The following is a 144,179-nucleotide window of genomic DNA, read 5'->3' as shown; positions in this document are numbered from 1 at the left end:
ATGTGAGGGTGTCAACAAAACAAAGATAACATATTAAGTGAGGTCACTTGATAATGATTGGATGAATCAAATTTCGGGGGAGGGATGAGATGTAAAGAGGACCTCTATTGAAGATGCCATTAAATGCAAAGTAACAATGCCAGATGTTACATCCAAGAAAAATTAGAACATAATATTTGTTTGTGTTTGTAGCAAATTATGTTAGGGTGATAGCCATTAATTTTAGCATTGGTTGTTTCTATAATGAGGTATTTCATTGGGAGGAATGTGATTTCATTACAAAAGATGATGACTAATGTGGAGAGGCAGCTAGCAAAGCTTAGATTAAGACGTGTGATGGAACTCACTCTTTCCCATCATATAGATATTGTAATCCAATCACATGGTCCATACTCATTAGTGGTCAATCTAGAAAGCTATTTTCCAATTGGCATGTCTTAGAAAAGAGATCCAATTGATATGTAGTGATGCACCAAGGGATTTGTATTTTAAGTTAAATGATAGGAAAATTAGAAGTGAGGCTTTCAAAACCTACCCTGTTTGTATTAAACCACATATCCTAGAGGTTGTGGAATCACCTTGAGATTGTAACCTTTCCATCTATAATAAAATTTCAAGAGTTATTCTCACCAATAATTTCAAACGGATCCATTTAAAAGAAAGTAACTATAAGCATTTGTACATAATGTTACCAAATGACTATGAAAATGAAATCACTACAATGCGATAAGGATCCAACAATTAGACATGACAATCCCTAACCACGTTGTAATGATTTGGCAAAGTTTGCCAAATCACTACAATGCGATAAGGGTCCAACAATTAGACATAACGACCCCTATCACGTTGTAGTAATTTGGTAAAGTTTCCAAATCACTACAATAATAGCAGAAGCATTAGGGGAGAATTAGACTCCAAAGTTTCTAAATTACTACAACATTGGCAAAAGCATTAGGTGTATAATGTTGCGAAAAGACTAGGAAAACAAAAGCACTATAACGCGATAAGGATCCAACAATTGAACATGTCGACCCCTACGTGTTTTAGTTAACTCAATTTCGGGTCTTTTTTCTCTAGAGAGAGAAAGAGTTTGGACCAACAAGAGGAGAGCCCTAGGAAAACAAAATCACTATGATGGGATAAAGGGTCCAACGAATGGACATGACGACCCCTATCATGTTGTAGTGATTTAGCAAAGTTTCCAAATCACTACAATACAATAAGAGTCCAACAATTGGACATGACGACCCCTATTGACATTGTTGTGATTTGGCAAAGTTTTTCAAATCACTACAATGCGATAAGGATCCAACAATTGGACATAGCGACCCCTACCGCATTGTAGTGATTTGGGAAAGTTTCCAAATTACTACAACAATACCGAAAGCATTATGAGAGAATTAGACCCCAAAGTTTCCAAATCACTACAACACTTGAAGAAGCATTAGGTGCATAACGTTGCCAAAAGACTAGGAAAACAAAAACACTACAATGTGATAAGGGTCCAACAATTGGACATAACAACCCCTATCGCATTGTAGTGATTTGGAAAAGTTTCCAAATCACTACAATAATGACGGAAACATCATTTGGAGAGAATTGGGACATAATTTTGGGCCTTTTTTCTCAAGAGAAAGAGTTTGTACCAACAACAAGAAGAGAGCCCTAGGAAAATAAAATCACTACAATATGATAAGGGTCCAACAATTATACATGATGACCCCTATTGCATTGTAGTGGATTGGCAAAGTCCACCACATCACTCTAATGCGATAAGGGTCTAATAATTGGACATGATAGCTCCTATCATGTCGTAATGATTTGGCAAGTTTCTAAATTGCCTACAACACTACTGGAACCATTAGGGGATAATTAGACTCTAAAGTTTCCAAATCACTACAATATTGCCCAGAAGCATTAGGTGCATAATGTTACCAAAAGACTAGGAAAATAAAATCACTAAAATGCGATAAGGGTCCAACAATTGGACATGATGGCCCTATCGTGTTGTAGTGATTTGGCAAAGTTTCCAAATCACTATAACACTAGCGAAAACATTATCAGAGAATTGGCCATTCTAACATGCTTTTGCTTCAAACTAATGATTTCTTTTTGTCGTAAATATCTCCAGATATTCATGATTGACCATGAAAACTAGTCTAGTTTTTCATGCATGGAGAAAACTTATCCAGAGCATCATTGATTACAAAATAACTACTACCAATGACTTACTAACTTTTCCCAAAAAAGGAAGAAGCAAAGTAACTATGGTGTCTCCCTACCGACCATTGTGGCTAGTACAGATTTGATTCACTTTTATAGGATGAGTCCCTAGTGCTGCACAAGAAGGAGCACCAGACTCAAACTACATGTCCATAGATCTCGAGACCTCAGGTGACATAAAAAGGGAAAGAAGGTCTCTAGAACACAAAAGCGCACTCATCTAGGGCCATACCTCAAGAACGTGGCAAGGTGGATAATAAGAGAAGATGTACCGATTGCAAAAGGTAAGGTATCTTTCCAATACAATTCTCTAAAGTGTCTATTTTTCCTCAAAACCCCAAAGATCAAGATAAAGCTGGAATCCATAAGGCTGGTTCAGTATATATAATAGTTCCCCAAGGTCATCAATGCTCACCTTTATGTAGAATTCATTAAGTCCTATAATAAAAGGATAAAAATAGGTGAGGTAACATTGACAAATGGGTTAACCAAGAGGGTAATAATCAAAGATAATGATAACAAGCAAGCTATACAGCTACCCCCCAGCCACATGCACCCATAGGGTGGAGTGTAAAGATATCCTCTTTGATACAATGCTTAAAGAAAAACGTTTTTCATGTAAGGTTTCCAATTAGCTTACAAATTCCTACACCTAGGCCCTCGCAGATATTCCATTGTTATCTCCACTAAGACATACACAACTAAATGTGTCGAGTTATATGACTACATTGGAACATTGCCTTGGAAAGAAAGATAGGAATGCAAATTCTTACATGACAACCCTAGAAAAGAAAGATGCTGATAATGAAGCTTTGGTGTCTAATTATCATACTTACCCAGTTATATACTTGATCACAATTAGTACTTCCATAAGAAAAGACTTAAGGCTTATGAAGAACTAGAAAGAATAGAGGATAAACTTATTGTAGAAAAAGAGAACTACAAGCATAGAAAGAGGAATCTAAGAAGCTGAAGGAACACGTAATCCAGCAAGAGAATAGAGGCAAGAAAGAAGCTTATTGAAGAATAGGTCACATAGATGCACAAGGTAGAGGAACATAAAAAGCAATGCATAGAACATTTGGAGAAGAAATGAGGAGTTAAATATAACACATGCACATACTATCAGTTCCCTTCATATAAAGGTCCAAACAAGTGAGGAATAACTAGAATTGGCCATCAACAGTCACCAATAGATTGTGACTCATGTTACAAATTCCATCTAGGGAGATAGAGATGCACTCAAAGGAAGAGTTGCTTTAAAAGGCAATCCCAGAGCTCAAAGATATGTCAAGAAAATCCCAAGAAACTAACACAAGGTATGCCAGTCTCCTACAAGAAATGGAGACCCAAGAAAGTAACCATCATAGATCTGCTCTCATCACTAAGAAAGATGCCCAAATTATAAAATTAGAATAGCACTTGAGTCACTAGCAAAGGCCACAACTAGAGGAGACTAATGACAAATTGAGCAGGTAGTGGAGCATGTATTAGAATTGGTCGCATTACTGGTGACTCTAAGGGCCCCTCCATAAACTCTTAGCCTATTTTTTTCATCACTAACCCTCTCATTTTTACAATATGACATAGATGTTAGCGAGGAACTAACCAGGGGGAACATAGCAGTCACCCAACAAAATTTGGATAGGGATGTTGACCCAACAACCATCATGGCAGCTTTTCATAAAATGACATCCATCTTACTAACCATATTGTCATGTACACTTATGCGTTGCATCCCATAGCTCTCAACTTTAGACCATGATGTAGAGAGTCCTTATGGACTCCACCATTTTAGATGATCGAGAGGAGATGTTGAAATTGTTTATGCCTCCTAATCTTCCTTCTACCTCTGTAAATTTTGAAACCCTTTGTAACTCTTTTTCATGGTTCCAAAATCAATTAGGGTGGTTAGAAGCATATGATACACATAAATATTTATGTCTACATGAAAACATCCTTTATCATCCCTATACGAAATACTTAAGCTCTACCTAAAATATATAAATAACTAGAGCAAACATTATATCGATTAAACATATCGAGTATCATATCCTAATTACCCAAGAAGATCAATCTAATATAGATACATTCATTAATAGCACCAAGCCCCACCACTTCTAACATCTGAGGAGGAGGATAGGGAGAGAATACCACTATACTCATCCACTTAATATACCTCTAACTCCTTCCTTCTCATGAACCTACCCTGAAAACTAACAATGAACCCCCCACTAATGTAGCATCTTCTTCTCTCCAATTTGATTTCCCTATTGACACTCACCCCTGAGGAGTCATCAGCCCTGAAGTCTATTGTTGTGATGGGCTACATATAGAGGTAATACCACCACTAACCAAGATGTTTTGGAGTAATTATCTATAACAATATATGAAGAGTAATTAGAATAATTGGAATTTAAAGTTACAACCCAAGTTATTCTTCAAGGAGCTAATACATGTTACACCATTTAACCCCACCACTAAACTCTTTCCAGATGCATAAACTCCTATATATGCCATATCCAATTAGGGAACCAATTTCAGAATGAGAGGACCTCATGCCAATGGTAGGAGAAGCCAATATGTAAGAAAATGTGGCAGTAAAAAGTACAAATCCACAACTATGGGATTTTCTTGAGATTTGGATGGTCACGTACATGATAGTTTATAGCTATAGGAGGTGGAAGAAAGAACAGCCAATACATACACAAGGTGGTTACCTACTAAAGATAGAGACAAAGGATGCAAACCCCAAGATAGAAGAATTTGGCATCTAGTCGGAGGGGAGAAAAGAGTTTCTTGCCATTCAAAAATATGGGCAAAATTACATATGGGCTTTACCAATGCAATTTGGAAGATCCTCTATTCATGCTAATCAAAAAGAGGTTCACCCCATCAGAATTCATAGGTGAACAAAGAAAGGACTCTCATGTATGTTACCTTTCCATTATTTGATCCAGCTTGCTTCGTGACAACATCGAGAGTTAAAGGTAAGATCTTATTTTTATGGATAAGAGCCTAGGGTAAAATACTCAATCTAGCAATTATCGCACCATAATATTTCATGAAGCTGATTATGGTTCTTCAAGACTAGAAGAAGGAGGCTATTAAAAAAAATTTAACAGGGAAGTATTATGCTTTGACATGAATAGGGGTCTAGAAGAGCAACACGTGTTGTATTACTATCATCATCTTAGGTGCTTACCTCGATATATACACATTACATTGGACACCCCATCTTAGGTACTTACCTAGATATATGCACATTATACTTGAAGACATGGTGGACACACCCTTTTGGACGCCACATCTATATCTAAGGAGAACATTGCATAAGCAATCACGAAGAAATCATTATAGATTTAAGCTTCAAGAACGGAACTTATATTAGATAGGGGAGATATTAATCTCATTTTGGGCTTAACAACACTCAAACAAGAGTAGCACAATAAGTTTCATGAAAAGGCACTCTAAACATTGTATATATTATGAGAAAAGCTATCAAATGACTAAGCTTAGTAGTTTAGGGTTTAAGTTTGGGTGTCCAAGTGTGAATAAGGACCAGTTGTATATAAGTCATTTTCTTATAATACAATGACACACCCTTTGTTCTAAATGATCTCTTACCTTCTCCTTGCTCTTATTTTTATATGTGTATGAGAGAGAGAGAGAGAGAGAGTTGAGAGCAGATGCTTGTTGCTGCTTACACGTGCCTTTCTATACTTTGTGTGTGAGAGAGTGTAGAAATTGAGAGAGGTGAGTCCTTGCATAGGGAGGTGCAAAAAACTTCTTAGTGGCAACAAGAGGGAGACTTGTGAGTTAGATCTAGCAACCATTGGTTTGGATCTAGAGGTCAAAGATATCCTTGGTAGGAAAGAAGGATCTAGAGGTCAAAGATATCCTTGGTAGGAAAGAAGGATAAGATTCCCATGACAATTATTCCTTGTCTCACTTGTTGCTTGAATTGTATTCTTGGAAGAGTAGAAATAGGCCATAATATATGTACTCTTATCTTTACGTTATGGTTGAAGAGAGGAGAAGAGAAGAGAATAGAAGGAAATTCAGCCATCCATCTCTCTTTTGTGTGCTTGTCTACTCTGTGTGTGTGTTTACTCAAGCTCACACTCTCTCCCACATTCTTCTCATGGTATCAGAACACCAATTTGCATGAAAAGCTTAATAGATAGGCAAGCAAAGGAAGAAATACACGAGTAAGGGTAATTCCATCTCTTTCTCTTTGATTTGGAAGAAAATCTTTGTAGTAGGTAGCTACTAATTAAGGACAACAGGCAAGCACAACAACAAGGTGCATTGCCACATCTTCAGCCACCTTTTGTGATGAAGAAGATGGCTATTCTTTTTTGTGGAGAGGGTTTTTTGTACCTTAGTGATTTTAAAATTTGGATTCAAGGCCATTTTGGGCCCGTTTTGGCTCTATAAGTTTTTCGTAAGTAGGCACTCTAGGAAAATGCTGATTTTGACTATGTATGCCGCCTAGGTTGGTGCATAGTTGTGGCAAAGATTTGGTTACAAGACAATCTATACAAAGAATATGAGATTTGGTTATAGGACAATCTATACAGAGAATACGAGATTTGTAGGTTATTGGTGGATGTATATTTATGTGAATGGTTCGCATACAATAGAAGTATAACATGTTTACGAAAAACTTATAGAGCCAAAACGGGCCCAAAAATTGGATTCAAGGCCATTTTGGGCCCGTTTTGGCTCTAGAAGTTTTTTGTAGTAGGCACTCTAGGAAAATGTTGATTTTGACTATGTATGCCTAGTTTGGTACATAGTTGTGGCAGAGATTTGGTTACAAGACATTTTATACAAAGAATATGAGATTTGGTTTTATAGGACAATCCATACAGAGAATATGAGATTTGTAGGTTATTGATGGATGTATATTTATGTGAAAGGTTCGCATACAATAGAAGTAGAACATGTTTACAGTAACGTAGGGAAGTGATTATGTTGGAGATTACAAGTTTCTTGTAAGTGCACAAGTTTTTAGCAAGCATTGTTTGGCAAGTTGTTGTGTGCAAGCATTGTTTGGTAAGTTGTTGCAACAAGCAATCATGTTTAACAATCTATCCCAAATTGTGAGTGAGAAGCTATAGCGACAAAAACAACTTACATGCATGTGATGAGAAACTTCCTCATGGAAATATAATAGTATTTATGCAAGTGATTCAATGTTTTCAAAATGATTTTAGTTGATTTAAGCTGCTCTACGCTACCAATTTTACAATGCATGAACAAAAATTATGAAATGTATGAAAAAAAATCAAAACTTCCTAACAAGAATCACAACTTTCTAACTTGAATTCACAACTTTCTCACTCTAACCCACAACTTTCTCACTCCTTATGAAATGTATGAAGAAGAATCACAACTTTCTCACTCTAACCCATATAAAATGGAGCTTGTAGCTTATGTTTATGGAGTGGATTACACTTCCAAAGTACACTAATACAATGACCTAACCTAATGTAAAAAACAAGCTTCCATACAAAAACAAAACAACAAATCCAACACATTTGCCTTAGAGTCACAAATGTAAGATTCCTCCCCAGCCTCTCAAGATGTCCAGCATCTTCCCGTGTAATCAAATCCCTCTTCAGAAATATAAAAGATCTTGTTCCTAACTATTTTAGCCTAGAGAGAGAAAATATCCTAGAGAGAGAATATTCAGATTTTGAATATTTTTAGATAAAAAATTTCTCATCTTATTAAAATGAATTCCCCTGAAACAGAAATTCAAAAAGAACTTTCCAATGTGCAATTGGAATTAATTGGAATTGGGTATAAAGGACCTTAGCCTAAGGGTCTAGATTTTCAGAAATTTTTGGGATTATGGTCCAATTAAGGTTCCTGTGGGCCAATAGGATCAATCCATGTGTGGGGAGGAGATAAATCCAATTTGTAAAAGAAATTACCCAAAAATGAGTAAATGCTCACATAAGATGAAGAGTTGAATAAGGACAAGGCTAATAGTTAAAAAAGGGGAGATATTTAGAAGTAAATACTCACATAAGATGAAGAGTTGAATAAGGACAAGACTAATAGTTAAAAAAGTGAGATATTTAGAAGTAATGATGCATTTTTGACACCTCTGCATGGGGAATTCTCCCTCATGAATGAGGTGCCTACTTCACATGTGCAATTGAGTTTTAAATCTTCAAAAATTGAGATATTTCATCTCTCCTCTCTCCTAATTCAAGTCTAGTTCCAAAAAGTTAGCTCAAATGACCTAAAAATGGTCAAAAATTGACCAAACTGAATTGGAAAATTCTAGAATCAGTTTGTTTGGTTAGGAGCTCACTTTTTCCTATAAATAGAAGCCTTCCCTTTTGTTGAAACTCAATAGTGTTTTATGCACTGTTACTCTATTCCACCCAAGCCAAGAACTGTGAATTTATTAATAATTCACTAGTTTTTGACATTTTCCTCTTCCAACAAAGATTGGTGGCCACTCTTGTTCAAACAAGAGTTGAACCCTCAAACCATCAAGCCAAAGGAAGGCTATCAAAGTCATTAGTTAGTTGGTGATTCTCTTTTTTTTCACTTATTTTACGGGTTTTTATGGTTTTAAATGGTTTTTATGTTTTATGTCTTCTCTAAAAATGTTAGGCCTCATTACAAAAAGGCATTCCCCCTCTTCTCTAGCAAAACCAACCATTCTCTATCCTAGGTGAATGGTTAATAATTAATGCCAAGTTTTTATAATGTTTGTCTTAATTAAGAGAAAAAATATTTACTTTAGGATAATTTCAATACTTTTGGTACACTGTTAACTAGTTTTTAAGACTTAAAAATTTTAAAAATGGTTAGTCATACAAAGGAGGTTATGGCAAAATTTTTTAGAAATTAGTGAAATAAAATTCATCTTTTATTATTCTAAAAGAGTAATCCTTATGGTTTCAATATTCTAAAGTATCATTTTCATGCATAGAAGATGCATTTTGATTATGTGTATAAAAGATTAAAAAAAATTATCAAAAGGGTTACTTTTATCATTTTTGATTTTCATGCATAGAAGTATGCATAAAGGATAATTTTTTTATATCAAAAGTGTTACTTTTATCATATTTGATTTTAATGCATAGAAGTATGCATAAAAGATAAATTTTTATTATAAAAGTGTTACTTTTATCATATTTGATTTTAATGCATAGAAGTATGCATAAAAGATAAATTTTTATTATAAAAGTGTTACTTTTATCATATTTGATTTTAATGCATAGAAGGATGTGCCCAGTTCAGGGAAAATGTACTCAAATCACCCACCGAATCTGAAACTAAGTTAAGACTTGTGATTTTGATCTGAGGATCAAGTTAACAGAATTTGAGGAATTCTGTTTGGAATTAAAAACTGGATCTAGAAGTATTGAGATACGGATTTAAGATATACTCATGGTATTCAAGCAAAATCAAAACTGTAAACTTGCATAGAAACCCTGCCTTCTTAAAAGACTGTCTTACGCCAGAATGCTGGAGGGAGTATTTGGCATATATGTTTATCTAAGGGAAGTTCGGTTGTAACAACTGGCGGGGAGGGCCGACGAAGCGGTCCCTGAGTGAAGTGCCAGGACACCTAAGGAGGATCCTGGAGGGTTCTGACCAGGCGATGCACGGGCTCGCGGTGCCGAGGACATCCATGCGTATGTCGAGGAAGATATTATATGATGGACCTATGTTTTTTGTAATCTATCACTAGATCTCGTTCGCGCTGGTCTCAACGAAGAGTCCAGAGTGATACTGTTTTGTGAGAAACAAAGACTCAATGGAAATTTTGAAATATGACATGTGTACCCAGTAAATTGTTTATCAATGGATTGTTTTTATTAAAGTTTTAAGAGGAGTGTGTGCGTATCTGTTTTCTAAAGCTAAAGTTAAGAAAGGCATTTCAATTATGGGTGGGTGAGTACTTGTTTGGTTCCATCGATTCCAGTGGTAGGGTGGTGGCTAACCCATGGGCCGGATGGGGTTGGCTGGAATCAGTGGAGTTTTAATAATCAAATTGAAAAAAGGCTTAGGATTACGCTAAGATTCGAGTAGTTAGACAATTCCCTGATAAATTTTTCAAATAAGTGGATCAACGGTTGTGCCTGACCTTGATCAAGAAAAAAGCGTTGAATTTACTAAAATGATCAAATTATATCAGTTCTATCTAGTTTTATCATATGAAGGTTAGTTTAGATTTTGATCTCGTTAGAAAACTCGTTAAGGAAAATTCTTAAAGGTGGAATCGTCCCCGCTTTCCGCCACAGCGGTCCCTGAGTGAAGTGCCAGGACACCTAAGGAGGATCCTAGAGGGTTCTGACCAGGCGATGCACGGGCTCGCGGTGCCGAGGACATCCATGCGTATGTCAAGGAAGATATTATATGATGGACCTATGTATTTTGTAATCTATCACTGGATCTCGTTGTTGACTCGCTGGTCTCAACGGAGAGTCCAGAGTGATACTGTTTTGTGAGAAACAAAGACTCAATGGAAATTTTGAAGTATGACATGTGTACCCAGTAAATTGTTTATCAATGGATTGTTTTTATTAAAGTTTTAAGAGGAGTGTGTGCGTATCTGTTTTCTAAAGCTAAAGTTAAGAAAGGCATTTCAATTATGGGTGGGTGAGTACTTGTTTGGTTCCACCGATTCCAGCGGGACAGGGTGGTGGTGGCTAACCCATGGGCCGGATGGGGTTGGCTGGAATCAGTGGAGTTTTAATAATCAAATTGAAAAATCTTAGGATTACGCTAAGATTCGAGTAGTTAGACGATTCCCTGATAAATTTTCAAATAAGTGGATCAACGGTTGTGCCTGACCTTGATCAAGAAAAAAGCGTTGAATTTACTAAAATGATCAAATTATATCAGTTCTATCTGGTTTTATCAGATGAAGGTTAGTTTAGATTTTGATCTCGTTAGAAAACTCGTTAAGGAAAATTCTTAAAGGTGGAATCGTCCCCGCTTTCCGGGCATGGAAATTTTTCCCGGTCTCGGTTTTCAGAGTGACCACCACCAGCCTAGTCTCGTGCCCGGACATTCGAGGGCGAGGCCCCGAGTGAGAACCCTACCCCGTGCTTGAGGGGACTGCTTTCGCTGTCAGCTACCGGGAATCCGGTGCGCGGAGGGGGCAGAGGGATCTTACAGTTGGTATCAGAGCCAAGTTGAAAGCTAATAAGGATAAATAAATTCTTATCTGAAATTGATAATAAGAACTCAGAAAAAGTTATTTTTTCATAATGTATTTTCATTCTGTAGGCTTCTTAATAAAGAATTTTTAATCAAAGAAATTATTTTTATAGATGGAAGTTCCCTATTTATCTGGTACTCCCGACCTCACCCAGTCTCAAGATATGACTGCGTTCGCCTTTGAGCATCTCATCTCTTCCGCTTCTACTTGAACAACCCGAGCAAGACTCACACGCCATTTCGAGGAATTATATTTTCCTAACCCAGTGGAGAGACTACAGCATAAGTGGTTTACAGGGCAATATGTCCACGTCCCTTGCGAGCGACCGCCGTGCAATGCTGTGGGAGAACCTCTCATTGGCTATGATTCTGTTAAAGCTGAAAATGACACGTGGTGTCATTCTATATCATTCAACACCTCGGAATTTCAGACTTTCATGCCGAATTTATAGACTCCTTAGTCAATTTATCCCTAAGGAGAAAATAATAGCTCCCTTCAGAGTTAGAGAACTTATGTAACAGGGCATGACTATGACCCAGTACAGTCCTCTTATGCGTCTCCCGAGGAGATTTTAAATTTTGGAGCCAAGCTGCTCTATGTACATATTGCAACTTTTATATAAAAATGTTTTCTGGAGAAAAAATTCCCTGTTGTATAAGTGAATATTTATTGTCGATCTGATAAAGAAAAATCCGTTATCGGACATATGTCATAGATCTCCAATAAGATCATTGTCTTGTCTAAGAAATTGTTTTTCGAAACTCTTAAGTCTTAGGATCTCGTGGATAATATCAAAATAAAAATTTAATAATATATAAATTTTTGGCAGAATCATGAGACGAGGAAACCGTGGTTGTCAACCAGACCCTGTCTCTGAAGATGACGAGCTTGACCTTGATGTTTGCAAGGCTCTTCATAGGACTCAACCAGGACCCTTCAAAGGAGAAGGGGAAAACCTGGGCGAGGCTGTGGAGAAATGGGTGGAAGCCATGGAAGAGTATTTTGACGTCACAGGCTACAATGTGCAGAGCAAAACGGCTCTTGCCCGGCTGAAAATAGTGGAAACAGCCAGGGTAGCATGGAGGAACCACTGTGACACCAACCATCTGGACAGAAATACTCAATCCTGGAATGATCTAAAAACCTATCTAAGAAAGAGATTTTGCCCTCCTGGATTTTTGGAAACCAAAATGAACGAATTCTTAGAACTAAAGCAGGAGAGCAAAACCATCGAGGAATATCACCAGGCCTTTGCTCTTCTACTCAAATATTCACCACCTCTTGATGAAGAGCAACTCATGGCCAGGTTCATTCGAGGAATGAACGAACCCTTGGACACACTGGTCAAAAATGCCAAGCCAGTGTCCATGGCTGAAATGGCTGAAGCAGTAAGAATGGCAAAAGATTTTGCCAAAGCCTTTGTAGTAAAGGTCCCACCAAAACCTACACCCTCTAACTTTAAAAGATTCCAAGCCCAGGGAAGTACTTCAAACTTTCCACCCCCAAAGAGGCAGCAAGGCCCGAATCAGAATCAGGATGCAGGAAGATTCAGAAGTGAAGGAAGACCCCTCCCCCAGAGTACTTTCTCAAGAACCCCACCTCTTTCAAGAAATCAGAAGGATGAGCTCAGAACTGAAAACCGATGTTTTGGATGCCAGGGTTTTGGTGACCAGTTAAAAGACTGCCCGCCGACTCCTGCCATGTCAAGGGGACAGGGAGGTCAAGGACCCCGAGTTCAAAGACCAACCCCTTCATTCCAGTCTAATCAGGGTCCACCATCTCGCCCAAGCCAGGGAAACCCCAGAATAACTCCAGCTCAGCCATCTGCCTCTATCCAAAGTAATCTCAGAACTCCTTCCCAGAACTGGGGCAACCAAAGAGAAAGAGTTCTACCTCAGACTGCAGCAGCCAGAGCAGTCACAATTTCAGATGTAGTAGAAGAGGAAAAAGGGAAGATCTATGCTGCAATTGAAAATCAAGGGCCTAACCAGCTGTTCTCCGTCATCCATACTCCAGCAGAGTATCAGGGTAAGCCTTTTAAGCTTTTGATTGATTCAGGCAGTTCTCATTCATTCATTTCCCCTGGATGCTTGCGTAAGCTAGTCTTAGAACAGAAATCAAGGAAACCTTGGCCAGTTTGGGAAGACTCTTTTCACTCACCATGAGACAGATCTTATCCAGTTCAATATAGATGGTAATGTAACCGACTGTCAGTTCAAAGTCTTACCTCTAGGGGTTTTTGATGGGATCCTTGCAATGGATTGGCTCCACAAAAATCAAGCTGACATACACTGTCACAATGGAACCATTTCCTTCCATGACCTTCATGGGAACAAAGTCCATGGAACTGGAGTCTCCGGATCCCCAGACCTTCAATTAGTAAAAGCTTCCAGGTTACTGAAAGGACTTAGGAAGAAGCAGCAAATTTATGTTGTCAAAATGAACCCAGTAGACTCAAAGCTTAAAGCTAAAGAACCAAAATGGTTAAGTGAATTTGATGATCTATTCCCAACAGAGCTAACTGAAATGCCTCCAATTCAGGAAGTAGATCATGTGATTGAATTGACCCCCGGAGCTCAACCAGTAGCCCTACGCTCGTACAAAATGTCTGTTCTTGAAGCCATCGAACTCAAGGAATAGCTTAGGCAGCTGTTAGAACAAGGGTTTGTAAGATCCAGTGTTTCACCTTGGAGTGCGCCAGTTCTCTTTCAAAAAAAGAAAGATGGAACGCTTAGACTCTGTGTGGACTACGGAGGTCTAAATCAGCTGACAGTTAAGAATAAGTATCCTATCCCAAGAATTGATGAGCTTTTGAACAGGCTAAATGGAGCCCAGATCTTCACAAAAATAGATCTCAAATCCGGGTATTACCAGATCAGGATCAATGATCCAGATATACCAAAAACAGCCATCAATACTCGCTATGGGCATTATGAATTTACTGTCATGCCGTTCGGATTAACTAATGCCGCAGCTACATTCAATCGCCTAATGCAGGACATCCTCAGAGAATACTTGGATGACTTTGTTCTAGTTTTCTTTGATGACATTCTGATTTACTCAAGGAATGCAGCTGACCATGAGACTCATGTCCGAAAAGTTCTTGAGATTCTAAGGAAGCATCAACTCTTTGCCAAAAAGAGCAAATGCACTTTCTCTGCCGACCACGTTGAATACTTCTCAAATATTGTTCACACTTTAGTATTTGGACAACACCCTCTCATGTGTCATCTTGTGTTAAAAGGTTCCACGATGAACAATGTTCAATTAGTGAAAGACCTAGTCATCTTGTGTTAAATGATTAATAATGAACAATGTTCAATTCAAATGAAAGACCTAGTCTCTTTCATTTGAATTAAACAACAATGTCTAACTCAAGTGAAAGACCTAGTCATCTTGTGTTAAAGGCTTCCATAATGAACAATGTGTTCAATTCAAGTGAAAGACCTAGTTTCTTATAAATCAAATATTTTTTTATTTAGGTATTGGCCATACACTCTCTCTTATGTTAAGAGGATCTATATAACAATAATCAACCAAGATAATGGCCATGGTCTTTCTCTTGTGTGTCAAGAGAGGAAGACCAAATAACAATGATCAATCAAGGTAATGGCCCTAGTCTTCCTCTTGTGTTTCAAGGGAGAAGTCAAATCAAACATTTTTTGATTTAGTGTGTCACCCTTGTGAGGAGTTACAATGTTCAATTCAATTCAAGGTCTCAAGTCAAGAGAGGTTCAATATTCAACAATGCCTAGTTTCAGTAATAGACATAACCACCATCTCTCTTGTTTCAATTTATGGTCCAAATCAAATAATGTTCAATTTAGTCTGATGCAACCTCCCTCTTATGTTAAGAGATTCCATAATAATGAACAATGCTTAGTTCAAGTGATGGAACTATCTTCTTCTTCTTTTGTTGCCATCATCCCTCTTATTTCAAGGGAGAATACGAATTAAACATTATTCGATTTAGTCATTCATGATACATACTCTCTTGTGTTAGGTGAACCTAGACTTCGTCTTGTATTCTACCATCATCCCTTTTGTTTCAAGAGGGAGAGTATTGAACACACGCTTCCTCTTGTTTTATATTAAATAATGTTCAATCCATGCAATGGTGGAGCTATTCTCCCTCTTCAAGCTGAGCATTTTTTAATTTTACTCAAATGACCAATTCTCCTTCTTGTCAAAAGAGAAATTTGATGGAGCATTGTTTAATTTGGGTAGTCTTAAATAAATTACCATCCCACTTCATTTTAAACAATTATTTTTTATATATGCAATAGAGAGAAGGGGCTAAACTTACGTGCCATGAGGTTAAGACCTCATTAATTTAAATTCAAAACCAATAATACCTTCTATCAAGGAAGATAAAGGGGGCCACTAGAACGTGTCATTGCTATGTAGGATAAGCCAACAACTCCTCATCATAAAGATAAAGGGACACTACAACTCACCATCTATGTGGGATATGCCAACAACCCCTCATGGAACACTTCAAGTTGAAATCCTTTTTTTTCCATAAAGTAGGCTAAACGTCTATGCCGCCATGAGGTTAATACCTCACATTGAGGTTAGGAGGTAGTTTAGATTCAAAGCCAAAATTCCTTCTATCAAGGAAGGTAAATGGCCACTAGAACTCACTACCACTATGGGATAAACCAACAACCCCTTAGGAAACACTTCATGTCTCAAGAGAAAATAAATCAAACAATGTTCGATTTAGGTATTGAACATAGTTATGAGGCTCCATATTTGATTTGAGTACTATGAGAAAACTAAAACAATAGAATGTTTAGCATTTTATAGAGTGTATAAAGTTGAGCATTGTTTACCTTGCATCATGTTTATTTCTATTGGCACGTGTCTTTATACAATAACCTAGGTACATTGAGGATTGTTCTACCTAATGTAACACTCGTTTGTTAAACACTGGTGGATGGGAACACTAGGATCTTAGCTGATATAAGTGAGTCCATGTCAAGTGATGGGATGCCTTGTGTTTTTCTACATAGTGAGAAGTGACCAAAAAAATTATATCATTACTATAAAACTTTAATTTAGCCCTGGATTTTTCAATCTCATAATTAACAAAATCTAGCCATAAAAAATAAGGTGCATAAGGTGCAAGACGGAGGCACATTGGAAGAGTGCAAGATTGAGACTGATGTTGATATTATCAGGGTATATTTATTATGTTAAAAATTATATCTTTCAAAAAAAATGAGACTATTGTTCATATTATCAAGATATATTTATTGTGTTAAAAATTTATATCTTTCAAAAATCCAAAAGTCCTAGACTTATAAGGCTATGTTGATATTATCATGTTATGTTTATTGTGAAAAAATTCATCTCCTCCAAAACTCCAAGGAGCCTAGACATGTAAAGCCAAGGAGGGACAATGATCAAAGGGAAGCTTCAGCACATGTAACACCTAAAGGTGAAATAAACTCCTACTATATCTTAAAAGACTATAACACCTGCTACACCTAAATTTGGAAGCTCAATAGCTCCTAACACAACTAAAGGTGAAAGATTTAAAAGAACTTGTGATATATCTCCAAAGAGCATAACACCTGCTACACCTAAATTTGGAAGTTCAATAGCTCCTAACAAAACTAAAGGTGAAAGAAGTAAAAGAACTTGCAGCATATCTCCAAAGAGCATAACACTTGCTACACCTAAAGTTGAAATTTTTCTTTAAACTTTCACCTAAAGGAGGTGAAGGTTCATGAATCTCAAAAGAGTATAACACGTGGAACACCTAAATTTAGGTGAAGGTTCATGAATCTCAAAAGAGTATAACATCTGCATGCTACTTTCAGCCGTATGATGAATCGCATATTCCTTAAGTTTCAAAGTTTTGTTATAGTGTTCTTTGATGACATTCTTGTTTTCAAGGATCGACAAGAGCATGAACAACACTTGGAACAAGTGTTCAACCTTTTGAGAGAAAATGAATTGTATGTCAATCCTGAAAAGAGTTCTTTCTTTCAAAAAGAGATTGAATACTTAGGTCATATATTGTCGGCTGAAGGGATTCGTGTAGATCCTAAGAAAATTGAGTGTATAGCTTCTTGGCCTAAGCCTAGGAACATACATGACCTTAGATCTTTTCTTGGCCTATGTAGTTATTATAGGAAGTTCGTCAAGAATTTTGCTTATATTGCTCATCCTTTGACTGAACTCCTTAAGAAAGCTACAAATTTCAATTGGACTGAAAAGCAAGATAAATCTTTTGCAACACTCAAGAATGCTTTAACACAAGCACCAGTTCTAACACTACCTGATTTTCAAAGACCATTCTTTATAGTAGTGACTGATGCTAGTGGCAAAGGATTTGGAGCTGTTCTTATGCAAGACAACCATCGTATTGCTTATCAGAGTAGAAAGCTTAAGCCTGCAGAGAAAAATTATAGCACATATGATAAGAAATTAGTATCAATAGTGCATGCTTTGAAAATCTGGAAGCATTACCTAATGGGTTCTGAATTTCTTATCAAGACGGATCAACAAAGCATTAGGCATTTGCTTTCGCAATCCCTTATTTCAGATAGGCACATCAAATGGACATCTTTCATTCAAAGTTTCCAACCTATGATTCAATACCAACCTGGAAAAGAAAATGTTGTTGCCGATGCTTTGAGTTGAAGACCAAATATCAACAACATTTCCATTATTGAAAGTGAACCATTTGTACTTATGAAAGAAACTTATGAAGTTGATCCAGATTTTTCTGAAATATGGATCAAATTGCGTGAAAACAATTGGACACCTCAAGGAAGTTATTCTCATAATGATGGCTATCTTTTCTTTGAGAAAAGATTGTGTGTTACTCAACCTTATAGACAACTTGTCTTGGAAGAGATGCACCAACCACCATTTGTGGGACATAGAGGAGTTTCCGCAACACTTCAAGTAGTTTCTCGAGAATTCTTTTGGCCTCATTTGAAGAATGATGTAGCTAAATTTGTAGCTGAATGTAACATTTGCCAAGCAATTAAAAGCTACAAAGGCAAAGCTGTAGGATTGCTTATGCCTCTACCCATTCCTGATAGACCATGGGAACAAGTGTCTATGGACAGGTTTAGTAAGCAAGCCTATTTCATTCCATGTAAAAAGACACTAACTTCTCAGCAAGCCGCGAACATATTTGTCAAGCAAATCTTTGTTCATCATGGACTACCCAAAGTGATAGTTTCTGATAGAGATTCTAAATTTTGTAGTCACTTTTGGGTTGCTCTTTTCTCAAACTTAGGCACTAAGTTAGATTTTTCAACGGCTTTCCATCCTGAATCGAATGGACAGACCGAAGTCACAAATAGCACTATCCTAGATATGCTTAGAGCCTATGTTTCCCAGCAACCTAGTGCATGGGATAAGTACATACACCTACTCCAATTTGCTTATAATAATACTCCTTCGAGCACCATTTGAGATTATCTATGGTAGAGCTTTGCCTATTCCGGCTACTAGACTCTCCCATACGATTGAAGCTGCCGACCAATATGTTAGAGACTTTGATCACATTTTATCTGAAGTGCGTGATTGTATTGCAAGAGCTCAAGAGAAGTATACATCTCAAGCAAATAGGAAGCGTAAAGATTTTTCATTTCAAGAAGTTGATTATGTACTTTTGAGAATTGAAAAACGACGATTAAAGAGTGTGGAAAAATTCCCTACAGTTAAGCTAGCACCTAGATATTATGGGCCATTTAAAATCCTTCAAAAGTTTAATGATGTGGCCTATAGACTAGAGCTTCCATCTAATTGGAATATCCACAATTCTTTTCATATCCATCTCTTGAAACCCTTTCGAGGAACACTTCCTACTCACCCAACATATGAGGAACCACCACTTATTGAAGGAGAGGAAGAAGTCTTAGTTCCTGATGCTATCATTGATAAAGAGATAACAACAACAAGAATAGGTAATCAATATTTCAAATATCTTTTGACTTTTAAGAATCGTCCTCAAGAAGATGCTAAATGGATGCCTGAGAGATTTTTCCGAGTTTTCCCTGAAATTCTTCATTCTTTTCAAACCCAGCAAATCCGCAATTGAGGACAATTGCAAACTCAAGCAAGAGGGATGTCATGAGAATATATTTTAAGTCCTCTAGAAAAATATTATTTATCCCCTCTTGAGTAATTTGGGGACGCCTAGGTTACTCTTGCGTCATGCTGGCTAGGTTAATATCGTGGGTGACACCACTATAAATATTAATACGTGCGGTATATGACGTATGTTTGAGGCCATCTATGATTATTTCAGTTAGGTTCGTATGGCAGGGTGATTCCTGGGGTACTTACGCCTGGTAGTCATGAGTTGGTTATGATTTGTACCTGTTTAATATTTGTGGGATTAATTTAATTATTAATTGGGCTTATATTTTCAGGTGATGAAGACTATGAAAAATGAAGAGTTTACTTTGGAAGAAATGCCTTGGTTCATCACATTTAATTTTTGGCAAGCATAGTAGCTTGCAACCTTAGCAAATGATTTTTCCATTTTGAACTTTAGGAAAGATACATTTATAATGTGGAATTTATTAAAGCCTATGGCTTTACCCTAGTCCCAATATTTGACACTCTATTTTTGTAAAAGAAGAGTGCCGTGCTCTCTAAAAAGCACATTTTGTATATTTTGGGACTATGGCCTAATTTTGGTGGAAAGAAAGCTAATAAAGAAATACTCTTGTGTGGGGGAAGGCCACGCACAAGGGGGGGGAAGATTGCACCCATCATGGTCTATTGAGCTAAGTATTTTAATTTTGTTAAGTGTTTGAATTTCAATTAATCTGATTTAGTTGAAGCTTGCAAAGCATTGGTTTTTATGGTTGAATCAATTCTTGTGAATTCTCTACTTTTCCACAATCTATCCTAGAGTAAGATTCCGGTTGCAGAGTATAACACCTAAAACACCTAAATTTGGAAGTTCATATAACTCCCAATATAACTAAAAAGAGCACGAAAAAGGATTTGAGTACATGGCTTAGTTGCAAACAAGAGCATATAACACAAAACCCCACTAGAAAGGTTAGTTAGTATATGAAATGTGCCATAACTAATGGACCATGTTTGTATTTTTGACATGGTAACAGAGAATTATGATTATATAAATGTGTGGAGAATGCTAGAGCGCTTTCTGTAAAATGAAAAGAGGATTCTTAAACCTAATCATAGCTTTGAGGGATGGCCAAAGAGGCAGATGAAAGGCCAAGAGATAAAGTGTGCTTCTTTCAAAGCTTGAAAGCATTTATCATGTTTATTGGTCCAATGAAATTGTTTAGCCTTCTTTAGGAGATCTGTTAGCGGATGTGTAATGTACGAAAAGTTCTTGATAAATTTTCTATAATAGCTGCATAATCCTAAAAATGATCGTAAATCATGTATATCATGAGGTCTAGGCCAAGTGACAATGGGTTTTCTTCTTTGGATCTACTTGAATGCCCTTGGCTGTATGTGGCCCAAGTACTCAATTTTATCTTGAAAGAAACTACTCTTCTCAAGGTTGAGATAAAGTTGCTTTTCTTTCAAAAATGAGAATACTAGCTCTAAATGTTTCTTATGATCTACAATACTTTTACCAAAGAATATTTTCAACTCAATCCAAGGAGTGAAAGGGCCAAAAGTTGATTTTTTCCACTCTTCACCTTGAAGATAGGCTCATACTTGGTGGAGACACATTTCTTCTCATCGTTATGAGGTTACTACTTGGACAACTTTTAAAGGAGATATGAACGAGACTTATACATCGGAATTGCACAACAATAAGGTCATTGGTGCCTGGAATGATTTGTTAAAGAGTACTCACACCGTTTTCTCAAGCTTTCTTCGCATGTATAAGGGGTGAGTGAAAAGTACCAAATGATCAAGTACATCAAGGACTTAAAGCCTAGCATTGGTGATGATGTGAATGCGCAAAGACCTCTTTCTCTTAAGGGAGTTATGATTTTGGCCAAGATTTATGAGAAACATGCCCTTAATTGACACTACAATCATGTGAATGATATCACATCTACCTATGTCCATAGTTGAGAATGATGTGGACTATGGTCATGTATATGTTGAGAATGACACTGTATACATATGCTACTCATAATGGTAATGACATTCATGATAGTGGAGTGCATGTGGATGTACATGACACTTTCCATGAGGAGTTGATGATGGAGTTACTCATTTTGAATAGTACAGAGAGTACTCTTCTATTAATCATGCATGTATGGGCATTAAGATTTGCCTACTACCACTCATTCTCGCAAATTTCCTGGTGGTGTTATTCATGATGTTCTCGTGTTGAAACAACCAAGCATTATCCATGAGGATGGAGATGACTTCATTGAGGTGAGACCTTGGTGTAGTAGCAAGATTACTCATCATAGGGTTGATGATACAAGGGAACATCATGATTATGCTAATCATGTTTATCATGCTTATGAGGATCATACCCATGATTGGAAGTCATATATGTGATGATGATTTGGTACATGGTGATCATGCTTATGTATTTAATGTGGATCCTTCTTATGTTGATGTTGTATTAGATGTCCACAGGACTTTGACACAACACGTGTTAGACACCATGTTCACGATGATATGCAAGCGAGGTGAACCCAAAGTCAACCAAGCTTCTTGAGACATCAAATTGTAAGAGATTTGCCAACAACTGAGTGCAGCTAGTTTTATGGGACATAGTCAACCAAATGTATGTTGAGTCTCATGTAGAGACTATTTGAGTTTCATGTTAGATACTGTTTCTCATTATATGAGGATCATGATCATGATAAATATGTTCATGCTTCTATGGATACACATGTTATGAATCATGTTTATGTGGACCATGCCTTAATTGAGTTGCAAGATCAATCATGTAACAATGGTATGGGTATACCCATGGTTTGGCATGATTCGGATTGTTATGAGACATTCTATTCAATTGCGTTAGATGCTGAGACATGCCATCATCATACATCAATTTTTGATCCAAGCATTGATTTAGATTACGAGCCATTTTTTTGTGATGCTCATGGATGTCTATGCATTGATACAGATACCATTTGTGGGACATTCACTTTTGGTTGTGACCATTTGGCTAGTATTGTGCTTATGGATACCACACTTCATCATGACATTAATCTTTGATCTAGATGGATATTCATGTTATGATCTTGGTGGCACGTCTCGGGGATTTTCGTTCGCTCGACGTCTTTAGTAGGGCAACGACATTGTGCTTGTTCCAGGCGGTCGTATATTTGAGGCATTTGACTTACCCTTTTGATCCAAGTGACACTAGATCTATGGTTATAGTCAGGTGACTCTTGACTTTCCATTTGATCCAAAAGGTCTTTTCTTGATTTGGCTTTTGTATTAACCTCTTGTATATGTTTTGTATGCATGACCGCACCTGGATTTTGAGGACAAAATCATTGTAAGAGGGGATAGTTTGTATTGACGTAATTTTAGGATACACATGGAGGATGGAGCTTCGGGTCATTTACACGTGGGCACATGGACGTTGAGACTATAAAAGGTGCATGTCAGGCGCATTTGATACCTTCGTTAACTTTTGACATATTATACATTTCACCTTTCTTGGAGCTATTAGCTTCTTGCTCAAGCCTTCATGGCTTCCTCCATAATCCTATGCAACTCTAGGTATTGAGGTGTGCACTTTTGACGACTCTAGTCAATGAGTCATACCGTACCAAGTACCTTTCTTGCAATGATACCATATACCTTTCTTGCATTCACAAGATATTCATATACTCCTTACTTGACATGTCAAAAGATGCCTTTTGTAAACCCTTCTTTCAATTTTTTCTTAAATGATATTGAAGAACCTCCGACGTATGTGAAACAAGCTTTCTTTAATGTAAAATTTACTAATTCTGAACCGACATGATGTCTTATTTATGCATATTTTATAATGAACCCCAAGGCAAGCTTTTATCCGAGGACATGTAGGCATTTTATGTGTAGCAACATAAACACGCTCAACCAAAAAGAGAGTCGTTAACTTTGTTATTAGTTAAGAAGAGTGGAATGTTTGATGGACCATATAGTTGTATGAAATTAATGACACCTCAAAATACTTCCTACCCATTGAAGCTCGTTTTGCTCCCTCCAAGTCACTTTCCATTAATTCAACTGCTAATCTTTGGGAAACCTTGACATACACTCCTTGAACTATATTTGTATTTGAGTTGGTGACAAATAAACTTGTCCTCAAGTGAGACTTGGAACATGCCCTCTGTATAAGCACCTCTATTTTCTTCTTCATTGCAACTACCACATCCTAAACATCGTCAGTTGGTTATTTTTAGTGCACTTAGACTCCATACAGGACATGGTTTTCTAAGACCACACTTGTCTCTCGCAGGTGGATGGGTGCTAATTAGTACAAACGATCGCTATCAACTATAGTAGCTAGATTGTATCTTGCACAGCTTACGTATCCAAGGTTAGTTGCACAGCTTACGTATCCAAGGTTAGTTGCACCATTCAATAGAACTCAAAAGATGCTAGCTAGCAATTATGGCCCATCGTACGCACATGCACATGCATATGATTTGAGTGCTATTGGTAGCATTCAACAAATTTTTACTATGTAATCAATGTTTGCTCATTGATGTTTTCAGAAGGGCTTTGTCTCTATAGATTGAGAAGGCCTACCAAAAGTATTTTTTCGTGTGTGTGTGTTTTTTTTTTTTTGGGGGGGGGGGGGGGGGGGGGGGGGGGGTGTTGGTGTGGCTTGTAAAGCATTGCAAGACACTTTGTGCAAATTGATCCTTTGATTGAGAATGTCTCCTCAAACAAGGACCTTGAAGTGAGTGAGATGTGCTTGAGCCTCCCTTAGCGGGGCTGTCATTAGTTTTATCAACCCACCCAGTTACATCTCCAAGGTCTATTGCACATGAAGCTCCTTCCACTTTTTCAATACCAACTGACGACAAAACTCGAATACCCTCTATAGAACAAACACAAAAATCATCAACTGCACCTAGTAAGAACAACAACAGTTGGTAGGATAGGCCCTGGCTTCGTAATAACGACACCAGCAATCGGTTCATCTGAAGCCTAGCAATCAAGCCTTACTGCACCTGTCCTGTTACACACCATCAATAGCAAAACAATAACATAAGTGAAATATGAATGGACACACAAAAATTAACTTAACATGGCCAGCCTAAACAAAATTCATCTTTGAATTCCTCTTACATGCACCAAAGACTATTTGCCATTTAAACCTAGGCATAATGTTGTCAGAACAAAAAAGAAGAAACCATGCCCCTCGTTAAACTAAAGGCTTTTGCCTATACATCACTTGGTCATGCCAGGCAGGATCAAAAAGAAGCAACCTAACTATCCAGAGTCCCCCATCCCTGCCCTCAACTGCCCAATTGGCGGGGGGATGATAGATGATGACAGCCTAGGATTATATATAGTAGCATGCATTTTACAAAAATACCATAGTTCACCTTGCAGCAAATCAATCCTCAGGTACCCTTCATGTTGTATCTGAAGCCTGATTCCCTCGCTGGGGAGTAGTAGGGTCCATCAACACGGCTTTGTCCTCTGTGGGCATAGGTGTCGTAACAGCTCCGAGTACTGTTGTGGACTCTAGCAAGGCTGACGCATCACCAAGAGTCTTGCCAGTGAGTCGATATTCTGTCTCCGGTCTCCGACAAACCTTCCTCAAAGGAACTATTTCCTGCGCATTGCAGCATCATCTCTTAAGAAAATGTTCTCTGCCTGTGGCTCTTTGAAACACAAATTACACTCTCATTAGACAACACATGAAAGCTTTTTTTGTTACAAAACAATACCGAAATTGACATCGCCAAAATACAAGAATAGAAAAGGATTGAAAATGACACTACCATCGAATCACACCATGATATCGTCACTCTATTTTTTGTGAAAACGAATATCACACCACTTCAGGATTGTGAGGCTGAATATTACCACCACCCCCACACATTAGTGGAGGCCCATCCAAGCCACCCGCCGCCGACAAGGGTGGATGAGCAATTTTGCCTTTCCAGCTGTCCTTCCTTACATAAACCCTAGCAATTTTTTTACAGCAGCTACAAAAGTCCTCGTTGCAGCTTCCCATTCTTCCACACAGCTCTCGGCAGCCATCTTAAAGATGGCCCTGTGTTCAAAATACCTCTGAATCCTGATACCTATGCCATTCTAAACAAGCATGTCACAACCCTTCCTCATGATAAGATATTGCACCATGAGTTTGTTGTAGTTACATACAGAAGGTCGTGGGCATTGATACTTGTAGCTCTGATACAGAAACCAACACATGTTGGTTATTTTTGGATCTCTTGTGTGTGTGCACTGTGAACACTCCATATGAGTGTGTGTGAAGCCACTCTTAGAGTGGTTAAATATCTAGATATTATTTGGGTTTGACATAAGCAGTGCTGTCATTCACTGGAGCCTGTAGGGCTATAAATGCATTGTACTTGGTGAAGATTATACTTGAATCAATTCAACAGAATCAAATGTCTCGTTGAGTCATGCAACATATTCTCTCTAGACCTTGGTTCTCTCTCCTCTCTTTCTGCACATGCACACCATGGATATCTTCCATCCCCCATAGCTCCTGCTACTGTGCCATAGTTGCTCTCTATGCCGTATGACAGTCGTACGGTTCCATACGGACCCCCCCCCCCTTTTTTTTTTGTTTTTGACCGTTGCTGCTTTGACCCTTTTTTTAACAAACAAATGGCCATTTATGGCTGTTTTTTTACTGTTATGGGGCTTGCTTGCTTTTGGTGTCATTTTAGGCTCAGCAACCAAGGATCTATGGATGTTGACTTTTGGTGTGGATGCAACGGATGTGTGCTCCACATTTGGAGGGTTGAGGTGAGGCACCCTCCTTAGTTAGGGCAACAAGAAGCAAAGGCTTCTCCTTAACTACCTCCCTTTCTCTGTCTTCGCATACCGTCTTCCAACAGTTGGACCTTGGCCCTTGGCCTTGGGTGGGTGCCTTGGAATCTTTGGCCTCCCTTTAAAAAGCTCTCCTCCAACCTTCTCTCCATCACAAGTTTCAAGCTCTCATAGCTCTAGCCTCTCAAGCTCAAGCTCTCATTGCTCTCAAGCTCTCCTCTCTTGGGCCTTGGCACTTGCAAGACGACCTCCTTAGCGATGGCGACTTTGGCGAGGGCTTGGTGGTGCCCTCTTATGTAACTTGTTTTTAATGGAATTTTGGCTTGTAACAACCTCAGACCTCTCTAGCTTTTCAAATTAATAATCTATAAATTTATAAGTGTTTTTTTAACCCATACTTTAACGTATCGTATTCAAAAATTTCATACAGTACAAAAAATTCCCGTATGATATCGTACGACCGTATGCCAACAACTATGTTAACCCTAAAAAGTAACAATTGGTATCAGGGCCACTGCCCGCCAGTGTGATTTTCAGCTTGCAAGGTCTCATTTCTGCTCAGCGGAGGGGTTGTCACATTTCTACTCGGAACCACACTTCGATGTAGTTGCGCCCTGGTCAACCCCGCTGTCATTGCTCTCTTTGTTGTTGTTCAGCACTGTGCTGAGTGCATCGCCTGCCCTCTAGCCAACAAAACCAGCTAGCCGACCTTCACCTGTACTCCAGCCACCTACACGCCAACAAAGCTGCCTACCGTTGCGACTCCAATACGCCTGCAACTGCTTCCACATCAGCACGAGGACAAAATCGCTTCTGCCCTCAAAATTAAGGCTTTTCCAAGATTTCTCTAATTAAACATTCCAGCATTTCCAAATTGAAATCTGCAGCAGCCTGGAGAATTTGGGGCTTTCCAAATCTAGGAAAGAAACACCAAATTAAAAGACCAACACATTGCCTGCAAACAACATGGATATGATCAAAAGCAATACCATTCTTGAGAAGTTCTCCGTGGAAACTTCCCTACATGGCAAGTGTCACCATTTGGTCCATCTCCATTTCTGGACCCACTTCTATGGGACTGTCACTCCATAGAGCGGCCAGATTTGTGCCATGTTCACATGGGGCCAGGCCAGTGTCCCATGTGAAAGGGCCATTTTTATGGTGTCACACGGACGGGAGCCAAATGAGTGCCACCCGTGTGTGACCAATGCTGCGTCACATGGACGGGAACCAGCTTCGTGCCACCCGTGTGTGATTTGCTTCGTGCTTCATTGTCGGGAGCATGTTGGTGCCACGCATGTATGGCCAAGATGGTGTCTTACCTATGGGACTGTCACTCCATAGGAAGACCAGGACATATTTATTTATATCTGTCGCACCAATTTTGTGCCCGACAGGAACCTCTTGTACAAGTTTCATGAAAGGGAGATTTCGTCCGTTATTTGTGAACATGCATTTATGCTTGTATGCATAAATTTGTTTTTGCATGACTTATTTGCGTGTGTCTACCTGTTATGCCGTGTCAGTACACTGGACGGGGACGCCCCCAGTGTACCGTGGAGTGCTATTTGCTGACTTGGTGGTGTGGCATGTGAACACGTGGTAAGTATTTTCATTTTTGCCTTTTTAAATGATAAAATCCATAAACTTAAGTGAACCTTAATATTTATAAGGTATTGTGTTCACACTCAATTTAAATAGGGGCTGGACACTTACTAATGAGGGTGGGGCCCAAAGTAATAATTTGATTAAAGGTTTTATCACCTTTAAATAATAGCATTGCATGGAAGTCATTTGGAAAAATACCCACGTGTGGGTTGGTGGTGGATCTTTCCTTCTACATGGCTCCTACCCGCCTCCTCCTCCACGCCTGCTGTACCTGCCCCTTCACGCCTAGAAATACTCGCCTAGCTACTGCCCTTGTGTACCTGTTGTACCACCTGCATTGTCACAATTGTGACTAACTCTCTTAATCTCTCCTTAATTACTCATTAATCTCTTATTAACTGAAAGGACACCTATGAAGGGTCACACCCTTACACATGGGTCACTATCAAAGGACATGTCTATTCATTAAAAGGCACACCCCTAAGTCCAAAGGACATAACCGTTGACTCAAGAGCCACACCCCTTCCCAGGGATGTGTTCTTCACTTGTACCCTTTCGGCCTCTATTTAAGAAAGGCCCCTGTCTCAATGCAAATATCTCATCTCATCTCAATCTTTCTATCAGCATTTGTCTTATGTTTGTTAATTAAGTCTTTATCATGTTAATAAAGCTATAAAAGCTTTACAGCGGTGTCAGAGCAAACTTTTTTCCGCCCTGTGAGATGCCCAATCCCTAACCCTAACCCTAAAATCAGTCCAAACCCTAACCCTAAAATCAGCCCGCCCAAACCCTAAAATTGGGTGTAGCAAGTGTTGAATGGAGGAGCAGGAGAGAATGCCCCATTTAATTTTACCCAATTTTGCTTGATTAAGCATTTTCCCAATTTCATCCAAAAAAAAAACGATGGGAAGCAAAGACTCACATCAGAGACCCATCTAAGTGCTTGTAGTATGTTGTGCTCTACTGGAGGCCCTCATCGCATTTTGTTCGAGCTGCATATCTCTCCACGCACAGGGCGCCACCCTTCGTTCTCTTGCCTCTTCACGTTTTCTTTTAAAACGTGACGTTTCATATATTTTTAAAAAAAACCAAAAGCCTTATAACTTAAGGCTTATATTAAGCCTTATTACACGTGGCTCCACCAGCCACGTGAAGCAACCCGGCAGCCAGCACCTAACGGCCAGCGCCAGCGCACGCAAGGAAACCCGCCAGCGAGGAACAGCAGCGCACACAAAAAAAAAACGAAGGGAGAGCCCGACGTGAAGCCGCCGGCCAGCACATTAAAAAAAAAAAACAAAGGAGTACCCCATGGCCAGCGATCAGCACATTCTCAAAAAAAAAAACCATACACTTACCTTCCGGGTTCCCACGAAATGGCGCCTGCCTTGATCTTCTGCGCACCAACTAGCAGCCTCCTTCATTGCTAGGCTCTCGCGGTCTATGATGGTGTTCTCCGCGGCTTGACGGCTACCTTGGTGCTTCTTCTCCAGCAATATTATAGCAACCACCTTCACGTGTGATCTTTCCATTTTCTTGGGTATACATATTTCACCTAAAGTGGAGTATTAACATATCAACAACCTGCCATTTATTCCTTTTCGGGCTCTCCACTCCTCTAGGGCCAATACCTTTTTTTTTACGGGATCACGTGGACACACACTACCCTCTTCTCCGACGGCTTATGACAGAGGAAACCTATGACTTCAATTATTTACAGGATACACCCTCTCAGTCCATAGTGCCCTCTCCTACCCATGTTTCTCCACCAGCCCCAACCCCTGTTCCAGTGAGTGTGCCCCCCTATTTCCAGCACACTCATTACCGCATACAGATATCCAGCACACTCATTACCGCATACAGATAGCCACACCGACTTCTCACCTCCGAGAATTCGACGTGTGGGTTATCCGTGTTCGTACTTCTGCACAGGATCTGGATCATTATTGTTTTATGCTCACGTGTCATCCTTATCTGGGTGCTATTCTACCCGAGTGTAGCATCATCTTTCATGAATATTGCACTTATTCTGAAGACATTCATCCCTCTTCATTTACGGTGCGTCCCTCTACACCGGAGTATACACCCTTGACACCTGTAGCTGCCCCTACTCCTGTACCTTCTTCTCCAGTAGCAGACTCTCGTGCGAGCCCAGTCCCAGAGGATCGCCCTTACTATACTGGATGGTCTATAGCCGCTTCACCAGTACGTAGCCTCCCCTCTCGGGATTTACAGATGCCGCACCCTCCAGCCGATGGTTCTTACTAGAGCCCAGCGGCGTCATCAACAACAAAAACCCCCACAGCCTCATCACCCTGAAGCCTCTATATCAACATCTCCTCTCATGGCAAAACCTGTTGACATATCAGCCCCTCCGGAATGGCAGTCAGCTTTGCAGCAACTCCAACAGCAGTTCCAACAGCAACTTCAGGAGTCTATGGCATCCTTGGCCTCTCAGATCCAGCAGCTTCACACGGATCGCCACTCCAACACAAGTTCTGTACTAGCAGCAGATGTTTCAGCAACAATACCAACAAACAAAGACGTCATTCCTTCCAAGGTAGAAGGCGACGACCTTAAAACTCTTTATCGTCTTTTACAAGCCAGTAAAACAAAGAAATTGGAAATTAAACCCCCTGACTCTTATGGTGGTCAGCGAAATAAGCGCATCTTAGATCAATGGCTCTACAAACTGCAGTTATACTTTGAATCCATGACCCTTTCTGATTCCAAAAAGGTGATTTTTGCGGTATCCCTCCTCAAAGACACTGCTTTATTATGGTGGCAACGACGACAGCACTTTGGAAAAACGGTTACAACGTGGGAAAAATTCGAGCGGGTCCTCCGTAAGCGGTTCATACCTGCCAATGCGGATTTCCAAGCCCGTACTCGCTTACGCCATTTGGACCAAACTGGTTCCTTGGCCTCTTATATCTCCCAGTTCACCAACTTGATACTGGAGATTGATTCTTTGTCCCCAGCGGACGAACTTCATGCCTTCGTTGAAGGGCTTAACCCCACACTGCGTGCCGATGTCCAGAAATATAACCCTGTCAATCTTGCCGATGCCATACGATATGCCGAGCGTGTTGCAGACATTAATTCTCGAAATTCGGCCTCTTCCGGTCGAACTAATGACTTTCAGAAAGCTAGTGGATCTCGTATGAGCCGAGACAGTCGCAGAGAGTCATCTCGCTCTTCTAACTCCCGGCCTAATCCTCAATGGAATAATTCTCAACAACCTCGCCGATCAGAAGGATCGTCCTCTTTTCGGTTCCGACGTCCTAACTCCTATCAACCATGCAATTCGGATCGTGGACAAGACCAAAGACGTGACCAATCTCGCAATCCTCGTCCTTCTAATGTTCCTTCTGGACGGGATCAACAAAAGACAGGATTGTGCACAATTTGTAATGGACCTCATCGTTGGTTTGAGTGCCCCAAAAGACCAACCCATCGACAGAATTCTAATGCTAAACCCCCCATTTTTGCGGAGAAACCCCTAATTGCTGACAAAGGAAAGCGTGCAGTTAATCACCATGCTATTGCACATGCTTCAGTAATCACCGCTACTGCTACAACACAACCTGCCTCTTCACCGTTACCTCAGCGGTCTACTCAAGTTTTGGTTCTTCAAGGTTCTATTTCCAGTCACCCTATTCAGGTGCTCATTGACAGTGGGTGTTCTCATAATTTTGTGGGAACCACCTTGACTCAGAGATTGAAGATTCGAACTTCTCCAAGTAGTGTTGTTTATGAAGTAGAGCTTGCCGATGGTTCCACATCCTCGTGTAACACCATTGCCAAACACCTCTCCTTTCGAATTCAACACTATCGTGACAAATTGGATTTCCAAGTCATGAATTTGGCACATTATGATATGATCCTTGGTCAAGAATGGTTGTATCAATATGATCCCCTGATCAGTTTCCGGAACCATTCTATACAATTTGCTCAAAATGGTATGCTTGTGGCTCTCGAAGGAATCAGAGACCAACCTTCTACACCAACCCTTTCAGCTCTTCAAGTGAAACGGTGGGTCCGCAAGAGTGGTTGTTCCTCAGCACTTTTAATGGTCTATTCAACAAACGACCCTCCCGAGGACATAGATACAAAGGTGATGTATCTCAAGCAACCTTTCTTTGCTCCATACTTGGATCTTTTTCCTCAGGAGCTTCCTGCGGTCCTCCCACCTCGTCGACCAGTCGACCATGCTATTGATATTCTTCCTGGTAGTGCTCCACCTACTCGTACTCCGTATCGAGTTTCTTTTACAGCATCTCAGGAGATACAGCGACAACTTACTGAGCTTTTGGAGAAAGGACATATTCGACCAAGTAAAAGCCCTTTTGGAGCTCCAGTGCTTTTGGTGAAAAAGAAGGATAAGTCTATGCGTCTTTGCATCGACTATCGTGCCCTTAATAAGTTAACTATCAAGAATAAGTATCCTCTTCCACGCACTGATGAATTGTTTGATCAATTGCTCCATGCAAAGGTCTTCTCCAAAATTGATCTTAAGTCTGGATATCATCAAATTCGCATTCGCGAAGGTGATGAATATAAGACAGCTTTTCGCACAAAATATGGTCATTACGAGTACTTGGTCATGCCATTCGGGTTACCCAATGCCCCTGCAACATTTATGAGTCTGATGAATGATCTTTTTCGTCCTTTTTTGGACAAGTTCGTCATTATTTATCTTGACGACATCCTGGTGTTCAGTCACAATATGGAAGAACACAAGGCACATCTTAAGATCGTTTTCCAGGTGCTTCGAGACAATGCTCTTTATATTAATCCAGGCAAAAGTGAATTCTTCAAGACATCCTTGGAATACCTTGGACATGTTGTTTCAGCAGACGGAATTTCCGTGGATCCAAAGAAAATACATAAGAGAGCCTCTTTACAACATAGATTGAACTACTAACAGTGGTGGTGTTGTAGAATTTGAGCAAGGATAGAGAACTTCAGATAAATGGAGCCAGGTCATGCATAGAGCCTCTTTACACCATAGAGTGAACTATTGACATTGGTGTTGTAGAGTTTGACCAAGGGTGCAGAACTTCAGAAAAGTGGAGCACTCTATCATGAAGCAAACCACGGCAGATGCGACCTTGAACAAGTGATGAGTGACGGGCCGCAAATGTGAGTGGTGTTGCGCTTTGCCTTTGCGCTAGCCTAAGCTACCCTTTGTTCAGCCCGCCACACCATCGACCTGTTGCAGTAGACGCACGAGCTCGATGGCAACAGGGAGCTCAGATGGCAATGAGCAGCTGACGTAGCTGCTATTCAGGCAGCCACGCACATGTGGAAATCGGCCAACAGAATCCGGTGGAGACGAGATAGCGCAGACGGAGGTGGCGGCCTAGGTACTAGCACTGCCAGTGGGGTAGAGTGCTGCATGCGCGCATAGCGCAGCTACACCGATGATGCCACGCAGAAATGGAAACAGTCTCACATGTGGGGCACAGCCAGTAGAGAGGCAAACCTGTGCTACGGTAGTTGTGTTGAGAAACGCAGACTAGCCCGTCGGAAGCAGGAAAAATGCAGAGAGGATAATCTAACTTGGTTCACCCAGGCTCTAATACCAATTGTAGGTTAGGGTTAGGGTTTGCTCACGTACAAGCCTAAGCTATGGAGGATAAAGGTTATCAATGGTGTGAGTGTGTATGGGGAGAAAAAAAGAATGAAAGAAAGTTATATTAACGTCTTCAAAAGTACCTAATGGTCTAATGAAAGAAAGTTATATTAACGTCTTCAAAAGTACCAAAGGGTCTATGAGACCGAAATGATGTGTACATATTGTCCATGAAATCTCCTCATGGATGAAATAAGATAAAGCAACAGTAAACTGAAAGTGAATATCTCAGACTCTGAGGTCACACAAGATGAAAAATCTAGATCCAACTATGCCAGGTATAGGGTGTACAATAAGTGATGGGATATGAGAGAGCTGAATAAAACAGTCAATCAACCCTGTATGTCAAACAAGGGCCCTTGCAGGATGTCCATCATTCTGAGTGGTCCTCCCTGGGTATATGCTGTCCATGAAATCTCCTCATGGATGAAATAAGATAAAGCAACAGTAAACTGAAAGTGAAGATCTCAGACTCTGAGGTTACACGAGATGAAAAATCTAGATCCTACTATGCTAGGTATAGGGTACAATAAGTGATGGGATATGAGAGAGCTGAATAAAACAGTCAATCAACCCTGTATGTCAAACAAGGGCCCTTCCAAGATGTCCATCATGGGTGATACAAGGAGGCTAGAGATGTTGATAGTCTAGTGTAAGGATCCTAAATCTGGGGCTGATGAGTTGGGGGTGGTTGGGGTCCGACAGGACAGGGGCGTCTAGCTCTCTAGAGTGTGCATGCCCAACCTGACGTGACTCCCATGGGCCTTTTGCAAAGGGACAATGTGGTATAGGCTCCCGTATCCACTATAGTGGGCTCGAAAAAAATGTTGATGGTAAGCTGAGAAGAGGGCTGTTGGGGGCGAGGATCTCTAGGTGGTCCTCCCTGGGTATCCGCTCAGCTCTGCAAATCTCTATCCTCAATCTATGGGATGATGCCCTAAGCTGGCCAATGGCTATCCTCATAGCATGGGACATGAAGGCATCGAGATAACTTGGTCTGTTACAAGTGAATAGCATGTATGAATAGCCCCAGTAGATCGTATCGGATCACCTAGTTCCTGTCCTCATGTGTAAGTTTAATGTATGGGAAACTACCAAGATGAATATATACCTAGATGAATCCACGAACATGCCCAAATTCACCTTATAAGAAAGTGGAATTCATAACCTCATGGTAGTCATCCACAAGACAATAAACGATCAACTCCATCATGCATAGTATGGACTAGATACTGCAACATCCCCAGTAACATCATCAGCGCCCAATAGTGGGTGTAGAACTTGCTCCCACACACACACAGTGCGCGCGTGCACACACACACACACACACACACATAAGAGAATACATTCATACAAAGGACTGTGTATTGAGTTTTTGTCAGACCTACAGAGATACAAGGCAAACTCAGCCATAATAAAGCCTAGCACTAAGGATCATAACAAACAGAAAGAATTATTACAACAAAAAGATAGTTGATAGGACATATGCACCATTAAAGATAGAAAGAATTAACACAATATCAACTGGCTGCAACTTGCATGAAAACTTCACAATGTGAAATTTGCATGTCCGCTAATACAGCATAAAGATATACCTAGATGAATCCAGGAACATGCCCAAATTCACCTTATAAGAGAGTGCAATTTATAACCTCATGGTAGTCATCCACAAGACAATAAACCATCAACTCCATCATGCATAGTATGGACTAGATACTACGACATCCCCACTAACGTCATCAGTGCCCAATAGTGGGTGTAGAACTTGGTATCAATATATGCTCCCACACACACACACCCCATGCGCGCGCGCGCGCACACACACACACACACACATAAGAGCATATATTCATACAAAGGTCTGTGTACTGAGTTTCTCTCAGAGCTCCAGAGATACAGAGATACAGGGCAAACTCAGCCATAATGAAGCCTAGCACTAAGGATCATAACAAATAGAAAGAATTATTACAACAAAAAGGTAGTTGACAGGGCATATGCATCACTAAAGATAGAAAGGATTAACACAATATTGATTGGCTGCAACTTGGACGAAAACTTCACCTTGTGAAATTTACATATCCGCTAATACCAAGATGAATGCTCTCATCTGGCCACTATTTGCTCTGATGATTGTAGTGCAAGTCGGAGGAGTCAAAGTGGATCCACCCTCTGTATATAAGTGACTGTCTGGAACAAGGCCTCCATCAACATAGGAGCCACACCAAACTGTGCCTGGATGATCTGGTGTGGAACAGATGGCTTGTTGCCTATCATCTGTGATAGCATCATGATTTGAGAACGCTCTATGCACTGCCAATCTGTTGGGGATAAATCTAGTGCCCAGAAGGGAGCTGCATACATAAGTGTTGGGGTGACTACCCAGAAGGAAGCTGCATACATAAGTGCAGGGGTGACTAGGGTGTCAAAAAGCCAACCCCTCATCCCCGGCTCCTGAAAATGCACCCTGGAAACACTCCCTCTCCAATAAGGTCAAAGCTGCATATCCTCTCTATGCTCTGATGCCTGTCTCATATGGCAATGCGGACTAGTGATGGTAGCTCCGAGATAGTCATATGAGTGCACCACCTCAACCCTGCAACCCATGTAAGTGGTCTCTGTATGGCCTGCAATCGGGTAGGAGGTGTGGAATACAATAACCTTGGTTTTCTCAGTCAACCTTGGTTTTCCGAAGATTCATTGAAAGCCCCCCTCTGTGCAAAAATCATGTAAAAGCATCCATGTGTTTCTATAGCCCCTCCTCAGAATCTGCAATGAGCACAATGTCATCAGCATATAAAAGGATGGAAACAAGAATACCTCCTAGAAAAGCTCCTCCGCCTCCAGTTCTATCAATGAAGTCTGAGATCTCATCTATGTAAAGTCTAAAGAGGGTCGAAGATAGCAGCCATCCTTGTTTCACTCTGATGGAGCTAGAGACCTCCTGGGCATCTCACACTGCCAATAACTGACTCATATAAGGCAATGCCAGCGTAGATCATGTCAAACGGGACCCCAAGATGTTTAAGCGTTGAAGGAGACGGGCCCACGGCACTGTATCAAAAGCTTTGCAGAAGTCCACAAAGCAGCAGTATAGTCGACGGCCAGCCTTGGCTTGCTCGATGATAGCCCGAAGCATGAATATGTGATCCAACGTGGAGAAGGTCCTCCTGAACCCTACCTACCCGCAATCGGGTAGGAGGTGTGGAATACAATAACCTTGGTTTTCTCAATCAACCTTGGTTTTCCCAAGATTCACTGAAAGCCCCCTCTCTGTGCAAAAATCATGTAAAGCATCCATGTGTTTCTATAGCCCCTCCTCAGAATCTGCAATGAGCACAATGTCATCAGCATATAAAAGGATGGAAACAAGACTACCTCCTAGAAAAGCTCCTTCGCCTCCAGTTCTATCAATGAACTCTGAGATCTCATTTATGTAAAGTCTAAAGAGGGTCAGAGATAGCAGCCATCCTTGTTTCACTCTGATGGAGCTAGAGACCTCTCGGGCATCTCACTCTGCCAATAACTAATTCATAGAAGGCAATGACAGCCTAGATCATGTTAAACGGGACCCCAAGATGTTTAAGCATTGAAGGAGACGGGCCCGAGGCACTATATCAAAAGCTTTGCAGAAGTCCACAAAGCAACAATATAGACGACGGCCAGCTTTGGCTTGCTCGATGATAGCCCAAAGCGTGAATATGTGATCCAGTGTGGAGAAGGTCCTCCTGAACCCTACCTACCCTGGTGCCTTGTATCCCTCTCTCACTGCCCCAGTGTGCTGAGCTCAGACCCAAGTATAGATCCACAGACCTTTGCCAAGACATGGCTGATTATGATGGTTCGGTAGTTATTAGGATCCATGGGGTCTCCCCCCTTACGGACAGGTGCAATAATGTGTGATGACCGGGGGGGGGGGGGGGGGGGGGGGGGGGGGGGGAAGCCCTCTGAGAGGGCCCTATTAAACAAATGGGCTAGGAGGGGTGCCAGGGTGTCTCCTATGTAAGAGAGGTGCTCACCCATAAACCCCTCGTGATCCTATGATCGGCCGTTCAGAAGCCTACGTATAGTCTTCACCATAATGTCTCCTGTGAAAAAGGTGGATGTGGTGGAACATGCGTGAGGTGGATATGGGCTTGGTGGGGCATGTGGTATAATGCGTGTGCATACGAGTGCCAGTGCTCGTGCCCCCTTGTACAGAAAACTAGTAAGCCCTCCTAATGCAGGCCACCGTGCCATCCCATTATAGATAGCAAGGTTGTGGCGTGAACCGAGCTGTAGGAGGCATCTCCCATAAAAAGTGATGACTCCATGGTGCTATGAGATCCATTGTAGCCCTATGCCATCCTGGTCTATCACCTCTAAAATCCGTTGTAGCCATGTGCCATCCTCAAAATCGTACATATGTATCTGCTCACTCTTGGTCCTAGCATAGTCCCCAAGTAAAAGGACCTCGCCTAGTCCCAATAAACCAGTGATATCCTTGGAGAGAGTTGTGTATGGAGATTCCCTCCACTCCTTTGGGGCATATCATGAAGAATCCGAGACGAAATAGCATATTGCCACACAGATGCATCTAGAGGCTATAATCTGTAATTGAATCCACAAGTAGAGGGCCTCCTCATCCCTCGTGACTATGCTAATAACCATGGGCAGCAAGTGTGTTTTGAATAAAACAGCTACTCCTCTTGATTCCCTCATCCCTCTTGATGTGCACTCCCCCCCCCCCTCCCCCTCTCCCGCACCCAATAAGCTGGCTCCCACTGGTATCTCCATACATGTGGCAGTCCCCTCTCCTGGCTCTAGTGCGTTTGTATAGAAGATAATGTCCCATCCCGTGATAGTCTCCCTAAATTCCCCAATGTCTGACCACAAAGTCCCATTGCAGTTCCAGACTGCCATCCTCATATGTGTGGCCCCATAGACCTCGTGTCCCTATTTGGGACATCTGTCTGTGATGATGACCTTGCAATCTCTATAAACAGCCCACTTTCCCACCTTACGGGCTTCAAGCACATGTGGCATGCTCATTTTCCTATGCTCCACCTATGTGGGAGTGAGGTCATCACCAAGATAAATTTCCTCACCTTTGAGGGCTCCTCTATGACCCAAGAATACTTGACGGATGGTGGTGTCCTTGAATTTAAGGAGTAGTGGGCGAGCACGTGGTGTGTCCTTACTTGCTCTCCATGCATCCATCTATGGTGTGCCTTCTATGCCCATTTTCTGACATAGTGTGATGGCAGCTGCCTTGGCAAACTCACCTTCTTGTTGCAGCCTGTCACATGCACTCTACACTGTAGTGCATGGTGACAAGCTAGCCATAGAAACATGGGACGGGGAACGGGAACGGGGACGGGGACGGGGAACGGGACGGGAACGGGGCAAAAGGCCGTCCCGGGGACGGTGGAAAAAACGGCAATCTGAAAACGATTGTTTTTTTGCAATTTTTTTTAACACACTTGATTTACACTTAGAAACCAAGACATTAAGCACAAAATTGCACCAAAAAGAGGAGAAAATTGAAATGCATAGTCGTATTAGCAAAAAACTATAATGGGGCGCCGATGGCGTGATAAACAAAAGTGAGTGTACAATGATCAATCTAAACAAAAATGCCAAATGGCATAATGAAAGGCCCAAGGAGGGTGTACACTCAAGGCAAAATGACTAAGTGCCAAGATACAAGACTCAAGAGTCAAGAGACTAGGCAAGAGGGTGAAAAGGGTGAAGATCAATCGTGACCTCCTCGGTGAAGTCCTCCATAGGCTGGTCCTCAAGTGGGAGGGGAGGGGGAGGTGGGGGGGACAATGCCTCGGGCACAACCTCAAGCTCCTCTAAAATCTCGGCCCTCTGCTGATCAGAGAGATGTGGGTCCTGCTGTGCCTGCTCCCATTCGGTGAAAGGATCTGCCTTCTTTGTCAAGCCCTTGCAAAGCATTCGCAAGTTGGCACTGACAAACACCAAATCATTTGCACGCTGTACACCAAGGCGGTTCCTCTTCTTAGAGGCAATGTGGCTATAAACTGACCAGAGTTGCTCTAGGCAACTGCTACTGCAAGCCTGTGAGAGTACGCGCACAGCAAATTCCTGCAACTTTGGAGTTTCCGCACCATAATCCTCCCACCAAAGTGCAGACCCTACCTTGAAGCGGTCCGCCTGTGCATCTGCCAAACCAAAAGCCCCCCGCTTCTCTCTATAAATCTGCAATTGGTCCTTGATTGTGCGGCGATCCTCCTCACTAGTGTAAAGGCGATCCAAGGTTTGTCGAAGGCCTTTGCTCACCTCTTTGTCCTTGTGTTGCCCTTTGCCTTGAAACTCAGGATCAACAATGTAGGCAACAGCATGGAGGGGAGAGTGGTAGGCTTGCCACCTTTTCAAACATAGGGATTTGACCTGTTTATAGTGAGGCTTGACTTTGAACATTGCTTTTAGCTTCTCTGTCATGTGATCCATTGCCTCATACACTTTGCCAATGCATGGTTGAGTGGAATCCACCACCCTAAGGAGATCAATAATCGGTTGCACCATCTCCACAAGCGCCTTGGCCTCCTCCCACCATGCCGCATCATCCGCCCTTTCCCTGCAAAATTTGCCGACCGTCGTGGAAGCCTCTGAAGTGCGTGCAAACTCATCACTGAGGAAGAGTCCCCTCAATGCCCCGCTACATGTACACAAGCGGCCTAGCATGAGAAAGTTGAATGCAAACCTCGTCTCGGAATACTTAAGAAGAGAGAGGCTTGACTTCTTGGAAAACTCGTGCTGCACCCTGTGATGGTTGAGGACAAAGGTCACTATTTTGTTGGCACCCTCAATGACAGGTGCAACCCAATCCAAGGCCCCTATGTCTTTGATAAGGTTGTTGAGGCAATGGGCCATGCAAAAGCACACGGTGATGCGAGGATAGGTTGCTTGGAGAATTGTCCCCGCCGCCCTATTTGCCGGTTCTCCATCCGCACATATGGCAATGACATTCTCCGCCCCCACCGTCTCTAGTGTTGTTGCCCACTCCGCAGCAAGTATCTCGGCACTCTTCCCCGTCCTGGAAGCATCATGGGAGTCGACAAAGTATGTCTCCCCTCGTGAGTAGGCAACAACTCCATGGATGGAGCGCTTTCTAGTGTCACTCCACCCATCAACGACGAGGGTAACACCATTTTCAGCCCATTGCTCTTTCATGTGGTTGGCCGCCACCTCCACGCTTGCCTTCTCCTTGTCAAGGAGAGAGGTGCGGATGGTCTCCGAAGAGGGGGGAACATAAGAGGGTCCATACTCCGCTATCAATTTGCACATGGCCCGAAAGTATGGAGATCTATCCAAAACACCATATGCAAAACACAAACAAAATTCAGATTTTTACCATCATTTAGTCTTTTAAGTTTTAGTCTTTAAAGTTTAAAGTTTAGAGCATGATATTTGAATTTTGAATAGTACATGAGCATAGTGCCAAGGACTTACCGTGCCGCCCGAAATGCTATGTGGTCATGAAAGAAGAATCGTGCCACCGCCATGTCCACCTCCTCTTTCAATTGAGGGTTCCAATTCTCATCAAGCGTACTTTGGCGTCCCCGGGAAGCGGATGCCTCTCTTGATGAACGAGGTACATGCGGCGTTGATGTCCTCACAAAGGATGTGGGGTCGACGGCCACTTGAGGATTGCGTTTTGCCAACTCGGCCGCCTCATAAACCACAAGCTTTTCAAGGAGCTCCTTCTTCTTCTCGGCCGAAACCTCCTTGCAAAATTGCACTTCGTTGCCGGGCTCATGCAAGAAGTGAGCACGCACTTTGTGGGCACCGCCGGTTCGCTTGTAGCCGCAAAGCTTACATACCCATGGTCTTGAACCACCCCCTTGACCGTATTGTGAGCACTCTACTTCATCCCACCAACTCCATCGATGTACGGCGGGCCTCCTTCTTCGTGATGGAGCGGGTGTTGAAGTGGTGGAGGCGGCGGCGGACCCGGGTTGAGGAGAGGAAGGGGTTTGAGAAGAGGATGCCATAGTGATAGAGACTAGAGTAGAGCTTGAGATGGATGGTAGAGCTTGAGAAAGAGTCAAGATGGAGAATTGGGATGGAGATGTTGGAGAAGGAGAGCTTGGACAATGGAGAGGGTGAGCTTGGAGAGGGAGAGCTTGGATGTTGGAGAAGGAGAGCTTGAAGAGGGTGAGCTTGGAGAGAGAGAGCTTGGATGTTGGAGAAGGAGAGCTTGGAGAGGGAGAGCTTGAGCCTTGAGCCTTGGGTCTTGGAGAGGGAGAGCTTGGAGAGGAGATGGCTTGAGGAGAGCATGGAGGTCTCTTATATAGAAGAAGGGGAGCCATGTGGGAGAGCTTCAGCCATGCGCATCACCAAACGGCTAGGAGAGACAGCCGTTGAAGCCCCGCCCAACGGTCAAAAACTGCGCAACGGTCAGTTTGACCATTCCCGTACGGACAGGGAACGCCGTTCCCGGAACGTTCCCGGGACGCGTTCCCGGCGTCCCCGTTGCGCTGTCTGGCTGCCGTCCCCGTCCCTCCGTCCCGCGGGCGTCCCGCCCCCGTCCCAGGCGTTCCCCGTCCCTAGGGTCCGTTCCCCCCGTCCCATGTCACTATGAAGCTAGCTCATCATCATCAGTGCAACATTGTACAGTATTAGTACCTTTTTTAGGATGATAATTGTCGTATGCCATGACCCCATTGTAATCCTCAGTCCATGATAAGTCAGGCACGAGCTACGTAGGTCATTCTCAGCCCTAGACAGTAAGTCAGTCAGTCCAAGTCCCTTAACCCACTTGAAGAGACACATTCATGCATGTAGAGTTAGTAGAAACCTTAGGGTCTGCATTACAAAGCACTCTGCATATTGCATATCATTCATCCATTGCATATAGATCATTGCAGAAGCCTTGAAATAGCATCTGGCAGCCTTAGAATATTTATTAGGATTTATCTGGCATTTTTCCCATAATTTTCAGCATTTAATACTATTTATTCATCATCTACAAGTCGTGTGGCATTTATTATACACTCGCCAGCATCTAGTGCCAACCGACCAGCCTCAGTGTAGTATAAATAGGAGTGCGTTGCTCATTCATTCATATCATATCAGAATTCAGCAAACAAGTCTCAAGCGTTGGAGCCTTCAGCCTAAGGAGCATCAACAATTGAAGATTCAGCACCCATAGCACTTCAGCCTTCAGCGTTTTCAGCCAGCGTTTCATCCTTCAGTCACTAGGAGCATCAACGCATGTGCTTTCAGCGCAGCAGTTTTCAGCATTCAGCCATCAGTAAACCTTGGGTTTTCAGCATTCATCTCTTCATTTTTTTGCTACAGCCACTTGGTGAAGGTAAAACTCAGCATTCATATTCATTTACAGCATTCATACATAACCTAGAACAGTCCCAAACAGCCCCTATCGCAACCTCAGATTTGCAGCCCTTCCTCATTCCATTGGGAGGAGTGCATAGGCTCGAGATTGGACATCATTGGTGCTTCTACAGCCGTGTACAGTTCAGCCCGTCTCTTGGTCTTCAAAATCTTGCGTTTGGCTTTTCGTCACTCCACCGTCAGTCTCTTCAAAGTAATAAAGCAAATACTATAGGAGACACGCCCGAAACACTGTACTTTGCGGAAGTCCACAAAGCAACAGTATAGTATGCGGCCATCTGCCTTGCCGTGCTTGATGATAGCCTAAAGCGTGAATATGTGATCTAACGTGGAGAAGGTCCTCTTGAATCCTACCTGCCCTGGTACCCTGTATCCCCCTCTCTCTGCGAGTGTGCTGAGCTCAGCCTCAACATAGATCCAGAAGAGCTTGGCCGAGATATGGCCGATCATGATGGTTCTATAGTTATTAGGATCCATGGGGTCTCCTGCCTTATGCATAAGCACAATAGTGTGTGATGACCAGGCGGGGAGAAAGCTCTCTCAGAGGACCCTATTAAGCATATGGGCTAGGAGGGGTGCTAGGGTGTTGCCTGCATAAGAGGTGTGCTCAACCACAAGGCCCTCGTGATCTTGTGATCAGCCGTTCTGAAGCCTGAGTACAGCCTTCGCCACCATGTCTCGTGTGAAAAAGGTGGATGTGATGGGACGTGCATGAGGTGGATGTGGGAGGGGGTATGTCGTATAATGAGTGTGCAAATGAGTGCCGAACGTGTGGGTGTGTGATGGGGGTGAGTAAGCGTCGTTCTCGGATCGTACACCAAGCCTCCCCAAAATTCCCCCTTAGGAAGAGCTAGTGTTACGACCCTGTGTTTTTTCTCTGGGGACAACAAGCAGGCGGGCACGGGCACGGGCACGGGCACAGGCGCGGGCGCGGGATGGACAAGTGTGAATGGCATCCATTTGGATATGAAAAGGGAAAACCCATGGTGGACAGCCCCAAGTGTGAAGGGGACAAAAGAATTAAAGTTTATTAGGTTTTAAAACCTTTGTGCTTTTCGAAACCAGAAATATAACTGCACCAAAGAAGCAAGGAATTTAACAATATCACTTTCATCTTATGAGGAAAAACGAACTTTTTTGGTTGCACCACTGCAAGGCGTAGATGTGATACTTGGCATGCCATGGCGACACCAGTACAATCCATATATTGATTACGACACGCATTCCTTGTATTTCATGTTCAATGATCAGCATCTGTGTCTTAGGGGAATGATGGAAGACAGGATTGCACCTTTCCTTAGCCACAACCAGGCTAAGAGAGCACTGAGGAAAAGGGAGAAGACGTTTCTCGTCTTTGTGAATGAGATTACTGCTCATGAACCACCTCCCAAGGACACCTCGCATGATTCCTTCCTTTCTCAGTTTTCCGATTGTTTTCTTGATGACCTAACCCCTGGCTTGCCTAGCTCCAGACCTGAGGAACATAAGGTTGAACTTATCCCTAGCAGTATACCTCCCTGCAAGGCACCTTATAGAGTGAACCAGATTGAGCAGAAAGAAATCCAGAGACAGATAGAAGACCTTTTAGAGAGGAAACCGATCAAGCCTAATAGTTCACCCTATGAAGCTCCAGATCTTCTAGTCAAAAAGAAGAATGGAAAATGGAACCTACTATCTATGCATTCACTATAGAGCCCTGAATAAAATCAGGGTCAAAAACAGATATCCTATTCTTCGAGTGGACGATCTTCTTGATAGATTGCAAGAAGCAAAGGTATTTAGTAAAACAGACGTGAAATCCGGGTACCACCAAGTGAGGATAGTAGAGGAAGATATATACAAGACTGCTTTTAGGACACAAACGAGTCATTATGAGTTCTTAGTGATGCCCTTTGGACTCACTAATGCTCTGGCTACTTTTAGCCGCATGATGAACCGCATCTTCCTGAAATATCGCAACTTTGTGGTAGTTTTCTTCGATGATATTCTTGTATTCAGTGATAGTGTTGCTGAGCATGAGAAACATCTGGAGATAGTGTTTAATCTCTTAAAAGAGAATGAGTTGTATCTCAATCCTGAGAAGAGCTCTTTCTTTCAGACAGAGATTGAATACCTTGGTCACATTGTTTCTACTGATGGTATTCGTATGGACCCCAAAAAGATAGAGACTATAGTGACTTGGCCGAGACCCAAAGATATTCATGAACTCCGATCATTTCTTGGTTTGTGCAATTACTATAAACGTTTTGTGAAGAATTTCGCTTATATTTCTCATTATCTGACTTTTCTTTTAAAGACAGCAAACAAATATGTGTGGACTGATAAACAAGAAAAATCTTTTAATGCTTTAAAAGAAGCACTCACTAAAGCACCAGTTCTGCAATTACCAGACTTTGCTAGACCTTTCTTTATTGTTGTGACTGATGCTAGTGGTACAGGCATAGGGACAATATTAATGCAAGATGGTCACCCCATAGCATTTGAGAGTAGGAAACTCAGACCTCCCGAGTGCAAGTACAGCACTTATGACAAAGAATTGACTGCTGTAGTCCATGCCCTAAAGATTTGGAAACATTATTTGATGAGATCATTCATCATTAAAACAAACCAACAGAGTATCAAGCACCTGCTTACCTAACCTTTGATATCTGACCGACACATCAAATGGACTACTTTTATTCAAAGTTTCCAGCCTACTATTCTCTACCAGCCTGGAAAAGATCATGTAGTCGCTGATGCCCTTAGTCGACGGCCTAGTGTTCATCACATCACGGCTGTAGATAGCTCGACTTTCAATGCTATGAAAGACTCTTATGACCAAGACCCATACTTTTCAGACACTTGGACCAAAATGAGAGATAATGGGTTGACTCTCCACTCAGATTACTCTTATCATGACAGGTATCTCTTCTTTCAGAGGAGATTATGCATCACGAGACCTTTTAGTCAGTCTATTATGGAGGAGTTGCACCAACCCCCATATGCAGGGCATGGAGGAGTATCCTCTACTTTACAGACCATTGCCCGAGACTTTCATTGGCCATCTATGGAGAAAGATATAGCCAAGTTTGTGGCCGAATGCATTACTTGCTAGAAGATTAAAAGCTATAAGGGGAAAACTCAGGGATTACTTATGCCACTCCCAATTCCCAATGAACCATGGGAGCAGATTTCAATGGATTTTATCACTGGTTTTCCGCTTACTGCTAATCAGAATGACATGATTTGGACAGTAGTTGATAGATTTAGCAAACAGGCTCATTTCATTGCATGTAAAAAGAAATTGACTGCTCATTAAGCTGCTCATGTATTTTTAAAGCATATATTTGCGCATCATGGTTTGTCTACAGCCATTGTATCAGATAGAGATTCTAAATTTTATAGCGATTTTTGGAGAACATTGTTTGATAATTTAGGCATAAAATTAGATTTCTCTACTGCTTTTCATCCTGAATCCAATGGCCAGACTAAAGTGACCAATAGTACTAAGCTAGACCTTCTTAGAACCTATCTTTTATCACAGCCTAGACAAATGGGATAAATATTTATACTCTCTCCAATTTGCCTACAATAACACTCCTCACTCTGCCACTAAGAAGGCACCGTTTGAGATAGTGTATGGAAGACCCTTCCCACTCCGATGACTCGTCTTTCCCGCACTATAGAAGCTGTTGATGAATTTACCAGAGACTTTAACTCTATTCATGATCAAGTTAAAGAGGCTATTAGGAAAGCTCAGGAAAAGTATGTAATAAGAAAAGGAAACCCATGACTTTTGAAGAAGGAGACCATGTACTTTTGAGGATAGAAAAGAAGAGGCTTAAGAGTGTAGAAAAGAATCCTGTTGTCAAACTAACACCTAGATTCTACGGTCCTTTCAAAATAGTAGACAAAATCAATGACCTCACTTATAGACTAGATCTTCCGTCCCATTGGAGGATTCATAACTCCTTTCATATTAATCTATTGAGACCCTTTAGAGGACCAATCCCTAATCATCCTCTTTATGAAGAACCTCCAGAGCTAGTCGATGATGAAGAGCAATTAGTACCTGATGCAATTATTGACCATGAGCAGACTACTACAAGAACTGGCAATGTTTATAACAAATATCTTTTGGCCTTAAAGAACCATCCGAGAGAAGATGTTCGTTGGATGCCTGAGCGGTTTTTCCGCACATGTCCTGACTTAATCCCCTCCTATCAAACACGCAACTGAGCTCCTGACCCGAGCAAGAGGGATGTTACATTATTGGCCCTCTATGGTCTATTGGGGACGCCCGTCCGACCATTGTGCCATGCTTGCAATTAGTATCGTGAGTGATATCATAATAAATACTACATTGTAAGATGCAATTGGCATATGCTTTGCGGGTCTATGCTATGTATGTTGTGATTGGGTGATGCCATGTGTACGCATGCTAGTATTGTTGATATTGCTGTTTGATTGCCTCACCTTATGTTATATGTACATTATGTGTGCTATGTTATATACACATTATGTGTGCATATACTAGGAGGCTAACCCACATTAGGCTTGTGAGCATGGGAGCATGGGAACAAGCTCTAGTGGAGCATGGGTTAGGACTAACCTTAAGGGTTAAGGTTAGGGTCAGGCATCCAAGGGTCACACATGAGAAATGGAAAGTCAAGAGTCACTTGAGGGTCCTCCTATATAATAGGGGCATAGGGCACACTCAAGGAAGCTTGGGGGGCTTAGAGGCTTGGAGGCTATGCTATGGTCTCTTGTGTAGAGATCCATATCTACTCATCTACCATTTCACACTTTAGCTACATGCTATTGGATTGGAGTTATACCTCTTGATGGTATGGGACATCAAGGTAGAGGTATGATGTATTTCATTTATTATTCATGTGTGCATCCCTTGGGCTCGGGGGTGGTTGGGTGGTTGAGTTTATGCCTGATTTATGCATGTTTATGCATTACAATTATCTAGAGAGATCTTAGGGTTTTAACAGTGGTATCAGAGCAATCTCTATTTAATTGTTGTTGATTTTTTTTAGTAAATTTTAATATTTACTAATAAAATGTGTGAGGGGCCGGCTCTCCCAAATCCATAACCGCCAGAGTCTCTCCTTGGCCACCTTGGCTGGCAGGGGCTGAATGTGCCACTCATATGCTTGAAATCCGATCACCTTCATCCTCTGTAAGGTGCAGCCACTGAAGTCATCCAAAGGGGGCTTTGATCTCTCTAATCTTCCATGGGGTCCGGAACGTGTGTTACTACAATTCAATGGACGAATCGACGTTGCGGGGGAATTCCGTGAGTTAATGCTATTTTTTTCTATTTTTTATGGTTAAAATCAAGCATTAATGGAATTTTTTACAAAGATACCATAGAGTTTATGGTGGATATTTTTGATAAAATGGATTCCCTGAATTTTTAGAAATTTTTTCCTAATTTTTTAGGAATTTTTTGAGCATTTTTATGATTACAAATATATTTTTATACATTTTTGCGGGTTTTTTCCACGGGAATGCGATCAAATATCTATCAATTTCTACTGAAATTCAGTAGGGGACAGCGTGTTGATGCATGAATTGCTCTCCCGTGTGCGTGGGGTTCTCTCCGCCTCTCAAATCTGATTTTTCTTTCTCTTTTCCGGGTGAAAAATCTCTTTAAAATGATTTTTTTAACATTAATCATAATTAATGATAATTATGATTAAGATATGTTAATGAAAAAGTTAATCAAAGGATTAAGTTAATCTATGATTAACAGAGAAGGGAGGAGGAAAGAGAATGGAAGGAAGAAGAGGGAGAGGAAAGAAGGGAGAAAAAAGAAGAGGAGGGAGTTTCTCTCCCTCCCTCTCAGTTTTTCTGCGCACAGGCCGCCCGGGGGGGGGGGGGGGGGGCTGCGCCTTGCAGCCGGGCGAAACCCCCCCCCCCCCCCCCCCCCGAAAAAATCAAAATGGATATAAGCTAATTAAAGCTTTTTTTTTCATTTTTTTTTTATTTTTAAAAAAAATGAGTTTTATTTCAAAAAAAAAGAAGCTTTTCAAAAAAAGCTTAGAAAATGCCTGAAAAATTCAGAAAATTTAGAATTTGAGATTTAAAAAAATCTCTGAAAAATTCCTGGAAATTTCTTATTGAAAATTTTTGGCTTTTCATCTTCCGGAAAACCTTTGGCTTTCCGTTTTCCCGAAACCTTTTGGCTTTCCGAATTCCGGAAAAACTTTTGACCTTCCGTATTCCGGAAACCTTTGACCTTTCACATTCCGATTTTTTTTGTCTTTTCATTTTTCCAAAACTTTTGGCTTTCCGTATTCCGGGAAAACCATTGGAATTCTGAAATTTTTTGACCGTTCGTATTCTAAATGCGTTCAGGGTAATTAAAAAATTTTTAAAAATTCTTGAAAATTAGTGAAAAATTAGACAAAGGTAATTTTAAATTTTGAAAAAATGTGGGGTTGGTGTTTGGCAAGTGGTGTGTCCATTCGGGCGCCCGTGATCATTCAAATTCCTTTAAAAATATATTTTTTGACCCAAAAAATTAGAAAAATCCATTAAAATTATAAAATTTCATTGGATTTGTCGGGCGGAATTGAAAATTTCGTGAACGATGGGATTCTCAGGAAAAATTAGAAAATTTCTAGAAATTATTTTTAGAAATTCTAAAAATTGATATTTTTAAAATATCAATGGTATTTTGGCAAATTTAATTGCTAAAAATTTTTTGAAAAAATATAGGTTTGAAATGCCATAAGATAGGTTTGGTGGAATTCAAAATTATTATATTTTGAGGTCCTATAAAATTAGAAAAAATTAGGAAAAAATCATGATAATTATTTTCCTCGAGAATTTAATATTTTCGAGGGTTATTTGATGTTTTAGTACGTTTAGATAGATGCGGGTTATTCGCATATTATTAATACGATTATACCTCGTATTAATGGATATTTATGTTTGGATTAATTCTAAACGATGTATTCATGATTTTTTACCATTGTTTAGCCATTCTTTTTGGACATGTTCCTTAATTTCTTTTGATGGCTATAGCTTGCGTTCAAAGTGTGTTTCACCTTTGACACTTTTCCATGATAATTTATTTTGCACTTATTTAAGTGTGGACTGTGCTTAATTTCTTAAGCCCAAGACAAATTCTATCATGGGTTAGTTGATCAGTTTGTTTTGGTGGATTTTTATTGGATGTTTTTCAAGTTTTATGTGGACTCATCAAGTTTTGCCTAGATCACTTATGTCTAGGGTTATCTAGGTGAGTTATTTTTCTACCCTAACTTTATTGTATTTTGGGTAGTTATCATTAGAGAGGCGCCAATAATTCAATTTCTTTTCTAATGATGTACTCGGAAGGAGTTATTCCTTGATGTAGTCTCAAGTATATAGAGACAGGTTTAGTATGTGAAAGTCTGGATAAGGCCATCTTATTCCTTTTATATAGGATTTTATTCATATTTTTCTAGACGGCATACTAGGGAGTTTCAAATTGTTAAGGTATGTATGGGTGGTAACATGGTGGTATGGGACGCTAGTGATCCCTCACATATATTATCTTATGGAATAATTTGGGCTCAAGATTGTTGCTTTGCTTACATCACTTAGCATGTTGTTGACCTCGACATTCAAAGACAATCTTATTTTCTAAATTCACTAGAAGTTATAGTGTGGGCATTCTCTAGATAAACTTCTTTTATCTATAGCTTGCATGTTTTGATGACGGCGATCTCATCGGCATTTTCAATTGTTGAAATCTCTTTCTTTAGAGTTCAAACAAGTTTATCTTGTTGTGTTCGGATAAGGAAATTTGGATTCTTCCTTTGTTGGCATTTCTTTCTCTAGTTCCGTACTTTAGGTGATTTACACAATCAACCTGATAGGTTTACGGATGGACATATGTAACTCATCGAGACGTTGATGATTCTCTATGTTGATATGGGTAACTCGAGACGTCGATTATTCCATATGCAGATGTGGATATGTCGGGGCGCCGATGAATCCCTGGTTTCTGCTGTTATAATGCCATGTTTTCTTACTTTATTTCGAATGGTTTACAACGAGGAAGTTACTTTGAATGTGAATTGCTCTGATCATCCGCAGTAGTCTGATGGGCAAACAGAGTGTATGAATCAGATTATAGTGTATATGCTTCGTACATATGTCTCTAGAAAATCATCATATTGGAAAAAATATCTTCTAATGATGGAATTTGCCTATAACAGTTCTAAATTTACGGCTATTATTTTTTAGTCCGTGCATACTTATGTATGGGTATCAACCCAGGACACCTATTGATGTCGGTCTTAAGGACATCGAGCTTGATGCATCGAGGGATTTCTTGCGAGATATGCAGGAAATGCTGACCGAAGCTCGGGATTCTATCAGGAGTGCTCATGATAGGGCACGGTTTTATGCTGATAGGGGACGCTCATCTCGGTCTTTTGAACCAGGAGCGTTGGTTTATTTTAATGTTCCTAAAGATTTTCAGACTTTGTCAATGGAAAAATGCTCGAATTTATCTCCTAGATATTGTGGTCCATTTCGAGTTATGCATCGGATTGGCACGGTTGCGTAAGAACTAAAACTACCTCCAATTGTTAGAGTTCATCCAGTCTTTCATATCAATAGATTGAAAGGGAAACTGGGAGGTGAGGATAACAGAGTTACTCCTCAAGAACTCGTTGAAGTCGAAGATTTATCCTATGTTCCACATGAACCTGATATGGTACATGAATTCAGGGAAAGGAAACTTTGTAGTTGACTTATCCTTGAGGTTAAAATTAGGTGGAAAGATAGGGAAATTGAGGATTTGACTTGGGAGTCGGTTGAGATTGTTCAGCGCAGTTCTCCTTCTTTTCATTGCAAGAGTGCAATGTTTTGAGGGAGGGGAAGTATGTTATATGTACATTATGTGTGCTATGTTATATACACATTATGTGTGCATATACTAGGACGCTAACCCACATTAGGCTTGTGAGCATGGGAGCATGGGAACAAGCTCTAGTGGAGCATGGGTTAGGACTAACCTTAAGGGTTAAGGTTAGGGTCAGGCATCCAAGGGTCACACATGAGAAATGGAAAGTCAAGAGTCACTTGAGGGTCCTCCTATATAATAGGGGCATAGGGCACACTCAAGGAAGCTTGGGGGACTTGGAGGCTTGGAGGCTATGCTATGGTCTCTTGTGTAGAGGTCCAAATCTACTCATCTACCATTTCACACTTTAGCTACATGCTATTGGATTGGAGTTATACCTCTTGATGGTATGGGACATCAAGGTAGAGGTATGATGTATTTCATTTATTATTCATGTGTGCATCCCTTGGGCTCGGGGGTGGTTGGGTGGTTGAGTTTATGCCTGATTTATGCATGTTTATGCATAACAATTATCTAGAGAGATCTTAGGGTTTTAACACCTAACATGTTGACTTGTTAAGTAAAGATGATGAGTACGAGGATGCCGAATGAGGCATCGTACTTGTGTAAGGGTCACCGAATGAGGTGTCGCACAGGCATGAGTATGCAAGGGTCACCAAACGAGATGTTGCACGCGCGAGGGTCACCGAACGAGATGTCGCGCGGGTTTTGTCATGTGCATGGGCGTTTACATCGCCTCGACATTTATGAGTTATAACTTCATTATTTTTGGTTGGCCACGTGCCATTTATTTGTACTCGAATATTTATGTACACCGATATGCACGGGTGTATTGCTTGTGAACTAGAGCTTCACTATTATTTTTGGTACACACTAGATGTGTGTGAACATCCTCTAGAAGGATTCGTCATTTTTGTAAAAAGTAAAGAGTCCTATTTTTGGCAAAAGCTTCACGTTGGCTCAAGGACTATTTTGGTAATACATGATTAAAATACTCATGTCGTGGAAGGAGTCAGCACGCATGAGGGAGAGATTTAACCCCCAACCCTTTGTTGATGGTGATGTCGTCTAGGTTCTGTTTTCAAGCCTATGGTTTTATCTCATGTTTATTTTCATATCCATGCTTAATACGTTTAAATATTTTATTTATATGGAGTTGATTACTAATTCTTGATTTATGCGAGCACTTGTGGTACTTTGATTCTCTTGTGTGGCAAAGATCCTGACACGTAGTGTGAGCTAAGAGTACTCCCACACAAATTTCCGAAAAACAACAAAACTGAGAAAAGAACGAAGTTGTCTCACCGTCTGCGGTATCCACTAAGACAAAACCTTCTACACTCGGTCATAGTCAATGCTCAACCCGTCTCGTGTGATATTGTGTCCCAAGTAATGATTTGTGTCATAAAAACTCACATTTACTATATTTAGCATACAATCGATTCTGTCTTAAAATAATCAAGATAATCGTGAGGTGTCTAACATGATCGTCGAGAGTACGACTGTAAACCAAAATATCGTCCAAGAACACCACCACGAACTTCCCCAAATGTTTACGAAAAAGATCGTTCATCATTTGCTGGAAAGTGACTGCAGTATTGGTCAACCCAAAAGGTAAATACGAGAAACTCGTAATGGCCATACCCAGTCCGAAAGGCGGTTTTGACGTACCTTTCATGGATACTGGTGGTAGCCAGTACATAAATCTATCTTTGTGAAATACTTTGCTCCCACTAAACGGTCAATCAGGTCATCTGATCTAGGGAGTTCTTGATTGTCACTTTGTTCAATCTCTTGTAATCTACACACATTCGAAAGGTGTTATCCTTCTTTCTCCTAAGTAACACAGGCGCACCCGAAGGTGATTTACTTGTACGGATCTGGTCCACCCTCAAATAATCTGCAAGTTGTTTGGCCAACTCATCTTCCTCAGCTTGGCTCATCCTGTAAGACGGAATGCTAACACGTTGAGCACCAGGGACTAGATCAATACGATGATCCACTGCCCTTTCGTATGGTAAACCCGAAGGCAACTCCTTAGAAAATACATCTTGAAACGAGTCAAGTAACGTCTTTAATTCTTTGCTTTCAAACACATTTAATTCATTAACATCCATAGCATGTACAAGAAATAAAGAAAGTGAAATCAAGACACAATGGAAAGCGGTATACAAAGAACAATCCATTATATTTTGAAAATCAATTGTATTTACAAGAGGTCCCTGAGAGGGATGTATACAATCACCTTGAATACAAAACTGGGTGTTCCTATGTTCAAAAGAAAAAAAACTAACTAGACCGATCTATCTAGACCTTAAGGATCTTAAACCCCTCGATCCCTAATAGCAAGTCTACATACTCTAGATGCATAACATAGTACTCCAAAATATCTCTGTAGTTCTAAATCCGGATTGGTAGCTTCTCCACCTTTCGATCCCACACTTGCCGACTCGCAAGTAGGCGTACCTCGTAGGTATGATTGCTAGGCATCGTGTCCACATCCAATTTCTGCACAAGTTTGTAATTGACAAAGTTGTGTGAGCTTCCGGGGTCCAATAGAATGTGTATTCTATAGACGTTCATTTCTCCATAAACTCTGAAAAGATCATGCAAGCCGAAAATCTTAGAGTTGAACAAACAATCGGAACATGAACTAGGGCGATAAAGCACATTGATTGAAGTATCTCTCAAAGACAACTGGTTGGCTATCTTCGTCTTGGGTCCTGCATTTGTCTTGGCACCCTTCTTTTTCGGACACTTGTTACGCATGTGTTCTTTTTCTTCGCAGATGAAGTAACGTCCTTCCTTCTTGAGCTTCAAAGCCTTGAGGAGACGGTTTTTCTTTGCTGGAGTCGAGTTAGAATTCTTCGAAGGTTGGTCCAAAGACTTTCTTCTGTCGTGCTAGTCATCGGTGCAGAGAACTTCCTTTTGTGCTTGTTCCCCTGCTGCAGAGTGAATGGCCTCGTCCAAAGTTTTGCGCTTGTTATTCTTGACCTGTAAAATGGTACGAGTCGGATAATCCTGCTACGAAGAAACCCAATAGAGTAGTAGAATCCATCTTTGTAGCTTTCATCTACAAGCCTCTAAATTTTTGGAGGTAGACCTCATAAGTGAGGTTCTGCTAGGTCATGGTCAAACTGATAAATTGAGCAACTACGTCATAGTCATCCTCCTCCTTGAGGAACTCCTTCTTGAAGACTGCTTTAAACTACACCCAGGTTGTCGGTTTAGGTCTGAGTTCTTTCCACCAGAGCAAGCCTTGCCCGAGAGGAAACCTGCTGCTAACTGAATCTTTTTGTCACCGCCATATGGATGAAACTGAAAGTGAACCTGCCGCTTATGTAGCCATGTGTCCACTATCTCCTTGGTACGTTGCTTTTGCTCCGGAGTGATGTTGGGACCTAAACAAGATGCCAAGGTATCTATGCTCGAGAGAGTAGACAGGATAGTGGTCAGTAAAGAGATGGAATTTTACAAAGTCTGCATCTGCACAACGACCTGTGCCTGGTGCTCTGCAAAAGAAGCCTCGAAAGTAACTTTAAACTCCCAAAAATCAGATTTAGTCACAAAATCTTTGAAAAGATCGCCGTCAACGACCTCAGGAGCCGAAGGGTCTTCGTATTCGGAAACATGCTCCCTCTCTGATTCGTGGGTCAACATCCCAAAGGAGGAGAGGCAAAGAGAAAGCAAAAGCTCTCGAAATCTAAGAGATAACCCATGCACAAAGGGTTTGGGTAGCGTGAAGGAGAGTTGGCCGCCAAAGGAAGAGAGAAAAAAAAAGTGTTGCGATCCCAAGATGGTGCAAGAAGCCTTCACAAGAACTCCCGTGCTGAATTTTGGAAGCCAACGCTGGTTTTTTTAAGCTCACATTAGTTTTTGAAAAAAAAAACTCCCACGCTGAGTTTTTTTAAGCGCACGCTATGCCTAGCTCCAAGCTACCCCAAGCCTCGAAGCTACTCGTGTGCGTGCTGCACACGGTAGATGCACTCTGTGCACAAGACAGGGACTGATGGTTTGCTGCGGATCGTATGGGAGAACATCATGACCTGGGGGCCTCTCAACTCGCTGCCAATTCTCATCGGATAAATCTGGCCCCAAGAAGGCTACTCCATACATCAAGGCTGGTGTGACCAGGGTGTCAAAAAGCTAGCCCTTCACCCTGGGCTCCTGGAAATGTGCCTGGAAGCATTGCCTCTCAAGTAAGCTCAAGACTGCATATCCCCGTGTCACTCTGGCATGTGTTGCGAGAAGCATAGTGAAGAGTGGGCCACTGAAAGTGACCAAGGTAGACATAGGATGAGACAATCTCCATAGGATCCCCTCTATATGTGAATCTTAATCTGGATGTGAAGGGGCGAGAGGTATTGAAGACCATTACCTTGGTTTTACCAAGGTTAACAGAGAGATCCCGCTGAGTGCAAAAGTCCTGTAAGGCATCCAACTGTCTCTAAAGCCCCTCGGCTGAGTTTGAGAGAAGGACGATGTCATCTGCATAAACTAGTATGGGGATCAATATGCCTACCAGTGTGGGACCAGCCTTGCCTAATCCGTCAATAAAGCTCGAGATCTCATCAATGTAGAGGCCGAAAAGAGTGGGTGATAGAGGGCAGCCCTGTTTCACCCCAATAGTGCTGGAAATCTCCTGTGATGTACTCCTGGGGCTCTCGCTCATCCAATGACGGACTCATAGAGGATAATGATGCTCCAAACCATGTCAGAGAATGCTCAAAGATAAAGTATTGCACAACTCAATGATGTGAGAAATCTCCTATGATGTACCTCCTGGGGCTCTCGCTCATCCAGTGACGGACTCATAGAGGATAATGATGCTCCAAACCATGTCAGAGAATGCTCAAAGATAAAGTATTGCAAAACTCAATGATGTGATTGATTGAAGTGATAGAAGTGATGTGTACTCATGCTTTTGTAGGCTTGCAGCCTCATCTTTGGACTCATACAAATATCACACTCTAATAAGTGTATGCCACACGGCACACTTATCTTATCCACTTATAAGGGTGTGTAACAATAACCCTTTTAGGGGTTATTCACACACACAAGAACAGGGGTTCTCACACACGAGGACACACTGTAAAAGTCACATGGAGAGAGGATGAGAGAGTCAGAGAGACAGAGGCAATGCAGAGACAAATGCTGAAGTTGATTCATCGTGATTGCAGAGTACAAGCCTCATTTTATAGGCAGAGGATACCTTGTCTTCTCACACATAGACATCACTGATGATGTCAGTGATAGGAATCACACTGACATCATAGATGATGTAGTACACACCTAACCACCTACCAAACCAAACATGTTCACGCTGGCACACCTACTAAGCCACAACCCCTTTCACACTGACACACAAAGCTAGAACCCTGTTCACACTACTTAGCTCCGAAATACCCAACAAACCCCCCTTCGTCGCAAAAGGTGGTGAGGCCCAACACGCAAAGAGATAATCAATCTCCAACTCCATTGCAATACCACAAAGAGCGGGCCTTGCTGTCCACACCTCCTGTGTCATAGCAATCCCCTCAATCAGCTTGCGACCAACAGCTGATATCATCACTTAGTCACCCCCCATAGCTCATAACTGGGTAGAGGACAACTCTAGAGCCTTTCATAGATCCAAGGCTTATTACATAACACACACACACACACACACACACACAAAAAAAAACAACCATTTTAGGGGGACTACCCAGGGCAGAGAACCCTTACTTATTGACACTCATACTCAGAATAGAGAAATCAGAAAACATAATCTTCATCCTGAAGATGAAGATCCTGAATAGTGCAAGCATTAGCTTCAAAGGTGTTGATGTTGGATTCTTCTTCTTCACCTTCTGCTACAAGGTTAGCATGGTGCTCTTGCTGCTCCTTTACTTTCTTCTTGAAACAGAAAGCTTCTTTGTGACCAAACCTCTTGCAGTAACGGCATTGGATTCTCTTTCTCTCTCTCCACTTTGAAGAGGATGCAAGGGCCGTATCCATGGATTCATCCTTGCTAGAGGTTTCATCCATATTTCTGCGATCTTTCTCCGGCAGTGCCGTATCCATGGATTCATCCTTGCTAGAGGTTTCATCCATATTTCTGCGATCTTTCTCCAGCAGTAAGGCCACCATGGCTTCGAATGTGGTTGATGCAACGCGGAGTACTTCCAGAGAAGACTGGAATCGTGTTACATCCTTCATGCTCTTAATGAGGACTGCCATTTTGTCCTCATCATCTGGATCGCTTTTAAGACTAGTGAGCTGATTTATAATAGAACACATCGCAGCCAAGTGATCACTGAGTTTATCACTTTCAGACATTTTAAGCTCGTAAAACTTAAGTTTTAAGAATACCTTCAAATTGGTAATCTTGTTACCAAAAATTCCTTCGAGCTTACTCCAGATTTGGTGACCTGACGATTTGAAATCAATGTGATGTATAAGTGAGTCAGCTATCCCCAGGCCAAAATAGCTACATGGGAAGAGAAGATGCGGATAGAGCCATCACGAGCAAGAGAAGTAAAACGGCCAATCACTGGCTAGTGCATTTGTCGATGATAAAAGAAGAGAAAGAGGAACAGACCAGCCATCAGAAATGCTTCACAAAGATGCTAGTAAAACTAGCTGCAGCAGGTGTATTTCACCAAATAGGAAGTGAAATCACTTCAAACTGAGTCGAATCAGTCATGGATAGCAGCATTGCAACTGAAAAAATGCGGGGCAGAATTTCCACAAAGAATGGCGGCAGATCTGGTTGGGCAGTCGGCTGGAGGAGATCCCATGGTCATGCTTCAGATCTGGGCAGCAAGTCAATTGTGGGCAGGATATCGATGAAGAGCAATCGCCAGGAGCAATGTGATGGGCAACAAGGCGCAGCATGAGCTTCACATCTCCACGAGATCCTCATTCAGGATCGTCGTCTCCAGCTCTGATACCATGTAAAAGTCACATGGAGAGAGGGTGAGAGAGTCAGAGAGACGGAGACAATGTGGAGGCAAATGCTGAAGTTGATTCATCGTGATTGCAAAGTACAAGCCTCATTTTATAGGCAAAGGATGCCTTGTCTTCTCACACATAGACATCACTGATGATGTCAGTGATAGGATCACTGACATCATAGATGTAGTACAGACCTAACCACCTACCAAACCAAACATGTTCACGCTGGCACACAACCCCTTTCACACTGGCACACAAAGCTAGAACCCTGTTCACACTACTTAGCTTGGAAATACCACACACACACACACACGAGACTCCGAATCCCGACAATACATGTTCACACTCACATTGAGCAAGATATTATAAAGAACACTTGAATCATCTATTGACTTGGCACATGGGACTACCGGGGCAACACATACGGCACCTCTATGTGGGAGACTCCACACACACACACACATGAACAATTGACATATGGGAATACCGAGGCACACCTGTCAGGTTCCTGGTGAGACTGAATTGCTATGACTTCAAGATGATGGTGTCTCTACTATGCACGTCTATCTAAACCAATTTATCCTTAGCATCACAGAGCCATCTGTGTAGCTCTGAGCTACCTTCAGCTCAATAATAACCTTGATGACTCATCTACTACAGCCACATACAGAGCGACCATAACCTGTACAACGTCTTACTACTAGTTTTGAGTTTTGCAATACAAATGGAAACCAAATACAAACAGAGACCAAGAGATTAAGAAGAAGGACAACAAAGATTGAGAACATGCTCACGGATGTGTGTAATTTCTCTCACAAAAAAGGGGAAAAAGAGTACATACCACAACACCATCATGGTCATACTGCACCAAAAACCGGCACCGACATCCTCTAACATCATGCCTCCGCCTTTCAACCTCTTTGATACGAGCATCAAAGTAGAGCGCTTGCTCACTCCCCTCCTTTGTTTCAAAAAAAGCTCTAAAAGTCGGTGCGATTTCAAACAATTGAAGTCCATACAACAACACCCATTCTCTTACAGACTCATGTAGAGCTCTTTATAGTAACACGAGTTCCTCAACTCAAGCCACGAGGATCATTACAGATACTAAAAGAAGCTTAGCCACTAAGCATACCTGGAAACAAAGAATGAGGTCACCAGGAAGAACCGCTACGCACTCTGCTGCTTCGCAAGGCAAGGACCTCTGGCGAACACCAGTTCTCACATTGACCCATTCATCCTCCTCTGGACCAAAGCCAGCAAAACGCACTCTTACTTCCTGCAGCCACAGATCTTGTTACTAGGATATCAGAACAAACATCACAGGCTAATTTTCTCAATTGCATGCATGTCTGTAATTGTGTATCCCATCAAGAGTATTATCAAGAAAACCAAGACGAAGTGCTGCATGCATCATGCTTCGAACTGGGTGCGTAGAAGCATACTCGAACAGCGCTAGGTTAGACAGAATCGTTATGCCCTGATGTGAACCCCAGAGGGAGAGAACAGATAGCCATAAGAGGACAACAACAATCGGGTAGATCCTAGGGTTGCAGGAATACACAATCCTAGAGAAAGTTCCACTCCCTGTAAGAGTACTGGAAGCGTTCAAGATTCCTACAAGAACAAGTTTACAAGAGCATTTGGAACCAGTAAAAGGCCAAGGGAAGCAGGGAAAAATTATCAGACTTTGGCAGTGAGGCTTTCTCACCTGGCAGCCCACATATGGGAAAACTTTGCCATGCTATTGCAGCCAGATTGACATGTCAGCTGTTACTGACTTCCCACATTGTTCTGGCACTAAGAACTGAGGTGGCCTGAGAAGATGGAGCAGAGAGGGCATGGTGGCTGTTCCTTAAGAACTCAACACACTAAGGGGGTGTAAGGAGGAGGAGGACAGAAACCACACACAAGCAACCAATAGGTAGGGGAAAAAGCCTAAAAAGAGCAAGCATATGTCTGTAACCAGTTGCTGTTACTCCACATTCTCACTCACCAGATCACCAGATTCAAGCATTCTGTTCCTTAAGAACTCGACACACTAAGGGGGTGTAAGGAGGAGGAGGACAGAAACCACACACCAGCAACCAATAGGTAGGAGAAAAAGCCTAAAAAGAGCAAGCATGTCTGTAACCGGTTGCTGTTACTCCACATTCTCACTCACCGGATCACCAGATTCAAGCATTCTGTGTCCCGAAAATGAATCCACGTCATACCTGCAAGTACAATCAAAACTTGTGAATGATTTTTTTTTTAAGAAAGCAAATGCAAAGGAGGACCATCAAAGAAAACCTGTTCCATTTTCCATCATTACAAATGAGTACGCTCTACATCATGCTGCAGAATACCCACTTCATTCCATGTACAGACAGCATTCATATGCCTTTAAAAATGGTGGGGCAGCATTAGAAGCACTGATCAGGCTAAGCAACATGCCATCAGACAGCATGGTAGGTCAAGGCACATAGATCCTTCTCCTAGTTCTAACTATAGCACACCACCAAACAGCAAGGTAGGTACTTGTCCTCCCACCTAGCACCTAGGGTGGACATCTCACCATCTCTCTTCCCTCTCTCTCTAGAAGTAGGCACCTCTTTTCATGAGGCCTTTTGGCTGTATTTTCCGCACTTTCTCCTCCTCAATTCCATATCCAAGCTTGCTAGTGTATTTTCCAAGCTTCCAAGAGTGTTTCAAGGTGGTGTTCACTCTCCCACACACTACCAATGACTGAAATTCAACAATACAGCTCTTATATTTGCTGTAATTTCTGGTCTTTTGCTGAAAACCCTAATTTCAGCCTTCCTTTTTCAAGTTGAACCATAGGGAAAGTTTTCCCAAGGTTCCCTTCATCCTCTTGAAGACTTTTGTCGCAAAGGATTGCGAAAGATTGAAGATTTCAACACTCCAAACGCTTTCATTGTGAAGACTTCCGCTGTCATCGACTCTACTTGCAATTGGTAAGCTTTGATGCTTAAATATGGAAGCAAGTAGCAAGAGGGAGGAGCAGGACTCCATGTTCATATACCCTGTACTTTATTTGAGGGAGGGGCCGGCCGTTCCAACTCATTGTGCGTCTCTTGTCAATTCAGAAAATTACTTCTTGTATTCAGCATGTTGTCCATTAAATCTTGGTGTATTTAAGTGTATTGATTAGCATGTATTCAACCAAGTTCTCCAGATCCTCTCCACCCCCGTCACCACTTTTTCCTCAAATGGAAGGGGGGGGGGGGGGGGGGGGGTGTCTGTCTTCATGGATTTCCCAAGGGAATGTCTTCTTCCAACGCCTTCAGAAGATTATGCATGCCGAAGATCAAGGCAGCACGCAAAGAAGGGAAGAAGGCACATGATAGGGATGGTCACATCTACATTGATGGGAAGAGGGTCGAGTAGCGCCATCTGGCCTATGAGACACAGAGGAAACAACATGAAGACAAAGAGATACACATAGCAGTCTAGAACTGTAATGGAGCCCTATGGACACATCCAGGGAGACTTGAGGAGGTGATGGAGGGCCGGGATATCGTCTTGATGACACAGACACATGAGAGCCCAGAGAGGGGCTTACCACGGGTTGAGGGTTATCAGTGGGAGTCAGCTCACCGACAGGGGATGAGACAAGCCACCTCCCAAGGTTCAGGAGGTATTGTAGTGCTTTTCAGACATGGGTTACATGAGCATGTTCGAGTCGTAGCACGAGACTCGGAGGCGAGATACATGTGGATTAGCTTACGCCTCTCGGAGACCAGATGGATTTATATCGCCCTTTGCTACTTTCCTCCGAAGGGGTCCCGGTTTGCCACCACCGAGGAGCAGGGTGGAGGAGAGGCTAGTGAGTCTCCATACTCTGTCTTATCTGAGGAGATCTCACACTATTCGACACTGGGAGAAGTCTTCTTGATGGGGGACTTCAATGCACGGACCCAGAGCAGACAGTGCGAGATCTATGACTTTGAGGATCCCTTGAGACTAGAGCCGCTAGCTACAGAGGATATAGGGACCACTCGGATCTCCGCTGACGAAGGAGCTGACAGCACTGGATATAGGCAACATTTGCTGGAGATTGGGGCCCGACACCATCTCGTTATTTATAACGGGATGACTCAATGGCCAGATTCAGGTGGGTTGACTTGCTTTCCAGTGGGGGGTGGCAGCAGTACAGTGGACTATGTGATGGGATCCCGGGAGGCAGCAGATATGGTGTCTCACTTTACCGTACCACCATGCCCCATTGGGGCGGATCATACATATCTATCCCTCACTTTGAGGAGCTTACTGAAGACCAACCCACCCACCCATCATACAGCCACCACGCACTATTTTCCACTTCACCCAGGACCTAGCCGACGTGTATGACTATCATGTTCATGATCAGCTATTTGCCTTAGACCCATCGGCACCCATGGCTATGCTCACCTCCCAGCTCTCACATGTACTGCACTCCGCAGCCGCGAGGAGTTTCCCATACCACATTCAGACAGGACAGCCACCTACATCTGGGAGCATGCCCCAGAACCGATGGTATGATGATGAGTGCAGAAACCTTTACCGCAATCTCCGAGTGCAGAGGGCTCGGGGGAGATCACCCAGGCAGGCAGGCAGGCAGGAGGATGCATACTCACCCGCTGTAAGCGGCGAGCTTATGAGGAGGCTCAGTACTAGGACACATATCACATGCTCATGAGCATAGATGCTGCTGCTACTTGGAGGAGACTCAGAGAGCCCCGTCCTCCCACACCTATTACCGATCCTCAGACCTGGCAGACATATGCAGAGAGACTGTCATGGCCCTGTGAAAATGGAGCAGGACAAGTGTGGGCATGGTGGTTGCAGAGTCAGAATATTTTATGATTCACATGGGGGGTGCCCGGACAGTGTTTAAGATGTGTGGACATCCCTAGGTGTGAAGGGGGGAACTAGAAACATTAAATTTTAATGTTTATTGGAGTTTGCCCCTAGGCCTTAGTGGCCCTAGGAACTTATTAAGTTGGGGCCCTAGGGATTAAATTGGGGAGGAGTTTTCTCTCTCTTCTCTCTCTCTCTTCCCTTTTTGGGGAGTCGTGTAGCAAAAGTGGAGAAGCCCTCATGCGCTTGAGTACTAGCGTGGAAAAGCTCAAGAGAAAGGAGGAGGCGACTGATTTGCTGTGGCTGTAGCTGTTTTTCTGAGTAGAATCAGCCGTACAGCACTGTACGGCCAGAACTGGGCACACTCTCTCTCTCTCTTTCTCCTCTGTTGCTGGCGGCGCACAGAACTGCTGCTAGTTTGGCTGCGCAGAAGCCCTGTACAGGCTGTACAGACTGTTTTCCAGCAAGTACACATTGTACAGCTGCCGTACAGTGTACGGGCAGCAAGGTACAGAAGGTACAGTTGCTGCAGAGGTGTTAACAGGTGCTGGACAGGTGCTGGACAGGCCTGTTTTCTCAAATTCAGGCGACCAAAATCAAGCTGATGCTTGATGTCTGCTGCAGGTTTGTGTTATCTGGCTCCTTGTGAGAGGAGGAGTAAAGCAGATTGACAAGGGATTAAGACAGAGATTGAACAGCATATGTATGTTTGAGCTGAGAAGATGTATCATGCTCTTGAGTTATGCCCGTGGTTGCTTTGGAGAAAGCCATCGCTGAAAGTTCAGCAATCATGTCTGATACAGAGGAAGAGTACTTCTATCATGAAGAAGAAGAGCAAGAGTCTTCTCTTGAAAGAGATGTATCTGAGGATATTTTTGCAGGAGAACAGGCTGCAGATGTTGAGCCTTATGAGGATGTAACACAGCCAGAAGATGTGCATGGTAAAGAGGATGATGATGCTCGGTTCAAAGATCGCTTGGCTAGTGTTATGGATACTTTTATGCAGCTCACACAGAGTGAGAGATTTGCTGAATTTTTGAGATCTCGCACAGAGCCCCGCACAGAGCCCCAGAAAAAGAAGAAGAAGGTTCGTTCAAAGAATCTTCCTCAAGGTCATAGTGGTACCACTCCACAGGATCCATCTCCTGCACAGTTTCCGAATATGCAGCATGCTTTTGGTGCTAACCCACAGAGTTCCTTCTATGGACAGCCACCTATTCCTCAGCAGAACATGCATCCAGGGTACTTTGGTGGTGGCTCGGTGTTCCAATCCATGACTGGGGGTTATCCTCAGGGAGGCATGGGTATGTATGGGCCTTTTGGAGCCAATTTTCAGCCTGGCATGCAAGGGAATATGTATGGTGGTATGCAGTCCGGTATGCAAGGAAATGTGTTTGGAAGCATGCAACCTGGGATGCAAGGCAATATGTTTGGTGGCATGCAGCCAGGTATGCAGCATGGAATGTTTGGAAACATGGCTGGGATGTATGGTATGCCTGGTGTTGGAATGGGAAATGTTGACCCAATGATGGGTATGAATGTTGGGGGCAGCAATCTCACAAAACCACTTCCATATGATAATCTAACGCCTATGGGCAAGGCGAAGGATTACAAAGAAGGGGGAGCTGCAGTGAAGTTTGACACTTTCAGTGGAGCCAAGGATAAATTGAAGGCACTTACCTTTTTACAGCAGTTTGATGCTGCTTTTTCTGGTGGGAATTACACAGAGTCCTCGAAGGTGAGGAAAGCTGCCACTTTTCTCAAGGGCAATGCTTTGCAGTGGTGGTCTACTCTTCTTTTGCAGGGCATAGCACCCACCACATGGGTCCAATTCAAACAGGTTTTCTCTTCCGTATGGCTCACATCTACATTTGAGGTGGATGTTATGACAGCATGGCACAAGCTGGATGCTTCAAAGTGTGATAGTTTGGAGGATTATAACAAGAAGTTTTGGGAAGCTCTACTCCCAGTGACTTCTTATCGTGCCGTGCCATTATCTGAGCAGGTAGAGAAGTATTGTTGTGGGCTGCCCAAGGAGGTACGAGATTATTGTATAAAGACAAGAGTAACGAACATGTCACAGATGATTGAAAATGCTATGACAGCTAATGCGTTACTCACAGGTGGTTCATCTGGGTTTAAAGGCAGTAAGAAATTGGGCAAGAAAGCTGAAAAATTTGGGCATGCTTCTCGTGATGCTAAAGGGTCTACAGAGACAAAGTATAAGAAGTTGCCAATGCCCAAGAGGACTTCTGAGGAAAGACAGGCTTTGAGAGATGCTCAAAAGTGTTTTTACTATACTGAAGAGGGGCATATGTCATTCAATTGTCCCAAAAGAACGTCCAAGAAGGATCCTGACAATAAAGGAGAGCCCAAGCCAAAGAAACCAAAGCCTTCTGCAGGCTTAGTTCCTGATCTTGTGGGGGAGCAGCTAAGTGGTGAAGCTACAGAGTTGTGCAGGGCATGGGGCAAAGTGAGAGATCAGAATGCCTTGATCTTCTTTGATACAGGTGCTAGAGCCAACTTCATTTCACCAGATTTGGCTGGCCGATTGGGGATTCGCGCAAAGGAGATGGGGCCGTTACATGAGGCTAATATGGCTTGTCCAGGGTATGCAGAACCCGTTACTCCTATCATTGGGAAGCTTCGGCTTCATTTACAGGGTTATGTGGACAGCGAGGAGTTCTTCATCATGCCTTTGGATGGCTGTGATGTTTTGTTGGGGATGCCATGGTGCCACAGGGTACATGCGGTGGTGGATACTTACAATAGGAAAATTACTCTGACTCATAGAGAGAAAGAGCATGTATTGGATGTAAAACTCAAAGGGGAATCTGTTCCTATTGTATCCGCTTCGGCGATTTCATCAGTAATGAAAAAGCATCTTTCCGCGTACTTGATTTATGTAAAGGATGCACGGGATGATGAGTCTAAGTCTAATTTGTCAATGTTAGATAAGGACAGGGCTGATTTCTTAAGTGAGTTTCAAGACTGTTTTTCCGAGTCATTGCCAGGAGAATTACCTCCTGAGAGGCCAGAAGATCATGCCATAGATCTGATTCCTGGTAGTACTCCACCGAATAGACCGCCGTATCGTGTTAGTGCAGCCCAACAGGAAGAGATTATGAGTCAGGTGCAGGAGCTATTGAATAAGGGGTTGATTCAGCCTAGCTCATCACCCTTTTGCTCACCTGTGCTCTTAGTGCAGAAGAAGGATGGTTCTTGGCGCATGTGTATAGATTACAGGGCGCTGAATAAGAATACCATCAAGAATCGATTCCCCATACCGAGGATCGATGACATCTTGGACCGCTTACAGGGCTCCACAGTTTTTAGTCGTATTGACTTGAAAAGCGGGTATCATCAGATACGCATTAGACTCGAGGATGTGCATAAGACAGCATTCCGAACCACATTTGGGTTGTATGAGTTCTTGGTTATGCCCTTTGGTTTGACAAATGCGCCTGCCACATTTAACAGAATGATGGACAGGATTTTCAGACCTCATAGAGAGTTTGTGGGCACATTCTTTGATGATATGATTGTGCATTCACAAACTGAGGAAGAGCATAGAAGGCATTTGGCCATTGTGTTTGCAGAACTCAGAAACCATAGGTTGGTGGTTAATGGCAAGAAGAGTGAGTTTTTCTTGCAGGATATACATTTCTTGGGGCATATTGTCTCTGGTCATGGAGTCCGTATGGATCCAGCAAAGGTGGAAGCAATACTTAATTGGCCAGCTTTGAGGACTGTGCATGATGTACGCAGCTTTGAGATATGGTGTCTCACTTTACCGTACCACCATGCCCCATTGGGGCGGATCATACATATCTATCCCTCACTTTGAGGAGCTTACTGAAGACCAACCCACCCACCCATCATACAGCCACCACGCACTATTTTCCACTTCACCCAGGACCTAGCCGACGTGTATGACTATCATGTTCATGATCAGCTATTTGCCTTAGACCCATCGGCACCCATGGCTATGCTCACCTCCCAGCTCTCACATGTACTGCACTCCGCAGCCGCGAGGAGTTTCCCATACCACATTCAGACAGGACAGCCACCTACATCTGGGAGCATGCCCCAGAACCGATGGTATGATGATGAGTGCAGAAACCTTTACCGCAATCTCCGAGTGCAGAGGGCTCGGGGGAGATCACCCAGGCAGGCAGGCAGGCAGGAGGATGCATACTCACCCGCTGTAAGCGGCGAGCTTATGAGGAGGCTCAGTACTAGGACACATATCACATGCTCATGAGCATAGATGCTGCTGCTACTTGGAGGAGACTCAGAGAGCCCCGTCCTCCCACACCTATTACCGATCCTCAGACCTGGCAGACATATGCAGAGAGACTGTCATGGCCCTGTGAAAATGGAGCAGGACAAGTGTGGGCATGGTGGTTGCAAAGTCAGAATATTTTATGATTCACATGGGGGGTGCCCGGACAGTGTTTAAGATGTGTGGACATCCCTAGGTGTGAAGGGGGGAACTAGAAACATTAAATTTTAATGTTTATTGGAGTTTGCCCCTAGGCCTTAGTGGCCCTAGGAACTTATTAAGTTGGGGCCCTAGGGATTAAATTGGGGAGGAGTTTTCTCTCTCTTCTCTCTCTCTCTTCCCTTTTTGGGGAGTCGTGTAGCAAAAGTGGAGAAGCCCTCATGCGCTTGAGTACTAGCGTGGAAAAGCTCAAGAGAAAGGAGGAGGCGACTGATTTGCTGTGGCTGTAGCTGTTTTTCTGAGTAGAATCAGCCGTACAGCACTGTACGGCCAGAACTGGGCACACTCTCTCTCTCTCTTTCTCCTCTGTTGCTGGCGGCGCACAGAACTGCTGCTAGTTTGGCTGCGCAGAAGCCCTGTACAGGCTGTACAGACTGTTTTCCAGCAAGTACACATTGTACAGCTGCCGTACAGTGTACGGGCAGCAAGGTACAGAAGGTACAGTTGCTGCAGAGGTGTTAACAGGTGCTGGACAGGTGCTGGACAGGCCTGTTTTCTCAAATTCAGGCGACCAAAATCAAGCTGATGCTTGATGTCTGCTGCAGGTTTGTGTTATCTGGCTCCTTGTGAGAGGAGGAGTAAAGCAGATTGACAAGGGATTAAGACAGAGATTGAACAGCATATGTATGTTTGAGCTGAGAAGATGTATCATGCTCTTGAGTTATGCCCGTGGTTGCTTTGGAGAAAGCCATCGCTGAAAGTTCAGCAATCATGTCTGATACAGAGGAAGAGTACTTCTATCATGAAGAAGAAGAGCAAGAGTCTTCTCCTGAAAGAGATGTATCTGAGGATATTTTTGCAGGAGAACAGGCTGCAGATGTTGAGCCTTATGAGGATGTAACACAGCCAGAAGATGTGCATGGTAAAGAGGATGATGATGCTCGGTTCAAAGATCGCTTGGCTAGTGTTATGGATACTTTTATGCAGCTCACACAGAGTGAGAGATTTGCTGAATTTTTGAGATCTCGCACAGAGCCCCGCACAGAGCCCCAGAAAAAGAAGAAGAAGGTTCGTTCAAAGAATCTTCCTCAAGGTCATAGTGGTACCACTCCACAGGATCCATCTCCTGCACAGTTTCCGAATATGCAGCATGCTTTTGGTGCTAACCCACAGAGTTCCTTCTATGGACAGCCACCTATTCCTCAGCAGAACATGCATCCAGGGTACTTTGGTGGTGGCTCGGTGTTCCAATCCATGACTGGGGGTTATCCTCAGGGAGGCATGGGTATGTATGGGCCTTTTGGAGCCAATTTTCAGCCTGGCATGCAAGGGAATATGTATGGTGGTATGCAGTCCGGTATGCAAGGAAATGTGTTTGGAAGCATGCAACCTGGGATGCAAGGCAATATGTTTGGTGGCATGCAGCCAGGTATGCAGCATGGAATGTTTGGAAACATGGCTGGGATGTATGGTATGCCTGGTGTTGGAATGGGAAATGTTGACCCAATGATGGGTATGAATGTTGGGGGCAGCAATCTCACAAAACCACTTCCATATGATAATCTAACGCCTATGGGCAAGGCGAAGGATTACAAAGAAGGGGGAGCTGCAGTGAAGTTTGACACTTTCAGTGGAGCCAAGGATAAATTGAAGGCACTTACCTTTTTACAGCAGTTTGATGCTGCTTTTTCTGGTGGGAATTACACAGAGTCCTCGAAGGTGAGGAAAGCTGCCACTTTTCTCAAGGGCAATGCTTTGCAGTGGTGGTCTACTCTTCTTTTGCAGGGCATAGCACCCACCACATGGGTCCAATTCAAACAGGTTTTCTCTTCCGTATGGCTCACATCTACATTTGAGGTGGATGTTATGACAGCATGGCACAAGCTGGATGCTTCAAAGTGTGATAGTTTGGAGGATTATAACAAGAAGTTTTGGGAAGCTCTACTCCCAGTGACTTCTTATCGTGCCGTGCCATTATCTGAGCAGGTAGAGAAGTATTGTTGTGGGCTGCCCAAGGAGGTACGAGATTATTGTATAAAGACAAGAGTAACGAACATGTCACAGATGATTGAAAATGCTATGACAGCTAATGCGTTACTCACAGGTGGTTCATCTGGGTTTAAAGGCAGTAAGAAATTGGGCAAGAAAGCTGAAAAATTTGGGCATGCTTCTCGTGATGCTAAAGGGTCTACAGAGACAAAGTATAAGAAGTTGCCAATGCCCAAGAGGACTTCTGAGGAAAGACAGGCTTTGAGAGATGCTCAAAAGTGTTTTTACTATACTGAAGAGGGGCATATGTCATTCAATTGTCCCAAAAGAACGTCCAAGAAGGATCCTGACAATAAAGGAGAGCCCAAGCCAAAGAAACCAAAGCCTTCTGCAGGCTTAGTTCCTGATCTTGTGGGGGAGCAGCTAAGTGGTGAAGCTACAGAGTTGTGCAGGGCATGGGGCAAAGTGAGAGATCAGAATGCCTTGATCTTCTTTGATACAGGTGCTAGAGCCAACTTCATTTCACCAGATTTGGCTGGCCGATTGGGGATTCGCGCAAAGGAGATGGGGCCGTTACATGAGGCTAATATGGCTTGTCCAGGGTATGCAGAACCCGTTACTCCTATCATTGGGAAGCTTCGGCTTCATTTACAGGGTTATGTGGACAGCGAGGAGTTCTTCATCATGCCTTTGGATGGCTGTGATGTTTTGTTGGGGATGCCATGGTGCCACAGGGTACATGCGGTGGTGGATACTTACAATAGGAAAATTACTCTGACTCATAGAGAGAAAGAGCATGTATTGGATGTAAAACTCAAAGGGGAATCTGTTCCTATTGTATCCGCTTCGGCGATTTCATCAGTAATGAAAAAGCATCTTTCCGCGTACTTGATTTATGTAAAGGATGCACGGGATGATGAGTCTAAGTCTAATTTGTCAATGTTAGATAAGGACAGGGCTGATTTCTTAAGTGAGTTTCAAGACTGTTTTTCCGAGTCATTGCCAGGAGAATTACCTCCTGAGAGGCCAGAAGATCATGCCATAGATCTGATTCCTGGTAGTACTCCACCGAATAGACCGCCGTATCGTGTTAGTGCAGCCCAACAGGAAGAGATTATGAGTCAGGTGCAGGAGCTATTGAATAAGGGGTTGATTCAGCCTAGCTCATCACCCTTTTGCTCACCTGTGCTCTTAGTGCAGAAGAAGGATGGTTCTTGGCGCATGTGTATAGATTACAGGGCGCTGAATAAGAATACCATCAAGAATCGATTCCCCATACCGAGGATCGATGACATCTTGGACCGCTTACAGGGCTCCACAGTTTTTAGTCGTATTGACTTGAAAAGCGGGTATCATCAGATACGCATTAGACTCGAGGATGTGCATAAGACAGCATTCCGAACCACATTTGGGTTGTATGAGTTCTTGGTTATGCCCTTTGGTTTGACAAATGCGCCTGCCACATTTAACAGAATGATGGACAGGATTTTCAGACCTCATAGAGAGTTTGTGGGCACATTCTTTGATGATATGATTGTGCATTCACAAACTGAGGAAGAGCATAGAAGGCATTTGGCCATTGTGTTTGCAGAACTCAGAAACCATAGGTTGGTGGTTAATGGCAAGAAGAGTGAGTTTTTCTTGCAGGATATACATTTCTTGGGGCATATTGTCTCTGGTCATGGAGTCCGTATGGATCCAGCAAAGGTGGAAGCAATACTTAATTGGCCAGCTTTGAGGACTGTGCATGATGTACGCAGCTTTCTAGGATTGTGTTCCTATTACAGGCGTTACATACGGCACTTTGCTGAAATTGCTTCGCCTCTTCATGCCTTGACGAAGAAAGCAACTCCGTTTAGATGGGCTGATCGGGAAATTACAGCATTCAAAAAGCTCAAAGAAAAGCTTACTTCGGACCCAGTATTGGTGTTACCGGACCTCCGAAAGGCTTTTGTTGTCCAGTGTGATGCATGTGGAAGTAGCATTGGTGCAGTTCTCATGCAAGAGGGACATGTGATAGCCTATGAGAGTAGAGTTTTGCAAGATGCTGAGAAGCATTTACAGGTGTATGAGAAAGAGATGTTGGCTGTAATTCACGCTCTTTCTAGTATCTTCCTTTAGTGGAGTTTGCATATAACAACACTGTACATAGCTCGACAGGCAAGGCGCCTTTTGAGATTGTAGAAGGAGGGAAGAAGGTTCCACCCATTTTGCATACAAAGGATAAGATCTTTGAGGCTGATCAGTATGTGGAGAGCTTGGATGAAGCTTATCGGAGAGTTAAGTTGGCCCTCCAGAAAACTCAGCAGAAGCAAAAGAAAGCCGCAGACCGTCACAGACGTGATTTGCAGTTTGCATTGGGTGATTGGGTTCTTTTGCGTTTTGAAAAGGCTAGACTCAAGAAGATGAAGGGTAAAGAGCGCTTATTCCCTAAATTGAGCATGCAATATTATGGGCCTTTTCAGGTTTTGGAAAAGATTGGTGAGGTAACCTATCGTTTGAAGTTACCAGATCACTGGAGGATTCACAATGCTTTTCACGTGAGTCTTCTTAGACCTTTCCGTGGGGATGTGCCTGAGGATGTATCAGATGAGGCTCAGCCGGAAGTTGAGGAACTTGATGAGGTTCTGATTCCAGAGCAGATACTGGCACATAAAGAAAGAAAGGTACGAGGTAAAGTTTCCCGTCGCTATCTTGTGAAGTTCAAGAACTATTCACCGATGGATGCGAAGTGGATGGAGGAAGGTGACTTAACAGATTCACCTCAGGTTTTGCAGCTTTATCTCGATGCCTTTGAGTTAGAGCCGACTCTTATTGTGGCTCATTCAGGTTCAGCAGAGCATGGGTCTGGAGCATTACCTGATGCTCAAGAGGGGGGTAGCACCTCCACTCCCTTGATACAGACAGGCTCACATGACATCTAGAGGTCGCTTGGTGCAGATTTTATCTCATCCGAAGGTACTGAGGCTGACAGTACATCTGTTTATGGGACTTCTATGATATATGTGTACTAGTCACATGGAGATTTTTGTGGATATGTATGGTTCACAGTGGTATACAACTTGGACTATTACTATGCCATTGGTATGCAGTGAATGTTGATACATGTGTATGGCTCAGAGAGATTGGGACGCTGATCTTGCCATATTGTATATTTCACTTTGGATATTTTGATGCATCACCAGAATGCAATCGAGGACGCTTGCCATCTTTCAAGAGGGGGGTATGTCATGGCCCTGTGAAAATGGAGCAGGACAAGTGTGGGCATGGTGGTTGCAGAGTCAGAATATTTTATGATTCACATGGGGGGTGCCCGGACAGTGTTTAAGATGTGTGGACATCCCTAGGTGTGAAGGGGGAAACTAGAAACATTAAATTTTAATGTTTATTGGAGTTTGCCCCTAGGCCTTAGTGGCCCTAGGAACTTATTAAGTTGGGGCCCTAGGGATTAAATTGGGGAGGAGTTTTCTCTCTCTTCTCTCTCTCTCTTCCCTTTTTGGGGAGTCGTGTAGCAAAAGTGGAGAAGCCCTCATGCGCTTGAGTACTAGCGTGGAAAAGCTCAAGAGAAAGGAGGAGGCGACTGATTTGCTGTGGCTGTAGCTGTTTTTCTGAGTAGAATCAGCCGTACAGCACTGTACGGCCAGAACTGGGCACACTCTCTCTCTCTCTTTCTCCTCTGTTGCTGGCGGCGCACAGAACTGCTGCTGGTTTGGCTGCACAGAAGCCCTGTACAGGCTGTACAGACTGTTTTCCAGCAAGTACACATTGTACAGCTGCCGTACAGTGTACGGGCAGCAAGGTACAGAAGGTACAGTTGCTGCAGAGGTGTTAACAGGTGCTGGACAGGTGCTGGACAGGCCTGTTTTCTCAAATTCAGGCGACCAGAATCAAGACAGCCAACTGTTTGAGCAAGTACAACGCCTGGCACGTATCCCGAGGCGGTACAGACGGGTACAGTGCTGATTTTCAGATCTGTATTTTTCAAGGACAGCATAAGAGTGAGCATCAGGAGGAGGATACAGGCAAGTGCAAGCACACGTGTGAAGCAGGGTTGTGGATTCAAGTGCCTGCAGGCACAGATTGGTGCTGTTGCTTCCTCCAGTGTTGTTTCACGAGCTGAACTTGGTAAGCTCTGTTTCTGTTCATCCATCTCTCTTTCTATTGCTTGATGTCTGCTGCAAGTTTGTGTTATCTGGCTCCTTGTGAGAGGAGGAGTAAAGCAGATTGACAAGGGATTAAGACAGAGATTGAACAGCATATGTATGTTTGAGCTGAGAAGATGTATCATGCTCTTGAGTTATGCCAGATGTATGCCCATGGCTGGCCTGCTTTGTGAACTTGGCTGATCAGAGGGAGGCACAGTGTGTTGCTTGAGGACACAGATCTGTGTGCATAGATCCTCTGTGCTGAGTAGGATTTGTGGGCCGTCAGATTGGACTTACAGGTGTAAACTCTTGGCTGGTCTTTGTGTTGTACTCAGCCATACATATTATTTTAATTGAATAAAGAAATACCGCAAGGGGCGCCAAGCTTTGGGGCCAACAGGTGTCGCTGTGTTTTCAGATTTGGGCACTCTAGCTCCAATCTGTGTTTTTGTTTCTCATCTAGACTACAAGTGGACGGGAGATTGCTCCTACCGCACTCTGGTTTCTATCAGAGGCCGGTTTCAGAGACTCTATGATGTGCCTGCACAGTCCCCTATACCACAGCCCACAGAGCCATGCCCCACAGTCTCCACCTTCTTCACCCCACCTATGGTTAGGAGGGCCATATGCCGACTCCAACATGGACGGGCGACAGATCATACAGGATTACAAGGAGAGCATCTCATCTATGCTATTGATACATTGGCAACATTTCTTGCTCATCTCTTCAACAGAGCTCTGTCAGAGGGGTTTCCGGCTGAGTGGACGATGCACACTATTGTGCCGATCCATAAAGCGGGAGATGTACTGGACCCCGGGAACAACAGGACCATCATGATTGGCCATATATTAGCCAAACTATACGGGGCAATTTTGGAGGCACAGCTGAGCACTCATGCAGAGGATGGGGGATTGAGAGCAACAAGCCAGGCAGGCTTCCGACGAGCCTTCTCAACCATCGACCACATTTTTACATTGAGGTGCCTGATTGATCAGGCCAAGGCACGGAGGCAACGGCTCTATTGTTGCTTTGGGGATTTTCGCAAGGCATTTGATACTGTGCCCAGAGAGCGCCTCTTTCGGCGACTACAGACACTAGGCATACCCTCAGACATGATGTGGGGGATATACAGGCTATATGAGCAGGTCTTTGGGAGAGTCCGATGCCCAGGAGGCTTGTCCGACACAGTTGCTAGCACCATTGGTGTGAAGCAGGGGTGCCCGCTCTCCCCCACGCTCTTTGGGCTCTATATTGATGAGGTGGTCGACTACATCACACAGGGAGGAGGCTCTGGGGTTGAGCTATCACGTATTACTATCCATATTATGCTTTATGCTGATGACATCGTCTTGGTATCCAACACGCAGGTTGGGCTTCAAAGACACCTTGTGGCTCTTGATGACTTCTACGCACAGCAGGGTCTCACAGCGAACCTTGGGAAAACCAAGGTTATGATCTTCCACACCTCACCCGCAGTCAGGAGCCACACTACTCTCACATTAGCGGGAGGGCGGGTCGAGGTGGTGAGCTCTTATGTTTACCTTGGCATCACATTTACTAGCTCAGTTGGACGCTTCTCCATGGCTCAGGCAGTCCGAGACAGAGTGACTCGGGAGTATGCAGCTCTTGCTGGCCTTGAGCGTCAGTGTCATTAGGCACATTTTCAGGAACCCCACACGAAGGGGTGGCTCTTTGATACATTAGTGACACCAGCCTTGATGTATGCAGCAGCGGTTTGGGCACCAGGGCTTGCAGCCTCCACATGGGTACAGCTGGAGAGACCACAGATCTTGATGCTCTCGAGGATGATACGCACAGCAAACCATCTGTCCCGCACGACATTGTTCGCGCTGAGTTTGCTGCACCACCTATGGCAGTGGAGGCATTGTTCCAGACGATCTCCTGTATATACAGGATGAGGGAGATGCCCATGGAGAGATTATCCCGCCAAGCTTTTGAGGCATCCAGACAGTTGGCCGAGGCTGTGGACACACTGGATCTTGGTATGCACAGATGCTACAGTGGTTCTCACATCATGGGATAGACATTGAGCGGTTGCCACCTTTTCAGTATGATCAATCTGCTCCACGGGGTTACCTCTCTCTCAATGAGAGGAACAGAGTGATGAGACAGGACATATGGCAGCGCTACATACAGGAGACATGGACAGCACCAGAGAGCCCACTACCACCGAAGATGCTGTATTACAGAGACCACTTTATGAGCATCTCAAGGGATGGGTTTATACAGCGACCGCGGTATATGGATGTATACATGCCACACAGCTCTCGCGTTGCTATTGGACAGCTACGAGTCTCATCACATCAACTAGAGATAGAGGCTGGGAGAGCGGCACGGGTTCCCAGAACCGAGCGGATATGCAGATTGTGCCACGAGGAGGTGGAGACTGAGGATCACTTTGTATGTAGATGTAGAGCCCACCAGGGGGTCAAAGATAGATATGCAGGATTGTTTGAGGAGCACTCTTCACTACATCAGTTGATGGAGGCCTCGGACCAGCAACAGCTTGGCAGACTACTACTAGAGCTTCATAGTTCTCGAGAGAGACTCCTCCAGATACCCGCTCCCACTAGGGGTGGGAGACAGTCCCAGCTCACAGATTTCTTCCAGAGAGCTATGCCATTGCCAGCTGATGTACCACGTGGGTGACTGTCAGAATACGCAGCGGAGATGATGACCAAAACTGGGAACACAAGAGCAAAAACGTAGGCAGAAAAACAGCACAAGAGAGAGAGAGATGTAGGCGTGTAACTCTGCTCTATATACACAAGAAGATCCCGAGATATGATACAAATGAGGTATGGGGGCTGGGGTCCTATATACACCTCCCTAGAGGGCAGTCGGCCAGCAGCAAGAGTGCCCACGACTGATAAAAAAAGACCCACGACTGCATAAATGCAGTCGGCCAACAAACTGGTGCCCACGACTGATGAAAACCAGTTGGCCAGCAGCAAGAGTGCCCACGACTGATAAACACCCAGTCGGCCAGCACTGTACTGCTCTTGGCACCCTCTGGCAGCCCTCCCAAGCCTCAGAAAAATGGGAAAAAATAAGGGAAAAATACGGAGAGTGGGGAAAAATGGGAAAACACCTCATAAGGGCGGGCACACCCACAACAAAGGCCCTGGTGTATAAATCTAGACAGGAGATGACTTCTAACACCCCCTCTCAGCTCCTGGCTGTGTGACCAACCACTGGGAGCTGGGGTGCCGCCTGAGCAAATCCTGAGAGAGCGACTTCGTGAAGAGGTCCACCGTACTGTCCTCCGTCGAACAGAACTCTAGCAAGATGTCATCAGCAACGATCTGTCCACGAACAAAGTGCCTCTGGATGACCATGGGTTCCTCCAGTGGAAGCCCAAACCTGCAATGTAACCTCCTCCTGCTCCATAAAACTGCTCCTGGGCAATAAGTAGATCTCCTCGTGTCCGGATCTCCTCCCCAAACTGAGTCACTCCAACCGTGGGGTCGGACTCCATCCAACAATCCCCCTCCTGTGTACAAGAGTCCATGATCCTTCGCATGCCGCAGAAACCACAGGAAACGCAATCCTGCCTCCCAAAGAGACATCTGCAACCATGAGCTCAACCGCCTCATCAGGAAGCTCCCATCCAATCTGGTGTCCATCAACCAAATCAATGAACCATACAGCTTCTGAGTCACAGAGACATCACACTGCTCACAAGGATCAACACCTGTTACGGTGCACAAACAAGTCCTGGAAACCTGATGAAACCTGTCAACCACCCCCCCTGAATCCGGAACCACAAAGCCTGGAGAAACTACCTCCTTCTGCAAGTAAGCACCTGCCACCTGCCTGGCTTTCCGAAAGGTCCCCGTGGAAAGAACATCCTCATCTACTGGAGGTTCTATGTCCCCAACACTACGAGACATCAGAGCATAAGTGACCTGTTCAGCTTCCTCTGACTTACGAACACAAGAACTACCAACATCAGTACTGGAAAGTTCCTGCCAACTGCTGCCATCTACTAGCAAGCTATCCACCACCTGGTCTCAGAAAGCCCACACCTGCAGCGTATCCACACTTGAGTAGCCATTACCAGTCTGCCACTCATCACAATCCTGAGGACCTGGGAGAGAGAGTGCTGAAAGCCTGTAAACTCCATTCTCCACTCCACCTTCCCAAACCACTTGGCCTGTTGCTTTGTCCCGGAGAGCAACAAAATGCTCATCAAACTCCACCCGTACGCCAGTCTTGCAAACCTGATGCACTGACAACAGATGAAAACCAAGTGCCGGAACATACAATACCTGGGAGGAATGCTTCCCCCCTCTGCCATCGGGAACTATCTCCATCCTGCCCTCACTGTGAACTGGGATAGTGGACGTATCCCCAGTAAGAATATGACCAAAAAGCCTGCAGAGATCCTTTAAACCAGAACGGGAAGGAGTCATGTGCCTGGAAGCACCACTATCGAGAATCCACTCCCGAGTATCCGTTTGCGGAGAGTCCTCCAATCTCCTCCCTGCCTGAAGAAAATGAAACATCGGTGTCCATCACCTCCAGGTGCACAAAAGCCGGAGTCTTCATGATTGCTGCTGAGGAGTCTTCACCCTTCTCGGTCTTCCGCTTGGGACACTGCCTCCAGTAGTGGCCTTTCTCCCCACAATCATTACAGGTCCTCTCTACCTTCAGTTTCTCGCGGTCAGCGTCGTCGGACTTCTTCTCAGAAGACTTCTCCGATGAAGCCTTCCCTTTGCCCGAGTTACGGCCTTTCGACCGGCCTTTCGACCGTTGGCCAGTTAAGGCCTCCGAACCTCCACCCTGAGGAGGGTTCGTGAATCGTTCCTCCTGGTCCAGGACCATGGGCACAAGCTCCTCCCAAGTGATGGTGTTGAGCCTGCCACTGGTAATCAACGACGAGTAGAATGCTGAGTACGAAGAGGGCAAATGTGACAGCAACGTTATGGCCATGTCCTCTGACGATATCTCCTTCCCAGCCTGGAGAACTTCCTGCTGAAGAGCCTGCAGCTTGTTAATATGCTCCCGCATCGTCAACGACTTTGCAGGGCTCATAACCCGCATCTGTACTTCCAAGGAAATCCTCTTCATGGGCGATACCCTGTTGTAAAGTGAGGCCAAATGCTGCCATATACCTCTGGCCAACGTCATGTGCTTTACATGATTGATTACCTGTGGTGTGCAATTGAGGAAGATAAACGAACGGACCCTGGCGTTGACACGATCCCACATCTGTGTCTGGGCCTCCCGGTCCTTTCGGGTTGACGGTAACTCCCCTTCCTCTACTTCCGGCCGTGGAACACCAACAACGACGAAATCGGCGAGATCGCAGGACTCCAGAACGGATTCCATCATCACCTTCCATATGCCGTAGTTGCTCCCGTCCAACTGACGGTCCACCGGGAACGTGGGGAGTGTCGGGATCTTCACATGTCTCTCGGCCATCTCTAACAGATCTGCCATAGCGGGGATGTACTCTGAAAAGGGTGGGTGGGTGGGAACAAAGAAGAACTAAAACCTGCAAGTGGCTGTCCAGCAAATCAGCCCGCCTTCCTCTTGCTTCTCCTCTTCCCGATCAGCCCAACACAGTCCACCAATCAGCCACAAAACAGTCCCCCTCTTGCTCACACAAATCCAAAGACCTATCTAGAGCCTAAGGCTCTGATACCATGTCAGAAAACGCAGCGGAGATGATGACCAAAACTGGGAACACAAGAGCAAAAACGCAGGCAGAAAAACAGCACAAGAGAGAGAGAGATGTAGGCGTGTAACTCTGTTCTATATACACAAGAAGATCCCGAGATATGATACAAATGAGGTATGGGGGCTGGGGTCCTATATATACCTCCCTAGAGGGCAGTCGGCCAGCAGCAGGAGTGCCCACCACGACTGATAAAAAAAAGACCCACGACTGCATAAATGCAGTCGGTTAGCAAACTGGTGCCCACGACTGATGAAAACCAGTCGGCCAGCAGCAAGAGTGCCCACGACTGATAAACACCCAGTCGGCCAGCACTGTACTGCTCTTGGCACCCTCTGGCAGCCCTCCCAAGCCTCAGAAAAATGGGAAAAAATAAGGGAAAAATACGGAGAGTGGGGAAAAATGGGAAAACACCTCATTAAGGGCGGGCACACCCACAACAAAGGCCCTGGTGTATAAATCTAGACAGGAGATGACTTTTAACAGTGACCGCACAGAGAGCAGAGGAATTGAGAGCCAGGAGGAGACCTAGACAGACTCGACACAGAGCACCCCAACTCCGTCACCGAGAGATAGCAGCTATCCGGATGAGACACCAGATGGAGACCCAGGAGAGGCTAGCTCGCTTTCATTCAGACTCAGGGTACATGTTCACGCCACTCACAGCCTCAGCATCGGCGATGTATGATATCTTATATCCCTCTTATGGCACTGGATGGAGTTAGACATAGATTTGCATAGCATGCTTGTACTACCCCTTCAGCATATAGAGATGCAATCTTGCCTTAGCACTCCATCCACATCCCCAGCCCCCTTTATATTGTTTGTATATGGGCTCCACCGATCCATGATGATTCACAGTTCTATCTAGACACATGCACACTTTTTCTTTTCTTCTGATGACCGCAAGAACACAGTTGTATTATTTTTTGTCTCATAGGTCGACTTTGGCCTCTCGTAGACGTTAATATATCTTTCTTTCTTTCTTTCTCTCCCCTCTCCCTCCCAAGCCCTACCGATGTCAAAGCAATGGTCTTCTCCTTGCCATTGGGCAAGGCTCCCGGGACGATGTGGAATGATGCGACCTCCACAACAAGCTAGGGAGGAGTGGAAGCACCTCTTAACCTACATCCGAGCATACCTGGAACTGCTCCCCTCGCACCCACAGCCACCCTTCCACATCAGAGGCTAGGACACCTAGCATCTCCCGGAGTTTGGCCGAATGCCCCACAACCTCGCCTTATCCCGATTTGACTGATGGCCTACCCTATCCCACTTGGACCGCCCTACCCTATACCACTTGGATCACTTTTATATAGACGAGTGGGAGAGCGACCGAGGCAGCATGGTGGCCATCCTCAACGGCACCACTATCTCTGACCATGCCATGATGATTCTTCATTTGGTGGATCCATGGAATTAGGACCGCAAGCAATCAACACAAATTTTGGACCTCCTTGTTCAAGACCCTGCTATAGTCAAATGGATTGAGGAGCTCTGGGCCACTTACACCTTGTCCCCCAGGATGCCGTAGCGACCTTGGACCGTGCCCTTCAAAATGTCAATCATTTCCTCCGATCAGCAGCCCAAGAGCGGCTCATTGTTCTCCGATAGCAAGACAAAGGTCTTCGTCGCGGCCTTGCCTCCAGCTCAAGTCATCCCCACTGCCCTCGCCTCCCTGGAGGAGTACAGAGTGGGGCATAGATATCACTCCCACACCTCATTATGATCCCGAGCGGGGGACAAGGTCTCCAAAGATTTCTCTACCTCCACTTGTCCTCACATCTGCCGAAAGAGGGCATCCGCTCATGCAACGATCAGAATGAGGAGGCCTTCCAAAGGGTCTAGCACCACATCCAGCCTCGCGTTTCGGACTTCACTAGATTTCCCTTTCTCCCCAAACGAGCTCCTCGAGGCTTTGAATGCACCCACTCGCAGGAATTCCCTAGGAGCATGGACTATGTTATGTCAACTCCCAAGGCTAAACCTTCAAGTTAGGTTAGCCTTAGCCCAAGGGTTAGGCATCTTAAGTGGGGTTTAGTAGCTTTTATGAGACATGTGCTATATTTGGCTCCTCGTTTATAGGAGGCCTATATAAGTGACTTTATGAGTTAGTTTGGGGGAGAGCCCCTTAGACCAAGACTTGAGGCCTTGAGACTACTCCGTGCTAACATCCAATGGGTGTGTATTGGTGTATGGGACACCAAGGACTTTGCACGTGGAGCCATGTCTATGCCTATACTCGGGGGTGAACCTGAATCGCTCTACAGTTGGGCCGTCCTAAGTCTTTGTGTCTTTTCCTTTTTGTTTATACTTAATTGCAAGGTCTGTTAGCCTGGGGGTTTGACATTAGTATGAGAGCCATACCTTGTGGACTTAAGTGGGATTAAGTGGGAAGCACTCCAAGAGGAGAGGAGAGAATCCATTGCGTGGATCTTCCGAGTTCTTATCTGTGAGCTACTTGTTTTCCAAAGCCAGGCCGTATGGGACACAAGGGGCAGAGGATGCAGCAAAGTCAAAGGTGAACATGGTTAGATATGCAGAGATGGTTCTCAGAATTTTGTCGTGTTTGTATGTACTCCTTGTTCTTGACACATCTGATATGCTTGTGTGTGCGGGTAACACCTTGGATCATGGACGTTTTCACACATAGGAGGCTTTTGGACTGATTCGTTGCGCTGTACAGAGGACTGGTTGGGTTCTGCAGAAGGCTGAATTCTCTACACTTTGGTTGTGCACGGGAGTTTGTGCTTTTTCAGACTCTACACTGTGCTTTTTCTCTGTATGGTGCGAACAGCAGTACCTCCATTTGTGAACCAGAAAATGCCTATGGGAAGGTAACCCTAACCAACATACTGTGGCATCGTTGAGAGAGAGACGCTTGTATGATAAGAGAGAAAGCTGAGAACTGTAGCGTGCTTTTATACGCTGGTATTTTAAGCAAATTTGGCTATAAGTAGCTTTTATACTAAAAAAGGGGGAGAAGAAAGCTGAAAGTTGGGCGCCTTGTTATTTTGGGGCTATGCTTGCTTTTTTGGGTGTTTGCTTGCTTTTTTGGGGTACAAGCTCATAAAAGCCTGCATGCTTGGCCAATGAGGTGATAGCTCAAGTGGTGAAGGTGTTTGCCTAAGACCAAGAGATCCTGGGTTCAAAACCCCCCTTGGTGCTTCCTCGGCGGCCTCACCTCCGGGCAGATAATTAACCCGCCTATGGGCGGTTGAAAAATCAGTAACTACGGGAGGATCTTGGGCCTAAGGCCAGTTGGAAAAAAAAAAAAAAAAAAAAAAAGAGAGCCTGCATGCTGGAAGCGTGAGCTGAAAATCAACCTCTGTGAGTTGTGCCTACACTACAAGCTGAAGCTTAAGTTCTCTACCCTAACCTTCTATACTCTCTAATTCCCTACATGGTTGCTGAGGTCTATCTATCTTCTACTTCATGGCTGAAAATCGACCTCTGCGAGTTGTGCGTACACTACAAGCTGAAGCTCAAGTGCTCTACCCTAACCTTCTATACTCTCTAATTCCCTACGCGGTTGCTGAGGTCTATCTATCTTCTACTACATGGCGGAACAACAAGTAACTTCAGGGGTGCATGTGGATGCTTCTCGTGGTCTGCCCACAACAGTGTCATCTGGTTATGACCTCGTGAGAGACTACCATGCAGTCCACAGATGCACCTCTCGACCCTCAAGTACACATGACTTCGACACCTCACATACCATCTCAATATTTGCGACAGCCAGCTCCTATGGTAAATTCTGCTATTGATCCTAATCTCTTCTCTACTTTTTCTCAATACTCACAGCCATATCATCAATATATGGGCTATGTGCAGCCTCCTCTGCCTATGGACAGCCTCCACCCGCTCCTCAAACTCCTGCATCTCCTTTTGTGGATTCTTTGTATTCCATTGTGCTTGATTTGCAGAGACAGTTGGCAAAGCTACACTCCAACGCTCCCCAAGCTGCAGCTAGTAATCATCCCCCTCTGCAAGTATGCTTCCATCCAACACCTTTTTTCAGTGAGGAGTGTGAGGAACTTTACTTGGATAGTTGGCTTGGGAAGTGGACCACTTTTTTTTTATCTATTGAAGTACACTAATGCTCAGTGTATTAGTCAGATTCAAATTATTCTTCAACATAAAGCGTTCACCTAGTGGGATGTGTACCCAGGTTTGAGCGAGCAGCTACGGTGGATGGATATCCAAAGAAGGCATCGTGGCATAGTCACAGGGGACGGAGGGGACGGCAGCTTGAAACGCGGGGACGGCGATTCGGGACGGACCAGCGACGGGGACGGACGTCCCCCACGGCACGTTTCTCACAGGGGACGGCGACGGGGACGGCGCAAGGACGGGGACGGCACTGTGCGGGGATGGCAGAGAGCCGTTGCTCGCCGTTTTTTTGCCGTTGCGCCTGCCGTTTTTTGGCCGTTGCGCTTCCCGTTTCTAGCCGTTTATGGCTGTTGGCTCTTTGAGGCTTGGCCCTCTCTCTCTTGCCCTTGAGGCTTTCCTCTCTCTCTCTCTCTCTTGCCTATCTATATAAGAACAAGCCTCTACAAGGCTACAAGCACACACAAGTTCACAACTCTCAAGGCTCAAGCTTCTTCTCTCTTCCAACTTCCAAGTTCCAAGCCTCTAGGCTCTCACACAAGGCCCGCGGGCCGCCGCCCTACTATCTAGATTCTAGAATCTCTCTCTCTCTCTCTCTCTCTCTCTCTCTCTCTCTCTCTCTCTTTCTGCTCGTTTGCTGACCTGTCGCCTCCCTCCCAACTTTCTCTCTCTTCGAACCTGCTGCCCTCTCTCCCGACTGCTGCCCTGTTCGCCGCTCTCTCTCGTAGCCGTCCTCTCTGTTCGCCGCACAGTATGCTGGCCCGCCTCTCTCTCCGGTAGGGTGCCCCCCCCCCCCCCCCCAACAAAACTCCGCACCCACCCTTGCTCAGGCCCCCAAGGCAGCAACATAACTCTCGCTTCTTCCATGGCTTCCCCCTTGCGCAACCCGACGAAGGCGACCTTTATGGTCACAAACAAGAGGATAACAAATGTGGAAAAGGAGATGAAGGAATGGAAGGCGGAGATGGAGGGATGGTGGAAGGAGAAAGCCAACTTTCTCCAAATGGTATTCAATGAGGGTAAGCGGTGGAAAGAGGAGAAGGAGGACCTCATAGCAGAAGTCAAAGACCTTCACGGGGAAGTCAACACGCTCAAAGGCGTAATTTCAGCTCTTCAGAGGGAGCTTGCAGAGGCTAAGGCAAATGGTGGACTTGAAGAAGGTGAAATTCAGCCATCCATGATAGAAGAGCTCAAGGTTATCAAGGAACAAGTACGGGCAATTAAGGAAGAAGAGAAGCAACACGAAGCAAAGACTTCCTCATGGGTGGAAGTCATCACCAAGACTCAAAGGAAGATGGATGAAGCGGAGAAGTGGATAGAGGTCGCCAAGAAGGGTAAAGGTAAGGAGATAACAACCCCTACACCTACAATCATTAACATGACTTTGGAAGAGGAACAACGAAGACGTACACGTGCTTTGCATGTGAGGATTACCGGCCAGAGTGGGCAAAAAAAGCGGAGGCAACGGGGAAACATCAAAGGAAGGAGCTCTCATACTTCGCTTCTCCTCTATTGAGGCGAAGAAGGAGTTCTTGAAGAGGCGACCCACTTTAAAGAATACATGCATTTTTCTTGGTGACGATCTTACTCTTTCACAGCTTGCACATATGAAGGAAGTCATGCCAGAGATTAGGGCGGCAAGAGAAAAGGGAAAGATAGCATTTTATAGAGAAGGGAGGGTGGTCATCGTGGAGCGACGCTCTACATGACGGTACGAGACCTATGGGACCAAATTAAAGCTGGCAGCCTGGAACTGCAATGGATCCCTCAAACTTGATATAGGTGCCTTTGAGGACAGCTTTAGAGATAGAGATATAGTCTTCTACTCGGAGACTCACCAGGCCCTTGGTCAGATGATGCCACAGGTGACAGGATACAGATGGGAGATAGCTTGCAGAGTAGGGACGAGATCGGTACACAGTAGTAGAGGATCAGGGGGGTGGCAGTTCTTTTCAGGGAGGAGCTGCAACCGCTTCTACACATCGTTTGGAGAGATGATCAAGCCAGATATATGTGGGTGAGACTGAGGGCCGACACAGGCAGATTCCTGTATATTGCCATATGCTATTTTGCTCCTAGTACATCAACATATGCAGCACCTAGAGGGCAGTCTCCTTTCTCTGTCCTAGATGATGACATATGGGAGTTCTCTAGGGATGGAGACATCATCCTGTTAGGGGACTTTAATGCCCGGACGGGCAACCGCCTGACAGCCTTTTATGATACCTCAGAGGAGATGCTGAGAGAGCTCGACACTCTGGATATGGGATTAGACAGACGCTCAAAGAATCTGGAGTGCACAGAGTATGGGAGATATTTGGTAGATATGGGGACTGCACATGGGTTGGCCATACTTAATGGCTTGCAGAGGTTTCCGTCAGCAGCTGGATTTACTTGCTTTCCACATAGACATGGTGCTAGCACAGTGGATTATGTTATGGCTATGCCAAGCTTTGTTTCATGCATTGAGGACTTCACAGTTGGATCTCGGCCCATTGGGGTAGTAGTGGATCATGCATTGTTGACATTGACCATCTCTTTTCACTTTACCACAGCTCAGAGGACACGAGGGGCAGATCACACTCGATATACTTTTACTTCAGAGACTGATGCTGTCTACAGAGATGGGATTTATAGACGTCTGTACACAGAGAAGCCAGGGAGACCTTTGGAGGAGCTGACCCATATACTGACAGAGACTTTACAGGATGCAGCGAGAGAGGCATATCCACATACTCAGCCTGGCCAGAGACAGCGTTCTCGGTGTATGCCCCAGAACAGCTGGTATGATGAGGAGTGCAGAGAGACGAGAGCCCGACTGCAACGGGAGGTTGCTTTGGGAGTCACTACTCACCGACAATCACGTATTGCCTTCCGGCGCCTTGTGCGAAGGAAGAAGCGGGCCTTCCTTGCTCAGCTAGAGCAGGAATTATACCAGCTGTTCTTGAGCCAGGATTCGAGGGAGGCTTGGCGTTTGTTTCATGAGTCCTCCCCTACTTTGGCCATCACTTCTACAGAGGTCTGGGGTAGCTATGCAGCATCTCTATATACAGTTCTTGGACAGACACCTTTTCCTGACCCGCCAGCACCATGCCCACAGATATGTACTTTCTTTACCGCAGAGATGGTAAGGAAGGCCATTGATAGGATGAAGACTGGGAGAGCATATGATCATGATGGATTGGTTGCTGAGCACTTTATTCATGCGAGAGACATGCTGGCAGAGCTTCTAGCAGTGATGTTCAATCGTGCTATGTGTGAAGGCTTACCCGAGACTTGGAGTAGGTCCACCATCGTGCCTATCTTCAAGTCAAGGGACCCTATGGAGCCAGGGAATTATCGCACTATTATGATTGGTCACACACTAGCACGATTGTATGCATCCATTCTTGAGCAGCAGTTGAGTAGATGGGCAGAGAGAGAGGGCATTCGAGTAGAGGGACAAGCAGGGTTCACGAGAGGTTTCTCTACTCTTGACCACATCTTGACTCTGCGGGCCATTATTGAGGAGGGCAGGTCGCATGGGAGACGGATTTATTGTAGCTTTGTGGACTTCCGCAAAGCATTTGATACAGTGCCCAGAGCCAGATTGATGAGGAGATTACAGGAGATGGGGGTATCCACAGAGCTCATATGGGGGATTATGGCTTTATATAGATCAGTTGCAGGACAGGTACGCACCTCAGAGGGGGTCTCTACTTTGGTTCACTCCACTATAGGAGTGAAGCAAGGTTGCCCATTATCTCCTTCATTGTTTGGTATGTATGTGGATGAGGCTTCTGACTACATTGAGAGATTGGGGGACAGAGGAGCCCAGCTAGCAGGTACATGGATCCCACTATTGTTATATGCTGATGATATTGTGTTGATATCTGACTCCCCTGAGGGTATGCAACGTCATCTGGATGCATTACATGAGTTTGCACATGATAGTGGATTGTCTGTCAACCTTGGCAAAACCAAGGTTATGGTGTTTAACACCACGCCACAGTGGGTTAGGCGATCAGCTCCCACATTTACATATGGGCAGGAGATTATGGAGTATACAAATGCATATACATATCTTGGGGTAGTATTCAGTGGGCCAGTGTTTTCGATGAGGAGAGCAGCAGAGACTAGATTGACTAGAGCACATGCAGCCCTGGGTGGTTTGGAGAGGATGTGTTCGTAGGTTCAGTTTCAGGAACCTCGAACGAAACTTTGGCTTTTTGACACTCTAGTGACATCAGCTATGCTTTATGGAGTGCAGATATGGGGACCTTCAGTGGGCCATCACAGCGCAGGCGGATGGAGAGGTATGGAGAGGCCTTTGGTATCTATGATTGCTAGGATTATTAGAGCCAAGGCCGTGGTACCTCATGAGATTATTCGAGCAGAGCTGGCGACTGCCCCTCTGGTGATTGAGGCTCTTACGAGATCAGTCTCCTACATACATGGCTTGTGGGATCTCCCCCGAGACAGATATGCACGCCTCGCCCTTGAGTCCTCCCGATAGTTAGCTTTACAGGGAGACACGGCTTGTTGGTATGGACAGATGACATCTTGGTTCCAGGCACATGGTTTTAGCATGGAAAGATTGCCTCCCTTCCAGTATTCTCTGGATGCACCCTCTCTCACTCTCACACGGACAGAGATTACCAGACTCATCCGTCAGGATTTAGTTCAGCTGGACATTAGGAGGACATGGATACAGCCGACTGAGGAGCTGGGCACAAAGATGGCTTTCTACAAAGAGCATTTTCTTCAGCTCACAGCAGATGGTTTTGTGATCAGACCCAGTTACATGGATGCACACTTGTCTGCAGTACGATGTGCTATTGGTCAGATTCGCACATCCTCACACCAACTTGAGATTGAGATTGGCCGATATAGAGGTATACCAACTGAGGTCAGGATATGCCGAGTATGCCATGGGGAGCCAGAGACAGAGCTGCATTATATATGCCATTGTACTGCATACTATGAGATACGTGGTCGTTTCCACTGTTTCTTCAGAGAGGGTTTTGGACCACTTTCCAGAGTCATGGGGTACCAGGACCAGAGGTGTTTGGGATTGTTCTTGCTTGAGCTGCGGAGATATAGAGATAGCCTGCTTAGGCGCACAGAGAGCCAAACTCAGAGGCACATTACAGACTTCTTTAGTCCAGCCATCACTGCGCCAGATGGACCACAGCAGCAACAGGACATGGATACCGCCCACACCAGCGGACTAATTGATCGTGCGATTGAGCTTGGGTGGTCCAGACGCCCACGACTACGGAGGAGGGCATCCCAGCATAGACGGAGGTTGCAGCGGCGGATTCGGATTATTCTTGCGAGACATGCGGGACACCCAGTCAGGGTGCTGACCATAGAGGATATTAAGGAGATCCGCCAGCGTCCGATGCGGCACATATTATGAGATGGAGGCACCTCCATAGTGTACCCCCCCGTCCCACATGATATTGTATCCCCTCACTGTATTCCACTCACCTCCATAGCGTACCCCCCCCCCCTCACTATATTCACACCCTATAAGGGTTTCTATTTACCTTCCAGTTCCAGTTTCATTTTCTAGGTGCCAGTAGTATCATCTTTATTTATCATTTTCTGGTTTTTTATCCAGACATTGTATCAGATCCACCATGATGTAACTTTTTGGTCTCATAGGTCATTATGGCCTTTTGAAGACGTTAATATAACATTTCATTTCTCACCTCTCCCTCAAGCCTCTTGAGTCTTGACTCTTCCAACTTCCAAGCCTCTAGAGTCTCTCTCTCTCTCTCTCTCTCTCTCTCTCTCTCTCTCTCTCTCTCTCTCTAGACTCTCTCTCTCTCTCTCTCTCTCTCTCTCTCCTCAAGGCTCAAGAGTCAAGCCATCTTCAACCATGGCATCCTCCTCACGTGCCGGGGCTTCTCGTAGAAGGACAACGGGATGGACATGGTGGGAGGAGGTTAACTACACCACATCCGTTCATGGAGGCGGTTCTCGGCCATGGGTATGCAAGCTTTGCCCGTACCGGCGAACGGGTGGCGCCGACAAAGTGCGAGCCCACCTCTTGCATGAGAGTGGGCATGAGGTGAGGTTTTGCACGAATGTCACGCCCGAGAAGAGATGGGAACTTCTTGACAAGCTTGCCTATTACAAGTGGGAAGAGGTTCAAACTTACACCGAATCTCGGCAATTTTGGAGATCTTGGAGGTGCTCACTTCAAGGATAGTTTACGGTTTTGCTTAAGGGTTAACCACACTCTTAATCCATTGTATTCCAGCCTATTTAAAGACAATGATCTAATGCATCCTTCTCCAGTGGGATCTCAGCAAGTGGATTTGGCATGACCCTACCACCCCTCCGGACAACCCCCCCATTCACCTTTTTTCAGAACTCGGCCAACTAGGACAACAAATTCTTTTGCAACAAATCAATGACATGCCGACCACCTCCCCTCATTAGCAAGCTCGATGGATCATGTCCACCTTCCTCAAGGATTTTTGACAACACCTCTAGCACAATTTCCGCTGCCGCAAGATTTCTACTTGTGACTGCTGGCTCACCAAAGCCTTATGGTGGACACAGGGCTGGCGGTCTCAGGACGGCCAGGCAACAATGTGTCAAAGATGTAATGGTTTGGATGAGTCATAGCGAAACTGGAGGGCTCAACACCCCCTCCCCCTCCACAGGCTTGGAGACCAATAGACAATTTTCACGTGGATCCCTTTGAGCACCTCAATACACTACCATGGGTGTCACATAGAGCTTTGTTGGTTTTAGGGTTAGATTCAGTTTTAGTAATGAAGCATAAAAGGCACACTGAACAAAGAGAGTGAGAGTGTTCTTGCATGATGCACACACAATAATGAGATAAGGAGATAAGGTACAACCTTTTAAAGGTCACTTACACACCATTAGGACGTTTTTACAACGAGTGAAAAACCTTGATATAGAACGGTAAAAAGTGCCCCGTGTGGAGAACTATTACTCCTAGTTCACATGCCACTACTATAAACTTACAAAATCCCCCTTGTAGTGATGATGTGAACATGTACAAAGTGCAGATCATCCTTCAAAAGGTGGAAAGCCCAAAGTTTTGCGAAAAGCTTCAGACTTTTCTCTGAGCAGACTTTAGTGAGTCGTGTGTAGAGACGTACACAAGGCTTCTCTCTCCTACATGTAGCCTCTCTCTCTCACATAATGGTAATGCACCTCAATGTGCTTAGTACAAGCATATAAAACCCAATTTCATGCTGCTGCCATAGCACTCTCACTATCAGTGAGAATTAGTATGACTAACTTCTATCCCACACAAAGATCTACTGAAAGTCTCCACAATCATCACACTCAACTATAGCTAAGAATGTTGCCCTGTACTCAGCTTCACAACTTGAAGTGGCTACTATTGATATTGCTTCTTGCTAAACCTAGAAATGCATGACAACTAGCCAAATCGAAATCGTTGAAAGCATGCAACTCAATATCATCCCTCTTAGCATAAGCAATACAAGAGTCTCCGAAGCCATAATACTCAACTGTAGCTCTCAATCATGCCCTGTACACTCGGCTTCACAACTTAAAGTGGCCACTATTGGTTGCTTTTTGCACAACCAAGAAATGCATGAATTGCCCAAAAGAAAGCAATTCCAAATAGTGAACACCCTAGTGTCAAAACAACCAGCCCAATCCGAATCATTGAAAGCATGCAGCTGAATATCACCCCCCTTAGCATAAAGCAATCCAAGTCTCTCCAGAGCCATAATACTCAATTAGAGCTATCAATGTTGTCTTATACTCAGCTTCACAACTTGAAGTGGCCACTATTAGTTGCTTCTTGCTCAACCAATAAATGCATGAAATGCCCAAAAGAAAGCGATTCCCACTAGTGGACACCTGGTGTCATAACATCCAACCCAATCGGAATCATTGAAAGCATGCAACTAAATATCACCCCCTTTGTATAAAGCAATCCAAGAGACTAAGTACCTTGTAGATAGTAGAAAACATGCTTAACAACCCACCAATGCTTAATACCTGGGCTGTGCATAAATTTGCTCAACTAGTGAGACCCCATACTAAATGTATAGTCCCATATTGCATAGATAAATCAAGCATCCAACAGTCTGGCTATAAATCATAACATCAAATAGCTCACCTTGATCCTAGAGGCTGAGCCTAGCACCCGTCTACGTCAACATACAAGAAATTTTTTAATGTGTTCAACTCGACCACCCACCCTTTGATTGGCATTATGGCTTCTACCCAAGCCAAACATCCTCCACCTCCACCAACGGCCGGGATCCTTTTTTCCAAAGATGATCTTAGGACCTTACAAGTAGATTTTGATAAAGAAGATGTCACCATGTGGCGACCCATGCTTTCTCATTATGTATGTACATTGGACTGGCGTCCATGATGGCAATTGCATATGGCAGGGATTGATGCCACTCATGTGATACTATGGACTTGGCTTTCCGTTGGGACTTGTGTCTGTGTGTACATGCCCAGAAATGCCTGGAGGATTGGTGTTCCATTGACTCTGGTACCTCATGTACTTGCCTGGAGCACGTCTATTTTGGTATAGTCTCATGAACGGGGATTATCCATACCAATGCTGCATTGCATAACATCTTTATGTGCTTGCTTGCAATCGAAATTGCATATTGTTTTCATGCTTGCCTCACCAATGTGTAGTTCCGGATAAGAGGACGTCCGTCCGTGAACCGTGTGCGTGAAACTGTCTGCTAACATGATTATGTGGCATGTGACGGGTGGTAAGTACTGGTCATAAACCTAGCTTTAGGAATTAGCACTAATTTATAGGTAAGTGTGTATACACTTCATTAAGTTTTGGGCCACCAAAACTCACTTATAAGTTATGACCAACCTTGTGTTCGCACACACTAATGTCCAGAGGTGGACAAAACCCAATGCCCACCACCTAGACCTTATCCCCTTTGTACAAAGGGAGTAACCAGCCATGTGTCCGTTCTAGCTTGCACCACAAGGAACTTGTCCTCTCTACCTAACACCTAGAGTGGACAACTCACCATCTCCCTCTTCCCCCTCTCTAGAAGTAGGCTGTCCCTGTTAGAAGTCATCTCCTGTCTATTTGTATACACCAGGGCCTCTGTTGTGGGTGTGCCCGCCCGTATATCATTTTTCCACACTCCCCGTATTTTTTCCCTATTTTTCCCATTTTTTTCTAGTGGCTGGAGGGCTGCCAGGTGATGCCAGGAGCACTCTGAAGCTGGCCGACTGCATCTGTATCAGTCGTGGGCTGTCTGAGTGCTGGCCGACTTGTTCTGTGCAGGCGTGGGGCATCAGATGCTGGCCGACTGCTAATATCAGCAGTCGTGGACATTTATTCAGTCGTGGGCCTCTTTTAGAGCTGGCCGACTGCCCTCATGGGCTTGTATATATTGCCCCCCATCCTCCTCCACTTTCTCATTCAGTATCTTCGGGATCTTGTGTATAGAGAAGAGTTTACACACATCTCTCTGTGTTTCTTGTGCTGATTATTTTCTGCAGTCTACTTGCTCTTGTCTACCCAAGTTTGGATATCATTTCCGCTGCATATTCTGACATGGTATCAGAGCCCTAGGCTCTAGCAGATCTTGGGCGTTTTTTCTGAGCAAGAGGGGGAGCAACAGGTTGCTGATCGGTGGACTGTTTCGGGCTGAACGGGAAGTGAAGGTGCAAGAGGAAGGCGGGCAAAGGGGCTGGACAGCCACTTGCATATTTTCTGATTTTCAGATTTTTCCCACCCACCCACCCTTTCAGGTTACTCTCCAAGATGGCGGATTTACTCGAGATGGCTGAGAAGCACGTGAAGATTCCGACTCTCCCCACGTTCCCAGTGGATCGGCAGTTGGACGGGTCCAATTATGGCATCTGGAAGGTCATGATGGAGTCAGTTCTGAAGTCATATGATCTTGCTGATTTTATTATCAAAGGGGTGCCAGCTGAGGAAGGGGAGTTATTATCGACGAGGAAGGACCGAGAGGCACAGGCACAAATGTGGGACCGTGTCAACGCCAGGGTCCGGTCGTTTATATTCCTCAATTGCACACCACAGGTGATCAACCATGTGAAGCACATGACGCTTGCGAGAGGCATATGGGAGCACTTGGCTTCTTTGTACAACAGGGTGTCACCCATGAAGCGGATATCCTTGGAAGTGCAGATGCGGGTTATGAACCCTGCAAAGTCTTCGACGATGCGGGAACACATTAACAAGCTGCAGGCCCTTCAGCAGGAAGTCCTTCAAGCTGGGAAAGAGATATCGTCCGAAGATATGGCCATCACGTTACTTTCCCACTTGCCTGGTCAGTATTCCGCTTTCTATTCCTCGTTGATCACGAGTGGCAGGCTCAGCACCATTACTTGGGAGGAGCTTGTGCCAATGGTCTTGGACCAGGAGGAACGTTTCACGAACCCTCCTCACGGCGGAGGTTCGGAGGCCTTAACTGGCCAACGGTCGAAAGGCCGTAATACCAACAAGGGCAAAGGGAAGGCTTCACCAGATAAGTCTTCCGAGAAGAAGCCTGCTCCAGAACGAGAGAAGCTGAAGGCCGAAAGATCTTGTAATGATTGTGGCGAGAAAGGCCACTACTGGAGGAAGTGCCCTAAGCGGACAGGGAAGAGTGCTGAGTCCTCAGCCTCAGCTGCGAAGACTCCGGCATTTGTGCACTTGGAGATGGTGGACTCTGATGATTCATCGTCTTCGAGCGAGGAGGCAGTTGGCTTCACCGCAAAGGATACTCGGGAATGGATTCTCGACAGTGGTGCTTCCAGGCACATGACTCCATCCCGTGACTTCTTCCTGGATCTGAAGCGGCAGTCAGGTCGTATCTTTATTGGTGATAACTCCACTATTCCGATTCATAGTGAGGGCCGGATGGAGATCATTCCCGACGGCAAGGGGGGCAAGCATGCTTCCCGTGTTCTTTATGTCCCTGCTCTAGGCTTTCATCTTTTGCCAGTGCATGAGGTATGCAAGACTGGCTTTCGGGTGGAATTTGAGGAGCATTCAGTTGCTCTAAGGGACCGTGAGACAGGCAAAGTTTTTTGGGAAGGCGGTGTGGAGAACGGTATCTACAAACTCTCTGCACTCTCCTCACTGACAGGCTCTCAGGTCGGAGACTTGTCGCACTTTCGTTTTGGCCACTTAAATGTGGATGCTTTGCGGCGCGCCTTCCGGGACCAGATGGTGGTTGGCTTGCCAGATGTTGGTAGTAGGCAAGGACGCTGCAGTTCTTGCATACGTGGTAAGCAGCACAGGGAATCCTTTCCGAAGCAGGCTTCCAGGCGAGCTTCGAAACCTTTGGAGTTGATTCACACTGACTTGTGTGGACCACAGCAGATACCATCCTTGGGAGGATCTCTCTACTTCATGCTGCTTGTTGATGATTGTACCAGATTCACGTGGGTCTACTTTCTTTCACAGAAGGACCAGGCTTTTGCTCGGTTCAAGGATTGGCACGTGATGGTGGAGAAAGAGTCTGGATTTCAGGTCAAGACTCTCAGGGCTGACAAAGGAGGGGAATTCGCCTCGACTGTATTCTTTCGGTTTTGTGCAGATCATGGCATCAAGAGGGAATTGGCCAATACCGGATCGCCTTCGGAGAATGGAGTTGTTGAACGTAAGAACAGGACTGTGGTGGAGATGGCGAGGACTATGCTGGAGCATCGTGATCTTCCTCGTCCACTTTGGGGTGAGGCTGTGGCAACAGCTGTCCATACCATTAACCGCTCTCCGACGACTTCTGTATCCCATATGACTCCATTTGAGGCATATTTTGGCAGGAAACCCGATGTCTCGCACTTCCGTGTCTTTGGGAGTGACGCGTATGTACATATTCCGAAGAAGCAGAGGGGGAAGCTTGACTCCAAGTCCCGCAAGCTGGTATTTGTGGGGTATAACTCTCTTTCCAAGGGATACAGGTTGTATGATCCAGAGAGGAACGAGATTGTTGTCAGCCGGGATGTGGTCTTTGACGAGCATGTTCCAGCATCCACTGTCGAGGAGCCGCCACTTCTTGGAGATCCAGAGTCTGATGATGATTCCCAGTCTACCACTCCAGTTGAACCACCTCAGTCATCACAGGAGGTTGAGCCCGCAGCTGGAGTTGAGCCCCCGCGATTACAGGAGGCTCCACGATCTGTTCGAGTACCTAGGTGGTTGATGGACACCCTTCGGGAGTCAGGTGTCACGGAGCTACCCTCCGAGTGGACCACAGAGGACGGCCCTCGAAGATCACATCGAGTTCGAGATAAAAGCAACACGGCGGAGCTTCTTCAGGTGAACTATGCTCTTATGTCTCGTATCATGCGGGATAAAGAGCCCACTTCCGTAAAGGAAGCCCTTTCACAGGATACTTGGAGGGAAGCCATGCAGGTGGAACTTGACGCCATCGAGAAGAACAACACTTGGGAGTTGGTACCGAGGCCGTCGAAGCGGTCAGTCATTGGTGTCAAATGGGTCTTTAAGACCAAGTACGCGGCTGATGGGTCGGTGGACAAACACTAAGCCAGGCTCGTGGCTAAGGGTTATGCTCAACGGCCAGGCATCGACTACGAGGATACCTTTGCACCGACAGCGCGGATGACCACGATTCGGACCGTTCTTGCCCTTGCTTCTTCTCAGAGGTGGCCCGTGTACCAGATGGATGTAAAATCGGCGTTCCTTAATGGTGACCTGCAGGAGGAGGTGTATGTTGAGCAGCCTCCAGGCTTCCTTGTTCCAGGATCGGAAGGGATGGTTTACAGGTTACGTAAGGCCTTGTATGGTCTTAAGCAGGCTCCGCGGGCTTGGAATCAGAAGATTGATTCCTTCTTTATTCGGACTGGATTCCAGAGATCGGTTGCAGATCCGAACCTGTATCTCTTTCGGGAACGCGGCATGGTCACACTCATCATCCTTTATGTGGATGATCTCATTCTCACCGGCGGTCATGGGGAGCACATTGGAGTGACGAAGGCTGCCTTGTCAAAGGAGTTTGAGATGACCGACTTAGGCTTACTCCACTTCTTCTTGGGATTGGAGATCTGGCAGACCCAGAGGGGGTTTTTCGTCTCTCAGCAGCGGTATGTTCATGAGTTGCTTGAGGCCTTTGGGATGGAGAACTGCAAGCCTATTACTTCGCCGATGGACCCGAACACAAAGTTAACCGTTACAGATCCTTGTGAGCCAGTTGATGCCTCGCAGTACCGGAATTTGGTTGGTTCATTGATCTGGTTGCTGAACACCAGATTGGACTTGAGCTTCTCCGTGGGGCTGTTGAGCTCTTTTATGCAGACGCCATTGAAGACTCATTGGGACGCAGGATTGCGGATCTTGCGGTATCTGCAGAGTACGAAGGATCTGGGACTCTTTTACACAGGAGGGAATGGAGTCAAGCTCCAAGGTTGGAGTGACTCAGATTGGGGAGGAGATCCAGACACGAGGAGATCTACTTCAGGATACACTTTTACCCTCGGCTCAGGAGCGGTTTCTTGGAGCAGCAAGAAGCAGCCGACTATTGCCCTTTCTTCGACAGAGGCAGAGTATCGGGCTGCTTGTGGTGCTGCTTGTGAGGTTGTATGGCTGCGGAGGCTGCTTGGCGAGATGGGGTTTCCACAGAGGGAGCCCACAGTCATCCAGTGTGATAACCAGAGTTGTATAGCTTTTGCTCGGAACCCGGTTTTCCATGCCCGAACCAAGCATATAGAGATACAGTATCACTTTGTTCGTGAGAAGATCTTGGCGGGTGACATCTTGCTACTTTATTGTTCGACGGAGGACAATGCGGCGGACCTCTTCACGAAGTCTCTACCTCAGGCTACGCTCAGGCGGCACTCCAGCTCCCTGGGGTTGGTTACACAGCCAGGAGCTGAGAGGGGGTGTTAGAAGTCATCTCCTGTCTATTTGTATACACCAGGGCCTCTGTTGTGGGTGTGCCCGCCCGTATATCATTTTTCCACACTCCCCGTATTTTTTCCCTATTTTTTCCATTTTTTTCTAGTGGCTGGAGGGCTGCCAGGTGATGCCAGGAGCACTCTGAAGCTGGCCGACTGCATCTGTATCGGTCGTGGGCTGTCTGAGTGCTGGCCGACTTGTTCTGTGCAGGCGTGGGGCATCAGATGCTGGCCGACTGCTAATATCAGCAATCGTGGACATTTATTCAATCGTGGGCCTCTTTTAGAGCTGGCCGACTGCCCTCATGGGCTTGTATATATTGCCCCCCATCCTCCTCCACTTTGTCATTCAGTATCTTCGGGATCTTGTGTATAGAGAAGAGTTTAAACACATCTCTCTGTGTTTCTTGTGCTGATTATTTTCTGCAGTCTACTTGCTCTTGTCTACCCAAGTTTGGATATCATTTCCGCTGCATATTCTGACAGTCCCCTCATGAGACCTCTTTGGCGTGTAGAGAGAGAGAGAGAGAGAGAGAGAGAGAGAGAGAGAGAGAGAGAAGCTATATAGACTCTGCTATATACACAAGATCCAGTACAAAAAATGGTGTGGGGGCAAGGGTACCACCCTGGGCTGCTGGTCGGCCAGCCTAAAACAGGCCGACATTAGGAGAAAATGCCCATGACTGAATATCATCAGTCGGCCAGCAAAAATGGCAGTCGGCCAGCTCTTGAGCAAGTCGACCAACATCACAACAATCGGCCAGCAGTAGACAATCCCCACAACCAGACAAAACTCGGAAAACAACATGGAAAATGAGGAAAAATGGAGACTACTCCTAACTGGGCCGGCACACCCACAATAGAGGCCCTCACTCCCTACTGAGTGATATGGTGCAGACAGGAGATGACTGCTTACAATATCATGTGAGCCTACATTTGAGAGTTTTCCGGACTCTAGCATGGGCTGAACTAAATTTTCCACATCTCTACTAGCAAAAATCTTCTATGTAACGGGATAGTAGAGACGGTAGCCCTTGCTTTTCTTGTTGTATCCCACAAATATGCATTTCACAGCCTTGTCATCAACCTTGGTACAGTGTTGCTCTAACTATTTGGCCCTCCTAGCTCTATTTCACATGATGGAACCCTTGCCCAGACACTAGACAGCTGGAAGAAGGCATGGGGACAAGGACCATAAGGTTTGCTCAAGAAAAAGCACCAATCTTGGTCAAAAAGCTAGAAAAGCAAAACTAAAGAACTTGAGTAATATTTTATTATTAAAAGTGAAAAAGTGAAAAGCAAAGACTAAAAAAAGACCAAAAGCAAAGTAAAAGAAGAAAACAAAGCAAAAGCATTGCGTTTGGCAAAAAGCAAGGATCCTCTCAAGTATAAAAGAAGCATGTATCTCTCCAAGTGAACCACCATGGTTGAAGGATGTGCGGAGTTCTTCATCATCATCAAGGCTTAAAGCTCTCCCTCGCCTTCATCATCAAGAACGTGGAGAAGTGAAGATCATCAAGAACGTGGAGAAGTGAAGATCATCATCCTCGTTAACATCATCTCCTCCTCGATGCTACAGTTTGTGCGCCGCCACCTATTGAAAAAAAGCGTCGTCCTGCTGTACTGAATCAACACCGTATTGTTGTTGTGCACTGCCCGAATCTGTGCGCCGCCAGCCCTCAACGCCTTTGCACCACCTACACCAGCCGCTGCCACCACTTGGAATCTGCCGCCCCTCTCTGTTGTTCAACGTTGCGGTAGCCGCCCTCCCCCACCAAAACCGCATGGCTGCTGTCCGTACAAGTGCGCCACTGTTAGCTGCTCTGTCCAGAGCTCACAACTGCTGCAGCCACCTACCCAGTGCCAGCTGCAGTCTTTGCCATTAAGCACCACCAGCGGCTAAGGTTCCGCCACCTTGCTGCTACCTACTGAACTCCTATTTGCATCACCTACAGACAGAACTACTGTTGCAGCCACTTGCACTCTCTGAACAACACTGCCATCTGCCTGCACTTTTCAAGCGCCGCTTGGAACTGTTCACTACTGCCTAGCTACCGTCTGTTAAGCACCTACTATTGATAGTTGAACTGTCATGCGACCTCCTTGTGGATTGTCTTCTTCTTCAGCTTGGACAACAACACTACAAGTTGATCGTCATATTCTTCGACATCTGCACATACCACCCGTGTACCTTATGTACAAATTTGGGAGTTTCTTGAATTCAGATTTGGACATAGAACATGGAACATAGAGCTTGTACATGGAACATAGAGCTTGCACATGGAGCATAGACATGGAGAACTTGGACATAGAGCTTGGACATGGAGCATAGAGCTTGGGCATGGAACTTGGACATGAACATGGAACTCGGACATATGGCTTGGACATGGATCTGGACTTGGCTTTCGATTTGATTTGGACTTGGAACTTGAACTTGGATTCATTGGATTTGGATTTGGATATTGGATCTGGTACTAGCCCGGTGAGAGATACTTGAGGGTCATCCCCGTGGTGTGCTCGGCATCAAAGATCTTATGCCTCGACATCGACATCGACATCGACTTGGATATCCTACATCGGCATATCTGTTTGCTTTGTATTCATTGATTGTATTGATCCTGGCCAGCATGCCCGTGGATTGTCCCTGAATAAATTCATGAAAGGGGTTCCCCGCTCAGTGTGGTGTATTGTGCAAGATCCCTATTCCCTTCCCTCTCCCCCCTCTCTCTCTATATCTTTATCTCTTGGAAACGTGGTCAAGTCTGTCACGGGGCACGCCCCGCTGAGCTTACACACGCACAAAAGCATAAGCCAAACACCCAAACACCCACATATTATCAACTTTGGGCTGTGCCTTGACCATGCATCGTGCCATCTCTAGAAGAGACCTGTTTTTCCTCTCAACCACACCGTTTCCAATATGGCATCATGCATTGATGTTTTATGCCTCTTTCCAATAACTAAGCATTAAAAGCATGTGACCCCCCCCCCCCACACACACACACCCACGGCCCCCCGATCCATACATAGGGTCTGAATTTTCAGATTTATCTCATTCTCAGGCAACAAGCTTGACTTCAAGCTCCTCGCGGAGTTGATCATTGTTATGATTCAGATTCCATTTACTGTAACACAGGCCAGGCTACAGCTTCCATCAACACCTACGACCACATATAGGGCTACCTCTGAGCACCCTTCTGTGAGGGGGCTGTGCAGAATTGCAATCTGCACTTTACTGCCTGCTGGATCCTCCCCTTGTGAAGGGGTGTTGTTCTTAACAAATCTAAAGCTGTCGACTAGTGGGAGCAGGAGAGCCTCTGCCAGGAGTTTCCGCAGAGAAGAGAATGGTCTTTGTGGCTAAATGGAGCATCACACCCTAGCAGTTCCTCCACTGATATAAGGAGCACCTTGTATTCCAGGGGATAAAAGATAACCTCTCAAGAGTTGTGAGGGAAAGGAAGAGGAAAGAAGGGGGATGGATGGATAAGACTTTATGCTTTTGGTGCAGAGTATTGAACAACCACAGCACTGCATACACACGTATGTGAAATTGTGAATATCATATCATTCTACAGCGAACCCTACTGGCTGTTGACAGTTCAGAGTTTGAATTAATGTCATATAATAAAATAATTCGAACGGAGATAGTCAACGCATTACCATGCTTTGTCACGAGATGACTTTGCTTCAAACTCCATTTTTGGTGGCTCGTTCCCCTTACCTCCTACAGAAAACAACTCCAAGTTACCTAACATCCAGCCTATGGACAGAAGGGTATTGTTTAAGAAAATAATTAGGCATTCAAATGAGATCTATGAAGTTTGGACCCCAGGTCCTCTGCATGCCCAACATACACACATGCACATGCATGCACAAACACACACCTGATGGCACTGCTGCAGATGTGATTGCTGCTCTCCTTGGTGCAAACACCTCAACAGGGGCCGGTGCTGCAACTGCCCCTGGTTTGTCTATCATTTTAGAACTTTTCTTCACTGCATGCCGCCGATTTTGAAACCAGTTCCACACCTACAATGACAAGGTGACTGCTCTTGGTTCAAAGAATCCACCAACAATCAACATCTTAAAACACTAGGGAAAAACAAGTCAAGGATAGTCTATTCAGGTGAGGGTGTCCTTTCTTGGCCTTCGGATTAGATCGAGGAGGGTGAAGGATATTCTACAGGAGCAGCGCATTTGCAGATTATGTACATCTGGGCAGATAGAAATAGAGGAGCACTACCTACTCAGATACCCAGTCTACTATGAGGCTTACTCAGTCCCTCGATAAGGACACTACATCTGAGCAGACAGAAATAGAGGAGCACTACCTACTCAGATACCCAGTCTACTATGAGGCTTACTCAGTCCCTAATGAGGATACTACATGATGGGATGGATTACTTCCATTGTTCATTGTACATGCATGGCTCACATTGTACATGGGCCTTGTTTTAAAAATACTTGCCTTTTTTACTTTCAAATGTCATTGACATTCAATCTACTCATGGATCACATGTACTACTTTTTGGTCTCATAGACCCTTTGGGTCTTTCATAGACATTAATAAACTCTCTCTCTCATGATGAGATATGCCATGGACATTATTATCTCACTTTGGTCTCATAGGCCTGTTGGGTCTTTAGTAAACTCTCTCTCTCTCTCTCAACTTGGGATAATGCATGTGCATGAGGCCCAAAGAGCACAGAAGTGGGCTATCTACCATGATAATAGAGTCATCATCACAAATCACCGCCCTAAATAGGGGTGTGGGGTCTATGAGACCACATCCGAGCTGAAAATAGCCACTTGGTGGTTCAATCTCGGTGGACTCACAAAAACTTTCATAGGGAGAGACATTGTCTTGTACACAAAGACACATCAGAGCCCTAAGAGAGGCTTACAAGAAGTTGCAGAACATGTATGGGAGTCTGTCCTACAAGAAGGAAACTAAGGCTTGTGGTGGAGTGCAAGGATCAGGAGGGGTTGCAACTCCATTTAAGCCTTACCTTTGCACCATCTTCACAGTAGTCGGGAGAGATGAGACCACAGCCGAGCTGAAAATAGCCACTTGGTGGTTCAATCTCAGTGGACTCACAAAAACTTTCATAGGGAGAGACATTGTCTTGTACACAAAGACACATCAGAGCCCCAAGAGAGGCTTACAAGAAGTTGCAGAACATGAATGGGAGTCTGTCCTATAAGAAGGAGACTAAGGCTTATGGTGGAGTGCAAGGATCAGGAGGGGTTGCAACTCCATTTAAGCCTTACCTTTGCACCATCTTCACAGTAGTCAGGAGAGATGAGGATAGGTAGTAGGTATATGTGGATGAGATTATGTATGTAAAAGATGCGCACATTTGGTAGTGGTAAATGTGTTAGGGAGTTAGGAATAAGTGCTTGGGGCGCGCACACACTTATGCTAATAAATAAAAGGGTTAGAAACCTTAGCATAGGCACTTACAGTATTGGTGACACATGGCATCATAAGTGTAATAACATTCTATATGCACTTACCAAAAGGTGTATTAGGCAAAAAGAAAAAATAATCATAATTACGTGCTTGTGTTGCTCGACTATATCTATGTATATACCTCTCTCTCTCTCTCTATGAGGCAGTACTCGGCCGAGTACGTGCACCCGGTGGGACCTCAGGGTATATATGTTTAGGGTTTGAGCTGTTAGGGTTAGGGTTTGGAAGGCACTTCAGCAAGAGGCGTGAGAGTGTGAGAGAGGAACACGACTGCTAATGTATTGATTGTTGATAAAATGAAGTACAATAGCCACATAAAAGATGTGACCTAAAAGGTGTGTTCACATGGTCCGGCCATAAAGTGTGCCAAGTGGACCAAATCACTTATAAACCATTATAAGTGAAACTAAGCTAAAATTGGGGGAAAAAACCTCCACTAACTGAAGTAAAAAGTGCCCCAGTAACCTACTGATGATCACTAGCACTCCCTTGGGTGTATACACAGCATAAAACCCAACAAACCCCCTGGAGTGATATGTGATCACTGTACATCATCCACCAAAAGGAAACAAATTCAAAGTAGTGCGGAATGCTTCGAATTTCGGACGTGGTAATGCCTTGGTGAAGATGTCTGCCACATTCTGATCTGTAGGGCAATAAATCAGACTCATATCACCTGCCTGGAGTCTCTCCCGAACAAAGTGATAGTGAATGTGTTTCGTGCGAGCATGAAACACAAGATTCCTGGCACGGCAATGGCACTCTGACTATCAGTATAGATAGGTGTAGGCTCCTCCACTGAAATATCCATATCAGTCATAAGACAACGCAACCAGACACACTCAATGAAAGTAGTGTAAGCTGCTCTGTACTCTGCCTCACAAGACGAAGTGGCCACTGTGGTTTGTTTCTTGCTTAGCCAAGAAATACATGAAGAGCCAAGAAAGAAACAATTTCCACTAGTGGAATGTCTGGTATCAAAATCACCAGCCCAATCTGAATCGCTGTAAGCATATAGCTGCATGTCACCCCCCTCAGGATAAAGCAATCCAAGAGACAAGGTACCCTGCAAATACCGAAATACACGCTTCACAGCCTGCCAATGTGACAATCGCAGGCTGTGCATGAATCTGCTCAACTGAGATACGGCATACTGAATATCTGGCCGTGTAGTACACAAGTAAATAAGGCACCCAACAGCTTGAGCATATGTAGTGACATCAAATAAAATATTGTCATCCTGTAGTGACAGTTTCATCCCAGGCTCCATAGGAGTGCTAATAGGCTTGCAATCCTGAAATTTAAACTTCTCCAGAAGTTTAGCAACATACCGAGATTGCAACAACCCAATGCCTCTGTTATCCTGCACAAACTGTATACCCAAGTAGTAGTGTACGAGCCCCAAATCAGACATGTCAAATGTCTGTCGCAGTATCTCTTTAAAAGCTGCAATTTTGTCATCATTTGATCCCATGAGCAAAAGATCATCTACATAAAGACTGATGACCAGCAGATCTTTCTCTTCTTTCTTTACATACAAAGTGGCTTCTGATGGACTGTTCACAAAGCCTTGAGTGAGCAGGAAAGCATCTATCTTTGCATACCAAGCTCGTGGAGCTTGTTTCAAACCATACAAGGCCTTTTTCAGCCTGCATACTTTCCCTTCATGACCATGTTCTGCAAAACCTATGGGCTGATGTACAAAAACTTCCTCCTCGAGGTCCCCATGTAGGAAAGCAGTCTTGATGTCCAACTGATGAACAACCCAACCACGATGTGCAGCCAATGCAATGACACTCCTAAGTGTCGACATACGGGATGTAGGAGCAAATGTCTCCTCATAATCAATGCCCTTCTTCTGTGCATAGCCCTTTGCAACTAGACGGGCTTTGTACCTGTCAATGGATCCATCTGCATGTCTTTTCAACTATAGACCCACTTAGTACCAATGGCTTTCTTGCCTTTGGGCAGATCAACCAAATCCCATGTTTGATTCTTTTTGATAGAATCAAGTTCATCCTGCATGGCTTTGTTCCAACGCACATTGTCTCGTGCATCCACAAATGAATCAGGCTCATCATCATCCTGTAAACTGGCTGCCATAACCATGTTTAAATCCATGATGTGTGCATGCTCATTGGTCCGTCTCCCTACGAGTACGGCCAACAAGAGGACCCTCTAGATGGCTGTCCTGTAATGTCCTCAAATACCATCTAGGAATGTGTCTGACCTGTGGAGCCTGCTGCCCCATATTTGGCTCAACTTCTGGCTCAATTGCCTGCTGAATTTCTGCACCATCTTCATGATTAGCTGGCTGTCCTGCACCCTCATGGGTTGGATCACCAACTGTGGAATGAAACTCCATAGGTAGTAGACCTTCAAACACATCATTTTCAGCCTGATTTACATCATAACCAGCCATGGATATTTCTGATTTTTCATCAAAAATCACATCCCGACTAGTGAATATCTTCTTGGACAGTGGGTCATATAACCGGTAGCCCTTGCTCTCACGGCTATACCCAACAAAAATACATTTTGTGGCTTTATCATCCAACTTCCTCCTCAACTCTTTGGGTATGTGTGCATATGCAAGACACCCAAAAGTACGAAAATGTGATACCGAAGGCTTGCGGCCATGCCAAGCCTCAAAAGGAGTAATGGAAACCAATGCCTTTGTGGGACATCGATTCAAAATATGACAAGCACACATAACAGCTTCCACCCAAAAGATATGTGGTAGCTTCTTTGCCTTGAACATACATCTGGCCATCTCCATGAGTGACCGATTCTTCCTTTCTGCAACCCCATTTTGCTGTGGAGTATAAGGAGTAGTATACTGATGCTTGATACCTCTACTCTCAAGAAAGGAATTCAACATGTGTGACACATATTCCCCCCCTCGGTCAGAACGGAGAGTTTTAACCTTGCATCTTGACTCTGTTTCAACAAGTGCTACAAAGGCCAAAAATGCATCATATACCTGTGATTTCTGTGTCAACGGATAGACCCAGCATATACGAGAGAAGTCATCAATAAATGTAGCAAAATAGAAGCAACCTCCTAAAGACTTCGTCTGCATGGGACCACAAAGATCACTGTGTATAAGCTGCAACTTTGCAGTTGCTCGTAGAGCCTGATCACGTGGAAAGGAAAACCGATGCATTTTTCCCAAAATTCATCCTTCACATATATGATCTGGAGGCTTCTCCATAAGAGTTGCTCGTAGAGCCTGATCACGTGGAAAGGAAAACCGATGCATTTTTCCCATTCATCCTTCACATATGTGATCTAGAGGCTTCTCCATAAGAGGTAGGTCTGTCAACATGTTATGTCGCTACATAAGCATAAGACTACCAAAATTTACATGCCCCATGCGAGCATGCCATAACTCCGCATCAACCATAGCTGGAGTAAGAGTGAATGCATTATAAGCAAACTGATCCACTGGCTGAAATGCATCCAACTGATAAAGTCCATGACATAATGTACCAGTAAGCATCAAGGTCAAGGCATTAGCTTTGTCTCTAACCATGCATTTGTCATCATCAAAGTTGACTCGCATACCACACTGTGCTAAAGAAGAAATGGACAACAAATTCTTCTTTATCCCTGGTACATATAAGGCATCTGTAAGGCGAAGAATAGAGCCATCAATGGCTGTGAGCTGAATCTCCCCAATGCCACGAACTGGATATGAAGCATTATTGGCACACTGAACAGTTTTGCCAACAGGAGCAGGGCATACATTACAAAACAAATCCCTGCGAGATGTGATATGCTTTGAAGCACCACTATCAAAATACCAAGTACATGCATGTTCAGTCACACTGAGTGCCTGTGAAGACCAAGAGGCATCATAACTGCATGTGTAGAAGCAGTAATCCCTGTCTTCAACAAAGGAAGCAGTCTCCGGAGGAGCTTTAGAGGCATCATTTACAGACATCCCAGATTCCTTTGCCTTCTCTTTGGCCTCTTCCTACACTCTGTGATGTAGTGACCTGGCTTCTTACAGTAATGGCATTTGCCCTTCTTCTTGGGCTGTCCATCACCTTTCTTGGTATCCTGAGATGAACCACCATCACCTGAATTCTGATTTGAACTCTTTGGCTGAGACTTGCCTTTCCCTTTTTGACCTATCGTAAATGCTTGTTCAGCATTTGTGTTCATGTTCATGTTCTTCCTGATTTGCTCTTCCTGTAACAAGAGAGCAACAAGTTCCTGATAGTTAAGGGGCTCAACAGCATTCCTCATGCTGAGGTTCAAAGAGGTATGAAAAGCCAAGTAAGATCTTGGCAAAGAGTTCAAGATGGTGGACACAAGCTGTGTCTCAAAAATAATCTCATCCACATTGATGAGTTGCTCTCTCAAATCCTGCAACTTGTTCAAGTGGCTAGACATATCATCTCCTTCATGCATTTTTTGATTTTCCAGCTATCTTTTCAAAAATGAGATCCATGCCTCATTACGAGCAGCATACAACTGCTCCAGAGTCACCCATGCATTCCGTGAAGAGCCAGCTGAACGAATATGAGGTATAATAGACCTCTGTACTGACAATGCAATAAGTGATAAGGCTTGTGCATCTTTGGCATCCCATGTCTTCTGAGCATTTGTTCTTTGAACAGGCAGTGGCTGACCTGGTGCCTGTACCTGTTGTCCTCTTCCACGAGCACCCCCTTGGGGAGGAGTCTCTGGAGCCAATGGACCTGGACGTGGTTCATCACCACTAACAAAATCCCAAAGACCTTTTGCCACGAGCACATTTCTCAGCATAAAACTTCACAAGGAGTAGTTCATGCCATCCAACTTGTCTTCCTTAGACAAGTACGTGAACACATCACTCTGCTGTTGATTTGCCATTATGCCAATGCACAATGTTGTACCTGTGTATCAAAAAACCCAATAGCAACAACCCTGAAAGCAACTGTACTCCACTGAATACAGCTTACCCAAATATGCCTGCACTCTCAATCCTCTGAATGTGCAACACAATGCACCACTGACTGAGTAGAGCAATAAAAATGGCTCACACAGTGCCAAAATGCCCAAAAAATGCCCAAAATTACTGCACCCAAAACCTTGCAAAAGACCTGTAGAGATTTCTTTGCAAGAAAACCTCCCTGTATCTGCCAGAAAATTTTCACAGAGAAAATGCCCAAATTTCAAAACATGTAAGGCTTACCAAAATGTGATTTTGCAGGATACTGTACGGAGGAGAAGCGGCTGTACGAGGCTGCAGGTACTAATCGACTGCTGTACGGAAACAGTCGGCGGGTACTGTACGGAAACAGCTGTCAACGAGTTTGCTACTGGTCGCCTGCAGGTACTGTACGGAGCTAGGCGTGCAGTTGATGGCGAGTGTACGGGCAGCTGCAGGGTACGGAACAGAATAGATCGCCTGTAGGTACTGTACGGAGCTGCAGGTACTAGGCGACTGTGTACGGAGCAAAGCAATCGCCTGTGCGATTGTACGTGCAGCTGACGGCGAATGTACAGACAGTGTCAGGCGAACCAGTACGGGCAGGTACTGTACGGAACTGACTGTCAGGAGCAATGTACGACAGCTAGCTGCGCAAGACTGTACGACTGTCTGCGCTGGAGTGATTGTACGGGCTGTTGCAGGCGAAGGCAACTGATGGCGTGGAACTGTACGGGTAGGGCAGGCCAACCTGCTCTGATACCAAATGTAGGGTTTGAGCTGTTAGGGTTAGGGTTTGGAAGGCACTTCAACAAGAGGCGTGAGAGTGTGAGAGAGGAACACGACTGCTCATGTATTGATTGTTGATAAAATGAAGTACAATAGCCACATAAAAGATGTGACCTAAAAGGTGTGTTCACATGGTCCGGCCATAAAGTGTGCCAGGTGGACCAAATCACTTATAAACCATTATAAGTGAAACTAAGCTAAAACCGGGGGAAAAAACCTCCACTAACTAAAGTAAAAAGTGCCCCAGTAACCTACTGATGATCACTAGCACTCCCCTAGGTGTATACACAGCATAAAACCCAACAATATGTAGCACTATTGGGGTTAAGCAGGGCTGCCCACTCACCTACACTCTTTGGCCTATACATTGATGAGATCGCAGTATTTGTGGATAGTTTCGGAGGTAGAGGTTCACCATTGGCTCAGACAATAGTGCCCATATTGCTATATGCTGACGACATTGTCTTGATCTCAGATTCAGCCAAGGGTTTACAGAAACACTTAAATGCATTGGACAGATTTTGCAAGGAGAGAGACCTTACGGTCAATTTGGGCAAAACCAAGGTTATGGTCTTCAACACATCTTCTGCAGTCGCCTCACGATTTTCTTTCATATACAGAGATGCCCCAATAGAGATTCTACAGAAGTATGTGTATCTAGAAGTCACTTTTACACGCCCTTTGTTTTGCATGACCACAGCTACCATTGACCGTCTTGCGAGGGGGCATGCCTCCCTAGCCCATATGGAGAGCCAGTGTTTCGAGGCACATTTCTAAGAACCCCGCAATAAGTGCTGGCTCTTTGATACTCTAGTACGACCAGTGGCTATGTATGGTGCCTAGGGAAGGATCACTGGAGGAGCATATAGAGGCTACAGGTGATGATGTTGTCATGCATGATCAGGAGTAAGCCATCTTTACCACATGACATTCTACATGCAAAGTTTGGGGTGGCCCCACTGGTTACAGATGCCCTTTTTCAGACTCACTTATATTCAGCATGTATACATGCTTGACAGAGATCGCCTCCCACGACTAGCACTAGAGTCCTCTATGCAATTACACGGCAAGAGGGAGAGGAAGCGATTGAGACGAGCTAGACTGCCCTCCTCCTCAGCGACATGGCCACCACCATTACCGACACATGCACGGTACTCTGAGGTAGTCGAGTGGTTTCATGCACATGGCATACATATGGACCGTCTCCCCCCATTCCAGTATAGCTTGGATTCCCCATACCTTGATCTCTCACACCAAGAGATCAACCGGTTAGATCTACTCGGGCTACACCAAACATGAGTGTCTCCGTCAGAGATTGGTAGGAAGTGTGAGTTCTACAGAGATCACTTCTTGGTACTCTCCGAGGATGGATTCTTTGAGATCTCGGGATACATACAGATACACATCCATGAGCAATCATGGTTGCCTTCACCTCAAGCATGTTAACATCCAAAGTAAACATCGTATCATTTATGTTGCCCTTTGCAACCAATCGGCATTGATTTTTGAAGTCTTCCACAAAGCACCCTTAAGGATTAAACCTCACTTACACACCTTGCTTAACCATCTGTCCAATAGAAACTAGGTTTTTCATATTATTGTAAACACGAAGTATATCTGCTAGATACTTCATTTTACCATCGTACATAGACAATGGCACTTTACCAACATGCGCAATGGGATGCACAGTATTATCTCTTGTTTCAACATACCCTGGTTTTTTCATTTTCTGTATATCTTTAAACTACTCACCATGACTGGTCATGTGGTTAGAGGCGCCATAATCCATATACAAAATATCTCTCGATCTTGACACATCTCCTATCGTAGAACTGAGCATGTGTTGCATCACAAATAGTTGCTCACTTCTATCATCACCCTGTTTACTTAATGATGCATCGTTACCTTACTGCAACTTTCCACTTCTGATATCATTCTGCTTTTTACAACAATTCTTTACAATGTGCCCTGATTTGCAACAATAATAGCACTCCATGTTGTTTGTATTTTGATTTCTTCACCAACCATCTCAATCTCCCTGGCTCCCCCTGCCTCTAGAGTGACCTCTTCTACTTGTTTATATATTAGATTCCTATTATTGTTGCCTATGATTTCTATTTCCAAACCGGCCTGCACCTCGGCCTCTAGATGATAATTTGCCTCTACCTCTACCCGTATCTAAGTAGAAGACGCACTCATGTGAATTTCCGGAGAATGAACCTCTCCCCATATTCATCTCCTCACGATGAGGAGAGCAATCAGTTCCTAAAAATCTGAAAAGTTCTCTTAAACTCCAATGAAGGTTTGAAACTGATTGTATTCCTTGCCAAGAGACCATTCAAGTTCATCGATACCATATCATCATATCATCTACTATGATGCAATAGAAGCAAGGCATCTGGAAGCCCTTTAACCTGAGAAATCATTAATACTCGGCTTCTTTTTAGTCACATTATGTAACTCTTGCTTTAGCTGCATCTTCCGAGCTTAAGTATTTATAACGTACATCTTTAGCGTTCACCAAGATATCCCAAGCCTCTTTAGGAGTTTGTGCATCCTGTATATGCACTTTATGCATATGTACTAAGCCAAAAACATAAAGCTTTATTGCATAAAACTATATATGTTCTAGGGTCTTCCAGAGACACTAGGGATAGCCGTATACAGCTAGGAATAAACAACAATTTTGCCATGATTTATGTCGTGATCACGTCTGTGATTTCAAATCACAACCGTGATTCTATAGAAATCTGGTAATTGTAGATTTGGTGATTCCAAGTGCACAAATCCATATTGTGGCTAGTTAAAATAATTTCATGCACTTAAGGTCGGAAGGCTTAATTGGTGGTGACATTCGCCTCCTAACAACAGTACATCTAACCAACCAAGATCCTCCTACCAAAGAAATCATAAAGTCTGTCACACTAACAGACAACCAACTAGTACATCACATTTCTTGCTCTTTCATGCCATGCTTTATATATCTGCACCCGCTGTGGGATAGAATTTTCTTCAAAAATCCCTCGCTTTTTTTCATCACCTGTGATAAACTTCCAATATCCTTTTCCCATAAGGAAATTGGTCATCCTGACCTTTAATGCTTAGTAGAAGTTATTCTTGTCCACTTTCTCGTTCACAATCTGGAATAGACTGTCTGACATGATTACCAGCAGCAACTTATCGAATAGTACTTGCAAATACTTTTGTACTTACAGCAAACTTTGTAATCTTCAACACAACGGTATCGTACACCTACTATACTACAAGCATATGGAACAATCACACAAACATACACCGACCAACAACCTGCAAATCTTAGATTCTCTACATAGACTGTCCTACAACCAAATTTTTGCTGCAACTTTACTCCGACCAGAAATTGAACATACACAGTCGAAATTGACACTTTCATATGGTACCTTCAAAAAACTTGTAGAGCCGAACCGAGACCCGTAACGCACCGAAACACGCAAAATCTCAATAAGCAAAGTTAACATCACACAGCACGGTCTTCTTCCTTCACCCAAGAGAATACCTCAATCTGAGACCGTGTCTTCACTCTTTGCCTGTGGCTGTCACAACTACCGCCCAAAGGTGTTACTCCAAAATCAAAGGGAAAAAGATAAAAATTTATTCTTATCCGTGTATTGCTTCCTTACTTGCCTCTTAAGCTCTTCACACAAACCAGTGCTCTAATACCATGAGAAGAATACGGGGAAGAGGATTACCTTGAGCTCCTTACAAGCAAACACATACATAAGAGTAGACAAGCATGCAAAAGAGATGGATTGCTGAATTTTCTTCTATTCTCTTCTCTTTTCTACAGCCATAGCATAAAGAGATAAGAGTACATACTATATGGAAAAGTACACTCCTACTATAACTTACAAAGGTCGATCCATAGTGTGAACCCGCCGAATACTACATGAGCCGGCACTATAACTATGTCATAACTCTAATACACCAAAGTGACTGTTACATAGTCTTTAAACCATTGACAGCATATCACCCATAATCTCACCAACCATGCCAATGGCGTAAGTGCAAAAAGTTATCACCCATGCGAGTCATCAATGCTCGCAGCACTAGTTGAGCTCAATATCCCAACAAGTTTATACAGACCCCTAGAAAGCCACACTAGGATGTAGCTAGACGAATTCTCAAATACGTAAAGTTCACTATCAATTATGGACTTTTCTACGAGGCTGGCAAAGCGATACAGCTACATGGATATACAGATGCTTGATTGGACTGATAGTGTCTCAGACAGGAGATCTACTAGCGGCCTTATGTTTTCTTTTGAGAGTATTGTTGTGAGTTGGAGCAACAAGAAACAGCTGACAGTTGCCTTGTCGAGTACAGAGGCACGCCGCACAGTACACAGGATGCAGCTATGACAGCTTGTGAGGTAGCTTGGTTTCAAAAGCTACTTTGGTGATATGGATAGGACGTTGTCATACATTTGGCCAATGACCCAGTCTATCATGCAAGGTGTGCTACCACATAGAGATGCATTATCATTTTGTGAGCGAGAAGGTCCTAGCAGGTGATGTGAATTTGATATATGTCAACATAGAGGATCAAGTAACTGACATCTTCACTCTTGAAGGCATTGGATATAGAGAAGCTCCGCAAGTTTAGGAGCTTCCTTGGAGCGCAGTGTGTGGAATTGAGCTCGAAAGAGTGTTGAGATATCAAGCTCAACTAGAACTGCGAACATTGATGATCCGCGTGGATGATAGCTTCCGCACTTACGTCATTGGTTGGGTTGGTGAGATTATGGGTGATATGCCGCCAGTTGTTTACAGGCTATGTGACAAGCACTTTGGTGTACTAGAGTTATGGCATAGTTGTAGCACTAGCTCATGTAGTCGGGTTCACGCTATGAACCGATCTTTGTAAGTTATAGTAGGAGAGAACTTTCCCATATAGTATGTACTCTTATCTCTTTATGTCATGGTTATAGAGAAAGATGATAATAGAAGGAAATTCAGCCATCCATCTCTCATATGCTTATCTACTCATGTGTCTGTGTGTTCGCTTGCTCAAGCTCGTCCTCTCCTCCACATTCTTCTCACTACACATCCCTAATCCTCACTCACGACTATCAATAGTGCAACTAGCCAATAGCTACGTTCTTGGGAGGCCCCTTCTCTCAACTTCCAAGGTAAAAGTCTTGCAAGAAACTCTCCCACAAATAAGCCCTATATAGCCCATAATCTAATTCACACTATAAAGTATAGTCCAATCGAGCTCTATGCTACCCTTGTTATGTCTAGACACAGGACATAACATTATCCCTCTCCTAAAAAGAGGATGTATTTGTCTTTGTACCATGAAGTATAAGTTTTGGGTTAGTAGTGCATTATTATGAGCCCTAGACCTCATTTCAGCTCGTCGTGTAAATATAAAGGGAACATCATATATATAAATGATTCCCCTAGTGAAATATGCAGAATGCAAAATCTAGGGACTATGCAAGGGTTTAGGTGGCCTTACTAAGAGAATGAAATGCCAAAGCATTCAAAGGATATCAAGCCAAAGATATTTAAGGACACATGGCAGCCAATAAGCAAAAAAAATGACTTTCGACATTGCATGGACTAAGAAGCCTCATAAAAATAAGAACTAGAGAGAGAATTGTGTAGGTTCCACGGCTGCGAGCTAAACTAAGGCAAAAGCCCTATACTATTGTGACAAGCTCAATTCTATTCTGGAACAATAAAGGTTTATAAGTCAAAATAACTATATTGATTGCACAATCAAGAGTCGTTGTCATGTCCAGCTCAGGGCTTGCACTTAGATTTCAACTTCATACCAAAAGGGCCCATCGGAAAAATCAACACATTGCAAGCCATGTATTAGTTCTCTTGAAAAGTCTATGAAGGCCAAATGCACCATAATTTCTCGATGCACAAGGGAACACACAAGTAGAATATACCAAAGAACCATGTATTAGTTCTCTTGAAAAGTCTATGAAGGCCAAATGCACCATAATTTCTCGATGCATAAGGGAACACACAAGTAGAATATACCATATACACATCTATAAAAAATTTCAGGTCTCCATAAGAAATGATCTATACCTGCTTGTACTGAACGGTTGTCTTCCCTGCTCGCTCTGGGCCGGCACTACAAATGGATACATGTAGACAATGGAAGAAAGAGTGTCAAAGTGGGCATGTAGAAAACCACGGTGTTTACTCAAGAACCTGCTTAATGATATGTTTCGGAGGCAAAAAAATCATGGAAATCAATCTATTAATCTTTGTAGAGTTCGTTAATCCTTAAGAGATGTCTAAGATTAGTAAATACCTAAATGCATCAGCAAGAGCTTGGATAGAGTCCCGAGAAGGGGCGGAACCCTTTGAATCATCCAGGGTTTTCTCCATTATGGCCACCTATGGCAATGAAAGGAAAAACATGCCATGTTAAGGGCAGAATCAAAGGGTACGAGGGTGTATTTTTGGCCCTGTGAAGACCACCCAACATCCTCTCCATCTCCGCCCCGCCCCGCCCCGCCCCTTCTCTCAGCTCACGCAAAAACCACAAAAGCGGCTGAAAGAAAACGGCGAAGGCCGCTTCCCTGAAGTGAAAACCGGAAACCTGCTGAAATTAAAGAGAGTGCAGTACCTCGGCTGGAAGAAATCGGAAGACTGGACCGCCGTTTGCCGGTGGTCGCCCCATCTTTCGCCCTGCACGCACACCCTCTCTGCAATGGTAAAGCCTACGATCATACAAACACGGGCGAGAAAACGGCTGTTTGAGTGAAAGCCTACCAATGAACCGCCCTCACAGTCAGAATATATACGTATTTATTTAATATATATTTATGAATATAAAATATACATATACCTGACGTATATTATATATAAATATATCTATACGTGCATATATATGTACATTGTGTGTCTCTCTCTTGGGGTTGGAGTGTTCCACCCAAAGTGTTCTCATTCAGTAGTTGGTGGTTGCAATAGCATAGTCGGACAGTTTGATTGCATATGATCAAATTTGTCACAAGTGAAACAAGAGCCAGCAAATGTTCCCCATTTAAGTTTTAAAAAGGCATCTTGGGATGGGCATTCTAATCATTTCCACATCAAAGGCAACATCTTGCAATGTCGGTTTATCAGTATCCCACAATATGCAAAACTTATTGACATTTCCATTCAAGCATGGGAGACATACAACTTTGCCCAATGCTTCTGCCAAAAATGGTAGTGCAGCCAACAATAAAGCGAGAGGTCAACTACCTCCACCCGTACATGGCACTTGTGCCTTATGAGACTTTGATAGTCATTAGTTGGCAGCCAAGGATAAACATGCACTAGTTGCCGAGCACAAAACAAAGATAATTTTTCCAACAGTGTTTGCTTGTATTGTAGATCTATGAATATCACTTCAAAAAACCGGCTATACAAAACAACCCAATGGTTTAAGCCACTATGCAACATCTGTTGGGTCTGGCATTTTCACAAGGAAAAAAAGGACTTCAGCCTTCGGTGCCAAATTTGTCACATGATTAAGCATTACATGTCCAAGAACTTTGACACGGAATTGAGGCGCAGGAGATTCCCAAACTTTTTTTATTTCAATAAAACCTTCATGGTGGAGAATGTCTACAAACGGCTGCAATTCAAGACAAAGGCAAAATGAAAGTTGCATCCACTAGTTCTCCTATGCCAAAACCTAAGGAGAAAGAAAAGAAGGATACAAATACTTGGTAGACCCCCAAAAAAATAGCAAGACTGAGACCTAATGTCTCGCACAACTGGAGGACAACTAGTGGGTATCACACTAATGAAATAGCTAACGATGTTACAGGTGTTGGTCGACTTTGGCCAGTAGTTGTGAGGGCTGATCCATTCCAAACACTACTACTTGCAAATGTTGTGCATGACCCTGGAAATGTAAGTGATTCAGATGCTACGGTTAATATTGAGCATGGCTATGCGAGGAGCCAAGCAGCCATGTTGATGGAAACTTAAGAGTTGTTGCTCCCATCATAAAACATGTAAATATGTATATATCACTTAGATGTTTGACATATAATGTGCAAGGCCTCTATCAAATAAATAAATGGAGGTTGATTTGGCCTTACATACATAGAGCTCAACCGCACATAGAACACAACCATCATTCCTTTGCTGGGAGGGAAGGTTGCTTTGCTGGTTTTCATATCTTTTATGTTGGTAATCGTGCTTTTTCTGGTGCTACCATATTGGTTAAACATGAACTACAGCCTCAACTGACCTATAATGATCCTGAAGGCAAATGATGATCATTCAATGTATGGTGAATGGTGAAATATTTGAGTTTGCAACTGTATATGCTTCCATCTGTAATCCAAGCTCAAATGTGGCAACAATTGCAAGCATACAAATGCTTTTTTATGTGGTGACTTTAATAATTCACCGGACTATGAAGACAATAGCTCTCACAAATCTCACATGATTGCTTTTGAAAAAGGGACGTGGCAAAATGTACTTTGAAGCATAAAAGCATGTAACTTGTGGAAGCATCTAATGCCTACCCAAAAAGGATATACCTTCCATCACAATGCAATCAATGACTACTGGGCCACATTGGATCAATGGTATATGATCAATTTGATGCCTTTACTTGGTCTATGTCCATAGACTTCTCTATACAAACTTTATATCATTTCCCTTTATGGATGACTTTGCATTTTGGCATGACTACGCATGATGTACCTTTGCCTCCCAAGAAATTGCCTACAACTACCTAACACATCAGTAATTCAAATTTTTGATAGAGGCCTCAAATTCAACTTGTAAAGCTCCACATGCAGATAGATCTAGATTTGGCATGGTGTACAAATTTGCAATTAGACTCTCGGATGTTATTCAAAAATATGGGAAATGGTATATGGGCATGGAAAGGCAAAATGTGTTGAATGCAAAATCAACAATATAATTATTGATGGAGTATAGTTAGTATAGGAGATTGGATGCTCAGGAGATGATCTTCTAGAGACCCAAAATTGCCTGAAACATAATGATGCCATGAAACTTCAAAAATGAGACAAAAAAAATCAAGGATAAAGGTTGCTTTTCAATAGCCTTCTTTAAGAAACTGTATACTTCCAAGCACACTCAATCCATTCATAGACTCTTGACAATTTCATGTCCAAAGATTTGGAATGTTTATAGCAAACAAAAACATATAGAAAGCCGTCAAATCGCTCAAAAAAAGAACTTGTATGCACTCCCAAAATGCATGGTTTGAATATACTCAATATTCTCTACCATGTCATTACAAGAAAGGCAACTCTACTTCTTGAATTCCTTCACCAAAAGCAACCTTGGACTTTGATGTTGGCACATTTGATTGTGACAATGAAAACAAAGGCTTTTGGGGATTAGATAGTTTCCCACCAAGACGTCATATTTATTGGAAGATTTGAAGGCCAGATTGTGAGCTGCCCTTATTCCACCACGCTTTTACATGACTGGAAAATGCTCTTTTGTCATCTTTCTTGGTCAGGCAGACCTCCAAATAGAGGCAACCCTTTGCGAAAAGAAAGTATCCATTGGAGCAAGACTTTTCATTGGTTGCACTACAACACAAAAAAGCATAGTTCCTCTCTAACTTTGGCATATGCCTAGTTGATGATGTTGCTGATGAGACCAATATATTTTCCTTTCCATGAGTTGTCAAAAGATACAATCTGAATATGCATCACAAGCATGTATGGCATGAAGTAATTTCTACATTACAAGATTTTTAGCCGGTGCCTCCACTCGAGGAGGAGGAAAGATTGAGAGACTAGAGGAAGCTTCTAGGTTACTCCCCTTTCTCTCTCCATCACCTCACGGTAGCTAATGCTTATTAAATTTTTCTCCATCCACCTTGGATATAGACACATGTAAATTAGTTGTGGCATGTAACGGGGATGCCCCTCTTCTCGTGCTCTCCTGGACAAACTGTCATGGCATTTGAGAGTGCGATTTCCCAAATAACAACTTTGGGAAATTCTTCTAGATGTTTGGGCACCTTTCTTTGCCTTTGCCAGATTACAAAGTTTTCATATGCTTTGTTTTTTTCAGGAGGTCACTTTACCTTTCACTCCAAGATTATTTTTACCTCAAAGATCTTTCCTTTCAATAGTTAGGGGTGTTTTCCCATTGTTTCTGATATCTAAGTAGTAGTTTTCCCAAGGTAGCTATAAATGTACCATATATTCCTTAATGAAGCAGTGGTTTCACTAAAAAAAGTGGCTCTCTCTCTCTCTCTCTCTCTCTCTCTCTCTCTCTCTCTCTCTCTCTCTCTATATATATATATATATATATATATATATATATATATGTATGTATGTATGTATGTATGTATGTATGTATGTATCTCTCTCTCTCTCTCTCTCTCTCTCTCTCTCTCTATATATATATATATATATATATATATATATATATATTTATATTTATATTTATATTTATATTTATATACATATGTATGTATATATGTATGTATGTATGTATGTATATCTGTAGAGAATTATTAGGATGTTTTCATATATATTTTCTTATTTTGACCATATATTTAGCTCAAAGTCGATATGCTCTGTGAGTTATGTATTGGGTCTTATAGGGCATTGGCCTTATAGACATTAATATCGATTTCTTTCTTTCTCTCTCACGTATCTATATATTTTGGAATAAGTTTAATTATGGTGATGATGATGTATACATAAATATATTAATATATTTTAGTTTTACATTTGAGTTGACTTTAATGCCTATCTTAGCAAGGCCACTCATATGTCTTTGAGAAGAACCGGTATGTGTATAAGCACCCCAAATATTATCATTATTAGTGAAGTTTGTACATCTTACTATCAACCATAAAAGCGTAACATGTAACGAGGTTTTCAATCCACACTCTAGATTCTTGAATTGTGAAGATTGAATACATGAAAAAAGATTTGAATCATATTTTCTATAATAAAGGTGTTTGTCACAAAAAATGTATAATATGCCCACTCTATAATGGTGAAAATGGGAGTTTGTGCATTGTTTAATACCTTGCTTAGATTGTATTTGAGTGGGGAGAGAGAGGCTAACTCAAAGTTTGGGTTTTGTATTGTGTTTTCCAGTAGAGCATTTAGTGAGTCAAAATTAGGAATTAAAACACTATTTTGGAAAATCATTTTATGTGTTGTGAGTTAAGTAAGCTTCTATAATTTTTTGCATATGGGCTTTAAATTTAACCCCCAAAAAAATGAAAGCCATTTGCACTGTGGGTGGCTAGGTGGCCTTTTTTGAATACGGAGGTCTCTCGATTCGAAGGCTTCACAACAATGCTGTAGCCATGGGTTTTATGTTCCCAAGGCATGCCATTGGTATGTATGTAGAGTATTGATGCTATGCTCTCAATAATCAAAATTTATAAGAAGGTGCATGATGCAAGTGGATTTATTTATTTTTTTGCCTAACAAGATCCCTCAATTCCAAGGTTGTAACAAGGCAATGGCTTCCATCCATGGCTATGGCTTTAAGATATCATAAACCAGAGCAAGGAATGTCATCCCAATAGCCATCCCAGTAGTATGCATAGAATTCATGCTATGCTTCCACCTTGCAAAACCCACTTTAAAAAATGGCTAGTCAAAGCTATCTCTCATGTTTGATCAAAGCAAACTCTCATGGGCCAACCAAAGCCCTTACACAAAGCCAAAATAAAAAGCTCGAGTAGTGGATATGAACATGATGTCATGTTTCCCACTTGGTGAGGTTAAGCTTCCCTCGTAACCCCACATTATGTAGCATATATATATCTCTCTATATTTATAGATACTATGGAGAGACTATACAACTTAAAGTATAAATACAAAAAGAGCTAAAATTTTATTGATGAAAATAAAAGAAATGTGACTTTTTCTTATTAATTTATCTAAGTTCGACATTACACTATATGATTTTATCTAAGTTCGACATTACACTATATGATTTTATACATGCATACATACACATATACATATATATGTACATGTATAATATATATGATTTTATACATACATTACTATAAGGGAAAGTACTATCCTATTAAAACATACAAAGGTAGATCCATAATGTGAACCCCACTACATGACTTGGTGCTATAACTATGTTAGAACTCTAGTGAACCAAAGTGGCTATCACATAGCCTCTAAACCACTAATAGCATATCACCCATAATCTCACCAGCCATTCTAGTGGCATAAGTGTGGAGTTTTCATCCAAGCATTATTAATCCCATTTTGGATTAACAAAGATGCTCCTCCCATTAAAGACATTAATAAGTGTTATGTAGTGACACTATAAATGTTGTAGATCATGAGATACTAGCCAACCAAGGCTTTAGTTAGTAAGTTTTGGGCACCCAAGTATGAATAAGGGCCAGTTGTATACAAGGCGATTTCTCATAATGGAAAGACACAATCCCCCTTTATGCTGTGAGAGCTCTTGTCTTGTCTTGTGTATGAGAGAGAGAGAGAGAGAGAGAGAGAGAGTACTCTAGTGCATGTGCCTCTTCTATGCTTGAGTGTGGGAGAGTGAGAGGACGGTTGCCTTGCATTGTGGTGTGAGCAACTCTGCGAGCGATAATAGAGTGGATGTGGAGATTGGAAAGATTATCAGGTCAGGGCAAGAAGTCATAAGTGCGCCATAGTAATCTCCCCAACTCATATTAATGCAATTCTAGCCTGAAATTACAAGGCATGGAACACAAGCTGTTCATGAAGTGAAGTATATTTCACGACATGAGACCCGGTTCACGGCATGAAACCCATTTCACAATGTGAAACATTAGCCTGACAGACATCGAGCATCAAAGTTAGAGTAGTGAGTTGGCTTGCTGAACTGTTTTCTCATGTACTTGAGGTCAAGAAAACTTATTGGGGAGACAACCCTGCCAGTGCATCTAATTATCCAGGATCTTCTTACCAGAAAAGTGTTGGTTCAGGTTGCTCAGCATGAGTACTCAATTGAGTGTTGCAGCTTGGAGAAATCTGACCACTGCAGAAACCAATAAAACAAAGAATCCATTGGAAGAAGGACTAAGGTTCTCCGGACATGGAGAGGAAGGGAAACCCACTTCTCTTACGAAATCCAATGGAATATTTGATATATCCAGAGGATTCTTTGATCTCCAACTTGGCTCAGAAGATGAAGCTCAATCTGCGGACAAGGGTCCGTCTTAACGAGCGCAAGACACGGTCCAAAGCTAGACTTAATAACACCTACAGCCCTAACGTCTAGCGCCCCAGGAACACTAACACCTTGAGACTTAGTGAAATTACTCCTAGGGTTAGAATAGATAAGGAGAATGCTATCATCCAATACCTAGAAGTCTTTGAGTTAACATGTGAAACCTGTGGACCGGTGAACAATGTGACCATGATACACACCTTTTCCCTAACTCTAGATGGGAAAGCCCACAAGTGGTATCAAACCTTAAAGCCTAAGAACAAAGTCAATTTCGCTCGGCGTAAGAACGTGTTTATACCAAGCTTCGCTCGAAGCGGTGATAGATGGAGTCCCGTGGCTCAAATCCATAACATCAAGTAGAAAGAAAATGAATCCATGAGGGATTATGTTTCTCGACTCAAGCACCTAAACTTAAGATGAAAATTGAGGGAAAGGCTAATTGATGTGATCAGTTATTGTCATGTTTCCAAAGAGGAGTACAAGATTATAAGATGCATGATTATTTGGTGTTAGCCCGACCGACTACTCTGGATACTTGCTATAAGTTGGCTATTGAGTATGAAGATAACATGCTTGAGCTGCCATAACCAGAAGATGCCAAGGCAGCTACAGTGGTATGAGTTTCTAGTCATCAAGACGTGGGACCCAAAAACAAGCAAGTTAGCAACATGACAGTTGAAGAACTCAGCATTGTCATCTTGGAGAAGCTAAAAACCAGGGATGGGAGGAAAGAATCGGGGAATTCCCATCCCTACCCCCTAAGAGAGTTAATTTGGTGCTCAATCTATAGACAAAATCATACGAGCACTAAATGTCCTCACCTAAGACTGAAATAGTTGCTCTATTGTGCTCTTTGTCAAAGATTAGGGAATCACGATACTGCCATGTGCAAATACCCAAGGATCCAACCCTTAGCACAATTGCCAGCACCCAAAGTGCCATTAGCCTTACCAACACCACCAATGCAGCCCAACGTGGCTGTAGGGCAGCTAAATGCATCCTATTTACCGAGAGGAATATTCACAATGCAGGATATGACGCCATTACCACCACCTTTCGTACCACCACAACTAGCCACCACATGCCAAGATCAGCTAAGTATTGATTGAAGAACCCTTGGAAGATGGGGAAGCTATGCGCAAAGTAGAAGTGAATATAATGACTACTACAAGGAACCACCTGAGATCACACTAGAGTATTATGTCCTACAAAATAACACGCCAGTACGAGTGTTTCAAACCACGGTACAGTGGAAGGGAAAAGACATAAACTCGACTATGAGAAGGGGACCCATATAGTGTTTCCATTGTAATGGAACTCATTGACTAGCAAAGTGTCCTCTGAAAATGTAGGTAATGCTGGTCAACCTCAATCGATAGCAGCACAGACCAACACCATACCAATTATTTCCTGTGTCAAGTGTGGTGTTGATCATCTAATTAAGGATTGCCTTTATCGCACCAATGGTAACGCTTCTAGATCTAACCATGCCACCATTAGGACTACAAGTGTGCAGCCTAGAAATATCACGCCAGTAAATGCCCTAATGTACGCACAAGAGAAACAGGTGTGGATAAAGGGAAAAATCCAGAAGGTATTACAACTTCTAAGGCTAGGAGAAGGAGAAGAGCAAAAAAGGTGGGCAAGGGTGACACCTTAGTTGTAATTCAGGATGGATCCAAGGAAGATACCATTGACACTAGCTCCACCACCCCAGTTAGAGGAAGGAAACGATCTATTGCCAAGACCGGATGGGCAAGCACAAGGAACTACAAAAGAGAGACCAACAACCCCCAAGGGTGTTAGAGAATATCCAAATGCGGAGGAGGAAATAAGAAAGCTTGAAGAAGCTAAGGCTTTTGCAGAGGAGTGTTAACGCAACCATGAAGCCAAATTAAGGGCTAACAAGGCTAGGGATACATTGTATCCACACGGAATGAGTTGCTAAGAGAAAGGAAGTAAGATGTGCCAAATCCAATTTCGAAAGAGTCCAAGGAAGGGACTAATAGTGGTTTGATGGAAAGGATGTTTGCAAAGGCAGATCAAGAACTGTCGACCATTCATTCCCTAGGATTGAGTATGAAATAAATACGTGGAAGGAGACTTCCCTTGCCGAAGAACCCAGAGATATAGACAATCTCTTAGCAGTATTGGCCACAACTTCAAGATGCCGCTTAGACCATTACTACGTAACTTCAAGATGCCGCTTAGACCATTACTACACAACACGTCGGCATTATGGGAAGATTGGGTAGAAGGATGAATGAACCCAATGACAACTACAAAGGAGAGGTAGACACCTCTGGCTGAGAAAAACCTAGTGCCTGAGGAAAGGGAAACGCCCAGATTCATCCAAATACCCATCAAACCAATTGGGAAGGTATTATGAGGGCGATGACACGAATGCCGTAATTCCAATCCACCATAATGGGTACCAAGCACTTGCTATTCTGGATAGAGGTGCGGGTGTGAGCATTATCACCACCAAGAAATGTTGGGAAAATTGGGGAAAATCGGAACTAGAAAGAGTGGACCTAATCGTTAAGATGGCAAATTGAACATCCGCAAGACCAATGGGATTATTGAAAAATGTTAAGCTTAAGGTCTTTTCATTCAGTTACCATCATGCATTTGTTGTAATGGACTTTCTATGCCAACTAGATTCATATGATATTATCGTGGGCCTTCATGAGGGAAGCTAAGGTGGTGCATGATTGGGCATTAGACCAAGTATATATACGAAAGGATTCACAAATTTTGAAGATCGATCTCCATACATGGAAGGCACACCCCATGGAAGGGCATTCAGTCACAACAAAATGATCCACATCCTTACAAGTCTACCAACCAGTTAAAGAGCACTCACATGAAGAGGAAGAGAACAAGATGTACGCATCGCTTCCACCTTTGGACTTTAGTGAAGACCATTTCAAAACTTACAGCATAGATGAGTGGAAAGTAGTCCAATTAACAGCCAAAAGAGTGAAGGAGAATGGCCATTTCAAGTCTTACGAGGGACCAACAAAAGTTAAGGAGGTAGACATTGTTGAGCCAGGGGAGGATATCCAAACCTGTCTACATTGCTATAATGACTTGATTGCTGCTGAAGAAGAGGAACTCATTGCTCTCTTGAAAGAGTTCAATAATTGGTTTGCTTTGAAGTATATTGAAATGAAGGGTATACCACCCGAGTTGGTTCAACACACTATCTCGATCATGGAGGGATCGAGACCATCCACGTAGAAACCCTACTAGATGAATCCTAAATATGCAGCTATTATAAAGGAGAAAATTGATAAACTCATAGCGGGTTTCATCTACAAGATTGAGCACACAGATTGGCTATCACCAATTGTGATCGTGCCAACAAAATAACAACAAGTTCAGAGTGTGTGTTGATCTCAAAAAGGTCAATGTAGCTACCAAGAAAGACCACTACCCATTACCATATACGGAGCATATATCATAACGGGTAGTAGTAGGTGACGAAGCCTACAACTTCTTAGACGAGTTTTTAGGATACAACCAAGTGTCCATTGCATGAGAGGACAAACACAAGATGGCCTTTAACACAATGTGGAGGACCTATGCTTATAAGGTTATGCCTTTTGGCCTCACTAACGGTCGTGCAACTTTCCAACGATTGATGTGCACGACCTTCAAGGACTACTTGCAAAAGTGGCTTAAGGTATCACTAACGATCTTTTTACACACTCATGATGGATTGAACATATGGCTTGCTTAAAGAAGGTGTTTGAGAAATGTTGATTGTATCGCATATCCTTAAACCCTTTAAAATGTCAATTTTTGGTCATGCACGGTGTTATATTAGGACACACTGTGTCTAAGAATGGCATTTCCACCAATGAGAGCAAAGTGAAGTTGATTTTGGAATTACCCCTACCAACAAACTACGACAGTTTATGGGACATGTTGGGTACTATTGAATATTCATCATATTCTATGCTGAAATCACCAGACCATTGTATAGACTGCTCATAGTCTTTGAATGGAGTGAAGAGTGTTAACAAGCACTGGCTAGTGCATCAATTTTGAGACCACCTAGTATTCCATGTGTACATCGATGCATCAAATTTTATTATAGGGTGCGTATTGGCGCAATTCAGAAAATTCAAATTGGATTACCTGGTTTGCTTTGCCAGTCAACAATTAAATGATGTAGAAATCAACTATACCACAAATGAATGTGAAGGGTTGGCCATGGTATATGATGTCAAGAAATACAGACATTACTTGTTGGCCAATAAGTTTGTATTTTTTGTGGATCATCAAGCCTTATTGTATTTGGTGAACAAGCCATGCACCACAGAAAGGATCGCACATTGGTTACTCTTACTCTTGGAATTCGACTTTACGATCACGTCGGTAAGGAAAGGATCACAACATGTTTTGGTAGACTATATATCAAGGATTCCAAACAAAGAACCTACCCATTGGTGTGGACGATAACCTTCTAGATGCATGTCTATTCAAGATCGATGTGGTGCCTGAGTGGAGTGAGGAAATATTCGAGTACCTACCTTATGGTTTTCCATAGGATCGGCCCTTGAACAAGGATAAGATGCATCAGCTTATTGAGCTGGCTGCACCATATCAATTAATTGCGAGAGAACTATATAAGATGGGTAACGATGATATACTTAAAAGATGTGTGCAAGAAGATGAATTTGTACGGTATTGAAAGAAGCACACTCGGGAATAGCCGGAGGACATTTTTCTGGAGAAGTTATAGCTCGCAAGATTCTTCAACAGGACTATGGTGGCCTACGTTGTTCTGTGACGCCATAGAATTTGTAAAGAGATGTGAAGAACCAACAAGATTCTATGTGCTATCTTAACCAAGACCTTAGAGGCTAGTTGAACAGATTGGGAGCATAAGTTGACTGTAGCATTATGGGCCTATCGTACATCATATAAGGTAGCAATGGGATATACTCCCTTCCATCTAACTTATGGCATCAATGCGGTAATGCCTATGGAGTTCTTAGTTCCAAGCCTACATATTGCAGTACAAGAAAGTCTGCATTAGCCGAGAGGTTGATTGACTTGGAGAAACTTGATGAAACATGGCTAATTGCATCGCATGGACTTATGGTTGAGAAACTCCAAAGGAAGCATTGGTTGAAAAAGAAGGAACTTGAAAAAGGGGACCATGTCCTAGTGTATGGTGTTGGAAGCATAAGGAAAAAAAATTGAAATACCAAGGGTTAGGACCCTTGAGAGTGTTCGAGATCACTCAGTCAGAATCGAGACTATCGATGGGGTAGAAATGGAGGGCTACATCAATGCAAGCAAGCTAAAAAAGTATTATGAACCATTGACCCAAGAAATTCTCACACAAGAGCATCTCTTGAAACATAAGAAATAGCTAGAAAAAGAGAAAATTGGACAAGCTCAAGTAGAAGCCAAGGCTAGGGAAGCCAAAATGAAATAGAGACTCTAGGGAACAACTCTACATGTAAACATAGCTTTGCTCACATTTCTCAAAGATAATGACCTAGATATTGAACCTACACGCCTAAGTGTACATGTCTCTAAAAAGGGTAGTCAAATAAAAAGTATTGCATTGATTGATACGGGGTCAAGTCACAACTTGATTTCTTATGAAACTTAGGTAGCGCTGAACAAACCACACCTAGATGCTACTAACCCCCAAGTTCATAGTGTGCATCTGTTTGTTATGCAAACCATGGGGTTTTTACATTTTAACATCTCTATAAAAAATAATCCCTTGGTTGGGAAGGTGTTTGTTATGCCTGCAGGTACAATAGAAGAGGAGATGATACTAGGAAGGTCCTGGATTTGCACCACAAACTGTAATAACATCCAATGGGAGGAAAGGCAAGTGCAACTCAACCATGGCAATGAACCCCTGGATATTATCAAGGAGCCTCGCAAGTATGGTTACCAAGGGACAACAAAAAATCCAGTGCAGAGTTTACCTCCAAAAGAAAAGAAGAGAGACAAAGGCACAAGCAAAATCAGGAACCAGATCTATCATGTGTCAAGGCAGCACCGAAATTAGTATATAGAGGAAGAAAACCATTAACCCAATTAGACAAAAGAGTGCAACACCGCCGACGTCACCCACCAAAGAAATCAAGTGAGGCCAAGATCTAGACAAAGGTAACACAAAAGTGGACCCACATGCACAAGACGAACAATAGGTTCACGATTGATGTTCTCCTCCATTGGATGGGAGGAAAACTAAAGAGTTCTCATACCAAACTAGGGTGTCTACAACAACAAATACCAACAAGCTCCAAAGTTCTAACTTGGTTCCCCTGGTAATAAGGCAAGGGGAAGGTGATAAGGGATGAGTACCTAGATACCAAGGAAATGACTTCAATTTTGAATGGATGCAAGGTAGAGGGTCAAGCATTTCACACTTGGAAATGTCTAACCCATTTCACTCCATGAAACATGGTCATATGTTTCATGAGCTCAGTTTCTATTCCTCTCCATGCATATTTTTTGGACTTGGAATAAATGAGCATATAGGACCATCTAGGGTATCACTAACTGCATGAATAAGGGAAAGCGACCATTTCATGACGTGAAAACCTCCGCTTAGTAGCATTTCACATCGTGAAAAGCTGCGGACTATTTCACGTCGTGAAATGGCCAGCAAGATTGAGTGAATCACATTTCGTCACGTGTGGTATCCCCCAATTAAAACGGTCGCCATGTCAATGGCTGGACCATAAAAACGAAAATCTTTCCCTTTTCTCGCACTTTGCTCGTATCGATCTTTGAAATCTACATCTCAACTCTACTGATTCTATTCATCACAAGCACTTCATCAGCCCAGCACTTTGCCACTTCTACTCCTCAGGTAGGAGCTCATACACTATCACATGTCAATGTGTCATTGATTCTCATCATGCTTCCTCACATGATAAAGATTCATCAATCCTCCTTATGCTTGCAATTGATTCTCCTCTTTTGTTTAATCGATTCTCCTCTTTTGCATCTTATATCCTGCACTCGATTGCCTGACCTATTTTTTGCGATTGCTTAAGATCAATATCACTAATGACAAATCGATCTCAAGTCGTGAAATAGCAAGGCGCTATTTCACGGTGTGAGAGATCTCAAAACCTAGCTATTTCACGGCCAAGCACCTTTTCACGTTGTGAAATGGGTTACAAACATCTCATGACTCCATCTGATGTTAGCCCTTGCTCTTATCCATGTTCTAGATTAAAGATAATAGCTAACAAAAATCACCACTGCCCACCTAACCATTTCACGCCATGAAATCCTAAACCTTGCTATTTCATGGGGGTGAAGTACCATTTCACGCTGTGAAATGCCAACTCTACTATTTCACGAATGAAGTACAATTTCATGCCATGAAATCCTAAACCGTGCTATTTCATGAGGGATGAAGTACCATTTCATGCAGTGAAATGCCAACTCTCCCACACCCTCTTTCCATCATGCATACACCCCTTAGAAGAATTACTTACATATTCTATCCAAAATTCACATCACAAACCTGCCATTTCATGCCGTGAACTAGGTTGCATTTCACGACGTGAAATGCCTTGATAGGCCCGTGAAACACTTGACCGAATGTGAAATACTAACATTTTGGTTGCCAGTTTCAAGTTTTTGACCCCCCCATGGCATTACACACATGTACCGAGCGATCTTGAACTCCTACTAGCTAGCAGAGGCTGACACTCTCATGATTTTGTTTTAGATGGCTTCAAGATCCAGCAAAGGAGATTCCAACCCTGAGTATGAAGAGATCCTTACAGTCACTCAAGCAAGCACCACTGGATCTCTTGTAGACAGCAAAGAAGAAAAGGAAGACAAAACAAGATCCTGTGTTGGAGTCACCAGAAGGGAAAAAGAGGGGGCATCGTGACATAAGACTTACTTATCTCGGTCCTTATGCCAAGGACCTAGACGGGACGGTGATCCAGCAAGACATCAAGACAGAGCAAGGGAATCTACTCTTCTAGTATCATAGCCTAGAATGCCCCAAGATTCTAGAGGATACATATGTGCAGTACAAGCTGGAGAAAGTGGTCTTGGGAAGGATGGCCAAGGTACTCCCTAGAACCTTCAACCAAACACTATGTGTAGAGTACCTAAAGACATATGACAAAAACACCAAGAGAGGAACCATCACCAAGCCCGATGGATCCAAGGAGTAGATCCATATCACATAAAACATGATCAGAGAGGCGCTCCACTTGCCACCTCCAGTCATAACACATCTCCATCACATTGATTAGATGCCTGTTGTTTGAAGATATGCCAAAGTGGCTCTCATACAATTCTAATGAGGTAGAGTACGACAACATGAAGGATGAAGTGGATGAAAGAGCCTACTGTGCCATGTCCATGATTATGCAAATCAAGTCGGTGGACAGGTACAACATTCACAAGATAGCCCATGTGCATGAAGAGAAAGAAGATGATTGGGCTTTCACCACAAGGAGATGGAGCAATACCTCAAATCCCACCAATCAAAGGTCTGCGACGACGCCTATCTCCTCACCAAAATTTTAAGCCATACAGGTGACATTCCGACCAACAGAGCATCAAGAACAGGCCGTCTCACAAGTCCAGCAAGAGGTGTTACTGAATCTAAGACAACTACAAGTAGAACTGCAGTTAGGGCAAGTTGTCCTCAAGGACACCAAAGAACTCATAAAGGAGATGTCCACGGGTGCCAAGGAAGGAAAGAAGCAAGAAAAACCAAAACATATGAGAGGTAGTGTTACAGAACCCTCCCAAAAGCTAGTAACCAGGCAACATGTTGTAGAGGGAGCAAAAAGACTGGAAGAAGACGTGGCCAAGGCCAAGGACATCACAGAATATAACACAACCTTGGAAGACCAGGAAGTTCCCATGCAGCAGCAGGTGACAACAAAAATTGATGCTAATTCAAGTGTAGACACCATCAGCATGGCTCTCTTCTTGCCTTTTTCATTTTTCAACTTCCTTTGCTTGTTCCTCCATACCATGCTCTCGAGGTGCGGAGGTGGTTTCCTCGATTTCCTTAATGACCTCTGCTTGTGGCTGTAGCTGATCCTCCTTGTCTGTTTGCTCTTCCTTCTCAGCTTTGTTGATGGGTTCAGATCTGGAAGTATTATATCATGTAGAGGCAAGAGGTTTTTAAAGACCAAGGCCACCGGGCTGGAAGGGGGGGGGGTTGGAGTATAGATTCTAGTATGTCTGTTTCCCTAGTCCCCAAGGGTATGGTATGGAGGAATGGGCAAAGGAAGTTGAAAAATGGAAAAGGCAAGAAGAGAGTCCTAGCCCCAACAAAAGAAGGCGCCTTGAGTTCAAAAGCCTACAATATGCAAGTTTATTCTTAGAATAGCTGGACATCTTGGCATGCAGATACATTCTTAGAGGAAAGCTTGGAAGGAATGGACCAGCTGCTATAGCTCCAGCTTCAGGAAATAGAAGGCTCCACCTCTACCAGCATAAATATATGGTCACAAGAACGAGTGTGGCGATACCACCTCATGACCACACATCTACTGCACAACATGCATGTAGAGCTATGGAAGTGTATCAATGCCACCACTCGCTAGGTGTAAGCCCTGAAAGATCAGCTAGGTGCAGCAGCAGAGGCCACACATAGAGAAACAATTGTAGTTTAGAGACTGTAGAGGACCAAGAAGCAAAGATAACAACATTAGAGGAGCATAATATGCTACTGAGTAAGACAATTGTCAGGAGGCACAAGAAGAATGAGACACTCATCATGTAGTTCGAACAGGCTAAAGAACAGCTCCAGAAAGAAGTAGAACATAATAAAGAGAAAGAAAAGCAGCACAAACACCAACTAAAGGAAGATCTCCAAGCTAAAGAAGAGGGGTTTACCAGACAGATAAGGGAGCTCAAAGAAGAGAAGACTTCCGCTCAACAGAAGGTAGCTAGCTTGTAAACCGAACGTGAATTGCTAAACAAAGCACATGCAGAGAAGATAAGGGATCTCAATGAAGCTTTTAGTACACCAAAAAGTTCTCGAACATGTCAACAAACAGGTCAACATTAGCTAATCACTAGCACAGGATTGCCTCAAGCAACTAGAGGAATCTAAGGCCCAAGCTACCACCCACAGAACTGCAAGAGAAGAAACAAAGAGAAGGTACACAGAGCTCACAACTGCTCAGGATGCAACAGAAGCTGCAATTTCCATGCTTCAACACTAAAGATAGAAGGATCCATGAATTGGAGCAGCAGAGCTAGCCCTCAAAGAAGTGAGCAAACGAACGAGTTATGACAACTTATCGAGTGTGCCTCTCAGAGATAGGCTCATTGTCGGTCGTGACTCCTCGGGCCCCTCCTAAAACCCTTACTTTGTTTTTGTCTACACTAACACTCTCGCTGCTTCAATATGAGATTAACCTAATAGAAGACCTCATTTTAGGAGATTCAACTCTAATACATCAGAACATGGAGAGGGATGTTAACCCCACCTTAGTAATGGGAATACTTAGAAGGCGATGTGATGCTTACTAAAACCAGTGACATTTTTTTTCCAACTACATCCCATAGTGCTTAATCTTTGGAGTTGGTGTTGGGTGGCAACAATATGCCATCTTCGATGATAATGTTGACAAACTTAACTTGTTCATGCTCGATGCCATGCCATCCACACCAGCCAACTATGAGGTTGTCATTTGAAGCTATCAATGGGTGATTAGCCCTAGGTGGGTTGAGGTCTATGATACTCATAAAACCTAAACCTTTATGAGTCTACCTTATATCACCCCTTGGGTATCATTAAACTATATAGAAAAATACATAAACTTCTGGAGGCTATGTTAACTAATGTCCTTTATGATTTTGATTATGCCCATATAGGATATCCAAATGTAGCCTCAAAAGAAATCACGGACCCCCATGAGTTTATGAAGATTGTTAAACCTCCCCAACCTCCACCTAGTTCAGGCGAAGGGCAATGTGCTTTTATTTTGCTGACACTATTCTTCGAAGTTATGTATCAGCCTAGGTTTCTGTTGGCTGCTGGGGACTGTCTCCATTCATGCTCCGAAATGAACAGTCTCCATTCATGCTCCTAAATGACCCTCTACCTGCCCTTTCATAGGCTACTGTAGGGTTGGGGTTGGTAGTCAATTGACTCACCACCACATGTGGCTGGCCCACAGGCACCTTGCCCCACTTGTATGCCCAAATTTTCCCTTTAGGTGGTTGCAAGTGGGAAAACATATCCATGTGGCACCCTTTTGAGGCATGCACATGGCAAGCGCCTAATATTTTTTGGATGTCACATTACCATTATATGTAGTCTTACTGGTTCTACCGCAGTAAACGACGCAAAAATTAAGGTCACAATGCTTAGAGTGCAAGTTCTTGGGTTGACTAAAACTGCAGTAGCAACGTAGTTCACTGTAAACCCCCTCCATCACATTGATTTTTAAGTAGTATAATGAGCGCAAACCTATCAACTAAAGCAAAAAAATGTTCTCTAGTGATGCCAATGCTCAACAAGCATTGAACCACATTGTGGTTAATGCACAAGCTCTAGTTTTATCTCAATTTGCTCTCAGTCAAGTCAGTAGCTCGATCCAATATCAAGTCCTACAACCCAATGCCCAAGAGCCAAGGGGAACACAAGGAATAAGACAAGACTACCTTCTCACCATCTCCAATGCAAACTCTGCCTTGATAATCTCGTGTGGGACTGATGGTTTGTTGATCATACGGGAGAACATCATGACCTGGGGCCTCTTAACTCGCTGCCAATCCTCATTGGATAAATCTGGCCCCCAAAAAGCTGCTCCATACATCAAGGCTGGTGTGACGAGGGTGTCAAAAAGCCAGCCCTTTTTCTTGGGCTCCTGGAAATGTGCCTGGAAGCACTGCCGCTCATGTAAGCTCAAGGTTGCATATCCCTGCGTCACTCTGGGTGGCGGCATGTGCTGTGGGAAGCATGGTAGAGTGTGGGCCACTGAAAGTGACACCAAGGTAGACATAGGATGAGACAATCTCCATAGGATCCCCTCTATATGTGAAGCTCAATATGGATGTGATGGGGCGGGAGGTATTGAAGACCATTACCTTGGTTTTACCAAGGTTAACAAAGAGGTCCCGCTGAGTGCAAAAGTCATGTAAGGCATCCAACTGTCTCTGAAGCCCTTCGACTGAGTCTAAGAGGAGGACGATGTCATTTGCATAAAGTAGTATGGGGATCAATATGCCAGTGTGGGACCAGCCCCACCTAATCCATCAATGAAGCTCGAGATCTCGTTAATGTAGAGGTCTAAAAGAGTGGGTGATAGAGGGCAGCCCTGTTTCACCCCAATGGTGCTGGAAATCTCTTGTGATGTACCTCCTGGGGCTCTCACTTGTCCGATGATGGACTCATAGAGGGTGATGATGCTCCAAACCATGTCAGATGGGACTCCGAACCATGTCAGATGGGACTCCGATCTCCTGTAGACGGTGTAAGAGGCAAGCTTGGGGGGTATAGTATCAAAAGCTTTGTAGAAATCCACAAAACAGCAGTAAATCCTCTAGTGTCGTGCTCTACCATCCTCGATGATGGCACGAAGGGTGAAGATATGGTCAAGGGTAGAGTAGCTCCTCCGAAAACCAACCTGTCCTGAGGCTCTACATCCGTAAATCTCTACAAATGAACTGAGCTCTGCCTCTAGCACTGATCCATAGAGCTTGGCCAATGTGCGGCCAATCATGATCGTCTTGTAGTTATTAGGATCAAGTGGATCTCCGGCTTTGAGGCTGGGGGTGATGGTGTTGGTGGACCAAGAGGGTGGAAATCCTTCACAAAGGGCTCTATTGAACATGTAGGCTAGTAGGGGCACTAGGGTATCATGGGCATGAGAGAGGTACTCAGAAGTGATTCCCTCATGATCTTGGGCTCGCCCATTGCCTAGTCTACGAACGGCCTTGAGGACCATGCCCTTTGTGAAGAAGGTGGAGGTGGTGGGGGTAGGGGTGGTTGATGGGGGATATGATAGAGGGAGCGTGCATAGGAGTGCCATGTGTCTGGGCAGGTGAAAGGTGTGGGAGGGCGATGTTCTCGGAGTTTCCTCCATGCCTCTTTGCAGTTCGGCCCTAAGAAAAGTCGGTATAACTCATCCTCTTTCTGAGCATAGAACTCCTGTTTCTTGCATCGAGTGAGCCGTTGAGAAATCCATTACGCTTGGCGCTTCATGATTTGCCCAATCCATACATCATGCTTAAGACGGGAGTGTGGCCCGACATTCATCATCATACCAACAGTTCTGGGGCATGGAACTGCAAGGTGGCTTGGTGATAGACCGCCGCGTGCATATGAAAGAAGCTGTGTGGAGTATGGTGGTGAGTTATGTTGTGAGGGTGGATAGGGGGACAGTAGGTTCCACATCCTGGAGTTGGCGGTAGATGTGGTTGGAATAAACAAGGTCAAGCTCGTGATCAAAGAGGACCTAAGTGTAATGTGAGATGGGGGGAGGTGGTGGAGGGACGGGTGGCGTGCATATGAAAGAAGCTGTGGCGGATGTGTGGAGTATGGTGGTGAGTTATGTTGTGAGGGTGGATAGGGGGACAGTAGGTTCCACATCCTGGAGTTGGCGGTAGATGTGGTTGGAATAAACAAGGTCAAGCTCGTGATCAAAGAGGACCTAAGTGTGATGTGAGATGGGGGGAGGTGGTGGAGGGACGGGTGGCGTGCAGGTAAGAGTGAAAGAGAGGTAGGCATTGTCAGCTTCAAAAGGGGGTGGCGGAATGAAGTCGGGGATAAGGTGTGCCAAAGCCGGAGATCCCATAAGGTAGTCCAGAGTGCTAGTACCTCCTAAGCGAGGGAAGGAGGTGAGGGCACCGGAGGAGGGCCATCGGGACACCCCATTATAGATAACGAGACCATGTGCAGCTCCCACCTGGACACTGTGACCTCCTCACGGTCCTGTGATGATCGCTGCATCCCTGTGTCAGTGATGGCTAGCTCCTGTAGTCTGATAGGGTCATCTAGATTGAGTAGTGGGACATGCTGACTTCCTATCCTGGCATTGAAATCCTCGAGTAGGAGGACTTCCCCCACCTGTGAGAACTCCATGATATCCTCATATAATGGTAAGTACGGTGACTGGCCATGCTGTGCGGCGTAAGGGGAGTGGCGTGGTGCAAAATAACACACAGTAATGTGGATGACTCTGTCACTGTGCTAAGCTGTATCCGCACCCAAAGATATCGTGCATCCTCGTCCTTTCGAATGATGCTGAGAATCTGTCAGAGATGGGATCTAAAAGGACAGCTACCCCCCCAGAGCCACACGTACTCCTCCTGATGTGCGGGTCGCCTCGAAAAGCTGACTCCCACTCATACCCGACTATGTATGGTAAGCCCCTCTCAGGGCTCTGATGAGTCTCTGTAAAAAAATTGACATCCCTGCCTGTGAGAATCTCGCTTAAGCCTCCTGGATTCGACCACAGCATGCCATTGTAGTTCCATATGCCAACCCCATGTGTTTGGTCTCGTAGACCTCGCATCCCTATTTGGGACAACGCTCAGTTGATAATGACTCTTCCATCCCTGTAGATAGCCCACTTGCCTACTCTGCGGACCTCATGAATAATCACCATCGCCTCACGCCAGTGTGCCACCTGTGCTAGAGTGAGATCATCTCCCATGTACACCTATATGAACTTGAGGGCAGCCCGTTTGTCTAAGAAGGCCTGTCTGTTGGTGGCATCAGGGAATCAAATGATGAGGGGTCGCTCTCGTGTCATATCCTTTCCTGCTCTCCATGTGTCTGCAAAGGGGCGGGCGATCCCGTCCACTCCTAGCATTTGGCAAAGTGTCATGGCATGGAAGCCCCTGCTTGTAGCCCCCGTACTCGCACATGGAGGGCCCTATCCCTCCTGCGTTTCTCCTCCTGGAGAGTCTCATGTATGATGCTCTGCGGGGGTTTGTGCTTCTTCACCACCTCCACCCAATCTTTCTTCGTGGATACAGTTCTTCCAGCAGCTTATCATGCGCAGCTTTCAACTACTCCAAGTCAGTCCTTAAACCCTCCTGAATAATTCCCCTTCCTCCACTGTGCGGTCCTTGACTGTAGCCTTTAGGGCTTCCATTTCTACCCGGAGTTCCCCTATCATTGGGGCATTTTCTTCTGGAATTCCTGTTTGTTGCAGAGCTGGGTCTCTTTCAACATTTGAATCACCTCTTTCTGGTGGTTCATTTGGGCTGTGAGTTCTTCAATCCTGTTGTTCTTTCCTTGTATCTCCTTGCGGAGGCCTTCCAACTGTTTTTCATGTTGGTTCAGAACCTTATCCAACACCTTCTTTTGTTTGCCCATTTCTTGGTGTTGTCCTCCACTGTCTTGATGTATGCCTCCAGCTCCTGTAGGTTCATTGTGTTATTTCCCCTAGTTGTTGCCTTGGGGGCCTGAGCAAGGGCGGGCGGGAAAACGGGGGCAAACACACAGTGTATGAATAGGCACAGCCTGACAAGGGAGGCGGGGCAAGGTCGCCTGTGTACTGGAAACTGGCAGGTGGAAGCAGGGCCAGCAGTGTGCAGCACGAACAGAGGAGGGGGTAGCCTGACGAGCAAAGAGCAGCGCAACGTAAAAAGGGAGGCGGGGCAAAGGCGCCTGTGCACTAGAAATTGGGAGGCGGAAGTAGGGCCAATAGTGCGCAGCCGCGCGAATAGAGGAGGGGGGTAGCCTGTGCACTGGAAACTGGCAGGTGGAAGCAGGGCCAGCAGCGTGCAGCACGAACAGAGGAGGGGGGTAGCCTAACGAGCAAAGAGCAGCATAGCATAAAAAGGGAGGCGGGGCAAAGGCGCCTGTGCACTAGAAATTGGGAGGCGGAAGTAGGGCCAATAGCGCAGCCGCTGCCGCGAATAGAGGAGGGGGACAGCCTGACGAGCAGAGAGCAATGGAGACTGATAAGGGAGGTGGGGCAAGGGTGCCTGTGCACTGGAAACTGGGAGGCAGAAGTAGGGCCACCAGCGCACAGCACGAACAGAGGAGGGGGGGCCTATGCACGTTCACGCCATGAGAGAGAGAGAGAGAGAGAGAGAGAGAGAGAGAGAGAGAGAGAGAGAGAGAGAGAGAGAGAGAGAGAGAGAGAGAGAGAGAGAGAGAGAGAGAGAGAGAGAGAGAGAGAGAGAGAGAGAGAGAGATGCAGTTTTAAATTATCTTTGTGTGAGAAAGACAGAGAGAGGTAGTGTGTGTGAGAGAGATAATAAGAGGAATGATAATTGCTAATTACAATGAGAGAGATAATGAGAGGAATGATAACTGCTAATTACAATGAGAGAGGTGTAGAGAGAGAGAAAGGCATCCATTAATAATGAGAGGAATGATAACTGCTAATTACAAAGAGAGGTGTAGAGAGAGAGAAAGGCATCCATTAATAATCTCAAATATTAATACATCATTATCTTATGAGTTTCCTTGTTGGAATGCGCTTAAATATTTCCCTAAAAAGGTAGCACTTTTCCTCAGAGCTCCTACATCTCCTACCCACAATATAAAACCCATCTAGTAATCCTAATGCCTCTTTGATTAAGAGGAGCTTAAGATTTTCATCTAGCCTATAGGGGTCTAATGTTATGTAAATATATAGTGGATTAGCCACATGCCATCTATCAAATCTACCAACTTCCCATTTTAGGCTGGGTTGATATACATGGTGTCTAAGATCGCCCAATTATGGAGCCTCATAAAAATGGAATGTATTTTTGGCAATGTATTATTTTCATAAGCTAGCTTTAGAATGTTTAACAACATATCCTTACATAAAACATAAACAAAAATTTATATTAAACAGCATTCATGGTCTATGTATTAGAGAGAGAGAGAGAGAGAGAGAGAGAGAGAGAGAGAGAGAGAGAGAGAGAGAGAGTATAGATAAAAACACAATAATTACAAACAATTCAAACAAATCTATACACACTAATCTTAAAAAAGCTTCTTGCACCAATGATACATAAACCTGAATGAAAGACACATAGAGACAAAAGGATACAAACCTTAACAGAACTTAGCCATACTATTCATCATGAAAATAAGACATCATGTATATCAACTAACAATAATTCTAGTACATCAACCTATTTAGAATCCTCTTTAATTTCTAAGAAATTTATCCTTTCGAATACATTTATCAAGGATTATAATATAGGGAGATTTTTATTTAGAGCTTTTTGAACAAACACACCAAAAATTAGAGCTTTTTGCACACACGATGTTATTGCAAACAAAGCTCCCTCGTTTCATTAGTGGGAGTGATAAACATATAGAAAGAGGATGTGTACCAAGTAGAGAGATAACTAGAAAGACATAGAGAGAGAATATGTAGCTAGGTAAATAAAAGTAGAGAGAGAACAAAATAACATGCATATTAGTAGAGAGAGAAAAATTTTCTCATGAATATTCTCAAAGACTCAGCAGAATATTAAACTTAAGAATATTTTTTATTCACAAAAATAATCACCCTCTCTACATTAAAAATTAGCAACCAGGCATGACAGAATGCCCTTTGGTAAATGAAAGCTATGCTAAAATGCCATTCTCTACATTCAGAAGTAGCAATGGAACCAAAGAGAGATACAGTTCATCAAATCCCAATACAGGCCTACATTGAATGCCCTTTAGCAAAAAAACATTGATATCATCTCCTATGAAGGCTCTACATTAAAAAGTAGCAACTAGAACAAAAAGAGATACATATCATCAAATTACAAATGAGAATCAAAATACTGAATGTCCTTCAGTTATCAAAAAGCTACTCAAAATGTTGAGGTCATATGCATCCTACGATTCAGCTGGCTTCATTAGATGATGTTGTCCGAGAATAAAACGAATATCTCATTCTTTTAGTGTTGGTTGATGCATACTCATGTGTTGGTGTTAAAGTAGTCCAAGAACATGCAAATACATTAAATACATATGTATACATGCCAGAAAAGGTTTCTAATTCTCTTCTCTCTTTCGAAAATCAGGGAGTGGCGTGGTGCAAAATAACACATAGCAATGTGGATGACTCACTGTGCTAACCCAAAGATATCGTGCATCCTTGTCCTTTCGGATGATGCTAAGAATCTGTCGGAGATGGGATCTAAAAAGGATAGCTATCCCCCTAGAGCCACGTACTCCTCTTGATGTACGGGTCTCACCTCGAAAAGTTGACTCCCACTCATACCGGGCTATGTATGGTAAGCCCCTCTCAGGGCTCTGATGAGTCTCTATAAAAAAAATGACATCCCTGCCTATGAGAATCTCGCTCAAGCCTCCTAGATTCGACCACAGCATGCCATTGCAGTTCCATACTGCCAACCCCAGGTGTTTGGCCTCATAGACCCCGCGTCCCTATTTGGGATGGTGCTCAGTGATAATGACTCTACCATCCCTGTAGATAGCCCACTTGCCTGCTCTGTAGGCCTCATGAACAGTCACCATCGCCTCATGTGATAATGACTCTACCATCCCTGTAGATAGCCCACTTGCCTGCTCTGCAGGCCTCATGAACAGTCACCATCGCCTCATGCCGGTGTGCCACTTGTGCTGGAGTGAGATCATCTCCCATGTACACCTGTGTGAACTTGAGGACAGCCCGCCTATCTAAGAAGGTCTGTCTGTTGGCGGCATCAGGGAATCTAATGATGAGGGGTGGCTCTCGTGTCATATCCTTTCCTGCCCTCCATGTGTCTGCAAAGGGGGGGGGCGATCCCGTCCACTCCTAGCATCTGGCAAAGTGTCATGGCATCCTCCTTTGGAGAAGCCCCCACCTATAGCCCCCATACTCACACATGGAGGGCCCTATCCTTCTTGCATTTCTCCTCCTCGAGAGTCTCATGTATGATGCTCTGCGGGGGTTTGTGCTTCTTCACCACCTCCACCCAATCTTTCTTCGTGGTTTGCAGTTCTTCCCGCAGCTTATCACTCGCAGCTTTCAACTGCTCCAAGTCAGTCCTTAAACCCTCTTGAATATTCAGTTCCCCTTCCTCCACTGTGTGGTCCTTGACCGTAGCCTTTAGGGCTTCCATTTCTACCCGGAGTTCCCCTATCATTGGGGCAACTTCTGGCATTCCTATTTGTTGCAGTTGGGTCTCTTTCAACATTTGAATCACCTCTTTCTGGTGGTTCATTTGGGCTATCGATTCTTCAATCTTGTTGTTCTTTCCCTGTATCTCCTTGTTGCGGAGGCCTTCCAATTGATTTTCATGTTGGTTTAGAACCCTGTCCAACACCTTCTTTTGTTCGCCCAGTAATTTCTTGGTTTGTCCCCACTGTCTTGATGTAGCTCCTGTAGGTTCATTGTGTTATTTCCCCTAGTTGCTACCTTGGGGGCTTGAGCAAGGGCGGGCAGGAAAACGGGGGGAAACACACAGTGTATGAACAAGTGTATGAACAAGCGAAGCCTGAAAAGGGAGGCGGGGCAAGGGCGCCTGTGCGTTGGAAACTGGGAGGTGGAAGCAGGGCTAGCAGCACGCAGTGCAAAAAGAGGAGGGGGGTAGCCTGACGAGCAGAGAGCAGCGTAGCCTGACAAGGGAGGCGGGGCAAGGGCACGTTTGCGATGGAAACTGGGAGGCGGCCAGCAGTGCGCATCGAGCGAACAGAGGAGGGGGGGAGCCTTACGAGTAGAGAGCAGTGCAGCCTGATAAGGGAGGCGGGGCAAGGGTGCCTGTGCACTGGAAATTGAGAGGCAGAAGTAGGGCCACCAGCGCGTAGCACGAACAGAGGAGGGGGGGCCTGCGCACCTTCACACCATGAGAGAGAGAGAGAGAGAGAGAGAGAGAGAGAGAGAGAGAGAGAGAGAGAGAGAGAGAGAGAGAGAGAGAGAGAGAGAGAGAGAGAGAGAGAGAGAGAGAGAGGATTATGTTGCTGCCTCCTTGGGGACTTGAGAAAAAAATAGATAGATAGATAGATAGATAGATAGATAGATAGAGAGAGAGAGAGAGAGAGAGAGAGAGAGAGAGAGAGAGAGAGAGAGAGAGAGAGAGAGAGAGAGCTGATATACTTGATTTTGTGTGTGTGTGTGTGTGTGTGTGAGAGAGAGAGAGAGAGAGAGAGAGAGAGAGAGAGAGAGAGAGAGAGAGAGAGATGCAGTTTTAAATTATCTTTGTGTGAGACAGAAAAAGAGAGAGATAGTGTGAGAGAGATAATGAGAATGATAACTGCTAATTGAAATTTGCATGGTGCAATGGGTGAGTGACAGATAGTTACAAAGAGAGAGGTGTAGAGAGAGATAAAGGCATCCATTAATAATCTCAAAGTTTAATACATCATTATCTTATGAGTTTTCTTGTTGGAATGCACTTAAATATTTCCCTAAAAATGTAGCACTTTTCCTCAGAGCTCCTACATCTACTACCCACAATATAAAACCCATCTAGTAATCCTAATGCCTCTTTGATTAAGAGGAGCTTAAGATTGTCATCTAGCCTATAGGGGTCTAATGTTATGTAAATATATAGTGGATTAGGCACATGCCATCCATCAAATCTACCAACTTCCCATTTTAGGCTGGGTTAATATACATGGTGTCTAAGATCACCCAATTATGGAGCCTCATTAAAAAGGAATGTATTTTTGGCAATGTATTATTTTCATAAACTAGCTTTAGAATGTTTAACAACATATCCGTACATAAAACATAAACAAAAATTTATATTAAATAGCATTCATGGTCTATGTATTAGTGAGAGAGAGAGAGAGAGAGAGAGAGAGAGAGAGAGAGAGAGAGAGAGAGAGAGAGAGAGAGAGAGAGAGAGAGTATAGATAAAAACACAATAATTAACAATTCAAACAAATCTATACACACTAATCTTAAAAAAGCTTCTCGCACCAATGATACATAAACCTGAATGAAAGACGCATAATGATACAAACCTTAACAGAACTTAGCCATACTATTCATCATGAAAATAAGACATCATGTATATCAACTAACAATAATTCTAATACATCAACCTATTTAGAATCCTCTTTAATTTCTAAGAAATTTATCCTTTCAAATACATTTATCAAGGATTACAATATAGGGAGATTTTTATTTAGAGCTTTTTGAACAAACACACCAAAAATTAGAGCTTTTTGCACACACGATGTTATTGCAAACAAAGCTCCCTCCTTTCATTAGTGGGAGTGATAAACATATAAAAAGAGGATGTGTACCAAGTAGAGAGATAACTAGAAAGACATAGAGAGAGAATGTGTAGCTAGGAGAATAAAAGTAGAGAGAGAAGAAAATAGCATGCATATTAGTAGAGAGAGAAAAATTGTCTCATGAATATTCTCAAAGGTTGAGCAGAATATTAAACTTAAAAATAATTTTTTTCACAAAAATAATCACCCTCTCTATATTAAAAATTAGCAACCAGACATGACAGAACGCCCTTCAGTAAATGAAAGCTATGCCAAAATGCCATTCTCTACATTTAGAAGTAGCAATTGAACCAAAGAGAGATACAGTTCATCAAATCCCAATACAGGCCTACATTGAATGCCCTTTAGCAAAAGAACATAGATATCATCTCCTATGAAGGCTCTACATTAAAAAGTAGCAACTAGAACAAAAAGAGATACATATCATCAAATTACAAATGAGAATCAAAATACTGAGAATGCCCTTTAGCAAAAGAACATAGATATCATCTCCTATGAAGGCTCTACATTAAAAAGTAGCAACTAGAACAAAAAGAGATACATATCATCAAATTACAAATGAGAATCAAAATACTGAATGTCCTTCAGTTATCAAAAAGCTACTCAAAATGTTGAGGTCGCATGCATCCTACGATTCAGCTGGCTTCATTAGATGATGTTGTCCGAGAATAAAACAAATATCTCATTCTTGTAGTGTTGGTTGATGCATACTCATGTGTTGGTGTTAAGGTAGTCCAAGAACATGCAGATAGATGAAATACATATGTATACACGCCAGAAAAGGTTTCTTATTCTCTTCTCTCTTTCGAAAATCAGGGCAAGT

At 43.7% G+C, this 144,179-nt stretch overlaps 1 protein-coding gene across 3 annotated transcripts; it reads right to left on the bottom strand.

Moving 5' to 3' along the window:
* Positions 1–24,206: 24,206 nt before the first annotated feature.
* Positions 24,207–115,800, bottom strand: LOC147609458 (protein SAWADEE HOMEODOMAIN HOMOLOG 2-like). Of its 3 annotated transcripts, none has more exons than XM_086787730.1 (10): positions 115,652–115,800; positions 115,334–115,419; positions 115,105–115,150; positions 101,720–101,864; positions 101,496–101,559; positions 60,896–60,947; positions 59,867–60,010; positions 59,573–59,692; positions 24,913–25,145; positions 24,207–24,539 (listed from the first exon to the last, which is right to left on the bottom strand). In XM_086787730.1, exons 1-9 carry the CDS (start codon positions 115,703–115,705, stop codon positions 24,942–24,944), a joined length of 915 nt encoding a protein of 304 aa, XP_086643856.1. In that variant the 5' UTR covers positions 115,706–115,800; the 3' UTR covers positions 24,207–24,539; positions 24,913–24,941. The 3 variants fall into 3 exon arrangements, with proteins under 3 accessions (XP_086643856.1, XP_086643857.1, XP_086643858.1); XM_086787731.1 differs by having other exon boundaries at positions 24,207–24,534; XM_086787732.1 differs by lacking the exon at positions 115,334–115,419 and having other exon boundaries at positions 115,652–115,798.
* Positions 115,801–144,179: the final 28,379 nt, after the last annotated feature.

This window comes from Cibotium barometz, chromosome 51 (genome assembly GCF_041138505.1).
Source record: "Cibotium barometz isolate CiBa-2024 chromosome 51, ASM4113850v1, whole genome shotgun sequence".
In the NCBI taxonomy this organism is placed as follows: Eukaryota; Viridiplantae; Streptophyta; class Polypodiopsida; order Cyatheales; family Cibotiaceae; genus Cibotium; species Cibotium barometz.
The sequence above is the reverse complement of the archived record's forward strand: the minus strand, read 5'-3'. Positions and strand labels throughout refer to the sequence as shown.

Coding starts and splice junctions, on each gene's coding strand:
- LOC147609458 (XM_086787730.1), bottom strand. CDS start 115,705: ATGGGGCGACCACCGGCAAACGGCGGTCCAGTCTTCCGATTTCTTCCA. Junction 101,560..101,719: donor ATCTGCAGCAGTGCCATCAG/GTGTGTGTTTGT, acceptor TGTTTTCTGTAG/GAGGTAAGGGGAACGAGCCA. Junction 25,146..59,572: donor ATGACCATGATGGTGTTGTG/GTATGTACTCTT, acceptor TGCAATGCGCAG/GAAATAGTTCCTTTGAGGAA.